At 41.8% G+C, this 125,804-nt stretch overlaps 5 protein-coding genes across 5 annotated transcripts; 2 read left to right on the forward strand and 3 right to left on the reverse strand.

Annotated features, from left to right (window-relative positions):
* Window positions 1-820: 820 nt before the first annotated feature.
* LOC139464467 (uncharacterized) lies at window positions 821-7,306 on the reverse strand. The gene is made up of 4 exons (XM_071245994.1): window positions 7,213-7,306; window positions 6,151-6,215; window positions 1,965-2,112; window positions 821-904 (listed from the first exon to the last, which is right to left on the reverse strand). The coding sequence occupies exons 2-4, from the start codon at window positions 6,212-6,214 to the stop codon at window positions 871-873; spliced, it is 246 nt and encodes an 81-aa protein (XP_071102095.1). The 5' UTR covers window position 6,215; window positions 7,213-7,306; the 3' UTR covers window positions 821-870.
* A 27,125-nt stretch (window positions 7,307-34,431) lies between these two features.
* Window positions 34,432-45,611, forward strand: LOC139464468 (leucine-rich repeat-containing protein 4C-like). The gene is made up of 2 exons (XM_071245997.1): window positions 34,432-34,512; window positions 44,649-45,611. Exons 1-2 carry the CDS (start codon window positions 34,498-34,500, stop codon window positions 45,609-45,611), a joined length of 978 nt encoding a protein of 325 aa, XP_071102098.1. The 5' UTR covers window positions 34,432-34,497.
* Window positions 45,612-52,492: 6,881 nt separating this feature from the next.
* On the reverse strand, window positions 52,493-72,146 carry LOC139464924 (uncharacterized). The gene is made up of 5 exons (XM_071246525.1): window positions 72,105-72,146; window positions 58,228-59,289; window positions 57,829-57,998; window positions 55,293-57,377; window positions 52,493-54,589 (listed from the first exon to the last, which is right to left on the reverse strand). The coding sequence occupies exons 2-5, from the start codon at window positions 59,253-59,255 to the stop codon at window positions 54,240-54,242; spliced, it is 3,633 nt and encodes a 1,210-aa protein (XP_071102626.1). The 5' UTR covers window positions 59,256-59,289; window positions 72,105-72,146; the 3' UTR covers window positions 52,493-54,239.
* A 10,828-nt stretch (window positions 72,147-82,974) lies between these two features.
* On the reverse strand, window positions 82,975-87,823 carry LOC139464469 (uncharacterized). The gene is made up of 4 exons (XM_071245998.1): window positions 87,778-87,823; window positions 86,691-86,796; window positions 85,681-85,766; window positions 82,975-83,477 (listed from the first exon to the last, which is right to left on the reverse strand). Exons 1-4 carry the CDS (start codon window positions 87,815-87,817, stop codon window positions 83,407-83,409), a joined length of 303 nt encoding a protein of 100 aa, XP_071102099.1. The 5' UTR covers window positions 87,818-87,823; the 3' UTR covers window positions 82,975-83,406.
* A 29,720-nt stretch (window positions 87,824-117,543) lies between these two features.
* Window positions 117,544-119,787, forward strand: LOC139464470 (C-type lectin domain family 5 member A-like). Its single transcript, XM_071245999.1, has 3 exons — window positions 117,544-117,820; window positions 118,812-118,994; window positions 119,532-119,787. The coding sequence occupies exons 1-3, from the start codon at window positions 117,544-117,546 to the stop codon at window positions 119,732-119,734; spliced, it is 663 nt and encodes a 220-aa protein (XP_071102100.1). The 3' UTR covers window positions 119,735-119,787.
* The last annotated feature ends 6,017 nt before the right edge of the window (window positions 119,788-125,804 follow it).

A 125,804-nucleotide genomic window follows, 5' to 3' on the forward strand; every position in this document is an offset into this window, starting at 1 on the left:
TCCACTTACTCTTTGAGATTTGAGAGGATTGTTATTGTTTGTGAGGATTGTGATTGTTTACTGTGAGGATTCAAGATCGAGTATTGAGGATAGGTTTAGTATGTGGATTCAAGATTGAGGATTGTATTGTTAACTAGGAGGATTTTATTGTTCACTGTGAGGATTGAGGATTAAGGATGGAGGTTTAAGGATTGTTTTAGTGTGAGGATTGCATTGTTCACTGTGAGGATTCAATTGTTCACTGTGAGGATTGCATTGTTCACTGTGAGGTTTCACACATACTGCTGTGAGGATTCCATTGTCTGTGCTGAACTGGAGGTTTTTACCCTACTGACATTCCATGCCTTAGTAAAGCTTTAAAACAAATCATGGTATTAACCAGATTCGTACCTGTCTTGTTCAGACGTTTGTGTTTTAACATCTTCATATGTTTTCACATCAACAGGTCTAATGGTAGAGCGTCCGCCCGGAGAGCAGAAGGTCCGGGGTTCGATCCCCAGCCGCGTCATACCAAAAGACGTTAAAAGATGGTACTTGTTGTTACCCAGTCTGGCGCTCGGCATTAAGGGGCTAAAACAAGGACTGGTCGGCTCGGAGTCGGTATACTGTGTCTAAGTGGGGTATTCATGTTAAACTGCGGCATGGTATCTCAGTGTGCTAGCACTTTAAATCGGCATCCGTCCGGACTAGTACAAGCAGCCACACACACACACACACACACACACACACACACACACACATACACGTGCATACACGTCGCTATATAAGTATCTCACCTCACCTCCTCAACAACAAGTATAGTACAGAATAACGACACGAATCAGGTTTTACATTTTATTTCCCGAGAACAATCAACTGCTGGATCCTCGTCTATGTATGGATTTTCTGGATGAGATTCTGGATTCTGGAAACAATGAAGAGGTCACATAGGTTTAAAGGTTTACCAATGAAGATCCGAGGTAGAATAGGTCTTCAGCAACCCATGCTTGCCGTAAAAGGCGACTATGCTTGTCGTAAGAGGCGACTAACTGGATCGGGTGGTCAGGATCGCTGACTGGGATGATGCATCTGATCGTATCCCAATTGCGTAGATTGATGCTCATGAAACCAATCGCTGGATTGGCTAGTCCAGACTCTATTGTTTACAGGCCGCCGTCATATAGCTGGAATATTGCTGAGTGCGGCGTTAATCAACAAACAAATAAACAAAGGTATAAAAGCAAAACCTTTATCATAGCAAACCTTGTAGTATCGGCTCAGTATATACAACTCATATATGTCCTCAGTATATCGTGACGAACAGTTCGACATGTAGGTGTTGGATCATACGCTGAAATTTGGACTTTCGTTCGTATTTCGTTGGAGCGTCCACCTGGACGAGCCATGTACAAGTTATGCCTTCTCTATATATGGTCCACGTCAATGGAAGGTTTGCAATCTCATCCTACCGGGTACCCATTCAGAGGCTAATTCGGAGTCAAATTCGCCTCTTGTGACCTCTGTCCTATGCACACTACCACGTGTCCATGTTATATATTTCCATTATTGACGTAAACCTAATGGAATTCGTGAAGGTAATTAAGACGACCCTTCATGTTCTTTTGGTGAGTGAGTTGGGTTTAACGCCGCTTTTAACAGTATTCCAGTTATATCACGGCTTGTCAGCTTAATGTGGGAGGAAAGCCCGAAGTGATGCAGGTCTAAGACGTTTACCACTTCGTTGAAACCCACGAGCACGGGTATGGTGCTGACAAACCTAGAAACATAATCGGGGCGAACCGGGATTCGAACCCACAATCATAGGTTTCTGCCGTGCCCAAGGGACGCAACTCTGCACAGCGAATCGCGGCGCCTTAGACGACTGGGCCACCCGTGCCCCCTCATGTTCTTTGTATACGATCTACAATGTGTAAAAATGTAAACAGGCAAGCATAATTTTTTTTTTTATATATATATATACATACCCCCTGCAGGCGAAGTCACAACCGAGATCGAGGATGTCGTTGGTGAAGAGGACTGTGCATTCACGCTCGCACTCCTGTTCTGTAGCGTTCGTCCCGAACTTCTCGACTACACTGTTCACAAGACTGTGCAGCTCAGCTCTATCAAGGACTGGATTGAAAGTGTGCGTGAGTTAGTCGGGGAAACTCATCAAACAATCAGTTTCACTCGGATACACAGAGTGAGTGAGTGAGTTGGGTTAACGCACTATGCACTGTATTTCAGTTTCTTGTCCATAGCGGCATCATATCATGGCATGTGCGCTTAATGTAACCTGGAGTGATGCAGGTGATTGTAATTTGTCAACAGATCTCGAGGGGTCTATGGTGTGATGTACCCTGTGTATGAGCCTATGGACCCCGAGCCGTCAGGTATGATGTACCCTGTGTATGAGCCTATGGACCCCGTGCCGTCAGGTATGATGTACCCTGTGTGTGAGGCTATGGACCCCGAGCCGTCAGGTGTGATGTACCCTGTGTGTGAGCCTATGTACCCCGAGCCGTCAGGTGTGATGTACCCTGTGTATGAGGCTATGTACCCCGAGCCGTCAGGTGTGATGTACCCTGTGTATGAGGCTATGTACCCTGAGCCGTCAGGTGTGATGTACCCTGTGTATGAGGCTATGGACCCCGTGCCGTCAGGTGTGATGTACCCTGTGTGTGAGGCTATGGACCCCGTGCCGTCAGGTGTGATGTACCCTGTGTGTGAGGCTATGTACCCCGTGCCGTCAGGTGTGATGTACCCTGTGTGTGAGCCTATGGACCCCGAGCCGTCAGGTGTGATGTACCCTGTGTGTGACCCTATGTACCCCGAGTCGTCAGGTGTGATGTACCCTGTGTGTGACCCTATGGACCCCGAGCCGTCAGGTATGATGTACCCTGTATGAGGCTATGTACCCCGAGCCGTCAGGTGTGATGTACCCTGTGTATGAGGCTATGGACCCCGAGCCGTCAGGTATGATGTACCCTGTGTATGAGCCTATGGACCCCGAGCCGTCAGGTATGATGTACCCTGTGTATGAGCCTATGGACCCCGTGCCGTCAGGTGTGATGTACCCTGTGTATGAGGCTATGGACCCCGAGCCGTCAGGTGTGATGTACCCTGTGTGTGAGCCTATGTACCCCGAGCCGTCAGGTATGATGTACCCTGTGAATGAGCCTATGGACCCCGTGCCGTCAGGTATGATGTACCCTGTGAATGAGCCTATGGACCCCGAGCCGTCAGGTGTGATGTACCCTGTGTATGAGGCTATGGACCCCGAGCCGTCAGGTGTGATGTACCCTGTGTGTGAGCCTATGTACCCCGAGCCGTCAGGTGTGATGTACCCTGTGTATGAGGCTATGTACCCCGAGCCGTCAGGTGTGATGTACCCTGTGTATGAGGCTATGTACCCTGAGCCGTCAGGTGTGATGTACCCTGTGTATGAGGCTATGTACCCTGAGCCGTCAGGTGTGATGTACCCTGTGTATGAGCCTATGGACCCCGAGCCGTCAGGTGTGATGTACCCTGTGTGTGAGGCTATGGACCCCGAGCCGTCAGGTGTGATGTACCCTGTGTGTGACCCTATGTACCCCGAGCCGTCAGGTATGATGTACCCTGTGAATGAGCCTATGGACCCCGTGCCGTCAGGTATGATGTACCCTGTGAATGAGCCTATGGACCCCGAGCCGTCAGGTGTGATGTACCCTGTGTATGAGGCTATGGACCCCGAGCCGTCAGGTGTGATGTACCCTGTGTGTGAGCCTATGTACCCCGAGCCGTCAGGTGTGATGTACCCTGTGTATGAGGCTATGTACCCCGAGCCGTCAGGTGTGATGTACCCTGTGTATGAGGCTATGTACCCTGAGCCGTCAGGTGTGATGTACCCTGTGTACACATGGTACATCACAGCATATGCCATGAGAGATCGGTACACAACGGAATTATCTCACCAACATTCATTAAACAGACCCGGACTATATGTCCTAAGTTTCTCCGAGAAAAACGCTTTGATTCAGCCTTTTTTAACAATCAGCAGACAACATAAACGAACCGAATTACGTCCCTTTACCCAACGCATTCGGATAAGCATCTGTTCATTTCAGCTCAACGATACATATGCGAGATAAGCAAGTTACTTAAAGTGTGTTTGATTTCTCACCGAGGTGCATGGGCGGGCTACATGGAACATAATTGCCCGCTCCTGAACCAATCAGAAGCTAGAATTTTAATGTAAGGTGAAATGACGGTGTTTATACCATTTAGAGTACATCCACAAGCACGACATGGTGTTGTCAGACGACGAATCATAATCAGGACAAATTTGGGACTCGCACACTGACAACAGGATTCTGGGACGATTACGAACGGTCAGTTACGATCAAATGCGTCGCAGCAGTCGACTGGGCCAAATTTGTGAATTAATTTACAGTGACTTCTTTGAGAAGCATTTAGAAGTTGGGAGTATTAAGTAAGCATAAGATTTATGGATTAACAACTTCATTTTTACAATAAGGCCAGGCTCACACAGTGCCGATTATGACACCGGTTTGAGATCAGAGAGCGCTACGACACGAAAAGTAAAAAAGTCGGATCATTACTCTCCTCAACGATCTGGAAGGTCCTATCATTGTCTGAACGCAGTCGTATACGTCGTAACAGGGTCCAACGGATCGGGAAAGGTCCTGAGAGGTCAGCCAAGCACTCCCGACAGTATGTTGCGTACCGCAACATTCGGGAAACTCAGCCGATTTTGTCTATTCGGATTACAATCGAGACTATATGTCGTGACAGATTCTGCAGTATCGGATCAAAATCGTAATATCGTGTGTTGTCTGGACGGTGTCCTGTGGATCGGGACGCTGTCGTGATGAACGGGCATGAATTGTTCATTGCCGTTTCTTGTCGATTGAGTCCAGATTGCGTCTTTGTCGGTTCACCGTTCGGTCACTGTCTGATCTGTCGGGTCGCATTCGGGAGAATCGGGACGCTGTCGGGACAGATTCGGTCAGGAAAACACAAATCGGATACAAATCGGACCAGATTCGGATTGAGAACGGGAGAATAGGATCGAATTCGGCTAGAAACGGCTGAATCAGGACGCTTCCTGAACAAGATCTGATTGTTTTGAGAATTTCCTGCCACGAATCACAGGATCTTTTTCAGACTTTTGACAAACTTTAATCGGGAATGGTCTTATCAAGAACGGCAGTAAAAATCCTGAATGTGTGACTGAGCCCTTAGGAGCGACGTTTCGGTGTAGGTTCTAACACCGTCATCACTTCCTCACTTGCTTGATAACGATGTCAGAACTTAAACCGAAACGTCGCTCCTATTTGTAACATAAACGTTGTTCATCCATAAATCGTATCCTTATGAGTGTACAGTGGTAGAGAGATGATGACTGTACCCATAGCAGAGATCAGGACATTTCAAACATGTAAATAACTGGTAATTATATATTAACATAGCCTGATATTACTGATAAAGCTGCCTCGAAGTATTGATAGTGAAAGATTGGACTCTTCTTGGCTCACCCTTTCGCGAACATATGGTATCGTCACTGTATGACAGTGATCATAAACTCATGCTCCTGATATTGTCGGAATCGTACAATCGACTCTGCTTTTGACAAATATTTCTTATAAATATGGAAAGGCTTTTGTCGCTTTTATTTATTGAATTTTATTTTACTCTTTTATTTAAATTGAATAAATATACAAAAACGATTTTCCATTACACATGGAACATGCATTTCTTGGTCCTATTCATGTAAACAAAGTCTGACGTAATAAATATACCAGGACAAACATTGAGCCTTTTGAAATCTCGAACTTCCGTGCATCTTTTGGAAAGAATCTGCCTACCAGCTATAGGTCTGCCGAAAGGTTGGTAAACTAACAATGTATGTTACCCCAGATGGTTGCAACTCCAAAGACATATCACGTGAAACAAAGAAGATGAAGATGATCGATTTCGGATTCAGTATTTCAAGACGCCTAAGCAAATGCCAAGACAATTGATATCGATAAAATGGTTATTTTACGTGGAAATATACAGTAATTCGTGCTTAAAGTTTTTCAAGGTGTGTAGACATTTTTTAGTTCTTGTTCCGCCCGCCAGGATCCCCACCCCAAGATAAAATATTTACTCATATATAAGGTGGCTTACTGTTTCCAATCAGTGCCCCAAAGGCAAAGGGGAGTAGACACAGGAGAATAACGGCGGCCTTCATTCTGTGGGTAAATGAGAGGGAATGGTTAGTTTGTATACTGTGTTTTTTGAGTAAGTGAGTGAGTGAGTGAGTGAGAACGCCGCTTTGGGGAGTTACATCAGTTTGGTTGGTTGGTTTGTTGTTTAACGCCGCACTCAGCAATATTCCAGCTATATGACGGCGGTCTATAAATAATCGAGTTTGGACCAGACAATCCAGTGATTGATATCGTGATACCAAGTCAGCGATCCTGACCGCCCGTTCCCGTTATTCGCCTCTTACGACAAGCATAGTCGCCTTTTACGGCAAGCATGGGTTGCTGAAGACCTATTCTACCCCGGATCTTTACGGGTCTCATCAGTTTGGTGAAACCCACGACCACCGGTATGGTGCTGTCAAGGATGACAACCAGGGGGAGTCTGGTCGCCGGATCATAAGGGATATAGTTCAGTACAGTGCCGCTGAAAATCACGTTCCCATGTCACTAAGTACATAATAGGGACATGTTAGAACACACAATAGTCTGACTGTATGACGGCGGTCTGTAAATAATCGACTCTGGACCGGACAATCCAGTGATTGACATCTTGCGTAGCCACGCAATTGGGATACGATGACATGCATACACCAAATCAACGAGCCTGACCACACGATCCGGTTAGTCGCCTCTTACGACAAACTTTGTCCCCTTTTACGACAAGCATGGGTTGCCGAAGACTATTCTAATCCGGTTCTTCACAGGTATGTCGCTAAAAGTAAATGAAAGCCATTTTGTTGAACTGCTTTAAACATTTTATTAGAAGTTCGTGATACGATACTCACATAAGTACCATGACTATTTTCACTAAATACAATGTAGACTGGACAGGAGCAATACACCTACCCCCCCCCCCCCCCCCACACACACACCACCACCACACACACACCCTTAAATTATTGTACATAGAGATATAGAGCATTTGTTAAGGTAAGCATGAAATGACAAGGAGAGGAATAAGGTTGTTGTTCTTTTGTCTTACCTGAATTCTTGCAACTTGTGTAGAACGGCGAATGGTTGACGCTGTCAGTTATATAATCACAAGTCACTTGACCCAAATGGCGTTTCTCATGAACTGTGCTTGCGATGACCTTTCTATTAATGTTTCTGTTACAATGGCATAATCTTATCTCAATATCACATGCAACACTTCTTTTAAAATGTGCGCATTTTAAGTATATAATGCTCTGTTGGTTGAAGCCCGTGAGGATCCGGGGTAGAATATGGTCTTCAGGAACCCATGCATGCCGTAAAAGGCGACTATGCTTGTTGTATAAGGCGACTAACAGGATCGGGTGGTCAGGCTCGCTGACTTTGTTGAAGCATGTCATCGATCCCAATTTCGTGAATCGATGCTCATGATATCCATCACTGAATTGTCTGGTCCAGACTCGATTATTTACAGACCGCCGTCATATAGGTGAAGTATTGCTGAGTGCGGCGTTAAACAACAAACAAACTAAACGAAAACAGTGTTATAAACCAACATTTACATTTTCTTGAGCAGGGATGATTATGTTTCATGGTAGACATGTGGAGGATATATCCAAATTTGACGCATCAATGTCAAATATTATGTTTGATAGAATTCCTAGTTTGACTTGTACCACAGTAAATGAATGAACACCTGGTATCACCATTGTTTGTTCGTGGTTCATGAACCTATATTAATGGGATTGTCGGAACCATACGGACCGCCTCCGTGGTCTAGTGGTAGAGCATCCGCCCGGAGAGCGGAAGGTCCGGGGTTGGATCCCCGGTCGCGTCATAGACGTTAACAGATGGTACTTGTTGTTACCCTGTCTGGCACTCGGCATAAAGAAGCTAAAACAAGGACTGGTCGGCTCGGAGTCAGTATTCTGTGTCTGAGTGGGGTATTCATGTTAAACTGTGGCATGGTATCTCAGTGAGTTATTACTATAAATCGGCATCAGTCCAGGCACACACACACACACACACACACACACACACACACACACACACACACACACACACACACTCTCTCTCTCTCTCTCTCTCTCTCTCTCTCTCACACACACACACATATACACTCTCTTACACACACACACACACACACACTCACAAACACACACACACACATATGTGCATGCACGTCTCCATATAAGTGAAAATAATCTCTGACGATTTATGTTTGTATGTATGTATGTATGTATGTATGTATGTGTATATATATATATATATATATATATATATATATATATATATATATATATGAGCGAGGGGATATTAACAATATTCCAGCAATATATATATATATATATATATATATATATATATATATATATATATATATATATATATATATATATATATATGTATGTAACGCTCCTTTAATAATGACGACATATCATATCATTCAGTAAGCTACGAAGGGATGGGCATGTGCTACGCATATAGGTCAAAGCATACATTGCATTTCTTCTTATGTCTCTTCTTATCAGTAAACAACAGCTGTGCATCAAAGCCACTAAAAGAAGCGATATATATCAGGGTTGGTTTAGAAGCATGTTTAAGATAGCATATGATAAAATTATCTCTATGATGTCACACAGGGACCAAAGTCTGCCAGTGCAGTTAAACTGGTCGCCTCACCCTTCACTTTGGAAATTTTTAAACGTTACTTGGCAATACTGGATACCTTCTTTATGTAGTTCTCTTGATCTGACCGCTCAGGTTTGAGTGAGTGAGTGAGTTTGGTTTAACGCCGCTTTTAACAGTATTCCAGTTATATCACGATTTGTCAGCTTAATGTGGGAAGAAAGTCTGAAGTGATGCAGGTTTTAGATGTTTACCACTTCGGTGAAACCCACGAGCAGGGGTATGGTGCTGACAAACCTAGAAACATAATCGGGGCGAAGCGGGATTCGAACCCAAAATCATAGGTTTCTGGCGTCCCTATAAGGAACGCAACTCTGCACAGCTACTTGCGGCGCCTTAGACGACTGGACCATATCGAGCAAGTAATGTGTTTTATTCATATGTAAAGCGGAAGAACAGATGATTTGTTCACGTAAAGTATAAGTCGGTTGCATGATGAAAGTGAGCGCACATGTACAGGCATATCACATGTGAAAATATTCAGAGGCCTATCCTATCTTGAGTTAGTTAATGATCCATATAATGCGACCCGTGAAGATCAGAGGTAGAATAGGTCTTCAGTAACCCATGCTTGCCGTAAAAGGCGACTATGCTTGTCGTAAGAGGCGAATAATTGGATCGGGTGGTCAGGCTCGCTAACTTGGTTGATGCATGTCATCGATCCCAATTGCGAGGATCGATGCTCATGATGTCAATCACTGGTTTGTCTGGTCCAGACTCGATTATTTACAAACCGCCGTCATATAGCTGGAATATTGCTGAGTGCGGCGTTGAACAACAACCCGACCAACCATATAATGCATGAGGCATACGGTGTAATTACGAGGAGTGTCAACAATCTTATCTGTACCATGTCATGGTAACATTTTCCGTTATTTCTTGATCTAGCCTCACGAGTGAGTAAGTATGGTTTAACGCCGATTTCAGCAATATTTCAGCAATATCACGACGGGGACACCAGAAATGGGCTTCACACATTGTACCCATGCCGGGAATCCAATCCGGTTCTTCGGCGTGACAAGCGAACGCTTTAACCACCAGGCTACCCGACCGCCCCCTCACGAGAATGCAAACAAATAAAATCACATTACCTGCATGTAGGACTGTAATGTAGATAACATCGTTGTCAATATCGCGAACAGATATAAGAATATATCAATCACATCAATTACAATTTACTGATGGATGCAGTTTTGAATAGACCTTTGATCCATCAGTGACAAACACGATGCTGATGCAATTTCCTATTGTGACTTGTACCACGTGTTTCAGGTGAACAAATAACTAGCCGTTGCATGTGTTTGTGACGGGTGACATGTGGGGCATGATACGCTCACCTTTTTGCGACCCCTGGAAGCATCACTCTGTGATAGGTGAGGTGAGGTGAAATGGGGTTTAACGTCGCGTCCAAGATTATTGCACTTATATAGCGACGTGCATGTACGTGTGTGTGTGTGTGTCTGTGTGTGTGTGTGTGTGTGTGTGTATGGCTGCTTGTACTAGTCCGGACTGATGCCGATCTCTAGTGCTAGCACACTGAGATACCATGCCGCAGTTTAACATGAATACCCCCACTTAGACACAGTATACTGACTCCGAGCCGACCAGTCCTTGTTTTAGCCGCTTAATGCCGAGCGCCAGACAGGGTAACAACAAGTACAATCTTTTAACGTCGTTTGGTATGACGCGGCCGGGGATCGAAGCCCGGACCTTCCGCTCTCTGGGCGGACGCTCTACCACTAGACCACGGTGGCGGTCACTCTTCGATAGTGATTCATATACATAGAACCCAGCTCTGTCACTGGATTGTCTGGTCAAGACTCGATTATTTACAGAAGCTGGAACCCTATTTAGGGCAGCTTTAAACAATAATCAAACAATAATACGCGCGTCCTTTATCCTAAAGTGGAGAACTATAGTTGATAGAAGCAACCTGAAAATACCTTTAAAAAACATGGCTCCATTGTCATTTACTGAATTGTCAGTTGAACATCACTTGGATCCGGGATAGAATAGGTCTTCAAATACATTATTTGAATACAGTTATCGAAACAATGTTATTAAACGTTATGGGTGTTAAATGTCTTTCAACGTAGATTGAAAGACATATATTTGTATCCATTTCAACAGACCCGTGAAGATCCGGGGTAGAATATGTCTTCAGCAACCCATGCTTGCCGTAAAAGGTGACTATGCTTGTCGTATAAGGCGACTAACGGGATCGGGTGGTCAGGCTCGCTGACTTGGTTGATGCATGCCATCGATCCCAATTGCGTGGATCGATGATCATGATATCAATCACTGGATTGTCTGGTCCAGACTCGATTATTTATAGACCGCCGTCATATAGCTGGAATATTGCTGAGTGCGGCGTTAAACAACAAACCAACCAAACCAAACCAAATCCATTTCAACGATAAGACACAAGGTCCCCGCGATCTCATGCTTGTTGACAACGTTTCGTTAAGATAAGAAAAAACATTTCTGGTGCTACAGACTACACCGCTTGTGTTCTAAAACATTTATCTTTGGTATAGGATTTAGAAAGAGGGTAAATCCTGTGTTCGTATCATTTCTCTTCTAGCATACATGTACACTCCATTCCTCTCGTCTTTGTTCAGACGTTTGTTTTTTCACAAAATCAGGTTGGAGCTAAAACACCTTTGTTAGCATAGCATGTCGAAAAGAGAATAACAATAAGACAAGTTTAACACTTTATTTCTCTTGCCTACTTTAAAGTCACTGCTGGAACCTCCTCTATGAATGGAGCTTATTGATGAGACTCTGGATTCTGGAAACAATCAAGACGTAACAGAGTGTCAGGTATAAAAGGTAATACTGAAATTAAATAGATCATCAAAGCAAATCTAGTAGTCTCGTCTCAGTAAATATAACATATATACGCACATTATATAGTGAGGAACAGTGTAACATGTATGTGTCGCGGATCGGATTTTAACAATGGAGTTATGAAAACTCACATATTGCATTGAATGAACCAGCGTTCTTACATTTTACATATTTACGTTTTACCAAATTAAACCAAGCGAATTCACTTCTGTTGGTCTCTTCTTAAGATATGGTCATCGTATACCCAGGTATACTTGCCACTGTAACTCAAGAACCCGTGAAGATTTCGGGGTAGAATAGGTCTTCAGCAACCCATGCTTGCCGTAAAAGGTGACTATGCTTGTCGTAAAAGGCGACTAACGGGATCGGGTGGTCAGGCTCGTTGACTTGGTTGATGCATGTCATCGATCCAAATTGCGTGGATCGATGCTTATGATATTAATCACTGGATTGTCTGGTCCAGACTCGATTATTTACAGACCACCGTCATATAGCTGGAATATTGCTGAGTGAGGCGTTAAACAACAAACCAACCAACCAACAACCAAATGTAACACAAGCAACACAGCTTAAATTTTCAAAAGTAACTCAAGCGTTTAAAACGATCCTCCGTGTTCATGAACTCTGCAGTCTTCGCGATGACGTGCAAGACAGTATGCATACGTACCCCTTGCAGGCGAAGTCGCAGCCCAGGTCGAGGATGTCGCTTGTAAATAGAACTTTGCATTCCTGCTCACACTGAAGCTCTGAAGCGTCCGTTCCGTACTTCTCGACGACAGCGTTCACAAGTTTGTGCAGCTCAGTGGAATCAAGGACTGGAGTGAGAGAGAAGGTGAATGAATGAGTTTGAGTTCAGTGGGGAAGAATCGTCAATCAGTTTGCACACTGTTCTCAAGAATGTGCAGTTCAGCCTTTGGTGTCTACATTTCACAACTTTTGAGGTACAATCGAGCATGCTCTTTTTCTAAGCATTCAAAGAGCGTCATACAACTCTTGCTCTTGTTTGATCAAGGTTGCAACATTCAAGGCACCAGTAAAGCTTTCAAAGAAATTTTATGGCAGATAGGATATTTGTGATGCAATTACCCATGTTGACTCGTACCACATGTTCTCGTGTTTTTTTCAGGTGAACAGTTGACTTTGCATTAGCTTGTGACAGTATATAGTTATAAAGGGACTTACTGTTTCCAAGCAGTGCCCCGAAGGCAAGAGGAAGCACACACAGGAGTACAACGGCGACCTTCATTCTGTGGATAAATAAGAGGGATTTATGTGTTTTGAACATTTCAGCGATTTCACAAAAAGAGAATTAATATTGGAGAAAAGTCGAAAATGATTTAGGATGAGAAATTAACACTGTTTGTGACACTAGCGGGCACATAGTTCTGTCATACAAAATGTCATTCGGTACGGGACTGGTAATGGAACAAACGATCCTTGAAACCTTGTAGGGTGAAGGGGTGTTGAATTGTATGGTGTATTGAATATAGACCGTAGACCACTGGAGGACACAAAGCTAACCTGCAGTAAGATTGCTTCGCTGTTACAGTACAGTAAACTACGGTTATAACGAACACGTTTATAACGAACTGACGGATATAACAAACTTACTTTTTTTGTCCCGACGCTGTAATTATGCTGTATATGTGCTTATAACGAACTACGATTATAACGTTCTCAAATTATTAGTCCTCATGAGTTCGTTATAACCGTAGTTTACTGTATAGTGTCGAGTCTTGACATCCCTGACGCGAAATGTATTTCCACCTTCCTTCACTGTTGACGACCACACTGTGTTCGTGTTATGTGCTTGCCTATATTGAGAATCTAATGAATGGAACCCTAACGGCTCTCCTGCAAAATGTATCACTAACGTGCAAGTCAACACTGCCTTTGTACTTAAGGGGGAAAGCCTCGACCCAATTAACAATCCTAGAAAATTTGAATAAAGTAAAATGAAAAACAGATTTGCCGGACTGTCACTCACATTGTAGTTCAGATAACGATATGGGTGTTTATCGATACCCTACTAATTCAAGGACACTATCTAGGGACCCGTGAAGATCCGGGATAGAATAGGTCTTCAGCAACCCATGCTTGCCGTAAAAGGCGACTTGCTTGTCGTAAGAGGCGACTAACGGGATCGGGTGGTCAGACTTGCTGACTTGGTTGATGCATGTCTCCGTATCCCAATTGCGTGGATCGATGCTCATGATGTCAATCACTGGATTGTCTGGTCCAGACTCGATTATTTACAGACCGCCGTCATATAGCTGGAATATTACTGAGTGCAGCGTTAAACAACAAACAAACAAACACTGTCTAGGTTTCACACATGGCATTCATTATAAAAAGGTCAATATGTAGACTGGAAGTTCGCACTAAGGAGTATAGCGTCTCTTAAATTAATCAATATAATTATGTAGCACTTTAATAATTTAAGCACGAAATTAATAACGTTTCAATCTAATATATGAGACTAAACGCACAAACAATCTATGTGCATCAAATAACACGTAATCATTTGTCCTTTGATCTTACCTGACTTCTTGCAACTTGTGTAGAACTGTACAAAGTTGAAGCCGTCAGTTTATATACTCACAAATTATTTTACCCAAATGTTAATTCTCATGAAATGTTTTTCGGCGGTGTTTTTACTATCAATATGTCTTTTGCGCTTGCATAATCTTATCTCAAACTCGTAAGCAACAGTTGTTCATACTGAAACAAATTCTGCTTGGACAAGTTGATAGCCCAAGTGCATGTTACCTATGTAATGTTCAGTTGATTTTTTATAGTACATAAGTGGTGCTTAAATAATTTACAGGTCTGTAGTATAAAATCTCAAGACGCGGTTGATAAAGGAGGTTGACATAGCCGTTGTTGCTACAGATACATGTATACGTATGCTTTCATTTGACCTGGGGCGGTCGGGTAGCCTAGTGGTTAAAGCGTTCGCTCACCTCACCATACCTCACCATACCTCACCATACCTCAACTCACCATACCTCATCTCATCATAGGGGCGGTCGGGTAGCCTAGTGGTTAAAGCGTTCGCTCACCTCACCATACCTCACCATACCTCAACTCACCATACCTCATCTCATCATAGGGGCGGTCGGGTAGCCTAGTGGTTAAAGCGTTCGCTCACCTCACCACACCTCCCCATACCTCAACTCACCATACCTCATCTCATCATAGGGGCGGTCGGGTAGCCTAGTGGTTAAAGCGTTCGCTCGTCACGCCGAAGACCCGGGTTGGATTTCCGACATGTGTACGATGTGTGAAGTCCATTTCTGGTGTCCCCTGCGGTGATATTGCTGGAATATTGCTAAAATGGCGTAAAACCGTAACTCACTCACTCATTTGACCTATTTCTGACAGGTGCTTTGTGTGTATTCCCAGTGCACAACAATGTTCAAGCTAGTGTCATTTCATATTTGACGAGGGGGCGGTCGGGTAGCCTAGTGGTTAAAGCGTTCGCTCTCCACGCCGAAGACCCGGGTTCGATTCCCGACATGGGTACAATGTGTGAAGCCCATTCCTGGTGTCCCCCGCCGTGATATTGCTGGAATATTGCTAAAAGCGGCGTAAAACCATACTCACTCACTCACTCACTCATATTTGACGACAATTGGACCTCTACTGTATCCCTTATAACAGGAACATGTTAGAACTGAGGAAGAGAATATATGGATGTCAACTTCTTTATTATGAGGAACAGAACGTTTCGGAGTATATGCTTACACCTTCATCAGGTGACATCCATATATTCTCTTCCTTGTGTGTATCACTTATAATTGCCTTTCAAAGACCAGATGGTAGAACAGTCAAAGAAATGACTTCTTTCTCCATGATATAGTCTATCTACGCTTTAACTCAGCTGATCACAATTTGTTGAAGATTTCTGAAAATGACAAATGTTATCTTTGCCTGTGACGATACTCCCACGACAGGCAAGTCTCATGTTTTGTTAAGGTGGTGACCTAGATTTAGAATTGCCTCCCTTGTTTTGTTTTTTTGTACTTGAAACTCTTTGACATCTTTGCTGTCCTCCCGCCACTGTGACGTCACTTCCGCAATCTTGCTACTTTCCAGTCGCTTCTGGGTGGAGCATCTTTTGGAACGCCTTCTGTTTCTATATACTGCTGCAACATACCGTTTCGCCATTCCATCATATCTTATCCATTGTTTTACCTTATTTGATTGTAATTCTTATCCTGTGAATTTCAACTTACTTCGTATTTTTGTCAGTGATCTTGTGTGGTTATTTACCGAATTTTGGTTCTACCTTCGAGTGTCAAACTCGGAAATCCACAAATAACACGAACGTAGAGGTTATCATACGAGTGTGTTTGGGGATGTCAGATATCCTGTATTAGGAATAAACGTTGTATTTAGTGAGCCTTGGCGAGCTAAATATATCATCGTGTTTACTTCTCAGTGTTAATACACTCTCTCAAAAAAGAAACGCAACCTCTATATTTTCAAGATGTTTATCTCAATATTCAAGTTATTATAACACATTTATTATTGAAGACATTGAAATTTGGCATGGTGGCAGTACAGTTATGCAAGTTTAAATCCAGGATTCGACAGTTCTCTCACTAAGATTGACTTGACGCAAGGGGGCGTCTTTCTCAGTACCTCGTATGAGCGCCACGAGCTGCGATCACAGCATTGCACCTCCTTGGAACAGAACGGATTAGACGCCGGATTCTTTCCTGAGGGATTGCTCTCCACTCCTCCTGCAGTGCAACGGCTAGTGCATCCAACGTCTCGGGTGGCGGTGTACGTGCACGTACTCGTCGATCCAGATAATCCCAAAGATGTTCGATTGGGTTGATGTCTGGTGATCGGGAGGGCCATGGTAACACGTTGACGTTAGAATTCTGGAGAAAATTCACTGTTGCATGAACAGTGTGCGGCTGGGCGTTGTCGTGTTGATAGAGCTCCCTCTGTAGGTCGATAATCGGCAGAAGATGAGGCTGTAAAACGTCATTGATATAGCGCTGGGCTGTCAAATTGCCACAAATGATCACCAAGTCTGATCTTTGGTTGTAAGACATGGCTCCCCACACCATGACGCCCCCTCCACCAAATCTGTCGACCTGCCGAACACATTTCGGGGCAAAACGTTAGTTTCCTCTTCTATAGACACGCTGTCTTCAGTCACGGCGTTGTAAGCGAAAACGTGATTCGTCACTAAACCAGACGCGCCTCCAGTTTCTGAGGGTCCATATCCGAACGTTGGTGCACCACCTGAGTCGTTGGCGTCGATGTTCGTGGCATAAAACAGGTCCAATAAGAAGTCTTCTTGCACGTAGACCGGCCTCTCGTAGACGGTTCCTAATTGTTTGTGCGGACACTCTTCTTAAACCTGGCACCTGTGTTGCAGTGACGGTAGGTGTGGCTAGCCGATTACGTAGGTGGGTGACCCGGATGAATCGATCCTGAGGTGGTGTGGTAACACTTGGCCTACCACTTCTGGGGCGATCTTCAGTTGCATGACACTGGGTGTATTGGCTCCAAAGTAGGAAATCGTTGTTTTATGAATATTGAGGTGCCAGGCAACGTTTCCAAAGCTTTGTCCGGCCTCAATACGACAAATTGCGATATTTCGATCTGCAGCACTCAACCGTGGCAAATTCGACCTTGTCTTTCGGTGAAAATGATAGAGTGAATTGCTAATCAACACATGCTTTTATAAACCCATACTTCTACTGCTCTTTCCATGAATTGCACGTGCATGAGGCTTTTGGCATGGGCCACGTGAAAATTTTGCTCACTATGATAAAAGTAACAATAAAATGCCCTTGTGCACGAAAATTAATGTGTTTGGGCGCTTACGTTAATTAACAGTGTACATGGTATCCGTGCATATCAGAAAAACTGTATTTACAATCAACATTTTCCTTTTTGGGGCTTTCTTACATTTTCAGACTGGGGTTGCGTTTCTTTTTTGAGAGAGTGTACATTCTTAAACTTCAGTTTGGTTTTATCAATGCGCCTTAATGGAGTCTGTCTATTTTTAGACACGTGTGTGTACTTGTGCCTACGCTATTAATATTCTTTTGTCAGTTACGGCCTCTCAGTGGGTGAAGCGTTGATCTAGCGTAGGCGGCGTAATCGTTAGTTAAGCACCGTGACAGCTTTCTTTGAAGATTCCAAAGAGTGTTTGATCAACATTCAAGCTTTTAAAAATATTTTTATGGTAGACATGTGGAGGCATTTTCCAAATTTGAAAAATAAGAATCTGAAATGTCCCATTCAATTCCCTATTGTGACTTGTACCATACGTTACCGCCTTTTTATCAAGGGTGAATAATTGACTTGCCCTTGCATGTGTTTGTGACAAGTGCCGCCAGTGGGGAAGGAAACGCTCACTCACCTTTCGCGAACTCCCCGTACCATCACTATGAACGGAAATATGTTTACAATAGCTTATATATGGCGTTTAGTTCTCGTGTACATACAATGCCCCAAACGAAACCCTTATCTGACCTCTGTCTGAAACCCGACGCCCCTACTTTGTTGGCAAAATTTAATACCCTTTTATCTTGAGACTTAAACGCCATGCTCATATTGAAGAGGGCTCATCGTAAGATATAAACCATGGGAAAACCGTGCAATGGTTATCAGTTACATCTGGTTGTCCATCTTGCCGAGGCAAGTGAGTTAACTGACTATGAAAGTCCAGTTTCCACCCTTGCCGAACTAGGCTGGTATTATGGAGTTACAATTTGGCTGGACTAACGAGTCTATGCATAGTTCAATCAAAATCGCTCACCGAAATCGAAATCCGGTTCGTAAAGTGGCATGCAGATTTCGGTCGACTGCAGGATTTGCAAAGCATATTTTCTAAATCTTTTCATGTTTTTAATAAAGATGCTCACGTGATGTGATGCACTTCGCGATGTAAGACTCGTTTTATCACAATATAGATCTTGATTATCGATCAGATCGTCTTGACTGTGCGCCACCGTTTTGTTTGAAGCAAATGCAAGTGATACGAGAGGTTGAATCTGATTGGTCAGTAGGCCATAACTCGCAATAGCAACTGTCATGCATAATTCAGTTGTACATACCGAGCAAGTACATTTATATTTATCGTACCGAGCGTTCAAAACAGATTTGTTCACAATAAAGACTGTGCATAGGAAACGTTCGTGCAAACGTAAATGTATGTCACAGATGAAGGTATTAATGTAGCTAAGCTATATAGACTTATCCATGGACCTTTTTAAAGCATGGGGCATGGAGTGTCAACTATCTTATGTTACAAGGGAAAGGTCTGCTTGATGCAGTTTTAAACATAAAAAAGTGTTTCTTTGATTAATATTATATTTTTCACATGTTGAAACATTCATGTTTATTCTGTGTCCGCCGTGAAAGTACTGTAAATATTTCACGAGCGTTCAGAACAGAATTCAACCAAATTTATTTTCAATTTTTAATACCAAAGTAGGTAGCTAGTTGATTGAAGCACCCTGAAAGTACTCTAAGACATGCCGTCCTTCGTCGTTGACAGGGCATTTACTATTTTGATTGTCAGTTGAACACCACATGGAAATGATGGAACTTCAAGCTTAATGACAGAACAGTTTTGCGAGACAAATGTGTCTATTCTGACGGCTAAAGAATGTAGTTTTCTGCCACGGCTTGTTTCACCACACTGTGCTTATCTCAGTAGGAAAATTTGGGGGGGGGGGGGGGGGGGGGGCACGGGTGGCCCAGTCGTCTAAGGCGCCGCGATTCGCTGTGTAGAGTTGCGTCCCTTGGGCACGCCAGAAACCTATGTGTGTGGGTTCGAATTCCGGTTATCCCCGATCATTATTTTAGGTTTGTTAGCACCAAACCCGTGCTCATGGGTTTCACTGAGATGGTAAACATCTGAGACCTGCATCACTTCGCCTTTTCCTCCCACATTAAGCTGACGCGCTGTGATATAACTGGAATAATGTTAAAAGCGGCGTTAAACTCACTCACTCAGTAATAGATTTGACAAGACTGCTGACGTTTGGGAATGCCAGTTAAAGGGATGTAACTCCTGTTACAGTAACGGGCGAACCTACAGTTTGATGTAAACCAAGTGCGTTTCCCCACTAGTCTTCCCACGTGTTTACAACTTGTGAAACCAGTGTCATCCTCAATGTTCTCGTATTGTAACAATCAGTGTTTGATCATCTTCCTTGTACGATTTCTCGTGCGAAAGGGGCGTTGGGGTGACCTCGTTGAAGTGGAAGGCTGGGTTCGATTCCCCACATGGACACAATGTGTGAAAGTTATTAAAAACATGCTCATATGACCTAATCTTTTGTATAGGATTGTTTTTGTTTGTTTGTTTGTTTGTTGTTTAACGCCGCACTCCAATATTCCAGCTATATGATGCGGGTTGTAAATAATCGAGTTTGGACCAGACAATCCAGTGATTGGCATCATGAGCATTGATCCACGCAATTGAGATACGATGACATGCATTTACCAAGTCAGCGAGCCTTACCACCCGATCCGTTAGTCGCCTCTTACGACACCCATAGTCGCCTTTTTACAAGGGGCCACGGGTGACCCAGTCGTCTAAGGCGCCGCGATTCGCTGTGCAGAGTTGCGTCCCTTGGGCACGCCAGAAACCTATGATTGTGGGTTCGAATTCCGGTTCGCCCCAATTATGTTTCTCGGTTTGTTAGCACCATACCCGTGCTCGTGTACTTCACCGAAGTTGTAAACGTCTGAGACCTGCATCACTTTGGGCTTTCCTCCCACATTAAGCTGACACGCCGTGATACAACTGTTATACTATTAAAAGCTGCGTTAAACTCACTCACTCACTCACTCACTCACTCACTCACTTTTACGGCAAGCATGGGTTGCGGAAGACCTATTTTACTCCGGATCTTCACGGGTCTTGTATAGGATTGAGAAAGCGGGTATCGATGTTTGTGTCCGTATCATTCCTTTTCCAGTCATACAGTTCGTTCCCCTTTGTTCAGACGTTTGCGTTATAACGAGGTCAAGTTACAGGTAAAACACCTTGGTATGTCGAACAGAGAAAAGAAATAGAACAGGTTTATTTCTCGAGCCTACATTACAGGCACTGCTGGAACCTCCTCTATGAGTGGAGCCTCTTGATGAGACTCTGGATTCTGGAAACAATCAAGAGTCTTAGGTATAAGAGCAATTCTTGAAACAAAGATCATCTGAGCACATCAGTCTCGACTCATAACATATATAGTGAGTGAGTATGGTTTTACGCCGCTTTCAGCAATATTCCAGCAATATCACGGCGGGGGACACCAGAAATGGGATTCACACATTGTACCCATGTCGGGAATCGAACCCGGGTCTTCGGCGTGACGAGCGAAGGCTTTAACCACTAGGCTACCCGACCGCCCCTGTAACATATATAGTGACGAACAGTGTGACATGTTGGTGTCGGATTGCACACTTTTTTAGTTTGAGTTTTGAAAACACAAACAGGCACTTTGTTCAATAACTTTCTTGAATTTTACATCATTACATGTTACCAAATTAATCCATGCCATCTATTTCCCCCTCCGTATAGGATGCTCGCGCCAATATACTAATGATTACTTGTTTGCTGTTTAACGCCATACTCAACAATATTCCAGCTATTTGACGGCGGTCCATAAACAATATAATACGGATCAGACAATCCAGTGATTGACATCATAAGCATCGATCTTCGCAAATGGGATACGATGACATGTATCTACCAAGTCAGCGAGCCCGACCACCCGATCCCTTTAGTCGCCCCTAACAACAAGCATGGGTTGCTGAAAACCAATTATAACCTAGATGTGCATGGGGTTGTTACTTCGGGTAAGGGTTGGATAATCGTAATAATGGGCGACTTACACATATATCAAACGTCAACGCTTAAGCACGCTTGAACACAACGTATGCTTAAATCGCATGACATTTTTACCACTGTGAACTGATCAGTGAGAATTCTCTAGTATATGTTCCTGGGCGGTCGGGTAGCCTAGTTGTTAAAGCGTTCGCTCGTCACGCCGAAAACCCGGGTTCGATTCCCGACATGGGTACATTGTGTGAAGCCCATTTCTGGTGTCCCCCGCCGTGATATTGCTGGAATATTGCTGAAAGCGGCGTAAAACCATACTCTCTCACTCACTCACTCAGTATATGTTCCTAGACCCAAGACGATTTTGCATTTACACCCTACATGCCTAAGGAGACACTCATTGGTACATTATGTGGAGTCGTCCTTCGTGCCAAGCACAGAAACCCATCCAGCCACTCTCCGCCGCCAGCGGTTTTTAACTTAGCCAGATATGTAACATGTCCTTTGTGTACAGGGCCACCTGCGGCAGTAATTGATGCAACCCAGCTTGAATTTGCGGAAGTAACTCAAGAACTTTAAACATTCCATCATGTTCACACAATATAAAATATGCAGTGTTTGCGTTGACATGTAAACAAGCCATTGTGTATACATACTCTCTGCAGGCGAAGTCGCAACCAAGGTCGAAAATGTCGTTATTAGAAAGAATAACACATTCCTTCTCACACTCCTGTTCTGTAGCGTCCGTTCCAAACTTCTCGACAACAGCGTTCACAAGCTTGTGCAGCTCAGCGGAATTAAGGACTGGAGTGAGAGAAAAGGTGAATGAATGAGTTTGAGTTAGTAAGTGGGAAAGAATCGTCAATCAGTTTGCACACTGTTCTCAAGACTGTGCAGTTCAGCCTTTGGTGTCTACATTACTTTTGATATATGATCAAACATGCTCTTTCTTCCAAGAGTTCAAAGAGCGTCATACAACTCTTGCTCAAAAGTTGTTTGATCAAGGTTACAACATTCAAGGCACCAGTAAAGCTTTCAAAGAAATTTTATGGCAGACATGTGAAGGATATTTGCAATATTCCAGCTATATCACGTCTGTATGAACATTTTCGAGTCCCGAAAACAAAACCAGTGACTGAAAATATTAGCAACCACACATGCTACAGGACCCGACGGCCATCATCAGCCTAGCATGGCCACGTATTCTAGGGACTTATTTTAACCCCAGTCCTATTCAGGCCTTTTTAAAATGTCTTCGAGATGACACACCCATTTGCGTTAACTCTGTCCCTTTTTGGTCAAGTCAAGTACGATTGTAGATCATGGAATACATTTGAACAATGGTATGCACATTATATCATAATTCTATTACATTTTTAAAGATGTCAATTTTGCGTTGCTGTACAATAATTCAATAATTGTGATGACGGATTTTGAATTTTATGAAATGTTTCCTACATGTCTCCTTATCAACACCAGCCGGTAATTATCCAGACTGCAACCGCTTTACCCAATGGTTGTCCCAGGTAGAATTGATCTCAAGTACCATTAACTGCCTCAGTCGACTAATAGAGACGTGGTAGTTACAATCTATCTCCTGTGTGCGGCAGGAATGTCCACTTTTTGATCTTCCACACATATTCTTCATACCTTACCAATAGTTTAACTATGAAATATGTGAGGGGAATATCCAAAGGCCGTCAGATTGAAATATATTGCAAGCGATTCCGTCGCAATATTTTTGCGTTTCCATAAACCGAAAACAAATTAGGCCACGCCCGCTTTGAAACGACTGTTTCCTGGTTGGCTGATAACAGAAGGGGCGGGACAAACAATGGACTGATATAATAAGCACGCCGTCTTGCCATAATCCAATCATCCACGCCCCTGTAAAGTATTAAACGGACTTACTGTTTCCAAGCAGTGCCCCGTAGGCAAGGGGAAGTAGACACAGGATGACAACAGCGACCTTCATTCTGTGGATAAATAGAATGGGTGAGTGAGTAAGTGAGTGAGTATGGTTTTACGCCGCTTTTAGCAATATTCCAGCAATATCACGGCGGGGGACACCAGAAATGGGATTCACACATTGTACCCATGTCGGGAATCGAACCCGGTTCTTCGGCGTGACAAACGAACGCTTTAACCACTAGGCTACCCGGCCGCCCCGGATAAATAGAAGACAGTGGTACCATCATGTCAAAGTTTGTTTCATAATGAAGAATAGTTGTGTACTTCTATTGCGCTGCCCTCCATAACTAGGTGCATGCTCAAAGTGCTACATTTGAACACCAATAACCATCGCCTTATATAGATAGCATCGTGAAGAGGCACAGTGCCCCAAAACTGTTTCTCTACCAAAGTATCTGCCTAGTGCAATTCATATGCTTCACGGGAAAAGATGTGCTTGGGGTTGTGATGTTAAAGATACAAAAGCTTTAGAATTGTTAGAATTGTACTAACAGTCCATGGACAACCAATTCAACTTTATCCGCAGGGTATAACGCTGTCGTTCTTTGATCTTACCTGAATTCTTGACTTGGGTAGAACTGTACAGCACTGAGGTCTTCAGTTTATATACTCACAAGTTACATGACCCAAATGTCAGTTCTCATGACCTGTGCTTACGCAGGCCCTTACTATTAATATTTCTGGTAGGCTTGCTTAATCTTATCTCAGCCTCGTAAGCACAAGTTGTGCACACTGAAACAAATTCCGATATGATTAAAAATGGGCCTTGATCGCCTATCTCCATTTTATGTACATACTGTTCAGGTTGGTTGGTATAGTACAACTGTCAAGACATTTTCATATCAAGTGCCCGACATGGGTACAATGTGTGAAGTCCATTTCTGGTGTCCCCCGCCGTGATATTGCTGGAATATTGCTAAAAGAGGTGTAGAACCATACTCACTCACTCATACCAAGTGTGAAATTTATATTATGCAAATGTAGTTTATTTCATTCTTTCGCTGTGTATCCGTAGACATATTTCAGTGAATGTATTCCTCGTGGTTGTACAAGTGAAAATAAATTAATAACTCTTAAACCAAACTGTTTCAAAGTACTGTATGTGATTCGTACTTCGAATGTAGGTGATACATTTTATGCTCCAAGGAAATAATTTTCTAAACATATTCCTTTATATACGTTGGGATGATCTACAATATGACTTAAAGTCAGATAATTCAGGTCTATTCCTGAAGTGTATTAATTACCCTCATATCCTATTCCCCGACAAAAGAAACGCTACTCAATAAACTTCGTTTATAGCGAACTCAAAGGGTTAGTTCGTAATAACCGTAGTTTGTTTGCAGTTTTCTGTATATCTGATTTATCCTGAATATTTGTGATATTTGAACTGCGATTGAGGATATTATACAACCCGATCTCAGTACTTACCTTCATGGCATTAGTATAACGGGACACACCTTCAGTACTAATAATACACCATTAAGTACTAATAATATTAATTATACACAATGTATTCTTTTAATTTCATTTCAGTATATAGTCTAGTGGGACCTAAATATCGAATATATGGTCATAACTTGTGTGTCACCTATCCAGCATTAAAGATGTGGTATAGTATGTTTGTCACCATGTAGCGTCATGGATTTGATATGGTATTATATTACCTATACGTATGTAGCATCAAGGATGTGATGTAGTATGCATAACACCTGTATAAAGACCCATGATGTATATAGATTAGTAAACCCGTTGGATACTGTTTCTATTTTACGTGACTGTGTATTTTAAACCGTATCTTGCGAACGATATTGAGTTGTACCCAAAGGGTATCCAACGGGGAAGAGCGTACTTATTTAATTATTACTCACTTAATTTTAAATTCGTAATACAACTTTGCCAGAAGGCATTGCTTGTGTAAGAGTGGCTGATGATTCGACCATAGATTGTTCTCTTAAGGTGCATGTACGTAGCTTCTCCGCGATCGATAATTGGAAACTATAAGATACTGGTACTAAAAACATGTTCCTAGCAGCACTATATACACACATGTTTTAACAGAAGAATCTATTGGTTTGTTGGTTTGTTGTTTAACGCCACACTCAGCAATATTCCAGCTATATAACTGCGGTCTGTAAATAATCGAGTCTGGACCAGACAAACCAGATATCATGAGCATCGATCCACGTAATTTGAATCGATGACATGCTTCAAGTCAGCGAGCTTGACCACCCGATCCCGTTAGTCGCCTCCTACGACAAGCATAGTCGCCTTTTATGGCTAGCATGGGTTGCTGAAGACCTATTCTACCCCGGATCTTCACTGGTCTAGTATGTTTATAACGTTCGAGCATCAAATATGTGATATGGTATGCTTGTAACATCATATATCGATCGGGGAAATAGTTTCTTTAAACTTTTTCGAATTATTGAATATTATTCCCAGACATATGTCAACATGATGTCAACCATCTCTCATGCCGCTTGTTTATCCCAAACATATTCAAACCACTGTGTTCGTGCCCCTGCAGCCGGATAGCTGTCCGATGCGTGTGTTGGTGTCAGAGGAATTGTGTCTGTCTCTGGACACAGGAATCGTTGAATAGTTTCATAACCACGTATACAAGTGTTGCTCATGCCTATGTTTCATCAAGGGTGGGATATTACGGTGACCCATGAGGGACATTGAGTCTGTTTTTCAATATTTTGATATTTTACTTACTGTTATCGTAACCTTTTGCAAATTAACACGATTTGTCATACAAATATGTGATAAATCATGTATACAGAAGACAATGAATCGCTGAAAAGTGAAGTGAAAATGTCAAAAATTAAAACGAAAATACAGAAAACTATTTCCACCGCGGTGATAATATTTCCACGCGGTGGAAATAGTTTTCTGTATTTTCATTTTAGTTTTTGACATTTTCGCTTTTGTTTTTGACATTTTCGTTTTTGTATTTGACATTTTCATTTCATTTTGACATTTTCGCTTCACATTTCAGCGATTCAATAGCTACTTGAAAGTACATTTTTCATGGTTTCGGTTGTTTTTATACATGATTTATCACATATTTGTATGACAAATAGTGTTAATTTGCGAAAGGTTATGATAAAAGTAAGTGAAATATCAAAATATTGAAAAACAGACTCCATGTCCCTTATGGGCCACCGTAGTGATACAGCATGTTTCTATTGTTTGTGACCCTATGCATGTGACATGGTAAGTGTAATACTCACGTGGCCGCCGTGTACTGGGTAGCTGTCTGGCATGCTCTGCTAGAGGGGCCTTGTGGTAATGTTGACAAGAAAAAAAAACTTTAACCTTAAAATTTTTCAGGGCATTAGCAGCCTGCTGGGGTGAGTTCAACAATCTGACCACGTTAATTGTGTGTTATTCCTAAATATTGTGTCGCTATGGTGATATTGTCACAGCATTCCTTTGCCATAATTGTCAATGTTATTTTGCCTTTCTCGCCCTGTGGAATCTGTTTCGTCGGATAATGGAGACTGGTTATTCTCTGGCGTTGACGTTTGATATTTACAGTAAACTACGTTTATAACGAACACGCTTATAACGAACTGGCCGATATAACGCACCTAATTTTTAGTACCGGCCATTTGTTGTATATATGTTGTACATATGCTTATAACAAACTGCGGTTATTACGAACTAAAATTAGTGGTCCATTGAGTTCGTTATAAACGTAGTTTACTGTACATGGCGACGCATGTGTGGCAAAAACAGGTTTATTATATTTTCTGTCCGCATCCTGTGCGAATACGCTGTGTTTAAGTACTTTCACTAGGGGATATTCCTTGCAGGTATCGCTGAATGTGACCGCTATATGACCTGTTCCTTATCACTCCTAAAATAAGTACAATTTATAAGTACATCAAAACTGTCGGCTCTCAATGCGCAATTAAGCTAATAATATTGGAGTGAATAAGGACAATGAACTGAATTTTTATAATATAATGTGAAATTCCCTGTTGTCGAGTGCTGACTGTCTAATGTACATAACTGGGGTGGGGGTGGTGGGAGTGTGGGTGGGGGCGTGGCACGGGTGGCACGGGTGGCACGGGTGGCCCAGTCGTGATGCAGGGCTCAGACGTTTACCACATCGGTGAGACTCACGAGCAAGGGTGTGGTGCTGACAAACCCAGAAACATAATTGGGGCGAACCGGGATTCGAACCCACAATCATAGGTATCTGGCGTGCAACTCTGTGCAGCGAATCGCGGCGCCTAAGATGACTGGGCCACCCATGCCTCCAGACACATAGGGAACCCCGATCGTTTTGCAGTCGTACATGGCAAAAGTATAGCGATTATATTGTCTGTAGTAGGTGTGTGCATAACTGATATAGAATAGAAAGCCAATTTGATGCGTTTGACGAGTTTGTTTGGTTTAAAAAAAGTGTTAAGAACGAAAAAGTCTCATTCCTTGTTATGAATGAAAAAATAACATTTAAAGCGTGACCTTAGCGAGTTCACGGTTATCCAATCGAAACAAATAAAACGAGGTCATCCGTGTACGACACACGTACGGACTTAATCATCTCGCCAGCTGTCTCTTCACCCCGTGGGTAGTTCCGACCAAGACGCTTGTCATTTATCACTAGCTGGTTGGTTGGTTTGTTGTTTAACGCAGCAATATTTCCAGTAAATAATCGAGTCTGGACCAGACAATGAAGTGATTAATATCATGAGCATCGAATCACGCAATTGGGAACGATGACATGCATCAACCAAGTCAGCTAGCCTGACCACCCGATCCCGTTAGTCGCCTTATACGACAAGCATAGTCGCCTTTTACGGCAAGTATGGGTTGCTGAAGACCTATTATATCCCGGAATCTTCACGGTTGTATAACTGACAACGTGTATGGACAAAAGTTCAAAATTCGGAATGCTTCTTTAAATATGGACAACGAATTCATTCGGTTCCCATCTGGAGGGAAAGATTGTAAATCACTTTGAGGTCAAGTTGTATTTCCCTTCATGCACATTCTTATCAGCGTACATACGAAGCCACTTAAAGAAGGGATGTGTGTCTAGGTTTGAATCAGAAGCAGGTTTAACACACACACACACACACACACACACACACACACACACACACACACACACACACACACACACACACACATGACCGCATGTCACAAGTGTATGGGGATAGGTGCCCTAGCTATTTCACTGTTATAGTGAGTGAGTGAGTTTATTTCAGTAAAGAGGCCACCGGTCCATTATACAATAAGGATACAGTGGATTACAACACTATCAGGCGCCAGATAATATAAGTGATATACATAGTGAAACAATTGAATTATTGCATACATTAAAAAAACTGTTGTCGTTTCTTAAAAGCAAGAAAAATATATTTAGCTAATTTATTAATAACATGTTCATTTTGGCAAGACATAAGAGTGCAAAATTTATCAAATAAAGGTTGTGAATGGTAGTACTTAGGTATAAGACTATTTCTCAGATCTAAGTTAAATTGACATTCAATGCAGAAATGATACTCAGTTTCAATTACACGGACTACACAAAATGGACATAAGCGTTCATCTCTAGAAAGACCAATTTTTCTACCTTCTCCAAGCATTAGGTTATGGCTAGAACAACGAGAGAACTAAGAGCAAATTGATATACTCTAACAGGTATTGATGTTAAATATCTTTCTAATACAATGCATGGTTTAATTTGCGAATACATTGTAAGTTTGGAAAATGTTTTTAATTTACTTAACCAAGTTTGCTGATCTATATCTATACATCTTTGCTTAAAACAAACAATAAACTTATTTACATTTGGAACATCTTGATTACACCAGACAGAACCAAAACCATATGATGATAATAATTGTTTTACATGAAAAGCCCAGCATTCAATACCTTTATCCGCCAAGGACACTTGATAATCATAGACATTTTTCAAAAAAGGATTATCAGTTTGAAATAACAATCTCGTCCAATATTTAATAATTTTCATATATTGGTTTACTTTAATTGAATAACGACCTATCTCCACCCTTGCAACAATATTAGGTGTACTCCGTCTTAAATGTAAAAGCTGTTTACAGAAATTATCATGGAATGTATTAATATCCGGTGAAGGATGAACCCCCAGACTTCACTGCCATACAACAAGATTGGTAGAAGCTTGACCTCAAATAAATGAGTCAAAACATGTAAAGTTAACTTATGAAAATCGATAATGTTTGTTTTAAGTGACTGCAAAACTTTATTGGCCTGTTAACCATTGGGCAGATATGTTTAAGGCCGGGAGAAGAGGCCTTGATGATGACCCTTGGTCAATTTCCATCAGTGAAAATTCAATCAAGGAGATTGTCATACTATCAGATACACGTCTTCACATTGCTGAACTTGAGGAAGACACAAATCTGAGCCATGGATCCATTGAAACTATTATTCATGAACATTTACAGACAAATAAGTTATCTGCTCGATGGGTGCCAACGTTTCTAAATTATGATCTTTAGGCCAAACAAACTTACATTGCCAGAGAAAATTTAGAGCCATTTGAGGAGGATTTCGTCAAAACGAGATTAGTAACGGGTTATGAAACATGGGTCTACCACTATGATCCCGAATCAAAACGTCAATCCATGGAATGGCACCATTCCACTTCTCCGCCCCAAAGAAATTGAAGTCTTCAATATCAGAGAAAAAAGATTTGGGCACTGTATTCTGGGATGCAAAGGGTGTGATCCTTGTTGATTACTTTGAAAGTCGAAAGACGATTACCAGTGTATATTTTATCAAAGAAAGGCGGCGAGGAATGCTGACTGCTAGAGTACTACCTCTTCATGACAATGCCTCTTCTAACGCCTCTCGAATGGCAAAGGCTACTGGGCGCCAATGTGGGTTCGAAGAGCTTCCTGACCCTCCCTACTCGCCCGACCTGGCACCAAGTGATTTCCATCTGTTTACTAAACTGAAAGAACACTTTCTTGGAAAGCGCTATGACGACAGCAATGACCTCAAAGCTGCCGTAAATAAGTTTTTCAGTGTGGCTTCAGAAAACTTCTCATGACTGGAATTGAAAAGCTTCAGTATCGATATAAGTATTTTGAAAAGCAGGGAGATTAAAAACACTTTTGTTGGTTTTGTTTGTTAGGCTGAGAACGTTTTGACCAGCCCTCGAAAAATGCCTGGTTCATGTAGAGATCCAATAATCTGACGGGTCAGGTTTGATGGAGTGAGTGAGTATGATTCCACGCCACTTTTAACAATATTCTAGCAATACTATGACAGGGGACATCAGAAATAGTCTGCATGCCTTCTAGATATGTGGGGAATGGAACTAAAACCTTCGAAGTTACGAGCGAATCATTAAAGTTCTAAGCTACCCCATCGGCCCATACTTGACGGAAACGTACACGTCATTATGAAAGACAACTGTCTGATAATCAGTTATATCCCACGTTTTCTATAATAAAACATCTTTTGCCACTGTATTTATTTCAGGTTGACATACTGATTTATATAAACTTTAAACCGTCTCGGAAGGCCGGGGGTTCGATCACGTTGAAAGGTGGTACTTGTTGTTACCCTGCATTTAGGGGCGAAAACAATGAGTGGTAGGCTGTGTGCAATTTTGAACGCGACGTTAAACCCCATTTCACCTCACCTCACATATACAATTTATGTAAACCGTCAATGCAAGAGAACAACCATCCTTGATTATCCATTTGGTTTATAAAACCATATACAGTAAAGTACGGTTATAACGAACTCAAAGGGACTACTAATTTTAGTTCGTTATAACCGTAGTTCGTTATAAGCATATACAGTAAACAACGGTTATAACGAACACGCTTATAACGAACTGACGGATATAACGAACTTACTTTTTGGTCCCAACTATTTGCTGTAGTTATGCTATATATATGCTTATAACGAACTACGGTTATAACGAACTAAAATTAGTAGTCCCTTTGAGTTCGTTTTACCGTACTTTACTGTATATAGCATAACTACAGCAAATAGTCGGGACCAAAAAGTAAGTTCGTTATATCCGTCAGTTCGTTATAAGCGTGTTCGTTATAACCGTAGTTTACTGTACACAGATTCCATTTGGCACCGGTGAAGAACAAAATACACCAGTAACCAGAAATCGTTGCTGTACTATTGGTGAAAGTGCTTATGAATATGTCGGTCACACATATCAGGTTAATAATAGATTTATCGCCAAGAGCTCAATAACAAAGAGTACGAGGAGTGGCAACTATCTTATCTGACAGTGACAGCACACAATCATGGAAACGTTTTTGCGTCCATATATGAACTTGGCGCGTGGGTGGAGAGATCACATGACTTACATCGCCGGTAACACCTTGAACGTATATAGCAAGTACAGTGTATCAATGATTTTATCATATCAGGTCAGCGTTGGAAATAGCTGCCTGCCCGCTATGCCGTGGCCAGTATATTTTTAGGGGGGCCAGTTATTTTTCACTATCACACCTGTCAAGTAACTTTGTGTTAGCATGCGATTCGATACGAATCTCTCATATCGCCAGTTTTGCTCTTTCGGTTACATAATCGCGGTTACGACACTCAGCGTTGTTGGGCGGTTGGGGAGCTTAGTGGTTAAAGCGTTCGCTCGTCACGCTAAAGACCCGGGTTCGATTCCGGGGTAGAATAGGTCTTCAGCAACCCATGCTTGTCGTAAAAGGCGACTAACGGGATCGGGTGGTCAGGCGCGCTGAGTTGGTTGATGCATGTCATCAATCACAATTGGGTGGATCGATGCTCATGATATCAATCACTTGATTGTCTGGTCCAGACACGATTATTTACAGACCGCCGTCGTATAGCTGGACTATTGCTGAGTGCGGCGTTAAACAACAAACAAACAAACTGCACGGACGTGACTCACCAGTGTAGAGAAGGAAAATACATACAAATCGATCAATATCTTACGTATCTTTTACTTTAACAATCAAAAAATACAAATTAGTATATGTTACAAAGTCTAAAATGACTCAAATTTATCAATTGCCTGATTCACATACAATTTTTACAATCTGTCTTCGTATTTGACACAAAAATTATTATATAAACTACCGTCCAAAAGAAACTAGGCAGACTATTTGACGTTCGATAGCGAAACAACTCCAAAACATAAACGATCAGAATAAACTGTATTGTAAACATGAATATTTACCATAACCTTAGGCAGAAAGTCATAACAATAACATGACAAGCGAATTAAATATGGCTGGTAATGTTCAGGTGGGGTATGCAAAACAGTTTTTCATTACACGTGCAAATGACTAGCTCGGCACAAAATGACTATAGATGGCGTTTGTGTCACCCTAGTAGCGTGTGTGACCTCCATTGGCTTGGATGCAGGCAAACACTCTCCTACGAACTGAATTTGTCAGTCGCCTGATGACTTCACGTGAGATGCGTCGCCATTCTTCGTGGAGGGCCTGGATGAGTTCATTCCTGGTGGTTGGAGGTTGTTGTCGTCGTCGAATTTGCCTGTCCATGAAATCCCAAAGGTGCTCTATGGGATTAAGGTCTGGTGAACGAGCTGGCCAGGGCAACACATGGGAATTGTTGACCTTAAGAACGTTTTGCACAATGTTAGCAGTATGTGGCCTAGCATTGTCATGCTGGAACACAATACCCCGTGGTTGTTAATGATGACCAATGGCGTCCTCTCATCAGCACAAATGCCACCCCACACCATGACACTCTTACCACCGAAGGGTACGACCTCTTCGACACAACAACGAGCAGTACGTTCGCCTCTTCGACGATACAAACGGTGTCTGCCATCAGAGTGGAAGATACAGAACCTGCTCTCGTCAGTGAAGAGGACACGCTGCCAATCACGTCGTTGCCAACGCCTAACTGTTAGCGCCCATCTCAGTCTTCGACGACGATGTTCATTCGTCAACAGTTGCCCCCTGTAAGGTCTATAGGCTCTGATCCCTGCTGCCCTTAGTCTTCTGGCTATTGTCTGCCTGCTGACCACACCACCCAACGCATTCGCTGCCGATGACGTCACAGGTAGGAATTGATTACGCAGGTGCAATGTGCGTAGGTAGAGATCTTCATGGGTCGTGGTCACCCTTGGTCTGCCTGTTCTTGGCCTCTCTGATGTGCGACCTGTTACTCTCAATCGCTGGACCAAGTTGACAACGGTAATACGGAGCAGTTGACTGTGTTGCCCCCATTTGCAGCATTCCTATAGCTATCTCACGCTGTTCTTGTGTTAACCTGGGCATTCCTTTTGTTGTGTTTTTTTATACTGCATCTCTAAGAGATAAACTTCGCAGTTTTTCTAGCGATTGTTCACGTGCAATTTTTAAAAAACGCGAATAATGATTTTACTTCCAAAATCACTTTCCCACAACAACACGTGCACTACACTTCAGTAATTGCACGAGTTTTTATTCGATGGGTTTAGGCGACGGGTTTTGGCTTGGTTGCGTTTAGGTGAAAGTATCTGTGTTTCAATAATTTCATTTTTCAAGTTGCCAAGTTTTTTTTGGACCCTTGTTTATATTACATGAAATATATAAGGCATTTAGTAAATTGCCAGATAATTTTAGCCATTTTACACACTGGATGTCACCTTGGGTACAATGTGTGAAGCCCATTTCTGGTGTCCCCCGACGTGATATTTGCTGGAATATGGCAAAAAGCGGCGTAAAACCATACTCACACATTCACCCACTGTAAAGGTTCCTGGCGAGCAGCTGAACACCTCAACAACGCGTACAATGAAATGCCTCTTATCTAAAACTACCAATTAAATTCATTAAGAGTACCAATCCAGCTACACAGACGCGCATTGTACAAATACCGCCACTCCTTAAATACACCACGCAGCCATAAAGTTTCCTGAATGACTACTCGAGAGCAATAAACAGAGTACAGACCACACTACAGTTTATAGAACGAATATCAGCTCGACATTCACCCCCGAGCGCAGTTGTTGGAAGGTCGACACAGTAAAACATGGCTATTCTTACAGTAAGTACAAAATGATATTTTTTCAACGTTTTACGATCTGAAGTAACGATCTGAATAATGGTTTCAACTGGATTGTTTAATGGCGCCGCTGCTCGGTCATATATGTGCAAACGCAGGTGAGCCCAAATTCATGTATACAAAATTATAAGATCTAGAAGGATGACTTCACCTTTCCAACAGTTAACTTTCCCTTTCTGTGGAGCTATATTTCAGCAGATTCAGCCTTTACATTTCACAACTTTTGAGATACGATCGAGATGCTGTTTCTACCAAGATTTCAAAGAGGGACCGGGCTGTCAGGCTCGCTGACTTGGTTTATGCATGTCATCGTATCCCAATTGCGTGGATCGATGCTCATGTCTGGTCTGGACTCGATTATTTACAGACCGCCGTCATATAGCTGGAACATTGCTGGGTGCGGCGTTAAACAACAAACAAACAAACAAACAAACAAATCAAAGAGTGTCATACGACTCTTCCTCAAAAGTTCTTTGACCACGGTTACAACACTCAAGGCCTCTAATTGTCCCCCTGAGAGGGCACGTAAGTCCAGTATCATTCAAAGTATATTTTTATTTCTCTGTGATTTTAATCGTAGTATTTTTGTTGATTTTAACTGTTTGGCTAATCTGTCTGACCATCGCCAGTAGCCAGAGGGATGGTGTAAATCCTGCTGGGGTACCATGTAGGTAGCAGAGGTCCCCATGGTTCCTAGTATGGTGGCCTAACTTTGGTTGCTGGCGATCTACAGCCCGTTTTTATAATGTGTCGTCTGTTATAATCTGATCATTTTATTGTTCTAAAACTAGTTTTACCATTATAATCTGTGATATATTGCTAGTTGTTGTACTGTCCTTTGTTGACATTTTTATATATAATATAATGCATAATTTGTTCAAGTCACGATATGGCTGAAATATTGCCGATGTGACTTTAAATATTAACTCACTCACTCATTCATGCGGTGGATATTTCCAAATTTGACGCATAAGTGACAAAAATGATTTCCGATGCAATTCCCTATTTTCACGTGTACTATACGTTCCCGTTTTTTTATGTGAACAATTGACCAGCCTTTGCATGTGTTTGTGACGGGTGCCACCAGTGGGGCAGGATACGATTCGCGAATACCTCGTATCATTACTATTTGATAGTGATTCATAAACACATGCTCATGATATAGTCGGAATCGTTCAATAGACATTGTTTAATGAGATTTCTATTGGATATGGAAAGGTTTTTTTTCGCTTTATTTATTATTAAGTACATATATTTCAATAAAGTAGTAACGAATTCAACACGAGTAAAACGCGTTCGTTAACACCTGGTGTCATCAGTAGCTGATAGTGATTCATTAACCCATGTTCTGGATATATTCAGGATTTGAGTCACGTGATATGAGGGGCGGTCGGGTAGCCAAGTGGTTAAAGCGATCGCTCGTCACGCCGAAGACCAGAGTTCGATTCCCGACATGGGTATAATGTGTGAAGCCCATTTGTGGTGTCCCCCGCCGTGATATTGCTGGAATATTGCTAAAAGCGGCGTTAAACCATACTCACTCACTCACTCACTCAGGATATATTCGGAATCATACAACGGAGTCTGGTTTTGGATACAGAAATGGCTTGGTTTCTTTTATTACGAAAATCACAATACATTTGTCGCTCCCTTTTAGATTGGGTTGTCATCTAACTGAAGTACTTGTGATCGGAACCGTCTCCGTGGTCCATGGTTGGTTGGTTGGTTGGTGTGTTGTTTAACGCCGCTCTCAGCAATATTCCAGCTATATGACGGCGGCCTGTAAATAATCGAGTCTGGACCAGACAATCCAGTGATTGATATCATGAGCATCGATCCACGCAATTGGGATCGATGAACATGTATCAACCAAGTCAGCGAGCCTGACTACCCGATCCCGTTAGTCGCCTTTTACGACAAGCATGGGTTGCTGACCGTGGTCCATGGATAGAGCGTCTACCCGGAGAGCGGAATGTCAGTGTTTCGATCCCCTGGTCCCATCATACCTTACAAGTTGGAACTTGTTTTTACCCTGCCTGGCGCGCACTTTAAGGTGATAGAACAGGGTGACTGTGATCAATATATTGTGTCTAAGTGGAGTTTCTATGTAATATTGGGCAATGTATCTCTGGGGGATAGCACTTCGAAATCTGGACTAGTACAAGCAGCGTGTGCATTCACGTCGCTATGTAAGTAAAATATTCTTCAACGGGACGTTATATCCCATTTCAGCTCATCCCACTAGTGGTCCTTGTTTGTGTTACAACTCTTGTTAAAGCATGTTCGTTATTTTAGGCCAGTTCTTATATCTTAAAACAGTGTCTTCCCGGAATAAAGGGAAATTTAATATGTTTTTTAGTAGCAATAGGTTTAAATATATTCAGTTCATGCTTCATGTAATACACAAAACACCGATTTACCAACGTCGTTAGGGCAGGTATTACATACAATTCACTTATTTATGGAATATGTACATGTATGCGGCATAAGGTTCATCTTGTTATTACTCAAAATACACCTTGGAAAAGCTCAAGCACCATCTTTTTTTAATGCTAATATGTCACGTACCAAAATGCATATTTTGAAAATATCTACATCTGACACTGGGGGTCAAGAACCATCTTTTCTTAATGTTGATATGTCACGTACTTTATGTAACATTTGGAAATATCTACATCTGACAATGACGGTCAAGCACCATCTTTTCTTAATGTTGATATGTCACGTACTTTATTTAACATTTGGAAATATCTACATCTGACAATGACGGTCAAGCGCCATCTTTTCTTAATGTTGATATGTCACGTACTTCATGTAACATTTGGAAATATCTACATCTGACAATGACGGTCAAGCACCATCTTAATGTTGATATGTCACGTACTTCATGTAGCATTTGGAAATATCTACATCTGACAATGACGGTCAAGCACCATCTTAATGTTGATATGTCACGTACTTCATGTAATATTTGGAAATATCTACATCTGACAATGACGGTCAAGCACCATCTTTTCTTAATGTTGATATGTCACGTACTTCATGTAACATTTGGAAATATCTACATCTGACAATGACGGTCAAGCACCATCTTAATGTTGATATGTCACGTATTTCATGTAACATTTGGAAATATCTACATCTGACAATCACGGTCAAGCACCATCTTAATGTTGATATGTCACGTACTTCATGTAACATTTGGAAATATCTACATCTGACAATGACGGCCAAGCACCATCTTTTCTTAATGTTGATATTTCACGTACTTCATGTAACATTTGGAAATATCTACATCTGACATGATTGTTCTAATTTTGATAGATGTCTAATAAACCATCGATCTTTTTGGTACAGTTTGAACAAAAGCATTCATATATATGCTTCTCGCGACGGTCGCAAATACTGGGCCATATCATATGCGAGTGAGTGAGCTTTTAGCGATATTCTAGCAATATCACGGCGGGGGACACCAGAAATGGGCTTCACACACATTGTACCCGGGTCTTCGGTGTGACGAGCGATCGCTTTAACTACTTGGCTACCCGACCATTCCTGATATTATATGACTCAAATAAAACTTCCATAATCATGTGAAATCTCTGCTGAAAGTCCATTGTATGATTCCGACTGGATCATGAACATTTTTTTTTATGAATCACTATTAAATAGTGATGATACCAGGTTTTCCAGACAAAGGTGAGCGTATCCTGCCCCACCGGTGGCACCCGTCACAACCACATGCAAAGGTAAATCGTGACTGTGTTTACCTGAACGAACATATGGCTCAAGGAGGAAATCAATTGACAGGGCCGCCATATTATTTGCTGTGTTACACAACATATTTATTACATAATCAATATCGATTTCTGATTTTCTATTCCAAACTTTGCCGAAAGTATAGTTTGACAGACAATTAAGACACGATACGATTTATAAAATTGGTTGGTTGGTTGGTTGGTTTGTTGTTTAACGCCGCACTCAGCAATATTCCAGCTATATGACGGCGATCTGTAAATAATCATGTCTGGACCAGACAATCCAGTGACTGATATCATGAGCATCGACCCACGCAATTGGGATCAATGACATGCTCCAACCACGTCAGCGAGCCTGACCATCCGATCCCGTTAGTCGCCTTTTACGACAAGCATATTCGCCTTTTAACGTTTAACGCCGCACTCAGCAATATTCCAGCTATATGACGGCTAGTGAGTTGTGCTTATTTTTTTACGAGGGGTATATATATATGAGTTAAGTGCAGTTAGTTTGTTTCTGCTACAGTGAAGAACTGAGACAATTCGATGTGAAGAAATACTTTCATTTGGAGTTCCGGATTCCTGTGATCGTAGGTTCGAATCCCAGTTCCACCTTGATTAGGACCCTTGTATTTCCCAGCATCGAACGCGTGGACTTGAGTTCCACCTTGATTAGGACCCTTGTATTTCCCAGCATCGAACGCGTGGACTTGAGCTCCACCTTGATTAGGACCCTTGTATTTCCCAGCATCGAACGCGTGGACTTGAGTTCCACCTTGATTAGGACCCTTGTATTTCCCAGCATCGAGTTCCACCTTGATTAGGACCCTTGTATTTCCCAGCATCGAACGCGTGGACTTGAGTTCCACCTTGATTAGGACCCTTGTATTTCCCAGCATCGAACGCGTGGACTTGAGTTTCACCTTGATTAGGACCCTTGTATTTCCCAGCATCGAACGCGTGGACTTGAGTTTCACCTTGATTAGGACCCTTGTATTTCCCAGCATCGAACGCGTGGACCCTTGTATTTCCCAGCATCGAACGCGTGGACTTGAGTTCCACCTTGATTAGGACCCTTGTATTTCCCAGCATCGAACGCGTGGACTTGAGTTTCACCTTGATTAGGACCCTTGTATTTCCCAGCATCGAACGTGTGGACTTGAGTTCCACCTTGATTAGGACCCTTGTATTTCCCAGCATCGAACGCGTGGACTTGAGTTCCACCTTGATTAGGACCCTTGTATTTCCCAGCATCGAGTTCCACCTTGATTAGGACCCTTGTATTTCCCAGCATCGAACGCGTGGACTTGAGTTCCACCTTGATTAGGACCCTTGTATTTCCCAGCATCGAACGCGTGGACTTGAGTTTCACCTTGATTAGGACCCTTGTATTTCCCAGCATCGAACGCGTGGACTTGAGTTTCACCTTGATTAGGACCCTTGTATTTCCCAGCATCGAACGCGTGGACTTGAGTTCCACCTTGGTTAGGACCCTTGTATTTCCCAGCATCGAACGCGTGGACTTGAGTTCCACCTTGGTTAGGACCCTTGTATTTCCCAGCATCGAACGCGTGGACTTGAGTTCCACCTTGATTAGGACCCTTGTATTTCCCAGCATCGAACGCGTGGACTTGAGTTCCACCTTGATTAGGACCCTTGTATTTCCCAGCATCGAACGCGTGGACTTGAGTTCCACCTTGATTAGGACCCTTGTATTTCCCAGCATCGAACGCGTGGACTTGAGTTTCACCTTGATTAGGACCCTTGTATTTCCCAGCATCGACGCGTGGACTTGAGTTTCACCTTGATTAGGACCCTTGTATTTCCCAGCATCGAACGCGTGGACTTGAGTTTCACCTTGATTAGGACCCTTGTATTTCCCAGCATCGAACGCGTGGACTTGAGTTCCACCTTGATTAGGACCCTTGTATTTCCCAGCATCGAACGCGTGGACTTGAGTTCCACCTTGATTAGGACCCTTGTATTTCCCAGCATCGAACGCGTGGACTTGAGTTCCACCTTGATTAGGACCCTTGTATTTCCCAGCATCGAACGCGTGGACTTGAGTTCCACCTTGATTAGGACCCTTGTATTTCCCAGCATCGAACGCGTGGACTTGAGTTCCACCTTGGTTAGGACCCTTGTATTTCCCAGCATCGAACGCGTGGACTTGAGTTCCACCTTGGTTAGGACCCTTGTATTTCCCAGCATCGAACGCGTGGACTTGAGTTCCACCTTGGTTAGGACCCTTGTATTTCCCAGCATCGAACGCGTGGACTTGAGTTCCACCTTGATTAGGACCCTTGTATTTCCCAGCATCGAACGCGTGGACTTGAGTTCCACCTTGATTAGGACCCTTGTATTTCCCAGCATCGAACGCGTGGACTTGAGTTCCACCTTGATTAGGACCCTTGTATTTCCCAGCATCGAACGCGTGGACTTGAGTTCCACCTTGATTAGGACCCTTGTATTTCCCAGCATCGAACGCGTGGACTTGAGTTCCACCTTGATTAGGACCCTTGTATTTCCCAGCATCGAACGCGTGGACTTGAGTTCCACCTTGATTAGGACCCTTGTATTTCCCAGCATCGAACGCGTGGACTTGAGTTCCACCTTGATTAGGACCCTTGTATTTCCCAGCATCGAACGCGTGGACTTGAGTTCCACCTTGAATAGGACCCTTGTATTTCCCAGCATCGAACGCGTGGACTTGAGTTTCACCTTGATTAGGACCCTTGTATTTCCCAGCATCGAACGCGTGGACTTGAGTTCCACCTTGATTAGGACCCTTGTATTTCCCAGCATCGAACGCGTGGACTTGAGTTCCACCTTGATTAGGACCCTTGTATTTCCCAGCATCGAACGCGTGGACTTGAGTTCCACCTTGATTAGGACCCTTGTATTTCCCAGCATCGAACGCGTGGACTTGAGTTCCACCTTGATTAGGACCCTTGTATTTCCCAGCATCGAACGCGTGGACTTGAGTTCCACCTTGATTAGGACCCTTGTATTTCCCAGCATCGAACGCGTGGACTTGAGTTCCACCTTGATTAGGACCCTTGTATTTCCCAGCATCGAACGCGTGGACTTGAGTTCCACCTTGATTAGGACCCTTGTATTTCCCAGCATCGAACGTGTGGACTTGAGTTCCACCTTGATTAGGACCCTTGTATTTCCCAGCATCGAACGCGTGGACTTGAGTTTCACCTTGATTAGGACCCTTGTATTTCCCAGCATCGAACGCGTGGACCCTTGTATTTCCCAGCATCGAACGCGTGGACTTGAGTTCCACCTTGATTAGGACCCTTGTATTTCCCAGCATCGAACGCGTGGACTTGAGTTCCACCTTGATTAGGACCCTTGTATTTCCCAGCATCGAACGCGTGGACTTGAGTTCCACCTTGATTAGGACCCTTGTATTTCCCAGCATCGAACGCGTGGACTTGAGTTCCACCTTGATTAGGACCCTTGTATTTCCCAGCATCGAACGCGTGGACTTGAGTTCCACCTTGGTTAGGACCCTTGTATTTCCCAGCATCGAACGCGTGGACTTGAGTTCCACCTTGATTAGGACCCTTGTATTTCCCAGCATCGAACGCGTGGACTTGAGTTCCACCTTGATTAGGACCCTTGTATTTCCCAGCATCGAACGCGTGGACTTGAGTTCCACCTTGATTAGGACCCTTGTATTTCCCAGCATCGAACGCGTGGACTTGAGTTTCACCTTGATTAGGACCCTTGTATTTCCCAGCATCGACGCGTGGACTTGAGTTTCACCTTGATTAGGACCCTTGTATTTCCCAGCATCGAACGCGTGGACTTGAGTTTCACCTTGATTAGGACCCTTGTATTTCCCAGCATCGAACGCGTGGACTTGAGTTCCACCTTGATTAGGACCCTTGTATTTCCCAGCATCGAACGCGTGGACTTGAGTTCCACCTTGATTAGGACCCTTGTATTTCCCAGCATCGAACGCGTGGACTTGAGTTCCACCTTGATTAGGACCCTTGTATTTCCCAGCATCGAACGCGTGGACTTGAGTTCCACCTTGATTAGGACCCTTGTATTTCCCAGCATCGAACGCGTGGACTTGAGTTCCACCTTGGTTAGGACCCTTGTATTTCCCAGCATCGAACGCGTGGACTTGAGTTCCACCTTGGTTAGGACCCTTGTATTTCCCAGCATCGAACGCGTGGACTTGAGTTCCACCTTGGTTAGGACCCTTGTATTTCCCAGCATCGAACGCGTGGACTTGAGTTCCACCTTGATTAGGACCCTTGAATTTCCCAGCATCGAACGCGTGGACTTGAGTTTCACCTTGATTAGGACCCTTGTATTTCCCAGCATCGAACGCGTGGACTTGAGTTCCACCTTGATTAGGACCCTTGTATTTCCCAGCATCGAACGCGTGGACTTGAGTTCCACCTTGATTAGGACCCTTGTATTTCCCAGCATCGAACGCGTGGACTTGAGTTCCACCTTGATTAGGACCCTTGTATTTCCCAGCATCGAACGCGTGGACTTGAGTTCCACCTTGATTAGGACCCTTGTATTTCCCAGCATCGAACGCGTGGACTTGAGTTCCACCTTGATTAGGACCCTTGTATTTCCCAGCATCGAACGCGTGGACTTGAGTTCCACCTTGAATAGGACCCTTGTATTTCCCAGCATCGAACGCGTGGACTTGAGTTTCACCTTGATTAGGACCCTTGTATTTCCCAGCATCGAACGCGTGGACTTGAGTTCCACCTTGATTAGGACCCTTGTATTTCCCAGCATCGAACGCGTGGACTTGAGTTCCACCTTGATTAGGACCCTTGTATTTCCCAGCATCGAACGCGTGGACTTGAGTTCCACCTTGATTAGGACCCTTGTATTTCCCAGCATCGAACGCGTGGACTTGAGTTCCACCTTGATTAGGACCCTTGTATTTCCCAGCATCGAACGCGTGGACTTGAGTTCCACCTTGATTAGGACCCTTGTATTTCCCAGCATCGAACGCGTGGACTTGAGTTCCACCTTGATTAGGACCCTTGTATTTCCCAGCATCGAACGCGTGGACTTGAGTTCCACCTTGATTAGGACCCTTGTATTTCCCAGCATCGAACGTGTGGACTTGAGTTCCACCTTGATTAGGACCCTTGTATTTCCCAGCATCGAACGCGTGGACTTGAGTTTCACCTTGATTAGGACCCTTGTATTTCCCAGCATCGAACGCGTGGACCCTTGTATTTCCCAGCATCGAACGCGTGGACTTGAGTTCCACCTTGATTAGGACCCTTGTATTTCCCAGCATCGAACGCGTGGACTTGAGTTCCACCTTGATTAGGACCCTTGTATTTCCCAGCATCGAACGCGTGGACTTGAGTTCCACCTTGATTAGGACCCTTGTATTTCCCAGCATCGAACGCGTGGACTTGAGTTCCACCTTGATTAGGACCCTTGTATTTCCCAGCATCGAACGCGTGGACTTGAGTTCCACCTTGATTAGGACCCTTGTATTTCCCAGCATCGAATGCGTGGACTTGAGTTCCACCTTGATTAGGACCCTTGTATTTCCCAGCATCGAACGCGTGGACTTGAGTTCCACCTTGATAAGGACCCTTGTATTTCCCAGCATCGAACGCGTGGACTTGAGTTCCACCTTGATTAGGACCCTTGTATTTCCCAGCATCGAACGCGTAGACTTGAGTTCCACCTTGATTAGGACCCTTGTATTTCCCAGCATCGAACGCGTGGACTTGAGTTCCACCTTGATTAGGACCCTTGTATTTCCCAGCATCGTACGCGTGGACTTGAGTTTCACCTTGATTAGGACCCTTGTATTTCCCAGCATCGAACTAGTTTCACCAAAGTGGTAAACATCTAAGACATGCATCACTTCCTCTTACATTAAGCTGGCGCGCCGTGATAATGATTGTGATTGTCATTGTATGTCATATTATTGTGTGTGATCGTACATCGACGGGAGACCCGTGAAGATCCGGGGTAGAATAGGTCTTCAGCAACCCATGCTTGCTGCAAAAGGCGACGATGCTTGTCGTAAAAGGCGACTAACGGGATCGGGTGGTCAGGCTCGCTGACTTGGTTGATGCATGTCATCGATCCCAATTACGTGGATCGATGTTCATGCTATTAATCACTGAAATGTCTGGTCCAGACTCCATTATTTACAGACCGCCGTCATATAGCTGGAATATTGCTGAGTACGGCGTTAAACAAAAAATCAACCAACCAACCAACCAACATCGACGGGATGGACAGTTGCTGATAATAGTAACCATAAAGCTGGAATATTGCGGTGTAAACCAACACATTAATACACAAAACATAGTTTCAATAATGTTTCATTCGTTTCAGGTACTCATTCTCATGTCAGCACTATATTCTGTGACTTGTCAGACTTCCTGCGTAACCGGATGCACATGTGAACTTAACCGCATGACTTGTTTGCAACTGACAGCGTTTCCTCTACCCTTCATAACATCGGCCACTATTGTGGAGATATTTCTGTCCTCTCTACCCGAGATACCACCAAATGCATTCAAGGATGTCCCGAATGTTGAGAACATCTACTTTCGGCAAGTCGACATTGGCGTTATCCGGCCGTGTGCCTTTACCTCATTGGGAAACCGGGTTAGCATAAACATGGAACTTTGTGAGATTGGCACAATTGAAGCAAACGCATTTAGGAATATACACGTCGCTAGTACGAAGGAATTCAGTTTGTCTTCATCGACCATAAGCAGGATTGAGTCCTACGCCTTCAACAACATCCAGGGGTTTCAGCTGTTCCGGATGCATGCAGTAGACGTTGACCTCATCCAATCCTTTGCAATGTACAAGTTCAGTAATATTCGTGAGTTCATGATGGCTGACATGAACATCACCGAAATGCAAAGTTCTGCAATAGAGGATTTTACTAATATAAGAGTCATGGATATTTACCATGCTACGTTTACTTATCTTGAATGCAATACCCTAGAAAAGCTTCGATCACAGATGGGGAGTAATTTCAGCTTTCACAGCCTCGATGTCAACTGCGACTGTGGACTGGTGTGGTTACTAGATGCAAGTCAGACCGGTTCTGGATTGAGACTTGAAGACATCATCTGCAACAAGCCTGCGTCATTGCGCCATGTCCATCTCAGGAATCTTACCAGTACAGATCTATGCAGCAGTATGTCCGTGCCAAACTGTGAGAGCCCCTTTCCGGTCCCACCCAATTCTTGCAAACGCGGTGACAGTGCTGTAAACCAATTGGTCTCTAATGTGTTCATTATATCTCTAATGTGTTTTTCCGTCAATATGTTTGTTTATTAAGGCATCGATAGAATATGTCGCCTTTAGTTTTGACTGTCCATCGTACATAGTTTTAAAAATAACAAATTTATCACTAACAATCCATACGAATGAAGATCAGATCATACATAAATGGATTAGCGGATGTGATTAAAATTGTGACTGAGTGATATGCAGATGTTTAAGGAAGTGAAACATATGATTTCCTTGTCAGGCAGTCATCAAAATCTTTACTTCTCTGCGTGTTTACATGTAGAAAAGGCAATGTTAGCATTTTGCATTTTTTTTATTTATCAGGAAACAGTGTTGAACCTTGGGGAGGAATCGGGAGTTTGATATATTTTTACATTTTAGTAGGTGAGATTTATCAGGAAACAATGTTGATCCTAGGGACAGATCGGGGGGTGGGGGTGGGGGGGTGGGGGGGTTGGTGGGGGGGGGGGGGGGGGGGGGGTGGTAATTGTGAACAAGAACAAATGTGCAAGGAACATCGTTCAAGTCTGAATATCAAATTGTCGAGTCCTCATTTATCAGCAGCCGAGGCTTCTTTGTGAATTATAATTACCCGTGTGTGTTAGTGACCCTTGAAGATCCGGGGTAGAATAGGTCTTCAGCAACCCATGCTTGCTGTGAAAGGCGACTATATATGCTTGTCGTACGAGGCGACTAACGGGATCGGGTGGTCAGGCTCGCTGACTTGGTTGAAGCATGTAATCGTATCCCAATTGCGTAGATCGATGTTGATGATGTCCATCACTGGATTGTCTGGTCCAGACACGATTATTTACAGACCGCCGTCATATAGCTGGAATATTGCTGAGTGCGGTGTTAAACAACAAACAAACAAACAAAAAATTTTGTTGGTATTAGTGTCATTAAGTACAGTTTCTTTGTCTGTACGAGTATGTACAGATTAAGGCAAGGTGGGTCAAATGCGGAGGAGCGTCAATACACCTCCCATCTGCTCATTTGGGTTCGAATCCCATCTTGAATGATCACGAATGGCATAGCAACATACAGATCGATTAATACTAGCATGCATTAAGCTCAATAAAGCTTAACATGAATATTGTAAAAGCGGCCTCGGGTGAACGTGCCGTTGCATGTGTTTGTGACGGTGCCACCGGTGGGACAGGATGCGCTCACCTTTTCGCGAACACGTCAGTGAGATTGTATAACAGTTCTTTTACAGTGTATATTTCGTTCATTTTAAACCATGACAACATGATATAGAATTCTGGTATTCGGCAATGGTTACATGATACTAATATGTCACATACATGTGTAGTCTTATTTATTTAACCCCAAGGTAAATCTTCGTCTAAAGATAACATTAAAAAACGGAATGTTTGTCTCTCCTGTCCTCGCTTGGCGTGTATTGTATGTTCAGTGTAATTACTTATTGTACATGTAAGTGTGTATATGTTTTGTTTTCATGGACTAAATGTGTCGACATTGACATGAGCGACACCCAAATCCCTTCCACGTGTATTATGCGTATCGGTAATGAATCTTGTTAAAACATACAAATGATTCGAATATTAAAAAATGATTAATCATTTCATCATTACAATGTTCCAAAAAATAACACATTTAGGGACCCACTATTTGATATGTTGGCGGGTGGGGGGTTTTATCTTGGATTTTATCCAAAAAAGATATATTGTTCCAGAAATTCTTGAGAAAAGAAATAATTATGCTTCAGAATGTAGGAAAAAAGTGTCCACCACGAAAAATAATTTTTTGCAAGCTGTTTTTGTTTGTTTGGGTTTGGTTTTTTTAAAAAGAGAAAAAATAATAGGCTCATAGTTTTAATTTCAAAATATCTGATTTTACAACTAACGCTGAAAAATATCTCTAGTATGTAGTCCCCAAACAAATCCCTATCCCATCCCAATCTTTTCAAGTTTAAATTATGTTGTTACGTAACCTGTATTTAGTGAGTGAGTGAGTATGGTTTTACGCCGCTTTTAGCAATATTCCAGCAATATCACGGCGGGGGACACCAGAAATGGGCTTCACACTTGTACCCATGTCGGGATTCGAACCAGGGTCTTCGGCGTGACGAGCGGACGCTTTAACCACTAGGCTACCCGACCGCCACCTGCATTTAGTAGATACATGTATTTGTTGTTGCATGATATATATATATATAAATTTATGTATGGTAATATACTACTCAAAAGAAGTTGAAGGAACACCCGATAGTAAGTAAGAATCAGGTGTTTATATTTTGAGAAATAATCAGCAAAGGGGAAAATTAAATATGAATGTGTCCTGGTATAGCAATCGACATCAGCGGCTGTACGTGTAGTGTGGACATGTGTTTCTAATGCAAACAGTCACTAAATCAAGACATCAGGGACTGTGCCTCCTAACAACGTGCCCTACTTTCAATGATTTGTTGCAATCAGGTGGTTGTTTCCCTGTTGATCTGTTTCCGTCTCTACTCATGGTCATTGGTAAAATGACGCACGGAAACGTGACTCACCACATGTAGTAACGAAGTCACAGTTGCACAGATGGACCTTTCGAAACCGGATGATTTGTTTTTTGTTTTAACATGATATATCATGAATCATATATATCTGAATGCCTGTCATAAATATGACATACAATTATACAATTGTGTGCCATACATACAATTATACAATTGTGTGCCATAGATCTGAGGACAACGTTGAATGTATTTTCTGTAATCCACTTCATTTCTTTTCTACTCGAAATAAACCCCTTAAACATCAATATATGTTTTAATTGTCATATGGTATGGTACATAAAACCGTAGTTTACCAGCCATGATACGGCTTGGTTGGTTGGTTTGTTGTTTTACGCCGCACTCAGCAATATTCCAGCTATATGACGGCGGTCTGTAAATAATCGAGTCTGGAACAGACAATCAAGTGATTAATATAATGAGCATCGATCCACGCAATTGGGATTGATGACATGCATCAACCAAGTCAGCGAGCCTGACCAGCCGATCCCGTTAGTCGCCTTTTACGACAAGCATAGTCACCTTTTACGGCAAGTATGGGTTGCTGAAGACCTATTCTACCCCGGAATCTTCACGGGCCCGGTCTGTTAACAATCGTGTCTGGACCAGACAATCAAGTGATTGATATTATGAGCATCGACCCTCGCAATTGGGATCGATGAAATGCTTCAACCAACTCAGCGCGCCTGACCACCCGATCCCGTTAGTCGCCTCTTACGACAAGCATGGGTTGCTGAAGACCTATTCTACCCGGATCTTCACGGGTCTGATACGGCTTGGATACAGCTGATGGCGGCTTTAAGGAAGTCATTCTGAAATCTTCATATTCATGATCATTTACTGATCGGACGGTGGGGTAGCCTTGTGGTTAAAGCGTTCGCTCGTCACGCCGAAGACCCGGGTTCGATATCCCACATGGGTACAATGCGTGAAGCCCATTTCTGGTGTCCCTCGTGATTTTGCTGGAATATTGCCAAAGCGGCAAAACACCATACTCACTCATGTACAATTTCATGACGTTTCACAACAACAGTAAACCTACCTCAAACGTCTTTCCTGTGTAATGATTATTAACACTCAAATCGCGACCAGCAACCGTTACGTTTGCATGCCAAGACCTCCAACATTCGTTCTAGCCTTTAAATGTATGAGTCTCTCCAGTTCTTATCACGATTTTGCCCCTTACGACTAATGGTTGGTTGGTTGGATTGTTGTTTAACGCCGCATTCAGCAATCTAGCTATAAGACGGCGGCCTGTAAATAATCGAGTCTGGACCAGACAATCCAGTGATTAGTATCATGAGCATCGATCCACGAAATTGGGATCGATGACATGCATCAACCAAGTCAGCGAGCCTGACCACCCTGTATCAACAGAATGGGTTTCCTTAGCTCATACATCACGACCATTACAGACGATTAGTCTAAATTGGCAGGGGTTAACCTTCTGTAGTCCATATGCCACCATTTAGTATATCCATGTAATCAACAACATCAGCCTTGAGAACAATCATGCGAAATCGACCTGATACATAATTACTAAATCATTCATATTAGTATAATGTTTGAGCATTCGATCGTTTGGTTTGCTCAGCAATATTCCAGCTATATGACGGCGGTCTGTAAAGAGTATTTTGACTTCAAACTTACTTTGTTTTTTTCCCTATCTATTACGTGCACACCAAGGAATAGCCTGTATATAATAATAGAACAAGTGTCAACGTTTTAATATGTATCCGTTTTGGGCAGCATGGAAATGAGTAATATTGAATGAGTCATGTGTCCACAATTACATAGTAAATCAATGCACGAGTCAGTGACAAATCTGTTTATCATACCTCCCTCCAGAACACACACAGCCGTTCCACTGACATGTGGCAGATTTATGATGTATTAAGCAACTCGTGCAAGGCCTCGGGAGCCACTATATCAGGCGTCAACCTGGCGTTGTGGAGGAAATGTACATTGTAGCACTGTATTCACACTGCAGGTCGATATCGTGCACCCTTCACGTGTAGGTACACGTCTACTCGAATCTCTGCAGGGTGCTCCCCACGTGGGTAGAATATGTGAAGCCCATTTCCGGTGTCCCCCGCCGTGATACTGCTGGAATATTGCTAAAAGCGGCGTAAAAACATACCCACTCACTCACGGGAGATGGTACGATGGTTCTCCGGCCGCGTCACACCAAGCGACGGCAAAAGATGGTACTTGTTGTTACCTTACCTGCGGCACGGCTAAGGAATCAATATAATGTGTGTGTATCCATGATAAACAGCGATATGGTCACTCAGGGGGCACGCACTATGAACCTGGCAAAAGTCCAGGCTTCTACAGTTGGCAAACAACCCTACCACACCTTCATGCAGGTCGCTATTTGAGTAAAACAACTTTGAATATAACTGTAAATAACCCATATCACCACAACGCTACTCCGATCAATTGTTCTTTCAAGGCTGAGTATTTCTGAGGGTATATGTTCATGTGTGGAAGCCACTTACATAAGCAACTTTGAAATATACTGTTTTGTTTGTTTGCTGCTTAACGCCGCACTCAGCAATATTCCAGCTAAATGAGACCCGTGAAGATTCCGGGGTAGAATAGGTCTTCAGCAACCCATGCTTGCCGTAAAAGGCGACTATGCTTGTCGTAAGAGGCGACTAACGGGATCGGGTGGTCAGGCTCGCTGACTTGGTTGATGCATGTCATCGATCCCAATTGCGTGGATCGATGCTCATGATATTAATCACTGGATTGTCTGGTCCAGACTCGATTATTTACAGACCGCCGTCATATAGCTTGAATATTGCTGAATGCGGCGTTAAACAACAAACCAACCAACCAATCCAGCTACATGACGGGGGTCTGTAAATAATTGACAATCCAATCACTGACATCATGACCATCGTTCCACGCAATTGGGATACGATTACATGCATCAACCAAGTCAGCGTGCCTGACCACCCGATCCCGTTAGTCGCCTATTACGACAAACATAGTCGCCTTTCAAGGCAGGCAGACAGTCCAGTGATTGACATCCACGATAGATCCACGCAACTGGTACACGATGCGATGCATCAACCAAGCCAGCGAGCCTGACCACCCGATCCCGTTAGTCGCCTATTACGACAAGCAATGGTTACTGAAGATCAATTCTCACCCGGATCTTTACGGGAGTTTAATGCATAACAGAGTAGAAGAAGAAATGAGAGAAGATTCGTAAAATGTATTTCCTTCAAGTATACATAGAGCTGTACTGATATAATATATACAACACAAAATATTACATCGGTCACATCCAAATCATGTTTGGTAACATGAGTATTAAAACATTCAACCAGAACCAACTTCGAAACGTCGGGACAATTTCCACACGGACGTCAAGTTTCAAATAATTAAGGTCATATAGCTTTTGAGGTAAATGCAGTAATATCCAGCAGGAAATATCATCACTACCCAAACGAAAACGATACAAGCTACCCGGACCTCAAAGTAGAGGTTGTTTTTCAAAAGGTTAACTTGTTTCCTTGTTAAACGACTGTTTCGTAAAAAACATCTATTTTAAGAAAACAACGTTAGTACAAAGCAAAATCACGTGAAACCAAATGACATTTAGCATGATAAAAAATGGGCAAACATTTCAAAATTAACATAATCAATAAAATGATAATTGATAAAACCATGCTTATCATACAGTTGAAATGCACCATGGACTCTACTTTAAACAGATATTATTTATGATTAAATTTCAAAATTTGAAGCATCAGTGACAAAAATGATGTCCGATGCAATTCCCTATTTTAACTTGTACTAAATGATCCCATAGGTTGTTTTTTTTTCAGGTGAACCACTGACTTGTCTTTTGATGTGTTTGTGGTGCCATCGGTGGGCAGGATGTGCTCCTCTTACTGGAACACCCGATATCATCACCTTTTGACAGTGATTTATAAACACATGCTCATGATATACTCGGAATGGTACAATCGACTCCGTTTTAGGCAGAGCGTTGTTATAAATATGGACAGGGTTTTGTAGGTTTTCTATTGTTTGTTTGTTTGTTGTTTAACGCCGCACTCAGCAATATTCCAGCTATATGCAGCGGTCTGTAAGATGATAGATCCTGGACCATATAATCCAGTGATTGACATCATGAGCATCGATCCTCACAATTGGGATCGTTGACATGTATCAACCAAGCCAGCGAGCCTGCCCCCCCCCCCCCCCCCCCCCCCGATCCCGTTAGTCGCCTTTTACGACAAGGATAGTCGCCTTTTACGGCAAGCATGGGTTTCTCTGATACTAGTCACTTTTGGAGCCGTCATATAGCTGTAATATTGCTGAGTGCGGCGTTAAACAACAAACGAACAAACACTTTTGAATATCGTGATTGGTGATATCGTAATAACGAGGTCCTTCAGAAAATACACTTGCAGGTTCACAATGCTTTGCAACAGATTAGGACATACGTCGTTATTTTGATACACTTGAAGGAAGATAAACCTGCAATCAATCACCGCACGACCGTTAATGGCCTACGTCGGCTAATAACCCAAATACCATACCACCACCACACGGCCATTGTGTGACGATAGTTGACAAGAGGATGCCAATGCGCATTGAAAGCATCCACGAAAGAAAGATTCGAAATAAGACGCTGAGATAAACTGTAGGTACATAAATAAAGAGTGAGTGGGCGTGATGGGTTTAACGCCGCTTTTTAAACAGTATTCCTGTTATATCGCGGCGTGTCAGCTTATCGTGGGAGGAAAGCCCGAAGTGATGCAGGTCTCAGACGTTTACCACTTCGGTGAAACCCACGAGCACGGGTATGGTGCTGACAAACCTAGAAACATAATCGGGGCGAACCGGGATTCGAACCCACAATCATTGGTTTCTGGCGTGCCCAAGGGACGCAACTCTGCACAGTAAATCGCGGCGCCTTAGAAGACTGGACCACCAGAGTCCCCTAAATAAAAAGATATAAATAATTCATAACTTAACATAATTAATACAATCTCGGCAATAATCTGTGTAGCCATTTGAAATAAGCTGATAGCAATTGATGGGGGGTGAATTACTGCTATGAGATCACCGTTTGAAACCCGCTTCCAGTGTCACCTGATTGTACTCGACGGCTTCATAATCCGGCAACATTCACGTAATCCTTATACGCTTTCATCCCTCGGTGAAGTCTCAATTATTCCATCACATAACTTAAGATTTACTAATCACAAAACTATTTGTGGTTCTATTATATGCCCTTAAAACATGTCTTCCTTTCACCCCCAATGCTCAAATTGCACAGACAAAATAGCCACGCGCAAACATTTCTTCCGAGAAATCATTATCAAAACTGTACATGATAAATCATAAGGAAAACAATGTGTGTTTGTTGTTTGACGCCGCACACAAGTATTCAAGCTATATAACGGCGACCTGTAAATATTCGATTCTGGATTAGACAATGTAGTGATTGACGTCATGAGCATCGATCTACGCAATCAACCAACTCAGCAAACAAAATAATCCGATCACGCAATCGCATCTTATGACCAGCATCGGTTGCTGGACACCAATTCTAAACCGGAACCCTTACGATGGCATAGCGAAAAGAACCATTACATATTTAATGTGCACATCATGAAACAGCACCCGTGAAGATCCGGGGTAGTAAAGGTCTTCAGCAAACCATGCTTGCAGTAAAAGGCGACTACGCGTGTCGAAAGAAGCGACTAACGGGATCGGGTGGTCAGGCTAGCTGACTAGGCTGATGCATGCGTGGATCGATGCTCATGATGTCAAACACTGGATTGTCTGGTCCAGACAGTCCGCCGTCATATAGCAGGAGTGTGGCGTTAAACAACAAAGAAACAAACATTATATATGAAACAGTTTTAAATTTATAAAATGTCTCAGCTGTAACACAAGTATTAAGCACAACATCCAGATTAAAAGTTTCTTCGCTTATAAAGCTACACTGTTTATGACACGATTTTAAATAATTTTACACAGTCTGTCTGAATTTGGAATCTTGGAATGTTATGTCTTTCATTTGACACCTTTGAAACAAATTAGATGTGGCTTGTTCTTGGAACTGTTGGTTTATCTTCAAAGAAACCAAGGACATGAAATACACACGTCGGACACCGTTCTTAGTACATAGGTGGCGCCCTCCTGTGTACCAGTAGGCCGGGGTCAGGGGATTCTTCTTGTGACTTCAGTCGCATCCTGATGCACTCCATGATGTCATCGCCATCGACCGTCAGCAGGATGAACACCCCTTCTCCGGTCTCACAGTTTCTGCCAGCCTCAAACTTGAAAGATATTTCAGTGTGACCAAAACGCCTGATTGATCTGAATGTCCACTCGAATAGTATTTCGTGGTTCCTTGGTCTCTTGATCATTATTGCAGATGCTGCCACTGACAGAATTAACGGTCCTCGGAGTCCGACCCTGAATGCAGCTTGGCCGGAATTGTCCACATAGCAATCAAAGTCGAAAACTGAAACAAACACGTGTTGTGTAAAGTTCACAAGCCATTCAAGATCAGAATATTAAATGTAAAAAATGTGGGCTGTTGAAATTATGTTTACAACTCTTAGTAAGTCAGAAAGTCAAGCAATATGAACTGGTCTTTTGACTAAGATATACCAATTATTTCGTGGTTTATTTTGCAATGAACGAATATAGATATCATGTCAACTTTGTCGCTGTAATGCTATAAACATTCAAAAAAAGGGGCGGTCGGGTAGCCTTGTGGTTAAAGGTTAACGCCAAAGACCATGTTTCGATTCCCGACATTGATGGTTGGATGGTTTGTTGTTTTATAGCAATATTACAGCTATATGACGGCCGTCTGTAAAATAATCGAGTCTGGACCAGACAATCCAGTGATTGATATCATGAGCATCGATCCAAGCCATTGGGATCGATGACCTGCATCTACCAATTCAGCGAGCCTGACCACCCGGTCCCGTTAGTCGCCTCTTACGACAAGCACAGTCGCCTTGTACGGCAAGCATGGGTTGCTGAAGACCTATTCTACCCCGGATCTTCACGGGTCCATTCCCGACATGGGGAAGCCCATTTCTGGTGTGCCCCGCCGTGATATTGCTGGGATATTGCTAAAAGCGGCGTAAACCAATACACTCTCCCTCACGCCACATGGGAAAAGACATGTTTACTGACAACCCTTAATTCAATACCGATTGTGTCTTGAAACTTTCTTCTGAAGCTTTCATCAATGCTGATTTCTAGGGGAGTCTTGTTGTACCGAGTCCGAACTTTAGGGGAAGCCCCGCCATTCAGGAGAGTAATGCAAGTCTGCAAATGTCCACCCCATGCTGCACAGTGAAGGGGGGTCAACCCTTCATCATCCTTCACATCAAGGTGAGCACTGTTGAACGTTAAGATCTTAACAATGTCTGATTCTCCACAAGACGCAGCCCAGTGCAGAGGGGTCCTCAACACCCAATCAGGACTGTTGATTTCCGCACCATTCTGCAGTAGGTAGCAGACAACGTCCATGTGGCCTCCTTGGCATGCGTAGTGGAGAGGAGTTGCTGCTACCCTCGGCCCCTTTTCGTTGATGTCAAAATCTCTTGATAGCAGAAGCTTCACTATTCCAAGTCGACCTCTCTCTGATGCAATGTGAAGTGGCGTTGAACCGAGGATTACTATCTGTAGGACAAGTTTCTGTGCACGTTCTGGCTGATCCATCATCAGGTACGGCATGGTGGAATCTAGTTCATATGTTGCATGATCTGATCTAAGTGAATCCAACAGGAGTGACATTGCCTGGACATTTCCAGATAGGGAACACCCTATGACAGCTTGACATTTTTCTCTCTTTGTAAAGAGCAATTTCTCGAGAAAGATCTTACAAAGTTCCATGGATTTGTTCCAAACCGTCCAGTACAGGAACTTGCCACCATACATGACGTCTGAATTGTGGATGGTAGATCGGGCTCCCAACCTCTTAGACAGTTTCGAAGCTGATCGTGCCACTCGTCCTTTACGCTTCAGGTAGTCAAACAAGATCTCCACAAACTCAGGAAGTGCACATGCTTCATGCGCACAAACGAGAGCAAAATGTCCAGCTGAAATTTCTTGCCCAAAGCGTTTTGCCAATGATTGGAAGTGAGCTGGTGCCAAATGGAGCAAAAACTGTGACCTGTCCCCTTCCGTTGGCCGAGAGACTATTCCAGATTCAGTTGATGGGATCAGTCGGACTCTGTCATAGATGAATCTCATTGTGCTGTGTTTCAGGACAAATTCAGAACTTCTCTCACCGACAATGTAAACTACAGCATCGTATATGACTGGATGAAGGAAGGAAACTGAATCCCCATTTAATGAGACGAAACTTCCAGTCATTATCTTGAGATCTTGATAGATTTCTGATGGGGATAGTTTTTTATCCTTGACATCTGTGTACTTCTCAGCAAGGCGAAGACTTTCCTTGAAATCATCGTCAACATTCTTGTCATTTGAAAGTGGTGTGATATTCAGTTTGTTCCTATAGATCGCAATCAAGAGCAAAGCAGCAAATTTCTTTTTGTCACTCAGGTAGAGGGGCTCGAGAATGTCCACCAGGTACTTCACTGGCCATTGGAAGAAGAGCAATGGTCTTCCAGGTAGTTGTTGACTTGCTGAATACAGTTGACAGGTTTGTGGGAATGCATACGTACTGCATTGAATAATGTCTTCTTTCTCTGCACGATCAATTGTATTCCCCCGCATCGTTCCTTCCTTGGTGTGGTTGTCAAGTATGTTCATCCTCTCCACATTTGTATAGCCGTCCTCTTTCCCCAGGTCAACGATATACTCACTGCTGAAAATTGTGCTGTTATATTTTCCAAGAAAGGGCAGTGCTTCTCTCAAAACATATGTCCTTGAGGTACAAATAAAGAAGAATGACAGATGCCGGTTCTGCTTTCTAGTTTGCTCATCCAAGATTCCTTCCAGCTTTTTCAAGATCTTGTTCCACAGGTCAATATCATGGTCTTCATACTTGTATGAGCCAAACATGTCGTCAATCAGGATGATCACATTTCCACTAGGTTTACGATCTGGGAAGTCTCCAGGGGAGTCCACTACAATTGGAGTTGCCCCTTCAGCAGCAATATCTCGGAGAATCTGGTATGCCATCGCTGTCTTCCCTGTCCCTGGCCTACCAGTGATGACGATATGACCATCTCGTCTGAACTGAGATTTGACTAATTGGTACATATGTGTCTTTGCGAAGACTCGTTGATCTCTTTTGATGTTGTTAGTGAAGTCCATGCTACCTGAAATTACAAAATGGTTCAAAACATAACAATATCTACATATCTACTAAATACCTAGTGGTACATTCATATCAGAGATTATCTTCCAAGAAATATATAACTCATTACGAAGACTATAATTGTCATATCATGTGACGTTGATATGAATGTAACCATAATAGCAGGTTATGCATCATACACTAACAAGTTGCTTTACGGATGTTTTGTTTGTTGTTCAACGACGCACTCAGCAATATTCCAGCTATATGACGGCGGTCTGACAATAATCGAGGCTTGACCAGACAATCCACTGATTGACATCATGAGCATCGATCCACGCAATAGTAATACGATGACATGCATCATCAACCAAGTCAGCAAGCCTGACCACCCGGTCCCGTTAGTCGCTTCTTATGACAAGCATGTGTTGCTGAAAACCTATTCTACCCAGGATCTTCACAGGTCTACTTACCTATCGACTCTGGCAATGTGCCCATACTTCGGCTATGACGCTGGTTTCCCAAAGCATAGTTGGCGAAGGAGGTTGTTATTAGATCATCAAACCAAGCTGGTGTCTGAATGGAAGTGGCCACCGATGAAAGTGTGTCAATACTGCTGGTGCGAGACAAAATTTTCGGCTGTCTGAAAAATAAAGACAATAAGAAACTAGAGTTTATAGAGTACCATAATAATCAATGTGGCCAAGTCACATCATTTGGAAGGTCATGCTTGATATAATAGAAACCGTACAATCGACTTTGCTCATGACAGAAATTTCTTATGAATATGGAAAGGGTTTTTTACGCTTTTATTCCGTATATTGCTATAATTGGTTACAATTATGTAAATGATCTTATGATAATGAAAATACCTGTGTTCAAACTCAGATGTTTGCGTCATGGCAGTCGACCGTACGTGTAGTTCAGGTGTCTTCTGTTCCGACGAGACCTGGCCGATGTCATAATAGTCCCATTCCATGTTTTGTGATAACCCAGCCCCAGTCTCCCTGTGTACGTTCTTCATATCGATATATGTTTCTGAACGTGATAATGGCTGTTCAATCAAACCCATCGATTTGCAGTTTCGGCAGCAGCTGTTCATTCTTTCTTGACATGGATTTAGGGTTGCCCTCTGTTTTGTTTGGCAAGATAACTTTCCGGCCATACTCTCGGACTGCATTTGTCTTGGCAGGCATATCTTTTTGTCATATGACTTGGTATGTTCAACCCTCTCATTTCTGGCCATGTTGCAAAGGAAGCTGTCACGCTGGTCAAGATTGATTTTATCCCTTGGAGGAATTGGGGGTGTTTCGTCCATCGATAGAGCTCTCTCAATGCTGATGTACTGACTATGAACAGGCTGATGGGAGGTGACTGCTCTGCGATTCTCAACAGGTTCATATATGTTCTCTGGCTGAATCGTTGACAGACAAGGGCGTGGTCGATTTCGGAACATTACTGGGGATGGCTCTCCTCCAGTAAGATGTAGTGGCCTCTGCATCTCTGGTAGCAAACATGGAGTACCATCAGCACTCATGTTGATAACATCAACTGTATATTTTCTATCGTCTATCAAATTGTAGGCAGTCTCATCGAACAAGTTGTTTTCGAAGCATATGGCTCGTTTCTTCGCCATGCTATTCACGGTGCTGTAAATGGGCTGTTGTTGGTCAACGTTGTAGTAACTGTTAATCCCACAAGGCATCGGAGGACACGGTGGCTGGTTAATGAGGGTTCCAATGGAACGGGGCCTCGTATGGCAGGTATGTTGAGAAAACGTGTGTAACAGCACTGGGTCATCTCGATCCCAGGAATCTCTGCTGTAGAGACGGTTCAGGCTCAAGGTTTGTCTTGTATGATCAATTCCTTTCCAGTTAACGTAAACTCTGTCTGTCTGCATGGCTGCTGGCTGTAAAAACACAGTGTACTTGTGTCTGCAAACATTAAAAAACAAATGTACATATGATGTCATCTGGGTAGAATAGGTCTTCAGCAACCCATACTTGCCGTAAAAGTAACAGTTAGGATTGATGACTTATTTAAGAAATAACGACGAGTGGGAGTTGTTTTTCATATAATAAACACTACAGGGAGAATAAACCATGAGGAGTTCAGTCCCGAGTGGTTTATTCTCCCTGCAGTGTTAGATTGTACTATAAACAATACCCACGAGTCATTTATCCCTTTTATAAGAGATCAACATTACGTAGAGCCTCATTTATGATTTTGATAAAATGTACAAGCTTTATACATATTCACTAAATATATTAAATACTCTGAAATGTCCAATGTACGAACAGGTGAGTTAAGTTTGGTATTTCCCACATATTCTCACAATCCTCACTTCGGTCATCTGTACCTTTTCTCTTGATAACGATTTTCATATCTCTACAACTTTGGGATGCGATCGTTCGGCCACTGCGTAACCCAGCTACGTCTATGGGGAACAAATTACTAGACCCTTCCCTCTCAAAAATAACGTCGTCCAATATGCGACGTTGAATAGGTATAGGTCTTCAGCAACCCATGCTTGTAAAAAGCGACCATGCTTTTCGTAAGAGGCGAATAACGGGATCGGGTGGTCAGGCTCGCTGACTTGGTTGATGCATGTCATCGAAGACCAATTGCGTGGATCGATGCTCATGAAGTCAATCACTGGATAGTTTGGTGTTGGCGATATCAGGTGTTGGCAATAAGTATGTGAGCGCTCCAATGTACACATTGGCTACACTTGTTTGAGTTGTGGTTTCACTGCCCTGGATTACTGACAACAGTTTCCACTTCCCTGTAATGGCCTTGGATTGTACACATGACCTACAGAATAATCAATATTCCCTTATTAGGATGCAGTCTCTATAAAGTCAGTATGAACACCCGGTGTTATCAATGATCCATTTTTCACCGCGATATTGCCTTTTACGACCAGTGGAGTGAGAATGGTTTAAGGCCGCTTTTAGCAATATTCCAGCAATATCGCGGCCCAGAAATGGGCTTCACACATTGTACCCATGTCGGGAATCGAGCCCGGGTCTTCGGCGTGACGAGCGAACGCTTTAACCACAAGGCTACCCGACGCCCAGTTGAATATGTTTGGGCACTGGTAATTTTCTGGCGTTGACGTTTTAAACCTGAGGAGCGAAAGAGGCTATTCTTCTCGGTTGATTTTATGATGTGTTTGATTTTCAATTGATAATATCTTAAGTTAGCAATATTATATCCCCAATGTGAACTGTACTGACGCTTAGTAAGTACTCAAAGAACACTTGTACGTGTTTTTATGATATAAAATGCTGATGGGAATCATATACCTTTGAAATCAATACACTTAAACATTTCAAACGACGGCTGGGGTAGCCTAGTGGTTAAAGCATTCGTTCGTCACGCCGAAGGCCCAGGTTCGATTCCCCACAAGGGTACAATGTGTAAAGGCCTTTTTTCTGATGTTCCCCGCCGCGACATTGCTGGAATATTGCTAAAAGCGGCGTAAAACCACATTCACTCACTCAAACATGATAGGTTCAACCGTTGTATATTCATACATACCCCAGTCTTCATTGAACACATATAATTCTACTCACAATTACCCAGCCACAGATTAGTGTTTACTAATGAGTGATGGTTAAATAGACATAATCACACTTAACAGTTCCTTCAATTATCTATCACGTTAATTACATGATAGACAATTCTGGATTTATTAAGTACACCAAACATCAGCTCCTTCTATTATCAATCACGTTAATTACATGATAGATAATTCTGGATTTATTAAGTACACTAAACAACTGTTCCTTCAATTATCAATCACGTTAATTACATGATAGATAATTCTGGATTTATTAAGTACACCAAACATCAGCTCCTTCTATTATCAATCACGTTAATTACATGATAGATAATTCTGGATTTATTAAGTACACTAAACAACTGTTCCTTCAATTATCAATCACGTTAATTACATGATAGATAATTCTGGATTTATTAAGTACACTCAACATCAGTTCCATCAATTATCAATCACGTTAATTACATGATAGATAATTCTGGATTTATTAAGTACACCAAACATCAGTTCCTTCTATTTTCAATCACGTTAATTACATGATAAATAATTCTGGATTTATTAAGTACACTAAACAACTGTTCCTTCAATTATCAATCACGTTAATTACATGATAGATAATTCTGGATTTATTAAGTACACTCAACATCAGTTCCATCAATTATCAATCACGTTAATTACATGATAGATAATTCTAGATTTATTAAGTACACTATACAACAGTTTCTTCAATTATCAATCACGTTGATTACATGATAGATAATTCTGTATTTCTTAAGTACACTAAACAACTAACAGTTCCTTCAATTATCAATCACGTTAATTACATGATAGATAATTCTAGATTTATTAAGTACACTAATCAACAGTTCCTTCAATTTCCAATCACGTTAATTAGCCTGCAACCTCGGGGAATCGCGGTACTTGTCATGTACGCTAAATGGAACAAAATGCACTCACTAACCTTTATGATTATTCGTGTTCTCTACATCAGATATCATTCATCTTATCAAACAATGCATATTTTACTGATAAAAGTTCATTATTTACATTAGTAGCTCCGAGTAAAAGCCGGGCCTCGCGCTCTGTTTGACAAGGGAGAGAACTCCATCGTATCGCGGTACAGAGAAAAGGGTATGGAGGTCCGAAAAAAAAAAGAGGACATAAATCTACCAACCACTTGGTATGATCATGGCAGACATCAGTGATTTGTCCAGACAAGTGCAAAGACAGCACAAGTAAAATTCTAAATGTGTTATCAGCAATAGGTTTTCAATGCATATTTAACCAAAAGTAAGAGAAAAATATTTTTATATGTCAACAACAAAATATCAGAAATGATATTCTAAGATTGTTTAAAAAAAAATTGGATGACAATAATTTGTCACAAAATGGAAAAATGTTAAAAGTCAACAATAAATATATAAAAAGCACTCCTAGTCTGCCCAAAGTATGTATTTATCTTTTGTTACTAGTGAAGAACGTATTTCTAAGTTTGGCATTATGGCCCTTATGATCTCCCAATAGATTCAGGGCACAGAGCGGGAAAAAATGTGCGGACTACGTAACTTCCGTTACCTCATTAGTCGACATGAATATGCAGATGATCTTGTTCAGGTCGACAGAGAAAGTTTACTTGGGGAACTGCGGGTTATATCGTTGGCCATTGATAGATGGGGGTAAGGCAATATTAAAAATGATGCCAGAAGTAAATATCAACACATTAATAACTCCTTACTTACAGCAGACGGAACATTCCGAGGAAATTGTAATTGTTGACGAAGAGGGCACTTCCTGGTTACTGATTTGCTAGATAGACAGCCGCTAAGAGGCGTGTCCCGCGTGAACTATCGGAAATCACAAATGCCGCGATACGATGAATGCCGCGGTACCATGGGGTCCGAGTATACATGATAAATAATTCTTGATTTATTAAGTAATCGATTTTAAACATACTGATATTCAGTATTTCAGTACTTTTTTACGTAATCCGTACTTAATCTCATAAATATGTGAAACATGTCTAAATTATAGAATTGTTTTTACAAATATGCATGTTCCTAATAATTGATGTTTTCTCAATTGAGAATAATCAACAATTTCATATCGTTAAACTTTGTACCCAGTTGAGGAAGATATGTTCTTTAAAGATGTTGATAACTATAACATAACAAAAAATGAAATTAATCTTCGATGTAACCATTACATTTTCTACATACTTCATTCACAGCTACCCTTGAAGATTCCGGGATAGAATAGGTCTTCAGCAACCCATGTTTGCGGGTAAAAGGCGACTTTGCTTGTCGTAAAAGGCGACTAACGGGATCGGGTGGTCAGGCTCGCTGACTTGGTTGATGCATGTCATCGATCCCAATGGTTGGGATCGATGCTCATGATATCAATCACTGGATTGTCTGGTCCAGACTCGATTATTTACAGACCGCCGTCATATAGCTGGAATATTGCTGAGTGCGGCGTTAAACAACAAACCAACCAACCAACCAACCACCCCGGATCTTCATGGGTGCCGGCCTGTATTTGGCATTTGCGTGTATTAGAGGCATATCTTGTATCTAACATACGTTACCTCGCCGTGTGTACAATTCACAACTTGAATATCGTTAGATCTAAGAAATATATTTACTAGAAATGTTTGTAAGGAAATTGTGAATATTCAAAATGTTCTTAATACTGTAACATGTATCATAGTTAAATATTTATCAGTTTGCAGCTGAGTTTGAGACCTGAGTATATTTGAATGTTGATGCCAATTTTGTCGATACGTGTCATTTATTCTTTTTAAATTTAATAATTATTTTCTTATTAAATCCAAACGAGAGACCATCCAAACGAGAGACCATCCACTCATAAATAATACATTCCTTATTTCGAATATCCAATTGATCTAAAAAATCCTATTGCATATAAAACAGTAAAACAAGTAGCTATGTATACCGAGTCAAATTAAAAACTTCACATTTTTTAAAAGTAATCCCATATATGATATACAACGGACAAATGTATCAGAGAAGGTAATTTTTAATCATTAATGTCCAAAGAAGGATTTTAATTAACCGTGGTAACCATAATTTGTTCCAAGCACCTACGGTATTCGGTAATAACATCAACAGTTTAAGTCCCAAGCACGAGAATCTGATGGCACACAAGTTCAGTAGCGTGTATGGCCACCATGTGCGTTGACAACTGCCACACAATGCCTCCGCATGGACCTTGTGATACTTGTGAACAAATGATTGGGAAGACGACGCCATTGTTGTTGCAAAATGGTGCCAAGATCTTGCAAATTCTGTGGTTGGTTCTTGAGAGTGCGCAGACTTCTGCTAAGAGCATCCAAGACGTGTTCGATGGGATTGAGGTCGGGAGACCTTGACGGCCAGTCCATGACGTTGACTCCCCTCATTCTGAAGGGAATTCCTTGTCAAAATTGCTGTTTAGGGTCTGGCATTGTCGTGTTTGATGATCAAACCGGGTCCATGTGCTGCCATAAAAGGCAGAAGTTCTGGTGCCAGTACCTGGTCGCGGTAAGCAGCAGCGTTGAGGTTGCCACGGATGACAAGAAGCCTGGAACGTGCATTGCCACAGAAAGCACCCCACTCCATGACACTTCCGCCTCGAAATCTGTCAACTTCCTGTACACAACATTGGGCGTAACGTTCATGACGGCGCCTCCACACCCTCGCCCTACCATCAGCAAATCGAAGATTAAATCGGGATTCATCACTGAAGACGACTTGATTCCAATTCCTCTGAGTCCATCGTAAGTGTCGCTATGCCCACAATTGACGTTGACGTCTGTATAATTGAGTCAGAATCGGCCCGCAGTATGGCCATCGTGCTTGAAGGTGAGCAGTTCTCAGACGGTTTCGGACAGTTTGCGCACTCAGTCTACCCCTAAACAGTTCATTTCTGGTTGATGTAGCCGTCAAAAATCGGTTACGGAGGTGACGTAAGACAGTCTGACGATCCTCTGCATGTGACGTCACACGTGGTCGACCTGGCCGAGGGCGATCAGCGGTGGAAGCCGTTTGCTGTAGACGCGTCTGTAAATCATAAACAGTCCGTTGACTACAACCCATCGTCCTTGCGACTTCAGCTACGGACGTTCCCGTCTGCAACATGCCGATGGCACGTTCACGTTGCACAATTGAAAGGCGTGGCATGACAAATGGCCGTAAAGACCTTTGTTTTCTTGTGTTTTTCTTTTTTTGTTAATGACTGCTAACAAGTATGGCTGAAAACACGTGCGGTATTATGGCCACGTGACCAGTTGCACGTGAAAAACCACTTTTGCCACGATAGTACTGTGCACATGATTTTGATCGATTCATCTGCACAAAAACGGGTGTTATCTGAAGACAATACGTGGCCATTACTGTTTAAATACACAATAAGGGCCCACAATGATAACTGGTCAAAATGTTAAAATTTTAGAATTGTGAAGTTTTTAATTTGGTTCAGTATATATACATCCATGTTGATAATTGCAACCAACATTTGATAACTCATTACTGACAAATAAGTACAACGACCGGTTTTACCAGACATTGCCCTATGGCCTACAGTACAAAGTGTCATATATTATACTTGTTTTGTCATACTTTACACCCATAAAACAGGAAACATGCAATTTTACTGTCAGCTGCGATCCCGTTGAAATTTCAATCTATATTGTCCTACTATAAACTGAACCTACATTCATACTTTATGTAAATGTATATGTTTTAAGGCGTGTTGAAATGCAATGCGTCACGCGATGTTGTTGAAATATTGCCGATGTGACGTTTAACTTTTCACTAACTAACTAACTCACTGAAATGCAATGTATACATTTTTAAAAGGTCTTTTTGTTTTGATGTTCCATAATATAGGCAGCAGAAAAAATATTCTGAAGCTTCAGTTATTTTTTTAGGTTTGATTTGGTTTGCTGTTTAACGCCGCACTGAGCAATATTCCAGCTATATGACGGCGGTCTGTACATAATCGAGTCTGGACCAGACAATCCAGTGATATACATCATGAACATCGACCCACGCAATTGGGATTTTCAAGGGGTAAAACATATCAGTGCATATATTGCTCACATGTGCAGTGTGCAAATAGCCCGTTTCGTTATTCTCATAATTTGAATTACAAGGTGTCACCCCTTCTCATAATTTGAATTACAAGGTGTCAACCCTGACCTTTATTGGACGAGACCCGTGAAGATCCGGGGTGGAATGGGTCTTCAGCTACCCATGCTTGCTGTAAAAGGTGACTGTGCTTGTCGTAAAAGGCGACTAATATAACGGGATCGCTGACTTGGTTGATGCATGTCATCGATCCCAATTGCTTGGATCGATGCTCATGGTGTTAATCACTAGATTGTCTGGTCCAGACTGGATTATTTACAGACAGACGGCCGTCATATAGCTGACATATTGCCGAGTGCGGCGTTAAACAACAAACAAACTAAACCTTTACCGGACGACTTTCGCCACATGTATTCGTTCATATTTCGATCACAAGAACTTTTTTGTTTAAGCTGGAACTTTTAACCAAAGAAAAAAGAAACTTAAGTATTTTATTATCAAATGCTGAAGCACAGTGGCAGTAAAACAGTATCTTATTTTTAAAATGCAGATGCAGTATCTATTTCCTTGAATGAACCTGTGTCAGTTCACATGGTTCCTGATGACCGACTAATTTGGGATTAGGCTACACAGTGGTACTTACACCATATGGGTCACAAATTACAAAATAGAAAGTTAGTCATTAATGCAAAGTTAAGTTTTAAAACAAGTTGTAAAACATATTTGAGCATACTATATTTAGAAACAATTCATGAAACATATTTGAGCAAAACAATATTATATATAGTTTTAAAACACGGGCTATAGGCCACCAGTAACCAAAGCTAGGCCACCTCACTTGGTATCATGGGGACTTACAGCACCTCTGCTTCCTGCATCATACCCCAGCAGGATTTACGTCATCACTATAGCCACTGGTGGTTGTGCACAATAGAAAGTTCTGAATACGGCAATTTCAAAAACTGAAGAAGATCGAAGAGCACGTGCTGTTTGACATAGTTTTTGAAACTGCCGTACCGGGACGGTCGCCGCTAATGCCAGCTGGAGCCGGGCTTCAAGTTCACTTGTCGTTTCGCGGAACTATAAACAAATGACCCGTGAAGATTCCGGTGTAGAATAGGTCTTCAGCATCCCATACTTGCCATAAAAGGCGATTAACGGGATCGGGTGGTCAGGCAGGTGTCATCGATCCCGCCCATTCTGATTCTGATAACATTCATCCATTCGTCACCACTCGCCCCTTTCCGTAACCTGCAAGAAGACTCGTCACCCTATCGATAAATGTTATGTGCGAAAATACGACAAACCAATCAGAATGCGCGTATGATTTCAAGTTCTTCGTCAAAGAATCCCTCAGAAATAATTTTTGTTTTTACATGTGTCTTGCATCTAAAAATATACCCAAGACACAGTTAAATGTGTTCAATCATATTAATAATTCCGCATGTCCCGATGTGCTTTAAATTGCATCTGAAATATATATGATATATGAGTAAATATATGTGAACCATTACACAACGAGTTGACAATTGTTTATGGTATGCCCGTTTGCGCTAAGACGAAACCCGGTCGCAAAAATGGCCATGAGAAGGGCACGAGTTGCTATTCGGCTTGTCCTGGAATAACACGAGTCACGAATGAACATTCATCGATAGGGGGGACGAGTCTTCTTGCAGGTTACGGAAAGGGGCGAGTGGTGACGAATGAGTAACATGTATTGCGCCGCGCACACCACATGCCCCTTCAGTTTAAAGTTGGACCGTCCGGGTCAGCGCACCTAGCGGGTTAGTGAAGGGAAGATAAATTGAAATAGATCGCCCATAGAGTAGTACTGTTCAAAATGGCAGGTAAGAATAGGTCATCAGCAACCCATGCTTGCCGTAATAGGCGACTAACGGGATCGGGTGGTCAGGCTCGCTGACTTGGTTAAGGCATGTCATCGATCCCAATTGCGTGGATCGATGCTCATGATGTCAGTCACTGGATTGTCTGGATTAGATTATTTGCAGACCACCCTCATATAGCTGCAATATTGCTGAGTGCGGCGTTAAACAACAAACCATCAAACCAACCGACGAATTGCGTAGATCGAGGATCATGTTTTCCATCACTGGATTGTCTGGTCCAGACTCGATTATTTACCGTCATAAACCCGACATACTGCTGAGTGCTTCGTTAAACAACAAACAAATCAAAATGGCAGGAATCCCAACTTATTCACTCATTCATTAGCTGCATAATCTAATAGACCGGTAGCACGGGGCAATTCACATAGCTTCAAATGGAACGTTAGTGATTGTTCCATAAGGAGATACATTGATGGCGCGGGGCAGTTCCTGTTTACGCCTGAAATTCCGAGTCGAGTCTGCACTGAGCAATGAATTACTAACACGAGAGAGTGTTATGGTTGAACTAATAACATGGTCACTGAACTTGACACGTGGTACGACCTGATGACCAGGCAAGGTATAGCCTTGATTTATGATGTAAACAGCCATTGCTTGCAACCACTACCATACAGGAGGAGGGCGTGGGGGTTTATCATACGCAAGTTTAACGAACAAGGGACAGCCCTTCTATTTACATATAGAAAATGTGATGGTCATATCGAAGGTCAATCCCATGTGGTACACTACTGCCTAGAAGTTCATTCTCCTTAAGGCGGTCGGGTAGCCTAGTGGTTATAGCGTTCGCTCGTCACGCCGAAGATCCGGGTTCTAATCCCGTCATGGGTACAATGTGTGAAGCCCACTTCTGGTGTCCCCCGCCGTGATATTGCTCGAATATTGCTAAAAGCGGCGTAAAACCAAACTCACTCACTCACTCACTCATTCCCCTTACACGCATGGGCAACGCGTTACGCAACCCGTGTGCACCCCGTTGGTCACTCGTGTGGAACCCGTCCGCAACGCGTTGAACACGGGTGTGCAACCCGTTCGTCACTCGTGTGCACCGCGTGACACACTCATTACTGGGGGAACAAACTTTTGACCAAAGGTGGACCCGTGTTAAGCTGAACTTGGAGGTGGTAACAATGAGATATTTTTTTTATTTCCTGACGAAAAATGTTAACACATATTTAATTATAAGTAATCGAGTCTGGACCAGATAATCCAGTGATTAATATCATGAGAATCGATCAATCGATCGATGACATGCATCAACCAAGTCAGCGAGCCTGACCACCCGATCTCGTTAGTCGCCTTTTACGACAAGCATAGTCACCTTTTACGGCAAGCATGGGCTGCTGAAGACCTATTTTCCATACTTAATTAAATGTACTTGCTGATGTCTCATTTTTAGATGTGATTTTGTTGGAAAATATGAGTACTGTTGTGGCTTCTACAGGATGTTTTGCGATGTTGTCAAGAGAATACTTGATCCTGGTAAATGTTATTGCTATTCAAATGCTTTTTGTGATTTGACGTTAAACGTCTGTAGTACGACTTTCATTGATCATGTTTATGAGGTTTGGCGGAGCGTTGTTTTTATTGGACCCTAATTACTTTATGATGGGTTGGTATTTTTTTGTCTCAGCTCCAAAGCCGTGACGCTGGGAAAAGGCAGCATTTAAATAATGAGAGTAGATTATATCATGGAGGATACACTTGGGGGAGAGGGTTCTACTAATTACCGTACCACAGAAAGGGACATGTAGACGTGAGCGCGGGGATTGTATGTAAGATGGCTGTCGCATAAAGGCCGCCAGGAGAGGTAAACATTGAGTGTTGTTTTCACGGGTTTGTTGAATAAAATCCCAGCGCTACTGTCAATATATCTTCTACTTGATCATGGATACATCCTGGATACATCATTTTGGCATTTACAATATATATGTTTTCAACTTACATTAATGGTTTCCTAGTCATATCTTTTAGAGTATTTGTCAATTGTGTTGAGCTAAAAAGCAATAATTGTAATTTGTGGTGACATGTCAAATTACAACATGAAATCTCATTTGAAACATGAAGTAAGTACTATATTAAATAATAATATTCAAATCGCATTAAAATACAATGATACAGATGTAACCCTAAAGTCTGTGTTCAACATTCAGAGCCAGGAGGAAAAATTATTATTATATAATAAACAAAGTTAATTAAGAAGCTTGCCCTTACTTATATGTAGAGACATTATCTGAATATGACTATATATGTACATGTTACGATACTGTACCTATCTTCACGACGTATGAAAGAAAATCGGCATAAGGTTCATGGAGACGAAGGCTAGAGATAAAATACGATCTACGTTAAATTTTAACTCACTCACTCACTAATCGTGTATAAAGTGTAAAGATAAGCAATCGATGATAAATCTTCGCAATTCAGAAAACATCGATCCATAGCTATATTTTAAACATCTATTTCTATAAGTCGTTGAAAGGTATTAAGAAGTGATACACACAAGGAAGAGAATTTATGGATGTCAACTTTATTAAGAGGAACAACGTTTCGGAGTATATGCTTACTCCTTCATAAGTCGTTGTGTTCCTTATAATGAAATTGACATCCATACATTCTCTTCCTTATTTCAATAAGGTTCACAAATTCACGTGGCTAAGGGATATATAGCGCTGAAAATTATACGAATGGATTACTGACAATAAGTGATAAGAAATGAATATATGTCTATGATTCTAGTGTTGAGGAAGCAGAACATCTACCGGTGAAATTAAGGTTAACAAGCCGACGGGTGATACACGAGATTTAATTCAATTGTCATTAATGATTTAACGAGTATACATAATACGTATGCATCAGGGAAACGACGTCTAAAGAAAACTGAATAGTCATACGGCCCGTGAAGATCCGGGTTAGAATAGATCTTCAGCAACCCATGCTTGCCAAAGCAACAAACAAACAAACAAACAAACAAACAATACTATTAGTCATACCAGAAAATGCACTGATGCTACAAGCACACATTGTTAATCGCTGGCTATTATCTGTAATTACGTTCCACAAGTATCAATGAGTTCAGGAAAAACCTCCTCATCCTTGACTTTCACTGACGACTACGCGTTAATCAACCATATATGTCCATGCAAGGACGGACTTTTGTATTCACGCTCGTTCATTATGCGTTATGAAAGTGACTGCACCAGCGAGTACACTCGCAAAAAGCGAAACACCATCAGGGAAGTATGTATTTATGAGTTACAAACATTCTCCGTACAGATTCACTGATTCAAATCCTCTATCGATTGTCAAACATATACAGCTAACTTAAACGACTAACTTCTTTGATACGCATTTAGAAGTTGGAGTACTAAGTAAGGATAAGAATTTATGGATGAACAACTTCTTTATTACAATTAAGAGCGACGTTTCGGTGTAGGTTCTAACACTTGATTGATAACGGTGTTAGAACCTACACCGAAACGTCGCTCTTAATTGTAATAAAGAAGTTGTTCATCCATAAATTCTTATCCTTACTTAAATAAAACGACTGTTCATTATCAATGAAGCGATTATTGACAAATGGTATGAAAAAGAAAACTTTTTTTCATATCTTACGCGCATAATATTTACCTTAATGCTTCAGGTTCGTTGTAGTCTACGGTTTGGTTTGGTTTGTTGTTTAACGCCGCACTCAGCAATATTCCAGCTATATGACGGCGGTCTGTAAATAATCGAGTCTGTACCAGACAATCCAGTGATTGATGTCATGAGCATCGATCCACGCATTTGGGATCGATGACATGTATCAACCAAGTCAGAGAGCCTGACCACCCGATCCCGTTAGACGCCTTTTACGGCAAGTATGGGTTGCTTAAGACCTATTCCTACCCGGAATCTTCACGGGTCTTACGGATAGTTCAACCTTTGGTTTACCTTAAAACTGTTCACCTGCTCATTTGTTTTTTAACCGAAACCAATAAAAGTATAAACCAATCTGTCCCGATAATACCCAGGACACACAAATTCTATACTAAATTTACACTCGAGTATAAAAATAATTGAATGGACAAACAAGCATGGTATCGTACCAGGTAAGAAGCGGAACTGTATTGACGATACGGGTTAGTGAGTGAATTGGTGTAACCCCTCTTTGAAAAGCTGGACATAACTTCAACAGTAAAATGTTATCTTACCGTCGTTGATGGCCCCGTCATGTCAGTATGAGGTAACTGCTTTCTGCTTGTCTTTTTACGGGGAATCTGGTTTCACTTTCCCCATGGCCTCGGCGTTCTCGGTGTGCAATGACATAACTTCCTTGTCAAACAAATCAGAAGCTATCATTTAAGATACAAACTATCATGTTCTGTTTTTAACTCGACAGAATGTTTCTTAGAAATTGAAATGTAAGTGAGATATTTGACAAGATGCATGCACCGACTTTTCTTATTCACAATGGATGTTTGTTCGAAATTACACCACCGTGACGAGCAGTTCAACATGAAGTTGACGACACATATTGGTTGGTTGGTTTACGCCGCACTCAGCAATATTCCCGCTACATGACGGCGGTCTGTAAATATTTGGGCCAGACAATCCGGTGATTGATATCATGATCACCGATCCCCGCAATTGGGATTGATTGACATGCTTCAACCGATCCCGTTAGTCGCCTTATACGACAAGCATAGCGCCTTTTACGGCAAGCATGGGTTGCTGAAAACCTCTTCTACCCCGGATCTTCAAGGGGAAGAATATTTATTCACATATTTAATGAAGATGACTGTCAAGATGGTGTACTTTTGGTTCACAGACCCATGAAGATCCCCTGCTGGAGACCTATTTTAACGCGGATCTTCACGGGCCGTATGACTATTCAGTTTTCTTTTGACGTCAGTTTCCCTGATGCATACAGATTATGAAGACTCATTGAATCATTAATGACAATTAAATCTCGTGTATCGCCCGTCGGCTTGTTAACCTTTATTTCACTGGTACATGTACTGCTTCTCCAACACTAGAATCATAAACACTATACCGCCACAGCTGGAATATTGCTGAGTGCGGCGTTAAACAACCAACCAACCAAATCTTATCACTTATTGTCAGTAATCCATTCGTATAATTTTCACCGCAATATATCCGTTAGTCGTGGATTTGTGAACCTTATTGAAATAAGGAAGAATATTTATGGATGTCAACTTTATTATTATAAGTTGGTTTGTTGTTTAACGCCGCATTCAGCAATATTTCAGCTATATGACGGCGATCTGTAAATAATCGAGTCTGGACCAGACAATCCAGTGATTGATATCATAAGCATCGATCCACGCAATTGGGATCAATGCCATGCATCAACCAAGTCAGCGAGCCTGACCACCCGATCCCGTTAGTAGCCTTTTACGACAAGCATAGTCGCCTTTTACGGCAAGCATGGGTTGTTGAAGACCTATTCTACCCCGGAATCTTCACGGGTCCCTTTTGCGGTAGTGTTTGTAAGCAATGGCTGTTTACATCATAAATCAAAGCTACACATTGCCTGGTCATCAGGTTGTACCACGTATCAAGTTCAGTGACCATGTTAGTAGTTCAACCATAACACTCTCTCGTGTTAGTGATTCATTGCTCAGCGCAGACTCGACTCGGAATTTCAGACGTAAACAGGACCTACCCAGTGCCAACAATGTATATCTTCCAATGGTACAATCACTAACATTCCATTTGAAGCTATGTGAATTGCCCCGTGCTACCGGTGTATCAGTTACTGCAGCTAATGAATGAGTGAATAAGTTGGGATTCCTGCCATTTTGATTTGTTTGTTGTTTAACGCCGCACTCGGCAATATTTCAGGTATATGACGGCGGTGTGTATAATAATCGAGTCTGAACCAGATAGTCCAGTGATTGACATCATGAGCATCTATCCACGCAGTTGGGATACGATGACATGCATTAACCAAGTCAGCGAGCCTGACCACCGTTAGTCGCCTCTTACGTCAAGCATCGGTGCTGAAGACCTTCTCTAACCCGGATCTTCGACCCGTGAAGATTCCGGAGTAGAATAGGTCTTCAGCAACCCATGCTTGCCGTAAAAGGTGACTATGCTTGTCGTAAAAGGCGACTAACGGGATCGGGTGGTCAGGCTCGCTGACTTGGTTGATGCATGTCATCGATTCCAATTGCGTGGATCGATGCTCATGATTTTAATCACTGGATTGTCTGGTCCAGACCCGATTATTTACAGACCGCCGTCATATAGCTGGAATATTGCTGAGTGCGGCGTTAAACAACAAACCAACCAACCAACTAACCCGGATCTTCACGAGTCAAACTCCACATGTAGTGCTTGATAAGATATTATTACTCTCTTTATGAAAATTACCGAGCATAAATAAATCTGAGGTTCGAAAATAGTCTTAAAATATGTACAACAAGCAACAGGGTCGTGATCTATGGTACACATCAACACCACAAGACGACATGAAAGCACGAATCAACAATATTTGAAAACATGTGATTAAAAGGAATGCACGTGGTGCATTAATTAAAATGTACTCCGGTTACATAAATGTGGTAGATCGAGACAAACATATCACTGGGTTAGATTAAAAGAAAACTAACTGGTACGAAGGATTGACGGGCTCTGTTTGTTTTCATTTTCGACATGCGCAGTCGGTAAAAGCTCATACCACAAAAACAAGATATGTGTACTGTACGGAAGCGTAGTGGGGCAACGGGGAATTTCTTTGGTCGATATATCCCCAACGTACGTAGGACTTAGTATCTTCTACGTGGGACTTAGTATCTCCTACGTAGGACTTACTATCTCCTACGTAGGACTTAGTATGGCCTAGAATTACTATCTCCTACGTAGGACTTACTATCTCCTACGTAGGACTAAGTATGGCCTAGAATTACTATCTCCTACGTAGGACTTACTATCTCCTACGTAGGACTTAGTATGGCCTAGAATTACTATCTCCTACGTAGGACTTACTATCTCCTACGTAGGACTTAGTATGGCCTAGAATTACTATCTCCTACGTAGGACTTGCTATCTCCTACGTAGGGCTTAGTATGGCCTAGACTTACTATTTCCTACATAGGACTTTGTATGGCCTAGAATCACTATCTTCTACTAAGTCCTACCTTGGAGATAATAAGTCCTACGTAGGAGATACTGAGACAAAAGAATTCACCGTGGCCCTACTAAGCTTCCGTAGAATTGTTATTTAAAATTTAGTGCGCCTTTTTCACAATTTGTGGCTCAGAATATATGCTGATGCTTTATGAAGGAAAGTCATTTAGGCATTATTTATTACGGAAAGATTTTTTTTCTCAGTTTGGCTTGAGCATGTGGTTTACATTTCTTATGAATATGGAAAGTGTTTTGTCGCTTTTATCTAATTCACATCTGATCCGGTTTACAGGGAATATGAGGCAGCCACTTTAATCGAATTCAAACGTTTCAGCTTCCTTATTGACTTCACGGCGTTTTCTTGAAGATTCAAGTATGAGGCCACCCTTTGAATATTACTGAATCAATCGAACTGAAAGACTCGCGAACACGGACATAACTATTAAACGGTTGCTACAGTAATTAAAACGGATTAAAATAGTTTGACTTCGGATTGATTCGATTGTGTGTCGTTTAACGCCGCACTCAGCAATAGTACAGCTTTGTGACGGCTGTCTGTAAATAATCGAGTCTGGACTAGACAATCCAGTGATTGACACAATGAGCATCGATCCATGCAATTTGGACAGCCTAGCGGTAATCGCATTCGTTTCTCACGCCGAGAATATTGCTAAAAGCTCACTGACTCCATCACGACATTATGAAAGCGACTATTAAGACATCGAAAGTGTGTAGAAACTCTTCCCGTTTGTTTGTTTGTTTGATATGTTTGTTTTACACCAAAGTATGTAATATACTAGCAGCAAGTACGTTTTTTGACAACTGAGTGTGATGCAGATATATATTCTGGGGTACATATTTCGGTAAAAAAATGATTTGCGTACAATGCGCAGTTCGTTTCACATCAGGTAACATCTTTGCTGGAGCGAACAGAGATTTGAAATTTATAAAATGTTTTCTATAAAACGGTTATTGATATGTGTAATATCCGTTACGCTTTTCATTGCTTTATATTCAGGGACCAATGTTGATCGTATATGATGTTCTCGAAAAATAACCCGGAAATAGCAACCACCTGCACATAGTCTTCGCTTAGGTGACCTAACAGTGAGTCAGTTACGATATGTAATAAAAATAAAAATCACCAGCGGCACATCACTGGTTGGTATTTACGCATTAAACAGTTTGGGAGACACCGTTTGCGATCGACCAATCAGCGTTTGTGAATATGAAAACATCCCGAAGCAACGCCATTTCGAGAAAGCAAAATAATGACTTTGTCTCGTCAAATAACAACAACTATGACTTGTTACAACTTGTTTACAACTATGACTTGTTACCACACCCCATAGGATATTTATAGGTCCCCAGATCAGACCCGTGAAGATTCCGGGGTAGAATAGGTCTTCAGCAACCCATGCTTGCCGTAAAGGGTGACTATGCTTGTCGTAAAAGGCGACTGGATTGTCTGGTCCAGACTCGATTATTTACAGAGTGCCGTCATATAGCTGGAATATTGCTGAGTGCGACGTTAAACCCCAGACAACCCACTGATTGACATCATGAGCATCGATCCACAAAATTGGGATACGATGACATGTATCATCCAAGTCAGCGAGCCTGACCACCCGATCCCGTTAGTCGCCTCTTACGACAAGCATGGGTTGCTGAAGACCAATACTACTCCGGATCTTCACGGGCCACGCTGCAGACTCGTTCCTCCGCTAGAAACGTAAATACATGTGACGTGGGGGAGCGAGATTGCAATGCAGAACGTTGCGGCAAACTGATGATAGTAAAAAGGGCGTTCTGGACCGGGAGTTGGGGGATTTTCATTATTTATGGTAACAGGGGAATGCCCTCGTGCTAAAAATAGATGTGTGACGTGTCGATCGTGTATCAGCATAATCTTGAACTGTTTTTGCTTGAGTCAATATATCAAATGTATATGTGTAAGGGAAAACAATAATAAGCGTGGAAATGATCATGAATTTAACGAAAGATATAGTTAAACGAGGCTGACCATATAACTCTAAACAAGGGAACCTCGCTATGTGTATAAAACGAGTTTGTTCTAGCCGTGCGTGTCTCAACATGACACGCCTGAAGCCAATGGAAGCGCGCTTGAATGGACTGGTTTATCGCGTAGGGGGTATTTCACTATAATCGCGGCACTAGCTATTGGACACGGTATGTCATTCAACAACCTGTCACACCTTGCTATGGGGATCAGTGCAAAGCAGTGTTATTGTACGCGTTGTAAGTGGAGTGGGTTAGAATGAACTCTTCCATAAAGATAGCCGGGAGTATGTACCAGTTGTATCAACTTCGCGTATCCTCTGAATGCGAAACATAAGTTGACTATACATAAGTGGTGTGTGCATTGAATTGGGTTCAGTACAAGCATAACCATGCCAGCAGACGATTGGAAAGTGTATTTGTCTAACATCTATTATGACCCGAAACACCCAGGCTCCTTTTCCGGACCAACTAAGCTTTATCATATTGTCAAGAAAGAGGGAAAATTTGATATCAGCTTACATCACATTAAGATGTATCTTGCTTATACAAAAAGGGGCTTATTAAGTGACACAGAATGAAACCAAAGCTTCTTATGCTGAGCGAGTTATTCGAACTCTTAAGACAACCATGTATAGGTATTTTACTTACCAACAAACCTATCATTATTTAGACATTTTACAAGATTTGGTAAAGGACTACAACAATAGACCTCACAGATCATTAAAAGAGCGTGCGCCTTCTGACATAACACCAGAAAATGAAGCTAAGGTATGGACAGAACAATATTGACCCATTGAAAAAATCTGTAAAAACTAAATATCACCAAAGGCAAAGAAAGAAACCATTCCAGTTTAAACTAGGTGGTCAAGTGAGACTGTCTCATTTGAAACATGTATTTCAAAGGGATAATCAAGAGAAATGGACAGAGGAGATTTTTATTGTTTACAGACACTATTATAGAGGGGTTATACCAATATATCGTGTGAAAGATATGGCAGATGACCCTGTGACAGGGAGTTTTTTATGGGAATGAGTTACAAAAAGTGCATAAACCTGAAGATGCTATGTGGCGGGTAGAGAAAGTATTGAAAAAGAGGAAGAGAACGTGCAGAAAGGAGGTATTAGTCAAATGGATGGGCTACCCAAAAAAGTTTAACAGCAAGAGCATCGTTCCGTCAATGAGCTGGAGATTAAGCTGCCCCCAATATGGATAACCGTCCCATCTTGTACAAAACAAACAGACAAACTACAATGATAGTATACATATTCTCTGCAGCGGATTAACGTGTTATATAAAACAAAACTTTGTACAATAACAGTGTCGTCAGTTGGATATAGACTGTCGTGGAGTCAACATCATGTTGAGAATGTGACAAGACATTTTCAAGAAGAGATGTCTTACTTCGTCATAAAAGACATATTCATGGTTTGTCACCTGTGACACCGTCGCCGCCGCCACCACCACCACCGCATCAGCAGCAGCAAAGTTCAAATGAAGCCTTCACGTTTACAATCCCGTCTAATGCAGTGATCATTGGTAAAAGTGGGAGTGGCAAGAGTGTATTCGTATATAATACATTATTGCGAGGGTTAATTCAACCTAAGCCTACCAATATCATCTGGTGTTATACTCAATGGCAACCCTTCTATCAACTAATCAGTGAACAGTTACCTCATGTCAAGTTTATGAAGGAAATTCCATACAGTATTACCGACGATGACTTCCTGGATGCTAGAAACAACAATATGATTGTTTTGGATGACCTTATGGCCGAGGCTAAGAATGACAAACGTATCTCACAGCTGTTCACACGAACCTCTCATCACAAGAATGTTATTATCTTCTTGTTATCACAAAATTTGTTTCCTAGAGGGAAGGAATCACGTGACATTGCTCTAAATTCTCATTACGTCACTTTATTTAACTCTTCTGTGGATCGATATCAAGTTCACTTGCTTGCCAGACGCATCTATCCTATCCTAAGTCTGATAGGTTCATGTCAGCATATGAATCAGCTGTTCAAAAGCCATATGGAAATCTAACCATTGACTTACGTCCTATCACGCTGGAAGCAAACAGGTTACAGTCAAATATATTAGCCAGGTTAGATCAAGAGAAGCCTATACCAACATTGAACTGGAATGAGAACATGCCTGTAGTCGAGAGGTCGTCTAACACAAGCCAACAGTTCATACCAGAGATTGAACCTATAAGTCAGAGAACACCACATAGCACAACTATAAAAGGGAAGCAGCCTGAACCTCCGCACCATTTCACACCAGAAACTCAAACGGAGAACATCTCCGAACTAGCTGAGAACACTGTGGAGTCAGAAGACGAGACCATGCCTTCCTGTGACGAGTGTGGTATTATGTTTGAAAACAATCATGACCTTCAACGTCATGTGAGAACCTGGTGCCCCGAGAATGAAGGGCAACCCTTGAAGAAACGAGCTTAAGTGGATAACGCAAATAATGCAAACCACCATGATGATATTATGAGTCCAGTTGACGCACATAAACCTAAAGAAGCTGATAAAGAGAGGGAAGTCAAAGGACTGGAATATATGTGGGAACAAACACTATAAACGTGCAGGGAAGAAATCTGGAAGAAGAAAGAAGAGTATGAAGATGAAGGAAAGAGTGAGAGATGGATTGAAAAGAAATTGACGAAGTGCTGGAAAGCTACTTTCCTTGAAAGGCTTGTGAAAGCTATCAGATATATTGGCTACTTTGGAAATGGACCCCTCTTCAAACCAATTCTAGAGAAAGTGAGGACTCAGCTGGATCCTGACACAGAAACAGAAGAATTGGATCGTAAAATCTCTCAGTGGATGAAACCAGTGGTCAAAGATATCCTCTCACATGTGGACTTGTCACTGGCTGAAGATTTAGAGCTGGTCAACCAATCTGATGATGACCAAGATAATGATAATGATGATGAGGATATTTCATAATAATTAAACTCTTGTACATTAAAACACTATTCTGTAATTATGTGACTCTACATATCATAATGTTATATGTATTGATCATATGTAATAAAGTCATGTATATATAAAAAATACTAGTTGAGTTATGATTTGAATGATAAAAGCTTTTAGTATTTTATTTGAATTTTCCTATCAGTTGAAATGTTAAGTTACCGAATCATATCAACTGTGTACTCTAAATATTGATAAAACACACAAACGCACCAATATTTATAAAAACACAAACGCACCAGAAACAGTTCAAACATTTATTCAACAATCATATTTTAATAGCAGTACATTTTATATCCATTGATTACAGCACAATATATTCCAACACAATGCATTTTATATACCATTTTCAATGCAATAAGACATATATAGATGTATAATACATAATGAACAAACATAAATCACTGAGATGATATATTTGGGTATTTTCATGAGTCATGTAGCATCATATTCAAACAGAAGCTTTTACATCATAACATGGACATGGCTGTGTCAATTTATCTTAATACATCATACACACAAGGAATGAAATGGTTTCTAAGACTTGATTCTGTAGTGTCCATGAGCAAATGTGTATACACCATCTTCCAAGACATGAGTCTGTGTCAGTGAAACAGAGTTGGGCCTTGTCCCCGTACTTTGATAAAGTTATAATGTAATCATATATGTGTATTTTTGAGAGATCCAAAATAGAAAAGCCTGCATACAGTGGTTGATTCAATTTTAATGTAGCCTTTTTCAAATGCACAGCAGCCAAATCAGAGTTGCACATTTTGAAAGCCTCAAAAGTAGGTTTAGCACACAGTTTCTTGAGACGCTTGGCCGAGTTCACCAGCTCAACATTGACATGTTGCGCACATTCATCATGCTACGGCCAAAACAAGAATTGTTGAGCAGTTTAAAAAATGCTTTATCCGTTTCATTCTTAGCTTTTTTTCTTTTCTGTGTATTAAACTCAATGAACGGTTTCAACCAGGGAGATTGAGTGAATTGAATGGCTCTGTGAATTTTGACGAGGTTTTAATCCTTGAGATATATAAAACTGTAAATTTCCATAGTTTATGACATACTTTTCTTTATCAAATAAATTGGGGACTAGCTTTTTGCAAGGTTTCCCTTTGTTTTTCAATTCCTTTTTCAAGTTTTGAGAGTGAGGAGAGAGCATTTCATGACTGACTCCCATGGGTTCAGGGGCAAGGGGATAATCACTATGAGTGTCATGGAGGTTTTGGGGATACTCCAGATGTACCTCTAATATGTATCCCACATCTGCATTTTCATCTTCATTCATAATGTCTAATGTCTCTATGTTTTCAGACACCCACTGAAAATCGTGCTCGGGCAGTGGTTGTGACATTGCCCACCCATAGAGGTTATTGGCATCCCAATACATGAGATAACTTGTGGGTTCTTCTGATTAATGTCCTAATGTTTTAAACTCAGGATTATTGGCTTCAGCATATTTCTTGGAAATCATTGAAATCCCTCCTCTGAGACCCTTGTCTATCATGAGATGCATGTCGTAGTCTGTTAACAATTCCGACTCGACATTTCCCATTTTAAGCATAGCATCCCATCCCATTCCGGGTGAAGTGTAATAATGAGCAGGGTCTAGGTCATAGAATTCCATAGTGGCCCTAAAATTCTCAAATACATCAGCCAAAAGCAAAACATCAGTTTTCATATACAAGTCATGATACTCTCCCGTGTTTTTCACATGAAAAGTTGACCATACCTTGTTGGCATGATCATAGTCAGCATCGGATATATGACTATCTGTCAATGCACTAAAAAAATCTTCCTTCTTCGGAAGTTCAGCCAAGTTGAATTTACTTTCATCAGCCATGAAGTCATACGGGTGTACCCCTTTTCTCAGTAGAAGTTCAAATTGTCCACTATCAGATGTTTCCTGTTTTAGATGTTTGAATTTAGATTTGGCCTTCACCATGTCGAGAATTCCAGACTCATTCCTGCAATCATTGTTCATGTTTTTGACTAGTTTGTCTAAGGGAGGTAAATAGAACTTAAATATTTATCAACAACATAGCCTATCATAACTACAGAGTTACTGGGTTACCTTCAATAACAAACGTGCTTGTGTGTTTATGTTAACCCGTGGATACAGCTGACTGCCTTCATTGTATACCGTCCGGCGACGTGACCTCGTTTCACACTCACTGTATATGATAGAGGCTGTTTCACAAATACATTGCTTCACTGAAAACATAATTGGGACTCATAGCCCTGCGCGATAAACCAGTCCATTCAAGCGCGCTTTCATTGGCTGCAGGCGTGACACGCACGGCTAGGACTAACTCGTTTTATACACATAGCGAGGTTCCCTTGTTTAGAGTTATATGGTTAGCCTCGTTTAACTATATCTTTCGTTAAATTCATGATCATTTCCACGCTTATTATTGTTTTCCCTTACACATATACATATATTGTCTCAACCCAAAACAGTTCAAGATTATGCTGATACACGATCAACACGTCACACATCTATTTTTAGTACGAAGGCATTCCCCTGTTACTATAAATAATGAAAATCCCCCAACTTCCGGTCCAGAACGCCCTTTTTACTATCATCAGCAAACTCCCATTCAGCATTGCCCTGAGCAATATGCTGCTTGCCATAAAATGAGAATTGATTCAATTTTAGTTGATTTACAATTCTGTATTATTTTTTTTGCGAGCATGTTTGATGGTGGCTAAAACTGAAACAAAAATTGTTAGTCGATGGTGAGCGCAGCGTTTAACAACAAACAAAAAAAAAACAGCATAAAACACCATGTCCAGATGGATGCACAGCTTAGTAGCCCCCTGTTACCTTAACTACAATGTAGGTAAAGGCGGTGGGGTAGCCTAGTAGTTAAAGCGTTCGCTCGTCACGCCGAAGACCTGGGTTCGATTCCCGACATGGGTACAATGTGTGGAGCCCATTTCTGGTGTCAACCGTCGTGATATTGCTCGAATATCGCTATAGGCGGCGTAAAACCATACTCACTCTCTTTACTAGGTAATGGAACAGCCCGGGAACAAAATGATATAACGCCACACGCGTCCGTATATTATTTATTGTGATCTCATTCTATAATTTGATAATGAATAGAACCATTGAGCTTAAAAACAATGTTCGATTAGAACCACATCACACTTCCTGTTCAGTAATAGTTCAAGAGAGTACTAAAACCACGCCGGATAAGGCTGTCGACAGCATCCATAAAGTGTGAAGAGTGCATCTTTGCGACGTAATATATTCTACTTTGTGTATTCCAGATAAGTGCAATTAAGGAATCAAAAACCGATTTTCTGATGTGGTCTTTAATGGTCCTTGAGACAGCATGACCATGTTTCACAGGAATATTTTGGTGGAAACAAGGGTCATGAGCAGGGATGAAACTGAAATCACCACTCTTCCTGAACCTGAAACAAAGAACAAGCACCATGGAATAAGCAACCATATAAGGTGGAAAATATCGTTGCGGCAACGTAACCAAAGACGACATAATTTAACAAGCGTGCTCTGAGTGAGTGAGAGAGTAAAAATGTAACGTCGCATCGGCATTATTTCAGACATATAGCGACGAGACCAAGCTAATATATACACAATTTAGTTATTTATGCAATGTCATATTTGGTTTGTTGTTTAACGCCGCACTCAGCAATATTCCAGCTATATGACGGCGGTCTGTATATAATCGAGTCTGGACCAGACAATCCAGTGATTGACAACATGAGCATCGATCCGTGCAGTTGGGATCGATGACATGCATCAACCAAGTCAGCGAGCCTGACCACCCGATCCCGTTAGTCGCCTTTTACGACAAGCATAGTCACCTTTTACGACAAGCATGGGTTGCTGAAGACCTATTCAACCCCGGAATCTTCACGGGTGCAATGTCATATTTAAAAACAATGTCATATTTAAAAACAATTGATGACAATTGATGGACAGAGCCTTTAATAATGTCAGTTGCTAATAGCATCACACCAAATTTAAAAACAAGCATTTAATTATTCACATACATATTTTAGATTTGTTATACAGACCAATTTCTTTCAAGTAATTTATGATGAGATGCCCGCTGACACGGGAAAAGAGAACTTTTAGATTTACACTTTGATAATGTGAATCCCTTGCGAAGCAATATATGCTTGACCAATAACCCCAGCATGATATTTTTTAACGTGTCAAATGAAGCTCCGTAAACAAGGGGCAGTAACTCTGACAAAATTAGTCGAAATGAAACGGGACTGCGATATGCGTATCATCAACATGTAGACATCTTGTGTGTAGAGTGTCAGGGATATTCTGGGAAACTGTAGGAGGAGTTGATTTCACAAGCTTAGTACCCTCTCTCACAATTAGTAAATGAAGCTCCGTAAAACAGGGGCAGTAACTCTGTCAAAATTAGTCGAAATGAAACGGGACTGCGATATGCGCATCATCAACATGTCGACATCTTGTGTGTAGAGTTTCAGGGATATTCTCTGGAATCTGTAGGAGGAGTTCATTTCACAAGCTTAGTACCCTCTCTCACAATAATAGTCAAATGAAGCTCCGTAAAACAGGGGCAGTAACTCTGTCAAAATTAGTCGAAATGAAACGGGACTGTGATATACGTATCATCAACATGTCGACATCTTGTGTGTAGAGTTTCAGGGATATTCTCTGGAAACTGTAGGAGGAGTTGATTTCACAAGCTTAGTACCCTCTGTGGGGCGGACGGACGGACGGACGGACTGCGCCACGACATAATCCCCCTTCGGCCATTCTGGCCCGGCGGGAGATAACAAAAGACAGTTTTCTGAAAGCTTTGGATTGGTTGGTTTGTTGTTTAACGCCGCACTCAACCAAGTCAGCGAGCCAGACCAGCGGGTCCCGTTAGTCGCCTTTTACGACAAGCATAATCACCTTTTACGGTCCACGACGAGGTAACGTACGACGAGGTAACGTATGTTAGGTACCAGAGATGCCTCTAATATACGCATATGTCCATATTCCATAATCTATTTTTTAAAGTAACCCTCCTTACATTAAGGATAACTATTTAAAGAATATAGTACTTAAAGACATTGCAACAAACCGAATAATCAGGGGGGGAGACTTTATACTGAGGGGGAGAATCTGTACCGGTATAAAATCTCCGTGGGGGGGGGGGGGGGGGGGGGGGGGGAGGGAGAGAATTTGTAAAGGGGAGAGTTTATACCGGGACACCGCCACCCATGAAGACCCGGGGTGGAATAGGTCTGTAGCAACCCATGCTTCCCGTAAAAGGCGACTCCGCTTTTCGTAAGAGTCGACTAACGGGATCGGGTGGTCAGGCACGCTGACTTGGTTAAAGGATGGTATCGATCCCAATTGCATGGATCGATTCTCATGTCAGTCACTGGATTGTCTGGTCTAGACTGGATTATTTGCAGACCGCCGTCAAATAGCTGGAATATTGCTGAGTGCGGCAAACAAACAAATAAATCCAAAAGCAAAACGGTCACATGTCTCGGGGGGTCGCTCTAATAGTGGTTCGTTCTCACGACGGGTCTTGGCTGAAGAGGGGTCATTATGAGCCAAAACCTACACGCCAGGTGCATCATTTATTGGAGGAAATAATTTACATGTCCTTACCGCAGCCTTGTAGTTTCAATGCTGTTGTCACGGGGCCAGCCAGTGGACAGCTACTGCCCAAACAGTCAAGGTAGGTGCGACCGGCACTGAAATAAATCACCAAATTTAATGCTTATCCGTCTTACAAAGGGACTTTCGTTCATGCAACAAGTTCATCATCCTGTTACCGTGCAGGTGCTAGATCACGTATTTGCCTTGCGAACAACCCAGTATTTTGTTTGTTTGTTGGTCAACGCCGCACTCAGCAATATTCCAGCTATATGACGGCGGACTGTAAATAATCGAGTCTGGACCAGACAACCCTGTGATTAATATCATGAGCATCGATCCTTGCAAATGGGATACGATGACATGCATCAACCAAGTCAGCGAGCCAGACCACCCGATCCCGTTAGTCACCTTGTACGGCAAGCATGGGTTGACAAAGACCTATTCTACCCCGGAATCTTCAAGGGTCACAAGTTAAAAGCGGCGTTTAACCCAACTCACTCACTCACTCACTCACTCACTCACTCACGGGTCACAAACCCAATATATAGAACAAACCTAAATGCGTGCATTACCTTGCACGATAGTATTAAATAGTTTTTCACAAGAAGATTTCTCTTGTTTCACTCAAAATATACTTCATATTCCAGCAGACAAAATGCATTTGTTGCAACAAATTTTCACTTTTTTGAATGGGTCAGAAACTCCTTATGGCTCAATTGGGATTCAGTTTAGGAAGTAACTGACCCGCGAAGATTCCGGGGTAGAATAGGTCTTCAGCAACCCATGCTTGCCGTAAAAGGTGACTATGCTTGTCGTAAAAGGCGACTAACGGGATCGGGTGGTAAGGCTCGCTGACTTGGTTGTTGCATGTCATCGTATCCCAATTGCGAGGATCGATGCTCATGATATTAATCACTGGATTGTCTGGTCCAGACTCGATTATTTACAGACGTCCGTCATATAGCTGAGTGCGGCGTTAAACAACAAACCAACCAACCAACTAGGAAGTTACTGTCTACCTGCAAATCTTGTCCTTTTCTCCACTCGCACGTGCATCTGTGTACGCCTCTAGTTGCGACGTACACCCTAAAGTATTGCATCCAGTTTGTGCTGTTGCAAAAACAACTGAAACACAAGAAAACAACATTATCACTATTCCCAGCCAAGGGGCACATTAGAAATGCGTTTGTTTATATAGTAGTGAATATTTATGGCGCTAGGGAGGATAGCTCCAGAAATATACCGCCATTTATTTTTTAACTCAATCTTCACAAGTTCACAGAGAACAACTGTAAATGGCCAAACTGAACGAACTGAATTTTTTTTATTAAACCCACCACAAGGGGAGTAGGCTGGGCTGTGTGGTTTTTGCAATAATTCACCATATACCTTGTTTAATCACTGAATTGTCTGGTCCAAAGTCGATTATTTTACAGACCGCCGTCATATAGCTTAATTATTGCTTAGTGCGGCGTTAAACAACAAACAACAAACAAACTTCGTACAAGTTCCTTTATCAAGTGTCATACATCCCAAATGGGCAATTATGGTAACGGTTCTGAGACAACCCTGCGGCTGGAATATTTTTTTAGAAAATCCAAAGTAGCATAACAATGTCAGTATTCTGTTAATATAGGTGAAACGTTTCATAGAAAATATGTTTTAATAATTATGGATATATGATAAACATTTGATGCAACTTGATTAATTTCTTACAACAAAATAAATACTATAATCTCAATGATTTTAAGGAAACTACGGCGTCATCATTAGAAGGAACGGTTAACATACATCCTAGTCATCCAAAAAACGGGGAATTTCAGAGAGTACTATCAAATCGTCAGTGTTCAAAGTATCGCAAAAAGCAACACATGGGCTGGGTGTGACTTTATATATATATCGGTGACTGTCGTAAGTGGCGACTAACGTGATCTAGTGTTGAGGCTCGCTGACTTGGTTAATGCTTTGGTTGGTTTGTTGTTTAACGCCGCACTCAGCATTATTCCGTGGGTATATATTGGCCATTTAAACGTGGGTTTTCAAGCATTTACATAGGCGTTGGCCGTATTGTAACACTTAAACAGCGCTAGCATCAATAGTACTCACCAAACAGACACAAGGTAGCAGCTAGAAGCAGGCAGTTCATGTTGATCGGTAGTTCAAAAGAAATCTAACCACGTCAATAACGCATTCATATTTATAGCTTAAGGTGAAAAGGGGTGTCAAATATTTTAACGAATCGTATTTCGACACATCTGATAATTTCACAATTCTTCACACTAATCAACATATATTGTGCAATTGGCTACATCGTTCCTGTTTGAATTATCGCAATTTCAAAGTCAGGTGACAAGGAACCCAGTTGGTAGAATAATAATGATGTGCAACAGTATGTAGATATGTGAAAATAGTACTGAGTCCTCAATGCATATTTCACGGTAGCTAATTCTTCTCACAAGCATCATTGTTGTACGTATTACAACGCATACAGGACTTAGGCGTAGCTTTCGAACATTATTTTCCGCGTCAAATATTTTGATATTACCGAATGGTCAGCCTCGGTTCACGTGACTTCGGTTGATTGTGCATCATCGTTCAGCATGGGAAGTTGTAATACCAACCACGAGTATTTCTGACCATGACGCCATTATTTCCAGGCCATCGTGATATAGAATATTAATGAGTGCGGTTTCAAACCACAAACACTTTTTTCAATTAAAGATTTTAATTAATTATACAGATATATTTGTTACGTACAGTAAACTACGGTTATAACGAACTCAAAGGGACTACCAATTTTAGTTCGTTATAACCGTAGTTCGTTATAAGCATATATACAGCAGAACTACAGCATATAGTCGGGACTAAACAGTTAGTTCGTTATATCCGTAGGTTCGTTATAACCGTGTTCGTTATAACCGTAGTGTACTGTATAAGATTGTATCACACGTTCAGTGTTTTTCGCTGACTAGTTTGAAATGCTGATACAGAACACGAAAGGCATAGTGTATTACATTGTCCTCACTGTGAAGATCTTAGGTTTCATCTTATTTCGAAATGTCGTTAAGTATCTTCTGATTTTGATAGTTTTAGTGATTTACAGAAAGTAGGTTTTATACTATCCAGCCCAGAATTGATTTTTACTAGCCAGGGCCCTGTTCCACAAAGCGATCTTAGCACTAATGTGATCGTAAGTCCCATACTTTAACATAGGTTTACGATCATCGTAGCGCTAAGATCGCTTAGAGGAACGGGGCCCAGATCGTTACACCATGTAGTAGTATAGACTATTCTTTTTTTGTGAATAGCCTGGTGGTCCTGTATATCGTCTGCAATATATGTGGAAATGTATTATGGTTTTAATAAATGTTTTATAGTCTCTCATAGCTCAGTAGGGAGTGGCTCGTTACTTTATAATTATGCTTTATACTAAGACATTTTTTAAGAATTTATTCCCAATGTATTATATATGAAACGGACCCGTGAAGATCTGGGGTAGAATAGGTCTTCAGCAACCCATGCTTGCCGTAAAAGGTGACTGTGCTTGTCGTAAGAGGCGACTAACGGGATCGGGTGGTCAGGCTCGCTGACTTAGTTGATGCATGTCATCGATCCCAATTGCGTCATATAGCTGTAATATTGCTGAGTGCGGCGTAAAACAACAAACCAACCAACCAACATGGTGATGCTCAGGCTGTCCTCCACTGATTTACTTGGTTCAGACTGGATTATTATCAGATAACCATGGCCTTATACACTGTGGGTGAGTTACTGCTAAAACACATCTGTCACTCCCTGAATTTTGTTTTGTTCCGAGGGCATTCAAGGCTTAAATCTGTCCGCAATATCGTAAGCATTTGCGTCAAATCATGTGAATTGTATCTGTTCACATGAGGAAAGTCATAATAAGTGAAGCAAATATGAATATCGCCATCAGCATTCACACATTATGTAGTTAAACCTCCTGGTGCATTGTATATACTGTGACGTTAGCAGATAGGAGAAAAGGATCCGCACACAACTGTACAGGAAAAATATTAGAGGAAACCTTTTACAATGTTCAGTTAACACTTTTATACAATGAAGATTCAACTCTATTTTTTTAGATACGTAGTGCCAAAGAATAAACATGTGTATTTTAGAATTATAGACAGTGAGCATACCCGCTTAAAAAAGTGAACAGCATGTGTTTGAGAAGGCCGTGAACACTAACGCAATACTGCAGCTGGAAACATCGAAACTGGAGTTTTGTTTGATTGTTTATTTGTTTAACGACGCACTCAGCAGTATTCCAGCTATATGACGGCGGTCTGTAAATAATCGAGTCTTGACCAGACAATCCAGTGATTGACATGAGCATCTATCCACGCCACTGGGTTACGATGTCATGAATCAACCAAGTCAGCGTGACCACCCCATATCCCCCGTTAGTCGCCTCTTACGACAAGCATAGGCGCCTTTTACGGCAAACCTGGGTTGCTGAAGACCCAGTCTACCCCGGATCTTCACGAGTCGCAGAACGTTACGGCAAATTCCCGTTCAGCTGTGGCCTGAGCATTATGCTAATTGTCGAAAAATGGGAATTAATTCGATTTTGAGTTGATTTATTACTCTGTATATTTTAAGATTTGACGTTTTGTCTAAACTTGCGGACCTAAGAAAATATACACCCCTGTTTAATGGTGGCTATGACACAAGCAAAAATGGTAAGTGCGGCGTTTAACAACAAACAAACCAACAAATAGCTTAAAACAGCATGTCCAGATGGATTCACAGATAAGTACCCACTGTTACCTTAACTACAATGTAGGTGCGGGCGGTCGGGTAGCCGAGTGGTTAAAGCCTTCGCTCGTCACGCCGAAGACCCTTTTCGATTCCCGACATGGGTACAAGTGTGAAACCCATTTCTGGTGTCCCCCGCCGTGATATTGCTGGACTATTGCTATAAGCGGCGTAAAACCATACTCACTCACTCAACTAGGTAATGGAACAGCCCAGGAACAGAATGATATGACACCACAAGAGTCCGTATATTATATATCATGATCTCATTCTATAGTTTGATAATGACTAGAACCATTGAGGTTAAAATACAATGTTCGATTAGCATCTCATGTCACTAATTGTTCCCTAAAACTTCACCAAGAGTGTATTAAGGTTGGTTGGTTTGTTGTTTAACGCCGTTCTAAGGTTGGTTGGTTGGTATGTTGTTTAACGCCGTTCTCAGCAAAATTCCAGCTATATGACGGCGGTCTGTAAAATAGTCGAGTCTGGACCAGACAATCCAGTGATTGATATCATGAGCATCGCTTCACGCAATTGGGATCGATCACATGCATCAACCATGTCAGCGAGCCTGACCACCGGATCCCGTTAGTCGCCTCTTATTAAGACCAAGTGGGATAAGGTCGACAGCAGCCATAAAGTGTGAAGAGTACATCTTTGCGACGTAATATGTTCTACTTTGTGTAACCAAGATAAGTGCATTTAAGGAATCTAGACTGATTATCAGATATGGTCTTTAATGGTCCTTGAGACAGCGGCCGTCATATGGCTGTAATATTGCTGAGTGCGGCGTAAAACAACAAACCAAACCAAACTAAACCTAACCTTGAGACAGCGTGACCATGTTTTACATGAATAATTTGGTGAAAACACGGGTCATGAGCAGAGATGAAACTGAAAGCACCACTCTTCCAGAACCTGAAACAAAAGAATAAGCAACATCTAAAGGTGGAAAATTTGGTTGCGACTATATCATTTTTTTAAAAAGATTATTTGAAAGCTGTTGGAATTTAGATAACAAAACCAAAATACATGCGCACGACTAGGTAATGTATGTAAGATACCATGTTGCCTCCAATACACGCCGGCACCCGTGAAGATGCAAGGGTAGAATTGGTCTGCAGCAACCCATCCTTCCCGTAAAAGGCGACTTCGCTTGTAAGAGTCAACTAACGGGATCGGGTGGTCAGGCTTTCTTTCTGACTTGGTTGATGCATGTCATCGATCCCAGTTGCGTGGATCGATTCTCATGATGTCAATCACTGGATTGCCTGGTCCAGACTCTATTATTTACAGACCGCCGTCATATTGCTGAAGGGCGGCGTTAAACAACAAACCGACCAACCAAAGCAATATCGTATGCATTTGCGTTAAATCATGTGATGATAGCAGATAGGGAAACATCTTCACACACCCACGTACAGGAAAGTAATTATCTGAGGAAAACCATCACACTTATCAGTTAATTTCAACTCTATTTGTTTTGAGATTCGTAGTGTCTAAAAATAAAACATGTGTATTTTAGAATTATAGACAGTGGGTTTTCCAGCATCTGTTTGAGAAGGCCGTGAACTCAAACGCAATACTACAGCAGGAAACATCGGAACTGGAGAGTCCACAGAAGCATACCGAACAAAATACCTGCTCACTTGAAGTGGTTCAAAATTGTTTGTTTACTGTTTAACGCCGCAGCTATTGTCTAGCAATGTGACGCCGATCTGTTAATAATTGAGTAAGAACCAGTTTCCCATGCCTTCAGACAAAGATGTTTTAAAGCATCACTAAAGTAAACATTTTTTTGTAGCGATCTGTGTTCATTTCACTTTTTCCATGAGTGAATTATGTTTCAGATACTCTCATTTTATATACAAATTATGTGAGTTGCAAGTGTAACCAATAGGGAAGGTGACCCGTGAAGATTCCGGGGTAGAATAGGTCTTCAGCAACCCATACTTGCCGTAAAAGCGACTATGCTTGTCGTAAAAGGCGACTAACTGGTCAGTTGATCGCTGATTTGGTTGATACATGTCATCAATCCCAATTGCGTGGATCGATGCTCGTGATGTCAATCACTGGATTGTCTTGTCCAGACTCGATTATTTTACAGACCGCCGTCATATAGCTGGAATATTGCTGAGTGCGGCGTAAAACAACAAACACACACACAATAGGGCAGGTGATACTTACCTTTTACACCACTGATTTTCATCACTGATTTTTTGTGATCCATTAAATTTTCACTGCTATTTTGCCTTACACACCCATTGGAATCTGTTTCGCCCGGTAACCGACATTAGTTATTTCATTGCTTTGATATTTTATCTGTATTTTAGAATGGCAAGATCCGCAGCATATTGATAGTTCCGCTTGCAGCATTGTCGTCAACATGTACCTTTAAATGCCAGAAAAAGTGAGGTGAATTGAGGTTTTACGTCGCGTGCAAGGTTATTGCACAGGATGCATCCACGTGTGTGTGTCTGTGTATGTTTCTGTTTGTACTAGTCCGGACTAATGCCAATGTTATGGTTCTAGTCTACTGAGATACGATTACAGTGCATATAGATCTTGATACTTTTCCATATTTTTCACAAATTATCCTTAACAACGGACATCCTCATATTGGCAAGTCGTTAGGCACAGTATGGCTCATTTACCATGACATGAGTCGAACGCAGCGCTGTTCCCTCAGCAACTCACGCTACCCGGATTCTCCACCATCTGTCAAAGAGTGTAGTTTCGGCCTCTGATGATGGTAGCTCAGAGTGATGACGAAAGACAAAACTCGGGTTATGTTTCAAAGTAAACACACACCTTCAATAAATATACACAAATCGTAACGTTATCAACTTAAGTACATTGGAAATATACATGTTATCATGATACTCCAAATAATTACATTACATGACATTGCTGTCATCGATCCCAGTTGCGTGGATCGATGCTCATGACGTTAACAACTGGATTGTCTGGTCCAGACTCGATTATTTACAGACAGCCGGCATATACCTGGAATATTGCTGAGTGCGGCGTCAAACAACAAACAAAACGTTACGTAACATTATGTGGGATGCAAGTCCCTTTTTCATTATGAAGAGAGAGAACACGGTGAGAGTGAGTTGGGTTGAGTTTCACGCCGCTTTTAACAATATTCCAGTTATATCGCGGCGTGTCAGCTTTATGTGGGAGGAGATAGCGGGTTCGAATCCTGGTTCGCCCCGATTATGTTTCTAGGTTTGTCAGCACCATACCCGTGCTCGTGGGTTTCACCGAAGTGGTAAACGTCTTAGACCTGCATCACTTCGGGCTTTCCTCCCACATTAAGCTGACACGCCGCGATATAACTGGAATACTGTTAAAAGCGGCGTTAAACCCAACTCACTCACTCACTCACTTATGTGGGAGGAAAGTCCGAAGTGACGCAGGTATCAGACGTTCACCACTTCGGTGAAACCCACGAGCACGGGTATGGTACTGACAAACCTAGAAACATTATCGGGGCCAACCGGAATTCGAACCCACGATCATAGGTTTCTGGCGTGTCCAAGGGACCCAACTCTGCACAGCGAATCGGCGACTGGGCCACCCCGTGCCCCCAGAGAACACGGTACATACCGGGGTACGATGCCGACCTCATTAGAAACAAAGTATCCAATCGATAAAAGAACAAACGTTCTCAGAACTAATCTACGTGTTATTGAAAAACACGTATTGTGTCTCTGACATACAGGAAAACAGCTTGAAACGATTCACAAAGACAGAGGACATCCATAGAAGGGAATAAAGAGAGAAACAAGACATTTATTGGAAAGAAGTTGTATTCTCCATAGTACCAGTTGTTTCCTATTCTCTCTGATCTGTTTCTTCATCCCCATGAGTCGGAATTTCTGCTCAGGTTGGCAAAATGAAAACAAGGTAATTTGGCCGAGACGTTTAAATTAACCTTCACGTTTATCGATAATCTGATGTCGATTATTATCGGTCAAATAAGCTAGTCCCGTCCACTAATTTACCCACTTTCTCATCTGTATTATTTTAAGATCTATACATAAAGATTCAGAGTTAAATCTCTCCAAAGCCTGTGTAACAACAGGTATGACTATAACTTTTCAATAGTCAACTTTGCTTTATGGCGAGCAATATTTTAGCAGCTCCACACCTTTGAATGTTGTTATCCTACAGAGCAAGGGTCGTATGACAATCTTTGAAATCTTGAAAAAATAACATTGTCAATTGCATCCCAAAAGTTATTAAATGTACACGGAATGGGGTTAGCTTGCTGAATGTTTTCTCGAAATGGAAGGAATAATTATAAATAGAATGTCAACCCCAGAGAAATTAAAGTCTATTATCCTCCGAAACAGATTCCATTGGGGGGTAACTGGTAAAATAGATATGAACTATACGAATGTATCACTGAAAATCAGTGATGACAACAGGTTTTCGAGAAATGTCATATGAACTGTAAAATATCGAACCCCAAAATCGTGCATTGGGTATATAGACCCTTGAAGATCCGGGGTAGAATAGGTCTTCAGCAACCCATTCTTGCCGTAAAAGGCGACTTTGCTTGTCGTAAAAAGCGACTAACGGGATCGGGTGGTCAGGCTCGCTGACTTGGTTGATGCATGTCATCGTATCCCAATTGCGTGGATCGATGCTCATGATGTCAATCACTGGATTGTCTTGTCCAGACTCGATTATTTACAGACCGCCGGCATATAGCTGGACTATTGCTGAGTGCGGCGCAAAACAACTAACAAACCATCATTACTAACTGAAATAAAACTACTGGTGCACTGATTGTACGATTCCGACTACATCATGAGCACGTGTTTATGAATCACTACCAAATAGTGATCCTTGATGACACCAGGTGAATGAAGAAACGCCGCTTAAGGACAATGACAATGCTACTTACATCAACAAAGCAAATCAATAAATCTTAGAACTGCCACGGTGTAAAGATTGGTCCAATACATTGCTATGAATGTCTTGTCTCATTGATTGTATTAAGGTTTCGCGTTGCCGGAAATGACACTGCGCACAGAAGCACGACAAGGCCATCGCTGAAATATCTCCCCAGAACTTGTCTAGAGGAAGTGAATCCTATTTGGTAACTACACAGGAATTGTTGACTGACATGCCACTCAGTCTAGGCCACTCAGCTTCCCTGTAAGTGCACAGGATTGCTTTTGGATGTGTTGAAATTCAGATTGAATGACTCCCAGAACAATACGACAATCTTCTCTTACACCAAGAAACTGTGACATGGATGATCTTTGAAGGATAGAGAGCTACCAACAATTCGTTTACCAAATCAGCGCTACACGTGTGCCATAGGTTAGCAGTTTCAGAGATCTGTGTTGTCGTGAATGGATCTATTTTTAGGTGTCTGTTTACACACAAAAGCTACATCAAAACAACGAGAGCATCTGCCAATAAATGGACGTGTGAAAGTTAACATAAGTTTAAACTAGACGTAAAAAGCCCTCCAATTTATTCCACAACCGTCTCTGGATCTGGTATCATGGAAGGCATATTTCAAATATTTACCAGTTTGGTTTTCACCAACATCATACCAAAGGACCTCCCAAATCCTCTGATCGTTCCTAGTAAAATATACTGCGCCAAGGATTGTGTCACAGACCCTAACTGTCAGTCCTTCTTTTACGTTACCACGAAAAATACCACGAAACTCTGCTATCACCTATCACAAGTGTTGGCGAATACAACTGGACTCAACGCTCAAGATAATGTTGGTTATTACCGGGTACATCAAGGTGAGAGATTACGTTGTGCTTTTACATTAAACCGTGATAATCTTTTATAGTTTTAGGTGTATTATTTTGTGATAATTTGTTTTCTGTTCATTTCACCTTCATTGCCGTAAAATAAATAACTGAGATTGTGAGTGGCTATATCCTCGAAGGGGGTTAAAGTAGTATAAAATTACTGTCCCCCTGAGAGGGTATTTAACACCACGTCTTTCAATGTATATTTATTTCTACCACGTTTTAATGGTAGCATATGTGCTTTTTTAATCTTTGCTAAAATATTTAATAATCGCCAACAGCTGGAGGGATGATGTAAATCCGGCTGGGGTCCATGCAGGTAGCAAAAGTACTGTAAGTCCCCGTGGACCCTGGATCTCTCTTCAGTGGCTGGCGATCTATAGCTCATTTCTATCTTGTATTGTTACGTATGGTGTTATATGTTTATGGTTTAAATAAAATCTGTGATAAATCTAGCTAGTTTTTTTACTGTCCTCCGACGACAGGTTTTTATACAATCTAAATATAACTAATTTGAATAATAATATTTTTCTCGTCACGATATGGCTGAAATAATGCCGATGTGACGTTAATTGTAACTCACTCACCTCTCCAGAAAACATAATACAATTATCAATAATGATATGATGATTTGGGTATGAAGAAAACAATATGAAATTAACATAATATGATCAGAAGTCTAATGTCGCCCATCATTGACAGTCAAATATTTAAACATTTAAACTATATCGGCCAGATAAACAATAAAGTGACCCCTTCTGAAACATAGCAGCCGTTCCTGTAAAATATGATAAATAGGTATAAGAGAAAGTTGAATATATTTATTGTACAAAATGACCAAATATGACATATCGTATCATAGTATAGTCACCAAGCAATATTCCTTAATACTTATAATATTGAGTGCGGCGTTAAACAACAAACAAACATTAATACTTATAAGAGTTATGTACTGCAGCCGCAGATGAACAATTACTATGTTATATTAATGTGTTTTTAAAAATAACACCATTTATAAGAGTAAAGACCGCCTCCGTGGTCTAGTGTTAGAGCGTCCGCCCGGAGAGCAGAAGGTCCGGGGTTCGATCCCCGGCCGAGTCATACTAAAAGACGTGAAAAGATGGTACTTGTTGTTACCCTGTCTGGCGCTCGGCATTACGGGGATAAAACAAGGACTGGTCGGCTGGGAGTCAGTATACTGTGTCTGAGTGGGGTATTCATGTTAAACTGCGGTATGGTATCTCAGTGGGCTAGCACTATCAATCGGCATCAGTCCGGACTAGTACAAGCAGCCACACACGCACACACGTGCATGCACGTCGCTATATAAGTGCAATAATCTTGCAATAAACCCCATTTCACCTCACCAATAAGAGTAAAAAGTAACATTCATCTTCCGAAGACCACAATCACAATATTTACATACCAACTCGATAGTGGTGTTGAAGGCCTGGAATCTACCTGTCTCAGCGAACAAAGTTAAAATTCCTTATCTAAAATATGGCGATGGTCTGTAAACATTTTTCGCTTACCACATGATGTTATAATGTTGTCGTGGTTCTTGAGGATGTGTTCAGAAATAGGTCCAGTTTGTTGACAGAGGTCTGATGTTCTCCAAGGCATTGGTAGCCACAGTTGCAGGAGATCTGGTATATACTTCCTTTGGGGTTTGTACTTGCGCTATTGGCTCGTAGATGGTCCTTGTTCTGTTAAGAGTTGGCTTCCATTTGTCCATTGCTAAGTACCTATTAGCGCCAATTATCTGTTGGCTTCCCTTGTTAAGTTTCCAACACTGTGTGTGTGTGTATGTGTGTGTGTGTGTGTGTGTGTGTGTGTGGGTGTCATAGTTGGTTGGTTGGTTGTTTAACGCCGCACTCAGTAATATTCCAGCTATATGACGGGGGTCTGTAAATAATCGAGTCTGGATCAGACAATCCAGTGATTAATATCATGAGCATCGTTCCTAGCAGTTGGGATCGATGACATGCATCAACCAAGTCAGCGAGCCTGACCACCCGATCCCGTTAGTCGCCTTTTACGACAAGCATAGTCGCCTTTATGCTTGATTATTTACAGACTGCCGTCATATAGCTGAAATATTGCTGAGTGCGGCGTTTAACAAAACAAAAATTGCATTAAAACATGTTAAAGCACGAGGACGCAAAACTAGATTTTATTACACTCCATATAAGGGTAATATTCAATTATTCGACAAGTTTAAGGAAACTATTTTACGGATTGATAATTGATGTGGTTGCTCCATCTTCATTGATAGTGACGACAGAACAATGTTACCAAGGATACCATAGATCACAGAGGGAGGTAGTTTGAACAGCGTCATGACGTCAGTCCATTATAAAGTAACTCAAAAAGTACACATTACAGCACCTTTGATCTTTTAGCGAACCATCTTTGAATGAATATTTTATGACAGGTCGCGTATTGTTTACGGCAACAATGAATGTGATTGCGCCGCAACGTTCTGTCCACTGTTAAATCTGGCTCCGTAACGGGGGCGGTAGGGTAGCCTAGTGTTTAAAGCGTTCGCTCGTCACGCCGAAGACTCGGGTTCGAATCCCGACATGGGTACAATGTGTGATGCCCATTTCTGGTTTCCCCCGCCGTGATATTGCTGGAATATTGCAAAAGCGGCGTAAAACCATACTCACTCACTCGTTCCGTGACTTCATCGATAGAATTTCGCTGGACGTTAGAAATCAAGCGAAATACGTAAATGATCTTGTTCATTTAAATATTATGTATTGCTATAGCTGAACGTTAATCGATATGTAGATAGATGTATCTAATAAAATACAATTCTTACGGCATGAGCACTTCTTTCGCAAACCGGGGCGGTCGGGGAGCCTAGTGGTTAAAGCGTTCGCTCACCACGCAGAAGACCCGGGTTCGATTCCCGACATGGGTACAATGTGTGAAGCCCATTTCTGGTGTCCCCCGCCGTGATTTTGCTGGAATAATGCTAAAAGCGGTGTAAAACCATACTCACTCACTCACATAATTGTAAATGCCAGAAAGATTGCAAAGTACTTTACAAGCTTCATAGACCTCAGTAAAGCATTTGACCGTGACTGTCATTGGTTTACGCCATGTCACGCAAGGGTATCGGGTAAAATCTATTGATCTATTAAAAGCTCTCTACGACGATGTCAAGTGTTCTCTACGACGACGATGTCAAGTGTTCTGTAAAAGTTCATGGTTTTATGAGTCCAGCGTTCATGATAAACAACGATATCGATGTAAGACAAGGATGTCCTCGTTCCCGACTATATAAATGATGTTGTTGAAGATATAAATTCTCTTAAGTGTGGGACTTCTGCAGACAATATGTCGGTAATGCTGTTGCTCCAGCAGATATTATTGTGCTCCTTGTACCGACCGAACACACATTACAGAGGATGTGGGATGTAATGTTTAAATGGTGCTCTAAGTGGCAATTACAGGTTAACAGGGACAATAAAATCATCCATTTCAGGAACACAAACATTCATGTGACAGACAGACTATTCAGTTGGTTGGTTGGTTAGTTGGTTGGTTGGTTAGTTTGTTGTTTAACGCCGCACTCAGCAATATTCCAGCTATATAACGGCGGTCTGTAAATAATCGAGTCTGGACCAGACAATCCAGTGATTGATATCATGAGCATCGATCCACGCATTTGGAATCGATGACATGTTTCAACTGCTTCTCCAACACTAGAATCATAAACACTATACCGCCACAGCTGGAATATTGCTGAGTGCGGCGTTAAACAACCAACCAACCAAATCTTATCACTTATTGTCAGTAATCCATTCGTATAATTTTCACCGCAATATATCCGTTAGTCGTGGATTTGTGAACCTTATTGAAATAAGGAAGAATATTTATGGATGTCAACTTTATTATTATAAGTTGGTTTGTTGTTTAACGCCGCATTCAGCAATATTTCAGCTATATGACGGCGATCTGTAAATAATCGAGTCTGGACCAGACAATCCAGTGATTGATATCATGAGCATCGATCCACGCATTTGGAATCGATGACATGTTTCAACCAAGTCAGCGAGCCTGACCACCCGATCCCGTTAGTCGCCTTTTACGACAAGCATAGTCGCCTTTAACGGCAAGCATGGGTTGCTGAAGACCTATTCTACCCCGGAATCTTCACTGAGATCACTGAACTGTGTCAACACTTCCCTCTTTTATCTTATTCCTTCTGGGGGAGGGGCGGTCGGGTAGCCTAGTGGTTAAAGACATTCGAGGGACTTACAACTATTTACCATTTAGAACAACAAACAACACAAAGTTAAGATGGTTCCAATACTGTATTATTCACAGAATACACATTTTGACAAACAAAATGTTATATACTATTGAGATAACACGTCCCATCTGTACCCAAGGAAAGAAATAAAGTGATAAAAAAATTAAGAAAAAAGAGAATCTTTTAGAGGTGAACAGGTGACCGTTTTCGATAGAATAAAACTTTCGACACCCCCATATTTCTGCTTCGCCCCGATTATGTTTCTAGGTTTGTCAGCACCATACCCGTGGTCGTGGGTTTCACCGAAGTGGTAAACGTCTAAGACCTGCACCACTTCGGGCTTTCCTCCCACATTAAGCTGACACGCCGTGATGTAACTGGAATACTGTTAAAAGCGGCGTTAAACCCACCTCACTCACTCACTCGCTCCCCATATTTCTGCGCCATACAATATGATCGGCTGTATTTAACAATCTAGCAATCTCATCCATAACATCCCGTCATATTCATCCAATTGTACACATAGTGTTTGATCCTCTGTGGAACAATGTGTCGCATTTCATTAACAATATCCATCTGCGGGTCCACAATGCCATTCTGTTAAGGTGCAATGTGCATCACTCACAAACCTGGGCAACTTCCCCAAAACGTCGACCACAGATACATGGTGGTTGGTTGGTTTGTTGTTTAACGCCGCACTATATGACGGCGGTTGATGAGTGAGTCACTGGGCATGTATAGGAAGGGTGGCCTAGTGACACAACTGACGCACATGTAAGGTGGTTGGTTGGTTTGTTGTTTAACGCCGCACTCAGCTATATTCGAGCTATATGACGGCCGTCTGCAAATAATCGAGTCTGGGCCAGACAATCCAGTGACTGATATCATGAGCATCGATCCATGCAATCAGTTGGTTGGTTGGTTTGTTGTTTAACGCCGATCTCAGCTATATTCCAGCTATATGACGGCGGTCTGTAAATAATCGAGTCTGGACAAGACAATCCAGTGATTCATATCATGAGCATCGATCCACGCAATTGGGATCGATGACATGCATCAACCAAGTCAGCGAGCCTGACCACCCGATCCTGTTAGTCACCTTTTACGGCAAGCATGGGTTGCTGAAGACCTAAAAGTGAGTTCCCGTATACACAACTGCTAACATCTTTGGTCGCTAGTTCTGCCATATATCGATCACAGGCAACTACAAAAGCGCGCGACCCGTGAAGATCGGGGGTAGAATAGGTCTTCAGCAACCCATTCTTGCCGTAAAAGGCGACTATGCTTGTAAGAGGCGACTAACGGGATCGGGTGGTCAGACTCGCTGACTTGGTTGACGCATGTCATCGATCCCAATTGTGTGGATCGATGCTCATGATATCTATCACTGGATTGTCTGATCCAGACTTGATTATTTACAGACCGCCGTCATATAGCTGAAATATTGCTGAGTGCAGCTTTCAACAAGACGCCTGACCACCCCTTCCGTTTGTGGCCTATTACGACAAGCATAGTGGCCTCTTACGACAAGCATGGCCGCCTTTTACAACAAGAATGGATTGCTCAAGCCCTGCGTTAATAGGTATGCAATTTGATATCGAGCAACGTTTATATAAAGTCATGACTGCCAACTATAGCTTGCAATGTGAAACTAGTGAATTCAGTTCCAAATCGAATTCCTCTCAATGTTGGTCGAGTGACCTCTGGAGTGAGGTCGCCATTAGTATGTCAGTCATCGACTATAAAACAAGTTTATGTTTCCAACATATAGAGATTCTAGAATCACACTAGCTATTTATGACATGAAAAACATACATGTGCCTTCTACATTTTCAGGGGTATGTCCAACAATCAAAGGCTACACACATGAGCCATCAGTCAACGTGTGCTACAAGATCCACTCAGATTATCAAACCTGGACTAATGCTCGCACCGCCTGTCAAGCTGAAGGGGGCGACCTCATAGTGCTTCAAAGCAGCACCAAGGATGCATATATTCGACAGGCGATACTTGGTAATTACTCTCTCTCTCTCTCTCTCTCTCTCTCTCTCTCTCTCTCTCTCTCTCTCTCTCTCTCTCTCTCTCTCTCTCTCTCTCTCTCTCTCTCTCTCTCTCTCTCTCCGGTTTCTAATCAAAATACCTCAAATACTAATGTATCCTCTTCCGTCCCTGTTTAGGCGCAATAGCCTGACATACTGAGCTGCACTGAGTGTTAACATGATCCGGCTGCTGGTATTGATAAACAGTCTGATTCGAATCGACACTTCAACAACACGAAGTACACATCACAGTACTGAAATATTATGTATTGCGATATTGAACCACCTAAAGCAGCTGTCATACTTTGCCGAGGTGTTCGCAGAGCTCTCCCGAGCCTAACTCGGTTAAGTACTCTGGAAGAGTTGGTTTGTCGTTTAACGCCGCACTCAGCAATATTTCAGCTATATCACGGCGGTCTGTAAATAATCGAGTCTGGACCCGACAATCCAGTGATTAATATCATGAGCATCGATACACGCAATTGGGACTGATGACATGCATCAACCAAGTCAGCGAGCCTGACCACCCGATCCCGTTAGTCGCCTTTTACGACAAGCATAGTCACCTTTTACGGCAAGTATGGGTTGCTGAAGACCTATTCTACCCCGGAATCTTCACGGGTCACTCGGGAAGAGACTACAGATGTACGAGTATCATACGAGTACGCTACGAGTGTGTTACGAGCCCCATAGGAGTCCAATAGGATGGTGGTTGGTTTGTTGTTTAACGCCGCACTCAGCAATATTCCAGCTGTATGACGGCGGTCTGTAAATAATCGAGTCTGGAACAGACAATCCAGTGATTAATATCATGAGCATCGATACACGCGATTGGGACTGATGACATGCATCAACCAAGTCAGCGAGCCTGACCACCCGATCCCGTTAGTCGCCTTTTACGACAAGCGGGTCCAATAGGAGTCAAGTTGGAGTCCAATAGGAGTCTATTAAGAGTTGCATACGAGCACAACGATCCTGACACGAGGTGTACGAGTTTGGTACGACTTTGGTACGAGGTGACACACTCGTATAGCTCGTATAACGAGACGATCCTCATACGAGTTCTGTACGAGCACCACGAGGTCGCAACGAGGGTACTACGAGTAGGACGAGTGTGTTACGAGTTTGTTACGAGTTTCTAAGGAGTTGGCTGGCGGTCCGACTGTTTTGAGCAGTTCCCAAACTCTCGTAGATCAGTACGAGGTATCCCGAGTTACCCCGAGTTTAGTACGACCTCGCCCCCGAGTCAGCTCGGGTCCATCCTCGGGACGCAACTCGGCAAAGTGTGAGAGCCCCTTAACTATCCAGTCGACAGCTAAAAGTACCATTCCATCCGACTTTTTGAAACAAGTGAGAAACAACATACCTATTCGCTAAACAAGTCAAGAATAAATAAGGTGTCTGCATCAAGACATTTGAAACTTATGTAAAATATCTTATGAATGGTAAAGGTAATGTTTATAATATAATAATAATATTGATAATTATAAACCTCCGGTGACGTCATCCTATTGTTCTCCAGTCGGGTTAAATCTCATAAACAGGAAAGTTATAATATCCCCGGCATTTTACAGGATATTCAAGTCATATTTGCTATATAATGTGTTATAATATCCCAGGGATTTTCCGTTCAGATTGTAACATGTAATTAAATGTAAAATTAAATGTTTTCTTTAATTTCCCGAGGATCGATCTCGCCAACTTCATATGTGTAGCCCAGTGAGTGTACCACAAGGCTACAGAGGTGTTGATAAGCCGCACTGCTTTTTAGAATGTCCTTTACCAGATCCGTACGCCAGCAACAGATATTTTACCCCCGTTTCCTAAGGTTCATGGTGAGGTGAGGTGAAATGGGGTTTAACGTCGCGTCAAAGATTATTGCACTTATATAGCGACGTGCATGTACGTGTGTGTGTTTGTGTGGCTGCTTGTACTAGTCCGGACTGATGCCGATTTATAGTGCTAGCACACTGAGATACCTTGCCGCAGTTTAACATGAATACCCCACTCAGACACAGTATACTGACTCCAAGCCGACCAGCCTTGTTTTAGCCCCTAAATGCCGAGCGCCAGACAGGGTAACAACAAGTACCATCTTTTAACGTCTTTTGGTATGACGCGGTCGGGGATCGAACCCCGGACCTTCCGCTCTCCGGGCGGACGCTCTACCACTAGACCACGGAGGCGGTCTAAGGTTCACGGAAAGTATGTTCGAAACATAAAAATGTTGATAAAAGTTTCTTTTTTCGGTTCATAAGTTAGATAAAACACTTCCCCTCGGGTTGTTATGATATCTAAAACCGTTCTACTTGGGATGCGTGTTTTAAATGTGATAAGAACCCTTGGACGTGCTTTATTGTACACTTATAATGGGTTGAAATTTAGTTGGGGGATAATTTTAAGGTTCAAAATCGGTTTATAAGTAAGATAAAACACTTCCCCTCGGGTTGTTATGATATTTGAAACCCTTTCCCTCGGGATGCGGGTTTTAAATACGTGTTTTATCCTATACATAATAACTACCCAGTTATGATTATTAAACGTCGGTTTCAGCAAAGTGGTCATTGTTTCACTGTGCGCTTTTCAACTGAAATACTGTTCAAAATGCTTAGGCAGCTTCAAAAACAGTTCCTTGATTCATTTTTTTTCTAGACATGATCGGAACTTCCAATACGGACTACTTCATAGGAGGGAAGCAAACGACTATCGATGGCTCTTGGGAATGGGTAGATGGAACTTCCATCCCTGGTTTTACAAAGTCTGACACCAACAAAAGGTGTTTGGAAATCGACAGGGATGTCTGGGATGATGACTTTTGTGATTCAAGCGAGCAACCGTATGTGTGTGAAATCACACCGGCAGAAAGGTGAACACGAATTTAATACACAACCAGCTCCTTCTGGTTGGAGGAATCACAAAGTTGAGTCCCACTTTAGTCCTCCCTCCACGCCCCTCAACGCATGTGTTGGAGCAGTACCAGTGAACGTACATGTACTACTTTGTCTTTTGGTCTGTCTGAATAAGAATTATTTCGTATCGCCTTATCCTTTGTGTTACATGCTTACTCCGGTAATGTAACGTTAGCTTATTGGCCCGTGAAGATTCCGGGGTAGAATAGGTCTTCAGCAACCCATGCTTGCTGTAAAAGGCGACTATGCTTGTCGTAAGATGCGACTAACGGGATCGGGTGGCCAGGCTCGCTGACTTGGTTGATGCATGTCATCGATCCCAATTGCGTGAATTGATGCTCATGATGTCAATCACTGGATTATCTGGTCCAGACTCGATTATTTAAAGACCGCCGTCATATAGCTGGAATATTGCTGAGTGCGGCGTTAAACAACAAACCAACCAACCATAATCCTTTCATAATCGATGTAACTATCATCAACCAGTGTTTTAAAGCCAAAGTATTTTTTTTAATATTCACTAGTATTATGCACAACCACCAGTAACTAAAATGATGACGTAAATCATGCTTGGGTATCTTGCAGGAAGCCGAGGTACTTTAAGTCCCCATGATCCCCAGCGAGGTGGCCTAGCTTTGGTTACTGGTGGCCTATAGCCCGTGTTTTAAAACTGTATACATGATATTGTTATGCCCAAATATGTTTGATAAATTGTTTTTAAATATAACTTTGTATTCATGAGCAAAATGTGTATGTATCAACTTGGCCTCGTCGCTGCATGCCTGAAGGGCCGATGCGATCTTTAACTCACTCACTCACTCACTCACGTGTTTTCTTCAATCGCGCACTGTTTGGCTCTGTATAAAGTGTGTATAACTCTCTTATAAATGTACCAATTGTCATCCGCTGGCCTGCTTTCTTGAATAAACTTCTTCTACTGAGCCGAATGTGTGCATTGTATGTGAGAAAAGATTTTCTTTCGCAGATAATGGGCCTCGACAATGGGGCTCCAGTTGTCTTAGGCATTCTGCTGAGCAAGTGCATGTTGTATCTCGTAGCTTACTCATTTTTCGATTGTATTTCCGGAAAAAAACTGCACAACACAGCGGTCGTGACTTTCAAGAAAATTGTAAACGACCTGCAACCATATAACATCATGCTTTTCGTCAAGTCTTTTGGACATTGCACCAGGGACCAAAAATGGCTGTTTGTTTGTTGTTAAACGCTACACTCAGCAATATTCCAGCAATATGATAGCCGCCTGTAGTTAATCGAGTCAGACAATCCACAGATTGACATCACGAACCGCGATCCACGCAATTGCGAAACGATGACATGCAATCAATCAAGTCACTTAACCTGACCGTCCGACCTATTTAGCAGCCTCTTAGGACAGGCATAGATATTTCGGGTCCTATATTCTTACCCAGAATACCCACCGGTCCACAACAATGACAGACCCGTGACGATTCCGGGATAGAATAGGTCTTCAGCAACCCATGCTTGTCGTAAAAGGCGACGAAAGGGATCGGGTAGTCAGGCTCGCTGCATATCATTGATCCCGATGCTCATGATATTAATCACTGGATTGTCTGTTCCAGACTCGATTATTTACAGACCGCCGTCATATAGCTGGTATATTGCTGAGTGCGGCGTTAAACAACAAACCAACCAACCAACCAACCAACCACAACGATGACAGCGGGTGCTCGGCATATCCTGCCCTAACTGTGATTGCTATATAATTATCAGGTGACTACTGATTTACAGTTGACCACAACTGTATGGACTATATACAAAACTAGTATTTTATTCATTACCTTACTCTTATTTTAAAAGAATAACTTGACCATTAATGTGCATCACTGTGCATTTATTACTGCACTCTCGATTGACCCACTTGACTTGGCCATTGATTAGTGTAACTCACTGTGTCTTCATCATTGGACCCTAGACCCTTGTGTGACTCGCTCTGCGTTCATTAGTGGACCCTTCTTTGACAAGTATAGTTCGATTAGTTCATTATTGGACCACTGATTGATTAGTATACTCGCTCATCGACTAATATTACTCACTATGCATTCAGTATTGGTTCTTAATTGGCATATATAACATTTTGGTATCCTTCATTTATGCATTATGCTTCCCTTTATTGAATCTTATACGAAACGACCGCCTCCGTGGTCTAGTGGTAGAGCGTCCGCCCGGAGAGCGGAAGGTCCGGGGTACGATCCCCGACCGCGTCATACCAAAAGACGTTAAAATATGGTACTTGTTGCTACCCTGTCTGGCGCTCGGCATTAAGGGGCTAAAACAAGGACAGGTCGGCTCTGAGTCAGTATACTGTGTTATTCTGTTAAACTGCGGCATGGTATCTCAGTGAGCTAGCACTATAAATCGGCATCAGTCCGGACTAGTACAAGCAGCCACACAAACACACACACGTACATGCACGTCGCTATATAAGAGCAATAATCATTGGCGCATTTCACCTCACCTTATACGAATACTGTGTACTCATTGTTGGGTGCATTATTGATATCTGGCGCGACTCGCTGATGATGTGTATTCGGGGTTCATTTTTGAGGTGCTTCATTGACTTTTGTAACACAGAGCGCACTCGTTGTATACTACAATTATGATGGGATACTGAACTCGTATGACACATCGAACAATCACATGTTACTGGATAGTATGACTCTCTGTACTTCATTGTGTTTTGGTGGTATGCGGATATATACAGCGCTACCAACCTATCCAGTGTTAGTGGAAAACAGAAAATTAAAGAAAAAACAAAGGAAGACGAATGCAACGAGACTAGCAAAAGATATCAGGTTCTCAGGTTCCCCTCAATCACTGGATAACGATGCGTGAGTGAGTGAGTATGATTTTACGCCGCTTTTAGCAATATTCCAGCAATATCACGGCGGGGGACACCAGAAATGGCCTTCACACCTTGAACCCATGTCGGGAATCGAACCCGGGTCTTCGGCGTGACGAGCGAACGCTTTAACCACTAGGCTACCCGACCGCCCCTGGATAACGATGAGGGCAATTGGGAGTAACACGTACATTACCCTGAAACAAGCCGCACTCTGCAATATTCACGCAATTTGAGTGAGTTGTTTAAAGCCACGGTCGGCAATATTACAAGACTTGTTTGTTTACAGGACGCCGTCGTATGGCTGGAGTACTGCTGTGCAGCGTCATACGACAAACAAAAAAGTTCCATGTTTTTGATATGCACACATATATATGTGTGAGTGGCGGGTTCTAGTGGTAGGGCAGGACAATGCTTACCCTTTTCGTGAACGCCTAGTGTCATCCCTAATTTTCAGTGATCTATTCAAAAGCATTTTACAGCTATTTCCCCTTTTACGCCCAATGGAATGTTTCGGTGGAAAATCGAGACTGATAGTATCTCGTGTTGACGTTTTATATTGCCAATGGGCCCATGGACATCCGGGGTAGAATAGGTCTTCAGCAACCCATGTTTGCCGTAAAAGGTGACTATGCTTGTCGTAAGAGGCGACTTGCGGGATCGGATGGTCAGGCTCGCTGTCATATAGCTGAAATATAGCTGAGTGTGGCGTTAAACAACAAACCAACCAACCAAGCAAGCATAGTAAACCTTAGTTGTTATCAGTGCATTGTAAACCTTGGTTGTTATCAGTGCATTGTAAACCTTGGTTGTTATCAGTGCATAGTAAACCTTGGTTGTTATCAGTGCATAGTAAACCTTGGTTGTTATCAGTGCATTGTAAACCTTGGTTGTTATCAGTGCATTGTAAACCTTGGTGGTTATCAATGCATAGTAAACCTTAGTTGCTATCAGTGCATTGTAAACCTTGGTTGTTATCAGTGCATAGTAAACCTTGGTTGTTATCAATGCATAGTAAACCTTGGTTGTTATCAGTGCATAGTAAACCTTGGTTGTTATCAGTGCATTGTAAACCTTGGTTGTTATCAGTGCATAGTAAACCTTGGCTGTTATCAGTGCATAGTAAACCTTGGTTGTTATCAGTGCACAGTAAACCTTGGTTGTTATCAATGCATAGTAAACCTTGGTTGTTATTAGTGCATAGTAAACCTTGGTTGTTATCAGTGCATTGTAAACCTTGGTTGTTATCAGTGCATAGTAAACCTTGGTTGTTATCAGTGCATAGTAAACCTTGGCTGTTATCAGTGCATAGTAAACCTTGGTTGTTATCAGTGCACAGTAAACCTTGGTTGTTATCAGTGCACAGTAAACCTGTGTTATGAGTTATACATTGCACTTTTACGAGAATCTCTCTCTCTCTCTCTCTCTCTCTCTCTCTCTCTCTCTCTCTCCCTCTCCCTCTCTCTCTCTCTCTCTCCCTCCCCCTCTCTCTCTCTCTCTCTCTCTCTCTCTCTCCTAGTTCTGTTTTGTAAGATGAGATAGCTAGATAACTACTCTTCCGTCTCTGTTTAGCTTTAAATGCTTAGGCACAATAGCCTGGCATACTCTGCTGCACAGAGCGTTAGCATGATCCGACTGCAGGTATTGATTTACGATCACCTAGATCTTAATAAGAGCGACAAAACCTAATATATACCATATGCTTTAAGGCGACAGCGCTCAGAGGGAAGATTACCATATTGGAGTTCAAAATGTAAGTATACGTAATGGTTTATTGGGTTTATATAATTTTGATTATCTGCATTGTAAACGTACTCCTCTACAAGCCTGGAAAATGTTATGTGCAAGTCGCACACTATTCCTTAAAGGGTAAACCAACTTTTATGAAACATTCGTTTCTATGGACAAATATTGTCGACGTTATTATTAATATAAGTTCAATAATATTAAGTATAAGGTTCAGTTAGAATGTTTTTATTATTCATACTTTTATTATCTGTTGGCGGGCACACCCTCGGGATGTATTAAAAATATTTCTGTATACGCTGACATTTACGCATATTTTGCTTTGTTGCAAGAAACATATACCACATGCAAATCGTAGAGAGAATGAAATCCTTGTATATCGCTACCAATCATATTTAAACACAGTCCATGTGTATATGTATATGATATCTACAACGTATCTAATGTTACAAAGATTGAGATCATTGTTTTCAACTGCAAATTATGTTCACAAGTACTGTCTGCTTATCCCAAACAATTGTATAGAATACTAAATTATAATGAATGATATATGTCAATTACAGTCACAAACTTATAGTGGCATACATGAAATCAACGCAGAGTAATGTTTACCGTTCTTGAAAAAATATGAAGGCACAAATTTTCGTTCACAGGATGTACATTTCACAAAAAAAACACAGAACAATAGGTCAGGGAAGAAGGGGGAAATAAGCAATAATTTAAAAGTAATTTGACTATGACTTCAAGTGTGAAAAAAAACAATGTGATCAAAACGGTAATATGCTTATAATGGAACTAGTGATTAAATACTATAAACTAGGCATTATTATCATATATGGACCTAAAATGGTGATCCTGATTTCTACGATGAAATTGACAACTCTAAAGGATCTTTGACAAGTGGTCACATTATCCTTTGTTGGGATTGGAATATAATTCAAATTACTCGCTAAAAATGTTAATAATCCGAAAGCACGAGAAAAGGTTATTGAAACCTGTTTGCAAAGAGATATACATGGAGACAACCTACACCGTTAAAACAATCTCGACTGGACTATTTTCTAGTATCTCACAATATAATCTCTGCTTTTGTGAAAACAGAAATAGAACCTAGTTTTAAGTCAGATTATTCACCGATATCTTTAAAATTTCGACTGTCCGAACTGCAGCGTGGAAATGTTTGGAAATTTCATAATTCACTTCTTACAGACAAAAATTACGTTAAGTTAGTAAAAGCTCTGCTAAAAGCAGAGTCGATCGTCCGATTCCGACGATATCATGAGCAAGTAGTGACGATATCAGGTGAGCGTGAAGATAACCGAGGTAATATTATAGACCAACATGAGGTTATTTTAAAGGAAGTAAGCAAGTTCCGTGTTAAACTCTACTCTCAACATGACTTGCAAGGTATTCAATTGGAAACCCTACTTGGTAAATTTAAGGTACCAAAACTAAATGGTGACTTGTCTCAGAAAACTGAAGGCGATCTGAAGTATGATGAGGCCTTTGAAGCAGTCAAATGTCTGTCAAATGGGAAAATGGTATTTTCTGTGGAATTCTTAAAATTCTTCTTGAATGATTTTGGTAAATACTTAGTAAGACCTTTCAATTATGCAAACCGAACTTGTGAATCATCCATCTCACAAAAAACGAGGATTAATTACGTGTCTGCCTAAAGATAACAAGCGTATAGGCGACAAAATCATCTATATCCCCCGTCCATTTTAACACGTTATGGTCCCAAACCAGGTAACTGACCAAACGTTTCTCTTAGCCCATGTCAAAATAGCTGCAATGGAAATTCTAAAATAAACATTTTTAAAACACCTTAATATCAAATGGCACCAGTTCAGTATGTGCTTTATATATAGACATGCAATGTTTGGCAAGGAAATATTTAACAGTTTATTTGTTATACTTCATAAGAGAACCCACCCTATATTTAAACCTAAGTCCAACTTGTTGCCATGGAAACGTAAAAAATAAAAATTCCTAAAATTCCTAAATAGCAAAAGGCACCAGTTCAGCATGAGTCTGATAGACATGCAAAGTTTCGTAGAGAATTATTTAACGGTTTCTGAGTTATTCTGAGTTAAACGCATTTCGAAAAAGTATTTCGGGGCGCACGCACACACGCACGGACAGGCGGACGGAACCCATTTCAATATCCCCCGCCAACTTCGTTGGGGATAATAAACCAAAACAATACCTGAATTATTGGCGTCCAAAATCGTTTTAATCGGTTTTCTATACGAATGCCCCAATAACAATATCGCGTAGAATATTATCTGTTTTGGATAAACATATTACCGAATTTTCAGAAGGGTTTCATTGCTGGGAGTGAGTGAGTGATTTGGGTTTAACGCCGCTTTTAACATTATTCCAGTTATATCGCGGCGTGTCAGCTTAATGTGGGAGGAAAGCCCGAAGTGATGCAGGTCTCAGACGTTTACCACTTCGGTGAAACCCACGAGCACGGATATGGTGCTGACAAACCTAGAAACATAATTGGGGCAAACCGGGATTCGAACCCACAATCATAGGTTTCTGGCGTGCCCAAGGGACGCAACTCTGCACAGCGTATCGCGGCGCCCAAGACGACTGGGCCACCCGTGCCCCCCATTGCTGGGAGATACACAGGGGAAATAACAAGACAGATATATCGTTCGTCTAATACAAAATACTGAAAATTATAAAATTCCAGGCCAACTATTGTTGATGCATTATACCGTTCGATTGAAATTTCATAAACGAAACACTGTTTTACTGTGGCTGTGGAGAATCAATTAAACAATGGGTCCATACTTTCTACAATGGAACACAATTAGGCGATCGTTTCCAATGGTCATTCTTTGGCGTGGGGATCCCTTATTACATTACATAATCATCCTATGCGTAGAAATACAAGCAGTCCTTCAGAGAAATAAACATAGATAAGGGGATTAGAAATGGGAAAACCCAGCAACCCATGCTTGCTGTAAAATGCGACCATGCTTTCGTAAAAGGCAATATTTGAAGCAGTCAAATGTCTGTCAAATTGGAAAATGGTATTTTCTGTGGAATTCTTAAAATTCTTCTTGAATGATTTTGGTAAATACTTAGTAAGATCTTTCAATTATGCAAACAGAACTTGTGAACCATCCATCTCACAAAAAACGAGGATTAATTACGTGTCTTCCTAAAGATAACAAGCGTATAGGCGACAAAATCATCTATATCTCCCGTCCATTTTAACACGTTATGGTCCCAAACCAGGTAACTGACCAAACGTTTCTCTTAGCCCATGTCAAAATAGCTGCAATGGAAATTCTAAAATAAACATTTTTAAAACACCTTAATATCAAATGGCACCAGTTCAGTATGTGCTTTATATATAGACATGCAATGTTTGGCAAGGAAATATTTAACAGTTTATTTGTTATACTTCATAAGAGAACCCACCCTATATTTAAACCTAAGTCCAACTTGTTGCCATGGAAACGTAAAAAATAAAAATTCCTAAAATTCCTAAATAGCAAAAGGCACCAGTTCAGCATGAGTCTGATAGACATGCAAAGTTTCGTAGAGAAATATTTAACGGTTTCTGAGTTATTCTGAGTTAAACGCATTTCGAAAAAGTATTTCGGGGGGCACGCACACACGCACGGACAGGCGAACGGAACCCATTTCAATATCCCCCACCAACTTCGTTGGGGATAATAAACCAAAACAATACCTGAAACATTGGCGTCCAAAATCGTTTTAATCGGTTTTCTATACGAATGCCTCTATAACAATATCGCGTGAGTGTTTGAATGAGTGAGTGAGTTGGGTTTAACGCCGCTTTTAACATTATTCCAGTTATATCGCGGCGTGTCAGCTTAATGTGTGAGGAAAGCCCGAAGTGATGCAGGTCTCAGAGGTTTACCACTTCGGTGAAACCCACGAGCACGGGTATGGTGCTGACAAACCTAGAAACATAATTGGGGCGAACCGGGATTCGAACCCACAATCATAGGTTTCTGGCGTGCCCAAGGGACGCAACTCTGCACAGCGTATCGCGGCGCCCAAGACGACTGGGCCACCCGTGCCCCCCATTGCTGGGAGATACACAGGGAAAATAACAAGACAGATATATCGTTCGTCTAATACAAAATACTGAAAATTATAAAATTCCAGGCCAACTATTGTTGATGCATTATACCGTTCGATTGAAATTTCATAAACGAAACACTGTTTTACTGTGGCTGTGGAGAATCAATTAAACAATGGATCCATACTTTCTACAATGGAACACAATTAGGCGATCGTTTCCAATGGTCATTCTTTGGCATGGGGATCCCTTATTACATTACATAATCATCCTATGCGTAGAAATACAAGCAGTCCTTCAGAGAAATAAACATACATGTAGATAAGGGGATTAGAAATGGGAAAACCCAGCAACCCATGCTTGCTGTAAAATGCGACCATGCTTTCGTAAAAGGCAATATTTGAAGCAGTCAAATGTCTGTCAAATGGGAAAATGGTATTTTCTGTGGAATTCTTAAAATTCTTCTTGAATGATTTTGGTAAATACTTAGTAAGATCTTTCAATTATGCAAACAGAACTTGTGAACCATCCATCTCACAAAAAACGAGGATTAATTACGTGTCTTCCTAAAGATAACAAGCGTATAGGCGACAAAATCATCTATATTCCCCGTCCATTTTAACACGTTATGGTCCCAAACCAGGTAACTGACCAAACGTTTCTCTTAGCCCATGTCAAAATAGCTGCAATGGAAATTCTAAAATAAACATTTTTAAAACACCTTAATATCAAATGGCACCAGTTCAGTATGTGCTTTATATATAGACATGCAATGTTTGGCAAGGAAATATTTAACAGTTTATTTGTTATCCTCCTTAAGAGAACCCACCCTATATTTATACCTAAGTCCAACTTGTTGCCATGGAAACGTAAAAAATAAAAATTCCTAAAATTCCTAAATAGCAAAAGGCACCAGTTCAGCATGAGTCTGATAGACATGCAAAGTTTCGTAGAGAAATATTTAACGGTTTCTGAGTTATTCTGAGTTAAACGCATTTCGAAAAAGTATTTCGGGGGGCACGCACACACGCACGGACAGGCGAACGGAACCCATTTCAATATCCCCCACCAACTTCGTTGGGGATAATAAACCAAAACAATACCTGAAACATTGGCGTCCAATATCGTTTTAATCGGTTTTCTATACGAATGCCTCTATAACAATATCGCGTGAGTGTTTGAATGAGTGAGTGAGTTGGGTTTAACGCCGCTTTTAACATTATTCCAGTTATATCGCGGCGTGTCAGCTTAATGTGTGAGGAAAGCCCCAAGTGATGCAGGTCTCAGAAGTTTACCACTTCGGTGAAACCCACGAGCACGGGTATGGTGCTGACAAACCTGGAAACATAATTGGGGCGAACCGGGATTCGAACCCACAATCATAGGTTTCTGGCGTGCCCAAGGGACGCAACTCTGCACAGCGAATCGCGGCGCCTTAGACTGGGCCACCCGTGCCCCCCATTGCTGGGAGATACACAGGGGAAATAACAAGACAGATATATCGTTCGTCTAATACAAAATACTGAAAATTATAAAATTCCAGGCCAACTATTGTTGATGCATTATACCGTTCGATTGAAATTTCATAAACGAAACACTGTTTTACTGTGGCTGTGGAGAATCAATTAAACAATGGATCCATACTTTCTACAATGGAACACAATCAGGCGATCGTTTCCAATGGTCATTCTTTGGCATGGGGATCCCTTATTACATTACATAATCATCCTATGCGTAGAAATACAAGCAGTCCTTAAGAGAAATAAACATAGATAAAGGGATTAGAAATTGGAAAACCCAGCAACCCATGCTTGCTGTAAAATGCGACCATGCTTTCGTAAAAGGCGACTAACGGGATCGGGTGGTCATGCTCGCTGACTTGGTTGATGCATGTCATCGATCCCACATTGCGAGGATCGATGCTCACGATATCAATCACTGGATTGTCTGGTACAGACTCCTGTCATAAAGCTGGAATATTGCTGAGTGTGGCGTTAAACAACAAACCAACCAACAAGCCATGTCGAGAACACCTGATATCATCACTATTTGATAGTGATTCACAAGAATATGCTCATCATATAGTCGGGACGGTGGGGTAGCCTGGTGGTTAAAGAGTTCGCTCGTCACGCCGAAGACCCGGGTTCTATTCCCGACATGGGTACAATGTGTGAAGACCGTTTCTGGTGTCCCCCGTCGTGAATTGCTGGAATATTGCTAAAAGCGGCGTAAAACCATATTCACTCACCCAGTCATCATATAGTCGTAATAGTACAATCGACTTTTGGCATATAATTCTTATGAATATGTAAAGGGTTTTGTCGCCTTTATTATTAATTTAGAGGTATCAAATGGAAATGTAATAACTCATTTTAACCTAATCAGAATCAAGTACTCACCGATGTCATGGCTGACTTTACATTCATGTTATTTGCACGGATTTACCTACCTGTATCCTCACGGTTAGAAACCCAGGCTTGTACTTCTGTCATTACGTATTCAAATGGTTGAAATTTGCCTACGATCTAATTCAAATATTTGTTAGTTGGATCTTGTATATGCAACTCGGTCGCTCGTCACGCCGAAGACCCGGGTTCGATTCCCGACATGGGTACAATGTGTGAAGCCCATTTCAGATGTCCCTCGCCGTGATATTGCTGGAATATTGCTAAAAGGGCGTAAAACCATACCGCCGGATAATATTACAAAAATTACATCTATTTACATGATGACGTACTTATGTTTTGCTGATAAAAAGCTGTATATATTCCTGCTGAGTATTCAATACGAATCTACTGATTACTAAAAGAAATTGGTAGGGGATGCTTCCGGTAGTGCTGGGTATGCTTCCTCTTTTCGCGAACACCTGGTGTCATCACTGACTTTTAATGATCCATTGACATTATGATCATCGGTATTTTGCCTTTTACGCCAAAAAGAACTGATTTCGACGGATAATCGAGACTGGTATGTCTTTAGCTTTGCCGTTTTACATTTACCTCCCATAACATCGACATCAAAGACTTTCACTGGTTGCTTTGATCTCATGTGATTAAAAAGGAAGAAATGCACGACGAGCCTGAATGTGTTTAAAGTGTGTATATTGACTATTCATGATGAATGCATCTCAGATGTTTTTGGGTAGATTGTTTTGCAACAAGTAAACAATTACGACCATGCTTCATCTAGTGTTTTCGAAGTGTTCTAGTGCTGGAATTACGATAATTGATTTTCAAATGTTTATCTTGTAGATTTCGTCGCAAGAAGTCAACAACAAATTGGCGATGCGCATGTGACTTCAAAACACAAGAACAGTTTGAGTCAACGGCATAAAAGATTCACATCGTTGTTTGCAAGCAGAATTTTTTTTAAAAACTTTTAAGTATGTTTTGTCTATCAATCTATCTGTTTACTTCGTTCACCGCCCATGTTATAAGCACAACAACGTATTACCTTGAGGAAAAAGGAAAGATTGGTATCGATCACATTCTCTCCCGTGCGACTTTGAGTTGTACAGAAGACTGTATTATCTTTTGTAAAGGGGAGAAAGCCGTTACTGCAAACTATGATGTGACGACGGGAACGTGTGTCTGTCACTCTGTTCTTCCGGAGATGCTCTCTCTGATGTCACAGGCAAACACCTTCATGTACGCCAATCAGGGTGAGTATATGCACTTTATCATGGGTAGGTTTCTCGGCAGGATAAAGCCAACGGATAAAAACGATATCCGTTGGGGTCATATGCGGATAGAGATGAAAATGTTAAAGGTCAAGTAGGGACTACTTTCACTGTTTATAAACAAACATGGCGTCGCCCTCGTCATTCGGCGATCGAGTCAGAATTAACCATCGGGAATCTGGATAAACTACAGTGATAATTGCTATCATTATCATTATGTCTGTAAATAATCGAGTCTGGACCAGACAATCCAGTGATTAATATCATGAGCATCGATCCACGCATTTGGGATCGATGACATACATCAACCAAGTAAGCGAGCCTGACCACCCGATCCCGTTAGTCGCCTTTTACGACAAGCGTAGTCACCTTATACGGCAGGCATGGGTTGCTGAAGACCTATGCTACCCCGGAATCTTCACGGGTCAATAAGCTAACGCTACATTACTGTAGTTGTTCAACATGTTAAATCCAATTCCTCGTGGCGTTGCCTCTTTGGATTTGTGTTATCCCAACTAAAACATATGACAGGGGGCACGGGTGGCCCAGTCGTCTAAGGCGCCGCGATTCGCTGTGCAGAGTTGTGTACATTGGGCACGCCAGAAACCTATGATTGTGGGTTCGAATCCCGGTTCGCCCCGATTATGTTTCTAGGTTTGTCAGCACCATACCCGTGCTCGTGGGTTTCACCGAAGTGGTAAATGTCTGAGACCTGCATCACTTCGGGCTTTCCTCCCACATTAATCTGACACGCCGTGATATAACTGGAATACTGTTAAAAGCGGCGTTAAACCCAACTCACTCACTCACCCCCTATAACAATTGACCACTTTCTAAATAGCATCGTGTGTTCAAACTGATGGGTAGTACACAAACATAAGAACGTCTTCAATGAAGGTTCCGTTTATTCTGATGGGATATGATTATTGTACAAAGGTTCCATGAAGTGGTTACATATGTCATTGTTTTGTAGCTTGTGCCGCGGCTGCCGGGTTTGGCTACGTGTACGACATTTCCTCGAACTTCTGCTACAAAATACATACAAAAAAGACTATCTGGATGGAAGCCCGCGAGGAATGCAAAAAGGAGGGTGGCGACCTGGCCAAGCTGGACACCCCGGAGAAGCGACAGTTAGTGCGAGAGATTATTAAAGCAGGTAAAGTTACTGCTGCTTTTCCTTTTTTAAAAAGACCGCCTCTGTGGTCTAGTGGTAGAGCGGAAGGTCCGGGGTTCAATCCCCGGCCGCGTCATACCAAAAGACGTTTAAAAATGGTACTTGTTGTTACCCTGTCTGACAACATTAAGGGGCTAAAACAAGAACTGGTCGGCTCGGAGTCAGAATACTGTGTCTGAGTGGGGTATTCATGTTGAACTGCGGCATGGTATCTCAGTGGGCTGGCACTATAAATCGACATCAGTCCGGACAAGTACAAGCACACACACAAACACACACACACACATACACACACACACACACACACACACACACACACACACACACACACACACACACACACACACACACGTTGCTATATAAGTGCAATAATCTTGGAAGCGACGTTAAACCCCATTTCACCTTATCTCACCTTTTTAAGTAATAGAATATTTTCGGGAATGGGACAAGAATACATTTCTTCCGAAATGAGCAATCAAAGAAGTTATTCCGCACAGCTTCGTGATTCATATTATTCAGATGGAGCCAATGAATACTTCCTTGGAGCAACAGACATGGCCGAGGATGGGGTATGGAGATGGGTGGTGGACGACACAGTCTTTCCAGAGTACACAAAGAAAGGATGGTCCGAATGTCTCGAAATGCAATCCGACTTCAGGTTTGATGATACGGGATGCACCCACCAAGATCAGAAATACATCTGTGACATTTCCCTTCTGTGAGGGTTTTCTCACCATATCGCAGTTGCAGTTAAAGCTAAACATATGCTGATTGTTACCAGGACATAACGGCAGTTACTGGAGCTACATGTGGCATGGTGTTTTCCATGAGTTATTGACAATCAGCATTAGCTACAATGTGCTGATTGACACCAGGACACGACAGCTGCAATTTCAGTTGGTTTGTTGTTTTGCTGTTTAACGCCGCACTCAGCAATATTCCAGCTATATGACGGCGGTCTGTCAATAATCGAATCTGGACCAGCAATCCAGTGATTTACATCATGAACATCGATCCACCCAATAGGGATCGATGACATGCATCAACCAAGTCAGCGAGCCTGACCACCCGATCCCGTTAGTAGCCTTTTACGACAAGTACATTAAGGTCGTAATAAGTAGAATGTGCTATGGTCACCTGGTCGCGAACACCTGGCATCATCAGTACAGTAAACTACGGTTATAACGAACACGATTATAACGAACTGGCCGATATAACGAACTTACTTGTTAGCCCCGGCTATATGTTGCATATATGCTGTATATATGCTTATAACGAACTACGGTTATTACGAACTAAAATGGGTGGTCCCTTTGAGTTCGTCATAACCGTAGTTTACTGTATTTGATGCTAGTGATTATGGAAAGGGCCGTGGTGATATAGCTACAAAATGGCTGACTGTTGCTTAAGAAAAATTCGATAGTGGAATGAACGGGAATGAAAAAGGTTCCCGTGAAACTTTAATAATAAAAATATATGGGTACACAACCCAACATGTTCATGTACATTGGAAACAGTAAATAGTCCGTTCCTAAGTAAATGCAGAGTTATCAATTCTCGTATTAGGTGGACAAATAACGTTTTAAGTGTATGTTTATATAGCAAATGCCGAGTCATACACAATCAATTGGACATGATAAAGTAAGACGAGTTCTATGGATGAACAACTTCTTTATTACAATTAGTGCGACGTTTCGGTGTAGATCCTAACACCTTTATCAAGCAAGTCATCACTTGATAAAGGTGTTAGGATCTACACCGAAACGTCGCACTAATTGTAATAAAGAAGTTGTTCATCCATAGAACTCGTCTTACTTCATCACACCAACTTCTAAATGCCACTCAAAGAAGTTGGACATGATAAGTCGCTTGCTAAAAGATAAAATAATGTGTAAGGTTTTTAGAAGTTTAACCGTCAATCCTCATATTCAATTCAATATAATAGGTTTCATTCTGCGACATTTCTTGAGTTTCTTTCATTTTTCATTTTTCTGACAACATAAACAAACCTGAATATAATCATATCTGGGGAAACTGTTGTGTATTAGTGAATTTGTAACCTGTACCTTACCATAAATATTTCACAAGTGTTTGTTTTTTGCAATCTATTCCTCAAGGTCATATTTTCTAGCATGCCATTGTCGTTCCCGATTCACCTACAGACCCGTGAAGATCCGAGCTAGAATAGGTATTCACCAGCCTACATGTATGCTTGCCGTGAGAAGCGACTATGATTGTCGACAGAGGCGACTAACGGGATCGGGTGGTTAAGCTCGCTGACTTTGTTGATGCATGTATCCCAATAGCTTACATCGATGCTGATGATGTCAACGCCTGGATTGTCTGGTCCAGACTCGATTATTTACAGACCGCCGTCATATAGCTGGGATATTGCCGAGTGCGGCGTTAAACAACAAACAAACAAAACATGCACAAACCCAGCACTGTACACTTGAGAATCATATTTAAAAGGGTTGCGGGTGTGTTTAGTTCACTTGTCTTTGGCACATAAATGTTTTCTTTTTAATTTTTCACTTATTATTCAAGTTCATGTCGCATGTTGATGGACATTATTATTATTATCATTGTCTGTGAAATATGCACAGAAGATACTGAGAAAATGGCTTATGTTGAGTACCTTAAGGAAACTACGTCATGCATTTCAATAACCTGAATTCATAGGATAAAACTGTAGATATGACTTAACTAATTCGCCGAAAGAGGATTTCGACACACCAGCCCCTGTTGCTTGTGTCCAAGCAAGTGTATTATTCAGTGGATCAAGACTGTCCTTATTGCTAAAAGCAGCGTAAAACCTCACTCGCTCGCTCACTCACTCACTCACTCACTCACTCACTCACTCACGCCACGCCACGCCACTCACTCACTCACTCAGTCACTCACTCACTCACTCGGCTAATGATTTAGTAGTGGGGACTTCAGCTCCCACGATGTCTAACTGGTAAAAACGCTGTCTTAATCCTTGTCACATATTATTAAACGCGCTTTGATGCATTAACACTTATGTTTGTATTCAAAACTTGTTAGGAACCGATTAGAATGAAACCGCTTACAATTCTAAAAATGTTCAAATTCTTGTGTGTCTGGTTAAAGTAGAACAACATCTGAACCGAGGTCTTCTAAATTAAACAAATCAAATCAGTTTACATAAGTACATCTCTAAAATCTTTGCTTGACTCTTACATGTTGCTATTAATATCTAAATGTGTTTAGATTGGACGTTATCAAATAAGAATGTGTGATTGATCACTTAAAGACTTAAATGATATCGATATTTCCCTTCTGACTTTCATTGCGCTGTGAATGAATCTCTGATTCGGTTTGATGCGATTGTTTACGATTGTGCCTCTTATTGTAACCCAATCTCATTAAAATCAGACTTTAGTTCTTGCTATCGCCAAACAAAGGTCCCTTTACGGGTCACGTCAGAACGACCTTCATCCGACCAATGAGAGCGTCGCTTACCAGATCATGAAAGTGACAGTCGGAATGTGTTTTCTAATCATGCAAGCTCGAAAACGTTAACACGGGGTATTCCGTACAACAGTTACGGCCCCTACGACTGATTCCGTCAAAATTATCGTCTATCTCTCGCTTCCGTGGGATAAACATTTGAACGGAGGAGGCGTTGCACAGTACGTGGGAAGCAATGATATACAATCTCAACCATATATTAGACATTCCGGAATGTTCGTTTGTTCAGTTTCCAAAATTTTAATCGAGAACTGTGTCAACATATTGTTCAAGCGTAGTCTGAAATGTAAGTCACCAGATTGAAACGAGTGCCTTAAAGCTCGAGAAAGATGCTTTCTAATTGGCTGATGTCGACTTCTTGTTAGTCATTTCAGTGGTCGGTCAAAGTTCGCGAAACGTCGTTCAGACGTGACCCGTAATGGCATGTCCTCAGATCTTTGTTTAGAGGCAGAGAGAACTTAGATCTGATTTTAATGAGATTGATTGTAACCATCAGTGTATTCCACAATTTTCATAAAAATGTTTGATATCTTAACGACGCGTTAGTATTTCCGGATGTCGAAATTCTGGACTGTGTTATATATCCCAACGTGTTTAGTTAAATCCTTTGTACTTTTTGTGACTTGAACATTTATATCATACGCCCGTTTAGAGCTGAGTAAGTCTGGCAGTAGTGTTAAATACATTTTACGGTTTACGAATGTGGTAACATTTTATGGACACAACCCATATACATTCAGAAATGCAACCGACAGCAACATAATTTTATATAAGTCTTCGCAGTTATTAGACTTGAAAGAGACAAGAACATTTATACAGTTAATTTGAATTGGCAGGGTATTTTGTTCAAGCTATAGATTATATTCATTATGTACATATACAGCGGACCCAGGAAGATCCGGGGTAGAATATGTCATCGATTACAATTGCGTGGATCGATGCTCATGATATCAATCACTGGATTATCTGGTCCAGACTCGATTATGTACAGACCGCCGTCATATAGCTGGAATATTGCTGAGTGCAGCATTAAACATCAAACCAACCAACATGTGCAACGCAATTACATAGGGTATTGATACAGTGAACATGTACCGTTTCCTCAATGACATATTTTATTATTAAACGCAACATGCACACACGCTAAGAAGGGTAATACAAAGACAAAAACTATGTCCGTTGTCATAATAATAACATTAAGTTCACTACATCACATCTGTTATTCGTGTAAAATAATCAATTTGGGGCTAGACATAATCCTATAATCATGGTAAGAACCATGTTCCTGTTGTGTTTATTACGAGTACTTCTGAATTTCTCCCACATTGACATAGCAGCTGTGATCCTTACTGAAATACCGTTAGCCCCCATTATTTTTCTTTTAACGTCGATATAACAAAACTTTATGCTTTTGTGTTGTGTGTTTGTGAGTTTTGTTTTATGGTTTGTGTGTGTGTGTGTGGGGGGGGGGGGGGGGATGTTTCGCTCACCTTCTTGCAAACATCTGGTGTCACAACTATTTGATAGTAATTCATAAACACAAGCTTATTATATATGTTTAATTTTGGTTAAACCCTAGAGCACGGGGATGGTGATGACAAACCTTGAAAGATCCAGGGCGAGTCTGAGATTCGAACCCATGAAGTGCAATTACATTAATTTGGGGGCCTATTCCTTGTTGCTTCTGCCATGTATTTGACCCAGTGTGGTGCCTTTGTTCTTGTAAGCCAAAATCTGTTACAATAAAATTTATTTATTATCAATTGGTCGTATGTGGTTATTACCTGATTTCAGATCGCCTCCGTTGTCTAATGGTAGAGCATCCGCCCTGAGAGCGGAGGTTCGGGGTTCGATCCCCAGCCGCGTCATACCAAACACGTTAAAAGATGGTACATGTTGTTACCCTGTCTTGCGCTCGGCATTAAGGGGCTAAAACAAGGACTGGTTGGCTCGGAGTCAGTATACTGTGTCTGAGTGGGGTATTCATGTTAACCTGCGGCATGGTATCTCAGTGGGCTAGCACTATAAATCGGCATCAGTTCGGACTAGTACAAGCAGCCACACACACACATGTAAGTGCAATAATCTTTGACGCGACGTTAAACCCCATTTCACCTCATTAACTGATTTAACAAATTGGTGCTATACGTATGGATTTCTGTCTTAACTGCCTACGGAAAATGAGAGTAACATGGACATGTACTTCAGGGTGCCAAGCATCCGCAGTCATTCTAATTGTTTGTTTGGATGGTGTGCAAACTGTGAACCACGGCCTGATGGCGAGATGGCTTCACGAACATGTATTGAAAGATGCATTTTTCAATTTCAGAATAAATTTATTGAACTATATATGAAGCCCATTTACGCCCCAACCCCCTCAACATCACCCGACAAAACCCTTTCCATATTCAATACGAACTGCTAAAAGCAAAATGTTTGGTACCTCCCAATATGTGGACTGATATTGGGAGAGAACCCGGTTTTGCTACCAGGAATACAGCCCTTCCCACAACCTTGGTAAAGCAGAAGGATGCAGTGTTGGGGAGTCTCCACATTCTCCGAAACGTTTTCGGTGGGTTAGACAAGGCAGCGCTTCCTGCGAGAAGTCTATTTCGCTGTCTGGGCTGCGTGAAGAGGGGGCAAGGGCCCTGAGCTGATGATGAGCTTGACTGTGCAAGGATCACCCAAACCCTCTTTGTTGCATTTTGTATTTTAATATATGTAAATAATAAAAGCGGTAAAAACATTATCATGTCTATATTTAAAAATAGACATGATAATGAAAGGGTGAACCAGTGTTAAGTATACGCCGAAACATTTCAGATGGCGTCAAGGACAACATGGCTGTGTACATGATAATTTATGAATGGATCACCGAAACTTAGAAATCCAAGTTTGTTTGTTTGTTTGTTTGCAATTGGGATCGATGACATGTTTCAACCAAGTCAGCGAGCCTGACCACCCGATCCCGTTAGTCGCCTTTTACGACAAGCATAGTCACCTTTTACGGCAAGCATAGTCGCCTTTTACGACAAGCATAGTCGCCTTTTACGACAAGCATAGTCGCCTTTTACGACAAGCATCGTCACCTTTTACGGCAAGCATAGTCACCTTTTACGGCAAGCATGGATTGCTGAGACCTATTCTAGCCCGGATCTTCACGGGCCCGAAATCAAAGTAGATTTTAAGATTCCGTCTATATGATGAGCATGTGTTTTTAAATCACTAACAAATAGTGAGGATACCGTAGTGTGAGCCTCGATTAGTGGTCGGCACGGTACCTATGCTCCTAGGTTT

Source organism: Haliotis cracherodii, unplaced genomic scaffold (genome assembly GCF_022045235.1).
Source record: "Haliotis cracherodii isolate W230 unplaced genomic scaffold, xgHalCrac1.p SCAF_17, whole genome shotgun sequence".
Taxonomy (NCBI): Eukaryota; Metazoa; Mollusca; class Gastropoda; order Lepetellida; family Haliotidae; genus Haliotis; species Haliotis cracherodii.

Excerpts from the sequence above, each read along its gene's own strand:
- LOC139464924 (XM_071246525.1), bottom strand. The coding sequence starts at position 59,255 with ATGCAGACAGACAGAGTTTACGTTAACTGGAAAGGAATTGATCATACA. Across the intron at positions 57,999-58,227 it reads ACATCTGAGTTTGAACACAG|ACAGCCGAAAATTTTGTCTC; the intron begins GTATTTTCATTA and ends TTTATTTTTCAG. Across the intron at positions 54,590-55,292 it reads AAAGTTTCAAGACACAATCG|TTTTCGACTTTGATTGCTAT; the intron begins GTATTGAATTAA and ends TGTTTGTTTCAG.
- LOC139464469 (XM_071245998.1), bottom strand. The coding sequence starts at position 87,817 with ATGAACTGCCTGCTTCTAGCTGCTACCTTGTGTCTGTTTG. Across the intron at positions 86,797-87,777 it reads TGCTACCTTGTGTCTGTTTG|TTGTTTTTGCAACAGCACAA; the intron begins GTGAGTACTATT and ends CTTGTGTTTCAG. Across the intron at positions 85,767-86,690 it reads GAAAAGGACAAGATTTGCAG|TGCCGGTCGCACCTACCTTG; the intron begins GTAGACAGTAAC and ends GATTTATTTCAG.
- LOC139464470 (XM_071245999.1), top strand. The coding sequence starts at position 117,544 with ATGTTTTGTCTATCAATCTATCTGTTTACTTCGTTCACCGCCCATGTT. Across the intron at positions 117,821-118,811 it reads CTTCATGTACGCCAATCAGG|CTTGTGCCGCGGCTGCCGGG; the intron begins GTGAGTATATGC and ends ATTGTTTTGTAG. Across the intron at positions 118,995-119,531 it reads GCGAGAGATTATTAAAGCAG|ATGGAGCCAATGAATACTTC; the intron begins GTAAAGTTACTG and ends CATATTATTCAG.
- LOC139464467 (XM_071245994.1), bottom strand. The coding sequence starts at position 6,214 with ATGAAGGCCGCCGTTATTCTCCTGTGTCTACTCCCCTTTGCCTTTGGG. Across the intron at positions 2,113-6,150 it reads TGGGGCACTGATTGGAAACA|TCCTTGATAGAGCTGAGCTG; the intron begins GTAAGCCACCTT and ends CTTTCAATCCAG. Across the intron at positions 905-1,964 it reads TGTGACTTCGCCTGCAGGGG|AATCCAGAATCTCATCCAGA; the intron begins GTATGTATATAT and ends CATTGTTTCCAG.